A 144179-nucleotide genomic window follows, 5' to 3' on the forward strand; every position below is an offset into this window, starting at 1 on the left:
CTCTGTCCTATTCATGGCCATAACCTTGGACTTCTGATCACCCAGTAAATCTGCATCGTAACCTCGAGTGACAAATTTCTGGATGAGGTGGTCCAGACGACAAGACACCTTGGAGGGATCACTTATCAGTCTGGCCACCCTCATCATCTGGGACATGGGAAGACCCTTTTTCAGGGCAGGAGGATGGTGGTTGGAGGCCATCAAAAATGTGTTCCTGTCCAAATTTTTATAATAAACATCAGTGGAAAGGCAGCCATCCCTGACGGATACTGCAACATACTGCAACATCAAGAAACTCTGCCTCCGTCTGGCTACAAGTAAAAGTATATTTGATGGCAGTATTTTCAGAATTTACTCTGGTCATGAGCATCTCAAACTGCTCCTGCACACCCATCCACACCACAAAATTATCATTAATGTAACGGGTGTACAGAAGCTGGTGCTCTCGAACCCCAGGGCAATTCAGGAACACACGCTCCTCCTCCTGGAACATAAAGACATTAGCATATGAGGGTGCTACGGCTGACCCCATAGCACACCCTCGTAGCTGCAAATAATAATTACCGTCAAACAAAAAGAAATTGCGCTCAAAGGTTAAGCTCAACAGGTGTAAAAACAATGCATGATCAAATATAGTATCATCAAGATGATCTGTCAAAAACGCTTGCATAGCACTTAAACAACCTGTATGAGGTATGGAGGTATAAAGGCTAGCTACGTCCATGCAGCACAAGAGAGTCCCAGGGGGTTCCGTGGTAATATTTAATAACAATTTGAGGAAACTGGTGGTGAAATTACCATAATTTTTAGAATCCCAATGAGATTGCAATAATATTGAGGAAACATTATCTTATTCTTATAAGTTATTATTATAACTTATTCTTGTACCACAGTCATTATGTAAAGAAGATAATGTTTCCTCAATATTATTGCAATCTCATTGGGATTCTTAAAATTATGGTAATCTATGGACTGTTGTTTTAAATTGTATACTAATGCATTGTTTTTTTACTCCTCTTGATTTTTCCTCCATTGTGTATATATAAGTACTCTGTATATATATATATATATATATATATATATATATATATATATATCTTTTTATATATATATAGGCATAGCACGTAAAATTGGATATAAATGTTGCACATTATGTGCAGTGTTGTTGTATTCTGATATGCCCTCTGTTTTTAGTTTTTCTCCTTCTTCTATAATGAAGAAGATACGGTGGATATGCTGATATTCCTTTATTATAATGTATGTGCTTTTATTACCTCTTTTTAGTAAAGTTTGATCCTTATACTCATTGGTGCGCTCCTTCTGTTCTGTTTTATATATATATATATATATATATATATATATATATATTTTCGATGAGCTGGCACTCTCCTCTCGGTTTGCATCTGCCGGAGTGCACCGTCTGGCTACTGCATACAACAACTCCTCCTTAGACTGGCACTTCCACGGACTTGATGATAAATGATACAATGTCACACCAACTTGATAGCGACGTTTCGAACTTTTAATTAGTTCTTCATTAGGCAGCGTACAGACAATAAACATAAAAATAAACTGACCTTATATCCCCTTGTCTCCTCCTCGCGGCAAGCGCCGGTCATCCACGCACTTCCTGTCCAGGATCCGGAAGCTCTCACCCCCCGGAAGACGCTGTTCAGGGTTGCCATGGTGACCCGGCAATTGCTGCAATTACAGAGAAAAAAATGAAACAAAACATAATTGCAGAATAATCCACCTCATAAACGTGATTAATAGACTGTATCAAAAGTTATTAAAACCAACAGTTTGTAGTCATACAAAAGTACACGTCTTTTAGTGTAGTCTCCTAGTGAAAAAGTCGACTGTGCAGAATGTCAACTAATCTTTTTCTGTACACAAAATTTGTTCTTTTTTAGTCTAAACACACATTGAGATTCAGCTGCTCGTTTAGCCCCTTTGGTCTTACAGTATCCAACAAATAAATCCATTTGGACTCGAGTTTCAATAACTTTTTGTTCCTGTCACCCCGTCTGTGGTCATCTGCTATATGGTCAATTATCATGTGTTTGAATGTGGCCATGGAGTGCTTGGCCTCTGCAAAGTGCCTGGCAACCGGCTGTTCTGAGGTTTTACCACTCAGCGCAGCCCGTATTGCCATCCTGTGCAGCGCCATCCTCTCTTTGACCGTCCTCATGGTCTTCCCCACATAGCAGAGACCACAAGGGCATTTATCAAATAGACAACGTAAGTGCTATTACAGGATAAGGGATGCCTAATTTCATATTTTTTACCTGTATGGGGGTGTGTAAAAAATCTCCCCGTAAGCATGTGATTACAGGTAGTACATCCTATACATGAATGGCACCCATTTCTTCTACTCTGTACTCCTCTGGCTGCTAACATATGCTCTGTGACATCTGTCTTGACCACCCAATCTTTTATATTCTTTCCTCGCCTATAACATGGCATCACTCTGCTGTTCTTAAGGCTATTCAATTTTTTCTCTTGTTGTATACTGGGCCAGAGTTCTCTAGTTCGATGGTTTCATGTGCTGTGTTGAAATTTTGCACCCATCTTACTACCCCCTGCTTGTTGTCTTTATGTTTAGCCTGTAAGGTAGCTTCTCTGGTGGTATTCTCTACCCTCGTCCTTGCTTCTTTTATGATCTTATTAGAATAACCTCTCACTTTAAATTTATCCTCCATCATGTTAAGGTCAGAATTAAGCTCCCTCTCATCACTGGTGATCCTCTTAACTCTCAGGAGCTGAGAGTAAGGAAGACTATTGATGGTTGCTCTAGGGTGACAACTGTCTGCCCGGAGCAGCGTATTCCTGTCTGTTTCTTTGATAAATATCGATGTTTTAATTTTTTTATCCAGTACAGAAATATTTACATCCAAGAATGTCACTGTTTCGAGGCTAAGAGAATATGTGAACTTTATGGTGCTGTCTCTACCATTAATGTCTTCTACCAGTTCTACAAACTCATTGTAACTGCCTCGCCAAAACAGGATGACGTCATCTATGTACCTTTTATAGAAGTACACCTTCTCTCTGACGTCCCTGGTAAAAAAGAATGTTTGCTCAGTGACATCCATGAACGCATTTGCGTATGTCGGAGCGACATGTGATCCCATAGCTACCCCTGCCTTCTGCAGGTAGTAGCGACCATTGAAATAAAAGTAGTTACGATGTAACACAAGGTATAACAGCTTCATAAAAAAATCCAAATCTGGTCCCACATAATTGTCATTATTTGCCAGTAATGACCTAATGGCTGACATACCCTCCATATGTGGAATATTTGTGTACAGGCTGGAGATATCCAAAGTACACAACCACGTGCCCTCTGGCACCTCCCCCAAATCCCGTAACAGTGACAGCAATTGGGTTGTGTCCTTGAGATATGTCCCTCCAGCCTGTACATACGGCTGTAGAAAAAAATCACAGTACTTGGAAACATTATCAAATAATGAGTCCCTGGCGGAAATAATTGGTCTCCCCGGTGGATCCACAAGACTTTTGTGGATCTTGGGGAGACTGTATAGCAAGGGGACCCTGGGAAAATCCACAGTGAGAAACAGCTTTGTGTCACTATCCAAAATTCCCTTGCTAAAAGCGCTGTCCAGGACTGCATCAACCTCAATCTTTCATAGACCTCCTCATCTGACAGTTGTCTATAGATTTCTGCGGTGTATTTTTCCACGTCCATGGCAACAATCCCTCCCCCTTTATCTGCTGCCCTTAGGACTATATCTTTGTATCGGCTCAGATTTTGCAGAGCTGTCCATTCTTCTTGCGTCAGATTATTATGACGAGGCTCCGCCTTCTTTTGGCTTGCCGATACCTGCACATCCAGGGCTTTCATAAAGCTCAGAATGGAAGTGTTCTTACTCAAGGGGTCAAACTTGGATTTTCTTTTAAAGGTTGTCGTTGCATGGTTGTGGGTAGTTCTTTTGGTTTCTGTTCAAAATATTCTTTTAATTTGAGTTGTCTGCATAAACGGTACTGGTCAACTTTCCAATTAAAACCGTCGAAGTTGCTAGTTGGCACATATCCCAAGCCTTTATTGAGGACCGCCAATTCCGATGTTGTGAATGTCCTATTGGAAAGGTTGTAGATCGCACTCACTTGCGCCCCTTCTTCGCTTTTGCGGTTGAGGCGCTTGTTTTGGCCCCCTCTCCTCGTCCGACCGCCCCTGCTCCCCTGCCGGTGCGGGTTCTCACCCCTAAAGGGGGTAGTTGTCTTCCCCTCCCAGCATTACTGCTGTTACCGGTTTCTTCTCCAGAGGACGTCTCGGTCTCCAACCCGGAGCAGGCTCTGTTGTCATCACGGTTGCGTCTTCTGTATTTGCCCCCCCAGGGTCTCGGATTGGACTGGCCTGACAGCCAAGGGTACACTTTAAACTCGGCATAGTCTCTGTTAACAGCCTCAAATTTTTGTTTTTTGAAGCTGATTAATTCTTTTTTATAGTCAGCGACCTGTTTGTTAATTTTCTCCATGAGTTGTACACCCGTATCTTGTGACAAAGAGGTATGGTGCAATTTCTGCACATCTCCAATTTTAGACCGCATCACAGCTAATTCTCTCGCGGACTCCTCTATCACAAGAGTAATCAAGTCCAATGAGCACTTGTTACATACTGCTATCCACCGCCTTACAAATTCTTTATTAAATCGTCCAATGGTGGGCGAGTTTTTCACTCGAAAGCCCCGGGGTATTTTCCTTTCTCGCACGTATTCGGATAAGGTTATCCTGTGCAAAAGAAAGTCCACTTCTTTTTTCTTAAATTTCAGCAACAAATTGTGTAATTCCTCCGGGCTGCTTTCTCCATCATTTTCAGCCAATCTCTCTTTAAAGAGCACTGATTCTGTCTCGCTCTCTGAGAGGCTTACTGTTTCACATGGCGGTAGGTCTAGCCAGTTGATTCCTGGAATTTCATCCATGGTGTGTAGACTCATCTGCGGTGTCGACCTTTCACTTAACAGTGTTTTTAAAAGCCACAAAAGAAGCTTAAGGATACTCCTGCACCTCCGTGCAGACAAGATGTAATTCAGTGGCGTTTTCTCCTTATACAATGTTCTGTATCAATGCGGGTGAATCTTGCAGGGATGCCACGCTCCAACAGACTCCTCCAAACGAGGCTCCTGTGCATATATTTTCGATGAGCTGGCACTCTCCTCAGTTTGCATCTGCCGGAGTGCACCGTCTGGCTACTGCATACAACAACTCCTCCTTGAAACAAAACATAATTCTTTTGCAATTATGTTTTGTTTCATTTTTTTCTCTGTAATTGCAGCAATTGCTGGGTCACCATGGCAACCCTGAACAGCGTCTTCCGGGGGGTAAGAGCTTCCGGATCCTGGACAGGAAGTGCGTGGATGACCGGCGTTTGCCGCGAGGAGGAGACAAGGGGATATAAGGTCAGTTTATTTTTATGTTTATTGTCTGTACGCTGCCTGATGAAGAACTAATTAAAAGTTCGAAACGTCGCTATCAAGTTGGTGTGACATTGTATCATTTATCATCAAGTCCGTGGAAGTGACAGTCTAAGGAGGAGTTGTTGTATGCAGTAGCCAGACGGTGCACTCCGGCAGATGCAAACCGAGAGGAGAGTGCCAGCTCATCGAAAATATATGCACAGGAGCCTCGTTTGGAGGAGTCTGTTGGAGCGTGGCACCCCTGCAAGATTCACCCACATTGATACAGAACATTGTATAAGGAGAAAACGCCACTGAATTACATCTTGTCTGCACGGAGGTGCAGGAGTATCCTTAAGCTTCTTTTGTGGCTTTTAAAAACACTGTTAAGTGAAAGGTCGACACCGCAGATGAGTCTACACACCATGGATGAAATTCCAGGAATCAACTGGCTAGACCTACCGCCATGTGAAACATTAAGCCTCTCAGAGAGCGAGACAGAATCAGTGCTCTTTAAAGAGAGATTGGCTGAAAATGATGGAGAAAGCAGCCCGGAGGAATTACACAATTTGTTGCTGAAATTTAAGAAAAAAGAAGTGGACTTTCTTTTGCACGGGATAACCTTATCCGAATACGTGCGAGAAAGGAAAATACCCCGGGGCTTTCGAGTGAAAAACTCGCCCACCATTGGACGATTTAATAAAGAATTTGTAAGGCGGTGGATAGCAGTATGTAACAAGTGCTCATTGGACTTGATTACTCTTGTGATAGAGGAGTCCGCGAGAGAATTAGCTGTGATGCGGTCTAAAATTGGAGATGTGCAGAAATTGCACCATACCTCTTTGTCACAAGATACGGGTGTACAACTCATGGAGAAAATTAACAAACAGGTCGCTGACTATAAAAAAGAATTAATCAGCTTCAAAAAACAAAAATTTGAGGCTGTTAACAGAGACTATGCCGAGTTTAAAGTGTACCCTTGGCTGTCAGGCCAGTCCAATCCGAGACCCTGGGGGGGCAAATACAGAAGACGCAACCGTGATGACAACAGAGCCCGCTCCGGGTTGGAGACCGAGACGTCCTCTGGAGAAGAAACCGGTAACAGCAGTAATGCTGGGAGGGGAAGACAACTACCCCCTTTAGGGGTGAGAACCCGCACCGGCAGAGGAGCAGAGGAGCAGGGGCGGTCGGACGAGGAGAGGGGGCCAAAACAAGCGCCTCAACCGCAAAAGCGAAGAAGGGGCGCAAGTGAGTGCGATCTACAACCTTTCCAATAGGACATTCACAACATCGGAATTGGCGGTCCTCAATAAAGGCTTGGGATATGTGCCAACTAGCAACTTCGACGGTTTTAATTGGAAAGTTGACCAGTACCGTTTATGCAGACAACTCAAATTAAAAGAATATTTTGAACAGAAACCAAAAGAACTACCCACAGCCATGACAACGACAACCTTTAAAAGAAAATCCAAGTTTGACCCCTTGAGTAAGAACACTTCCATTCTGAGCTTTATGAAAGCCCTGGATGTGCAGGTATCGGCGAGCCAAAAGAAGGCGGAGCCTCGTCATAATAATCTGACGCAAGAAGAATGGACAGCTCTGCAAAATCTGAGCCGATACAAAGATATAGTCCTAAGGGCAGCAGATAAAGGGGGAGGGATTGTTGCCATGGACGTGGAAAAATACACCGCAGAAATCTATAGACATCTGTCAGATGAGGAGGTCTATGAAAGATTAAATAAAGATCCCACTGACATGTTCAAAATTGAGGTTGATGCAGTCCTGGACAGCGCTTTTAGCAAGGGAATTTTGGATAGTGACACAAAGCTGTTTCTCACTGTGGATTTTCCCAGGGTCCCCTTGCTATACAGTCTCCCCAAGATCCACAAAAGTCTTGTGGATCCACCGGGGAGACCAATTATTTCCGCCAGGGACTCATTATTTGATAATGTTTCCAAGTACTGTGATTTTTTTCTACAGCCGTGTGTACAGGCTGGAGGGACATATCTCAAGGACACAACCCAATTGCTGTCACTGTTACGGGATTTGGGGGAGGTGCCAGAGGGCACGTGGTTGTGTACTTTGGATATCTCCAGCCTGTACACAAATATTCCACATATGGAGGGTATGTCAGCCATTAGGTCATTACTGGCAAATAATGACAATTATGTGGGACCAGATTTGGATTTTTTTATGAAGCTGTTATACCTTGTGTTACATCGTAACTACTTTTATTTCAATGGTCGCTACTACCTGCAGAAGGCAGGGGTAGCTATGGGATCACATGTCACTCCGACATACGCAAATGCGTTCATGGATGTCACTGAGCAAACATTCTTTTTCACCAGGGACGTCAGAGAGAAGGTGTACTTCTATAATAGGTACATAGATGACGTCATCCTGTTTTGGCGAGGCAGTTACAATGAGTTTGTAGAACTGGTAGAAGACATTAATGGTAGAGACAGCACCATAAAGTTCACATATTCTCTTAGCCTCGAAACAGTGACATACTTGGATGTAAATATTTCTGTACTGGATAAAAAAATTAAAACATCGATATTTATCAAAGAAACAGACAGGATTACGCTGCTCCGGGCAGACAGTTGTCACCCTAGAGCAACCATCAATAGTCTTCCTTACTCTCAGCTCCTGAGAGTTAAGAGGATCACCAGTGATGAGAGGGAGCTTAATTCTGACCTTAACATGATGGAGGATAAATTTAAAGTGAGAGGTTATTCTAATAAGATCATAAAAGAAGCAAGGGCGAGGGTAGAGAATACCACCAGAGAAGCTACCTTACAGGCTAAACATAAAGACAACAAGCAGGGGGTAGTAAGATGGGTGCAAAATTTCAACACAGCACATGAAACCATCGAACATCGAACTAGAGAACTCTGGCCCATTATACAACAAGAGAAAAAATTGAATAGCCTTAAGAACAGCAGAGTGATGCCATGTTATAGGCAAGGAAAGAATATAAAAGATTGGGTGGTCAAGACAGATGTCACAGAGCACATGTTAGCAGCCAGAGGAGTACAGAGTAGAAGAAATGGGTGCCATTCATGTATAGGATGTACTACCTGTAATCACATGCTTACGGGGAGATTTTTTACACACCCCCATACAGGTAAAAAATATGAAATTAGGCATCCCTTATCCTGTAATAGCACTTACATTGTCTATTTGATAAAATGCCCTTGTGGTCTCTGCTATGTGGGGAAGACCATGAGGACGGTCAAAGAGAGGATGGCGCTGCACAGGATGGCAATACGGGCTGCGCTGAGTGGTAAAACCTCAGAACAGCCGGTTGCCAGGCACTTTGCAGAGGCTAAGCACTCCATGGCCACATTCAAACACATGATAATTGACCATATAGCAGATGACCACAGACGGGGTGACAGGAACAAAAAGTTATTGAAACTCGAGTCCAAATGGATTTATTTGTTGGATACTGTAAGACCAAAGGGGCTAAACGAGCAGCTGAATCTCAATGTGTGTTTAGACTAAAAAATAACAAATTTTGTGTACAGAAAAAGATTAGTTGACATTCTGCACAGTCGACTTTTTCACTAGGAGACTACACTAAAAGACGTGTACTTTTGTATGACTACAAACAGTGTTGGTTTTAATAACTTTTGATACAGTCTATTAATCACGTTTATGAGGTGGATTATTCTTTTGCAATTATGTTTTGTTTAATTTTTTTCTCTGTAATTGCAGCAATTGCTGGGTCACCATGGCAACCCTGAACAGCGTCTTCCGGGGGGTGAGAGCTTCCGGATCCTGGACAGGAAGTGCGTGGATGACCGGCGTTTGCCGCGAGGAGGAGACAAGGGGATATAAGGTCAGTTTATTTTTATGTTTATTGTCTGTACGCTGCCTGATGAAGAACTAATTAAAAGTTCGAAACGTCGCTATCAAGTTGGTGTGACATTGTATCATCTATCATCAAGTCCGTGGAAGTGCCAGTCTAAGGAGGAGGAGTTGTTATATATATATATATATATATATATATATATATATATATATATACACACAATATATATATATATATATATATATATATAGTCCAGTTGAATTGATCGCACTCTCACTTATGGAAACTGTAGTATATTTCTGCAGGTTTGCACTTCCTTATTTCTTTTTTATTAATTTTTTTCACGTGTTTTCACTAATTTTTGTCACATCGCTTGTTCTATTCAAATTGTCCTGCTCGATGCCAATGGACTCAGTGTATATAAATTAATGACGCATATGTAATAGGTTGTCTACAAATATTATATATAAAGAAATTTTTTTTTGTATATATTAACTATGCTCTATGGTAAATGTTTTGTACAGCAACTTCGTTGGATTTATTTCCAACAACAGTCCGATGGCATCGGTAACAGCAGGTCCCCGGCGTTACCCTTGATACCATAAGTCACTACCCATATATCATACATTTAGCCCAAAGACGCACGCGTTGTTAGCATCATAATTCACTGTTGCCATAGTCACAAGCCTAAGTCTGGGATGCGTGTCATCTACATGCGTGTCAATGACTGCTCTCTGTGTTCCGCTTACTTCCTACTTCTGGCTAACAGCCGGCATTAAGATGCGTTCCAAATACCGGATATCCGGTATCGCGGGCTATACGGGAATACAGCGCTGTGGTCCTTTACTCTAACTGGTTGCACACTTCCGGTAACTCGTTTCCGGAAGTGCGGCGTCACCCGCGAAAACGGCGGGAATTAGCTACACATGTGACTTCCGATATCAGGGTATATAAGTCCGGGCCTGGGCAGTCACTGGTATGGTTGGTGTACCTGAACCACGCTGATCTGCCTGATGTGTGCTGCTGCATAAGCTGAACGATTTTGCCTTTGTAAGTACATGGCTTAGAACTTTTTTGTTATTATAAAGGATGTTATATTGTAAATTTTGAAAGCACATTTTGCACTTCACTTGTAGTGATTGGCCTTATGTGATTTTCAGGCTCCTTGATAAAGGTCCAGATGTGGGACCGAAACGTCGGGGCTTCTGCAATTATGGCAAATGAATAATGGATATCTCCAAATGAAAATAAAACCACGATTTGATTTTATCAAAGTGTGTTCTCTTTGATATTGTGGAGAGTGTGCATTCCCAATTGGGAGAATTTTCTATATATATATATATATATATATATATATATATATATATATATATATATATTCTAAGAAAAGCACATAAGGAGAGAGAGGGCCTTGCTCCTGATAGCTTAGGTTGTACATTGTAAAGGGGAGGGGCAGACAGACAGAGGTGACACAGAAGGGGTAGAAGTGAGCATAAACAGAAGGTTAGGATGAGAGATGGCTGGATTTGGTGAAGAAGTGGGTCTTGGGAGCCCTTTTAAAGTTTTGTAAGCAGGTGAAGAGTCTGATAAGGAGGGGTAGATAATTTCAGAGATAAAGGAGCATAACGGCCAAAATCTTGGAGGCAGGAATGGGAGGAAGTAACCAGTTGGCAGGAGAGGCGGCATAAATTTGTGGAGCAAAGAGGGCGGATGGGAGTGTAAAGAGAGATAAGGTCAGATATTAAGTGGGGGAGGAATGGGTAAGGAGTTTAATTTGTATTCAGAAGGGAAAGGTAGCAAGTTTTGGGCTTGTAGGGGGGGGGGGAGGCATAGCACATTTGGAGAGAAAGATGAACCTGGCAGCAGCACTGAAGATGTATTTGTTGGAGTGGATTGAGGCATTTAACAGGGAGGCCAGGATGGAGAAGATTACAGTAGTTCAACTGGAAAGACCAGTGAGTAGATGAGGGTAGCATCCTGGGTGAGAAAGACTGATCCTAAAAACATTTTTTTTTTTAGGTGGAAATCGCAGGACTGTGAGAGATGCTGAATTTATGTTTTAGAGGAGAGGGATGAATCAACAATAATGCCAAGGCAGTGTACTTGGGGGCTAGAGTAGATAGTTGTTCCATCAGTAGATAGTGAAGTTATGGGATGTAAGGAAGGTGATCAGCTCAGTCTTAGGCATGATGGGGGAAATTTAGAAACATTGACGATTACAGCCGATCCCGTGTACGAACAGATACGGCCAGGATTGTCTGTATTCATCCAAAAATATGAACTAAGAAGCATAAATCATTTTGAAAAATGACCCGCCCCTCATGAGCATAACAAGTCCCATGCTCTTTGAGCTGGTCCTAGTTTTTCGAATACTGGGAAAAAATTAAATGGGGTCCCCCTGAATAAAAAAAAAAAAAGCACAAGGCTCTTTGCCTGGTAGGAATATGCATAGAAAAAAACAGTGATGATTTTAACTTAAATGTTTAGATTAAAAATTTGAACTAATACTTCTTTGAATCTAATACTGTACTTGTGGCTATGCTATATATATAGATATTGTAGGGGCTCTGCACACACTAAATTAACTGATAATAAATAGTGGAGATTTGGTTCATGAATTGATCAATGCATTTAAGCCTGCAGCCCCCTTCACGGGACCCCACTTTTCTGCAGGTCCTAACACTATAGCTGAAAATGGGTACAATACACATAGCATTCACATCAATGTTTGATTCCAGGCATGCTATCTGGTCTAAAGCTCACAGCACACTATGCTTTTATATGTGAGCAGTTACCAACACACCTGTCACTAATCATCTAGGGAAATGGTTAACATAAGCTATGGAATCTTAGTTAAAACAGGGTGCATGAGAGAATGTGACCACAATAAACCTAATTTAAAAAATTAATCTAATAAACAATATATACACTAAACATCGGCACTCACCTTTCCTAGTTTTGGGGTGCCCTATGGCTTGTGACCACATTGTTTAAACAGACATTGTAGGGGCTCTGCACACACTAAATTAACTGATAATGAATAGTGGAGATTTGGTTCATGAATTGATCAATGCATTTAAGCCTGCAGCCCCCTTCACGGGACCCCACTTTTCTGCAGGTCCTAACACTATCACTGAAAATGGCTACAATACACATAGCTATCACATCAATGTTTGATTCCAGGCATGCTATCTGGTCTAAAGCTCACAGCACACTATGCTTTTATATGTGAGCAGTTACCAACACACCTGTCACTAATCATCTAGGGAAATGGTTAATATAAGCTATGGAATCTTAGTTAAAACAGGGTGCATGATATATATATATATATATATATATATATATATATATATATATATATACAGATGGGGCAGGCCTCTTCTTTTCTGGCGAATCGCCAGAACGTCACCGCTGGCGATCTGCCAGCAGCCTGCCTCACAATCTGACTGAGACGCGCGTGGGTTTAGGGGGGGGGGGGTGTGGGCAGGTGGCGGGGACCCCGGGTCACCGCCGACAAGCCGGCAGTGACCCGGGGGAAGCGGTGGAAGCGCCGTCGGAAGGGGACACGCGCGCCTCTTGTGTGCGCATGTCCCCTTCTCACTATAGAGATGGCGCTGGCGGGGGATGGCGGCTGATGTCGCCATCGCCATCCCCTGCAAAGATGGGACCTGCCCCATCTGTATATATATATATATATATATATATATATATATATATATATATATATATATATATATATATATATAGGTGAAAAGTGCTGACCACATCTTGGTTTATTGTTTGTATGAGGAAGCTGTAGTACAATATACTGTACTGTACATATACTACATAAAAATACATAATAATGTACTGTAGGCTTACAAAGAGTGGCGACAGGGGTGGTCATCCCAGGGCCCTCACACTTCCCCCCCTAAGTCGAGTATGCCACTGGTACTGAAATCGAAACAGAGCATGATTCAGCTGTGTCTCCGATTTCCACACTACACAGCTGCTGCCATTGTTGCCCACCAATGTGCTGCTGTAGTCACTGTCAGCATCTCGTGGGATTTCACAGTCACTGCCATGGGTGATTGAATTTCTATGATGCCCAGGAGCTAACTCAGCTTACTCAGCGGTGCCAGCAGTGTGTTGTAGGTTGGCAGTAGGATTTCAGCTTTGTGGCACCAGACTTATCAGTTATTGTGAATTATTCATAAACAATAGCACTATATACTATTTCCATTAGGTACCTAATACTCCTTTCACACAGAAAATCAAATTACTAGGCTAAAAAATTCTTCACGGTAGTTTGCCTTTCAATAAGGGTCCTTTTCTGTGTGAAAGGGTCAACCTGGGTTGTAAATCCTCAGGCTTTGACCCTGGAATTTACCAGGGTCGGAGGATTTGGGATTTTCGACTTGGGTTGACCCTTTCACAGAGAAGAAATACATGTGTTAATCTGCAAATTACCGGGTAGATATTTGTAACCTGGTAATTCTGTGCGAAGGGGAGTCAGGCTAAGAGCGCTAATTGACCCAACACTGAAAATGCAGAATAAAAGCCAGGAATTTCAGACATTTCTGTCTGAAGGCGGTATTACTTTATTTAATTACTATTTTGAGTGCTACCTTTCGTAATCTTATGATGTCTGTCCATTTTTAGGTATTAGTCCTTTAATTTTAACAAAAGTATTGAGTCCCATTTTCTTCCCATTTTTGTTAATCCATTTCTTACTTTTTTTGTATTTTCTAATAATTAATGCACCAAAGATTAATTTGTGCATTCAAGAAAATACTTTTAATGATAATAATTGCTTATTTATTGTGTTATTCGGTACTTATGCAGTATCTGGGCGCCTGATTTAGAAATCGGGTCGGATCGGGCACATCGCATCGCATGCGACCAAATCGGATGCGATGCGATGGACCCGATTTTTCCATAGGATTCAATGTTAAAATGGACTGAGTCAATTTTAACATGGAATTCAATGGGAAAAGGGGTCCTTTTCATACCCCTACTATCCAAGTGGGCATGGAGTTGGATATAAACCTGTGGCGAGCGTAGCGAGCCACCGAGCCCGAAGCGTGGCGAGCGTAGAGAGCCCCGCGAGGGGACACAGAATACCGTCCCCTCGCGGGGCTCGCTTCGCTCGCCACGCTTCGGGCTCGGTGGCTCGCTACGCTCGCCACAGGTTTATATCCAACTCCATGCCCACTTGGATAGTAGGGGTATGAAAAGGACCCCTTTTTCCCATTGAATTCCATGTTAAAATGGACTCAGTCCATTTTAACATTGAATCCTATGGAAAAATCGGTATGGTCGTATGCGATGCGATGCGATATCGCATCGCATCTGATTGTATGCCTTAAGTTAAGGCATACAATCAAAAAATCGGGCGCCCAGATAATACATAAGTACCTGTTATTCTTTATATTATGCAAGATATTTGGAACATTAGGGTACATTTTGTAAAGTGTGATTTGCATTTTGTTTTTCAGAAAAATTATGGGTGAGATTTAATAGGATGAGAGATTCAGAAAATGAGAGATTTGGGAAGAAATCTCCAGTTTTTTTAAAGCGGCAATCAGTTATATGGCAAAATCAAACTGGTTTTGCAGTGTAGATGATTGCCGCTTTAAAAAAACTGGAGATTTCTACCTAAATCTCTCATTTTCTGAACCTCTCATCCTATTAAATCTCATCCATTATATCTACTGTCTTAAAAAATTGAACACAATCACAGTGCTGAGTGATAAATTATACTTTATTTTTATAACCGCTATAAAATCACTTTTATTGATAGGGGCCCCCACAAGATTGTTGTCCAGGACCCCCATAGCCCTTAGTCCGACCCTGACTGTAGGTATGCAATCAACTGTGCTTCATCAATGGGTTAAGTATGTGGCATAGAGATTTAAAACTTGGAAATCCCCACCTCTCCTGTCTTGCCAAGAAACACTAGTTAAAAAAAAAAAGAGAATTTCTGTGCAAAGTTCAAAAACAAGAGGCCGTCTGTTTAGTTAGAGCAGAGGCTGTGGTGTTACTTTCTTTCCTGATCAACACGCGCACACAGTATTTTACAATAGAATATGATGTATGACAGTTTTAAACAGGAAAGCTAACTGTTAATATATTTCAATATGACTGTTAATGGGGACATTCCTAGAAGTTAAAAGGAAAAGGTGCAATTGATGAATGTCTTAAAGGTGGTGTCCTATTGTACTTGTATAAATATTTGCCTTTCAGTTATTGCTTATGCTATTCCGTATGATCATGGTTTTTTGTTTCCTGCAGCCGTATATCAAAATATATCTCTAGTAAGGGATTGTAAATATGATATTCTGGGATACGGCCACTAGGTCTACAAGGCTTAGGTCGACCACCATAGGTCCGCAGTCACTAGTAAGAAACAGGAAATAGGTGCACATGCATTAGGTCAACATTAAAAATGTCGACATGAGTTTTTCGTGTTTTTTCCCCCCAAAAGGTGGTTATTCATACTTTACTATCCAAGGGGGCAAAGAGTGAGAATATAATAGTGCCTGAAGCATGGTGAGTGAAGCGAGAAATTGTGAGGGGACCCGGTACGTTTATATACTGTGTCCATGCCGACATAGACAGCAAAAATAACCATTAAAAACTCTTGCCGACCATTTTTCTAATGCTTCTGTCGACCTAATGGCCATGTCGACTTAATGCATGTCCACCTTGTGATTGTTGACCTACAGTGGTTGACCTTATAACTGTTTATATAAGTTCTGTCGACCCTGTCGACCCGTACCCTTTCCAATAATTATTTGAGCTGTTTGTACAGTAGATTAGCTGGTTCTGACTGGAAAAGCTGATCTTTTGTTTTTTTTTGTACTCTCTTGATGTATTTTATAATTAAAATCTTAATGCAGTCTTCAATGCACTCTGGTTGCCCTTAGTGCCCCGCAGATGCTGTGCTCATGGCTGGTGGTTCCTGTTTTTGTCAGACTGGCATACTCACAAGTACTGTACAATGTGTCCTTTTTAGAAAAGCTGGTGGATATCCAGCGAAACGCGTCAGAATACAGCACCCCCACCTTCTTTTCCCTGTGCAGATGTGGAACAAAGGAAATTTCTACACACGGATACCTGAATCAGGACCCTTAAAGTGGACATTGTCACCCATTGGGGATTACAAATAATACAACCAAGGACAGCGCATTCATCTCACGGGGACCACCTCTAATACAACACGGAGCAGTGGCAGCCATCCCAGACATGTGAGTCCAGCAACTGTCCCCCCTTTAATCTTTTGCCCATCGGGAGTCCAATAGAAACAGGATCCCTAGTGGGGTGCACTCCCAAAATATCCCCAAGTCACCTAAGGGGAGTTCTTTCAAGGCTGGCACCATTTACTGTACATGCTAATTCAAGCTCATCATGTGCATTATACATCACAAATTGTTTATGTAGATGTCATGTAGATGTGTTTTTTAGTGTAATTTTATGTTTTTTTTATATGTATTTGTATTTTATTTCTTTATTAAATCGGTTCAAATTACTGTGTGATTTCATTCCTCAAAAAAAAAAAAGCGCAGTTTAAAATTTCTTCTTTACTGTACGATGTGTGCAAGTTAATATAGAAACTTACAAGCCTCATTAGTATCAGTGTTACAGGGTTCAGCTTATGAGGATCAGTAAACTGTAATGAAGTTGGGGAGGAGGACGCATTCCATACAGTATCTACCAACCCGATTTATGGGACTGTCCCACATCCCACCCATTGGCAACAGTGTCCCATGGTTGGGAGCAGTTGGATGTTTGTGTTAGTACTGTCAGACCAAAATTGACCACAAACCGCTAAATATTTCCTCTGTACTGTACCATACGGCATATTGAGTGGAGTGTAAATGGGTGGGACTTCCCCTGTAAGTTGTCCTTCTTAATAATTATGCAACCATAAAAAAATTACAAAGTTCATTGGTTCATGACGTATTATTATTATTATTATTATATGAAATTGGCAATCATCAACTAAGGGCTTATTACTAAGCAATGAAATAATCAAATTACCATATATACTCGAGTATAAGCCAACTTTTTCAGAACCTTTTTTATGCTGAAAAAGCCCCCCTCGGCTTATACTCGAGTGAGGGTCCCACTCAATAAGTTTTCCCAGTTTTTTGTTGTAAAATTAGGTGCCTCGGCTTATATTCGGGTCGACTTATACTCGAGTATATACAGTAAGCGGAGAGCCACCCGCAGTCCACACGGCATCCCAGCATCCCTGCAGGCATGCGAACGGATGATTTACATAATTATCCAATTGCAGCCTTGGGTGCGGGGGAGAATCATTCTATGGTCGGTGACCATCAAATGATTTATTCATAGCTCGCAGATCTGAGACACCTCTATGGTGTCTCTGATCTGCGGAAGCCCTGTGCGAGGACAGGGCGGACAGCGTACATCCGCTGACATCAGCTGCCCGCCCCTCGCACCCACGTCACCAGGCAATTAGCATTGAGCTCCCAGCGTTTTCATGGGAATGCCCATGAAACGCTGGGAGTTCCCATATGCAAATTACCCAGCCCACCACCTCACGCCCCTCCACGCTCCTGGCCGAATTTCTGTGTGTGAGCGCTGTGGGTGCTCGCCGCTCGCACACAGCTGCTGCACATGCGTAGTCACAAACAATAGGTCTCCCGTGGGAACAATTGAATCAGAATACCCCCTATTGTGTGTGTTGGAGACAGGAGGGGGACAAGGTCACTACTCTGGCAGGGCCAGATCATAACAATAAGTGACTGGCTGATGAGTAGCCTCACAGGTCCTTTGGCCTACCGGGAATCTTCCCTGTAAGGTCTATGGTACTAGGTGCTGCAAACAAGGGGAAAACCATTCAATAAGAAATAAAAAAAGACACGGTCATATTTTATCTCTGGTGCATTGCATTGTTTCAGTGTAAGGGGTATGAGGCATATTTAACCCTTTGAGTGCCAAGTGAATTTGTCAAAATAGTTGGGAAATTGGCAAACAAGCATCTTTATTCATCATAATGACCAACATATTTTATATACATTTTTATAACAAATGTGGCATTTTTGGCGGATATTTTGAAAATCTCTCACAGAGATGTTGGCACTCAAAGAGTTAAAAACATAGTGCAAACCGATTAATCGATTATTGTTATCAGTCTAGCACAAGACTGTTGTAGTGTTTAAATAGGCCTTAAGAATGAGGAGCGGCTGGTCCCTGTGTGTCCTTGATATTTACTGATATGAACTTAAAACATCTTTCATCTGCCTTCCTCAGCAGATTTGTGCTGCTGGGGTCAATGCTGAATGGTATCCTTTCTGGAAGTACTGTATCTTTGCTGGCTGCTTCCTTGTCTCAGTGATATTTCTTCTTCCTGTCTCCCTCCTTCCTAGCAATTTCTTAAATGTAAAGCTTCCAGGAATTGTTTGCTGATCTCACAGCATTACTCTCGCTCCCTGACCTCTTCTAATTCCAGTTTGTTGTAAAGAATTCCTTGTGTACTCCAGTCAAACTATAGTTGTAATACTTTATTATGTAGCATAATACCACACCTTCCTGGCTTATATTTCATGTGACAGAATTCCAGAACCATCCTGTGTTCTATTTTATTATATTGCATAATTCCACCATTCTATAGAATATCTAATCTTGTATTATAATCACACCAGCCTACAGTACGTTATATTTTATTTTATAGGATGGTACCACACATAGGGGCAGATACATTAAGCCTTAACAAGAGATAAATGCAAGGCTGATAAAGAGAGATAAACATCCAGCCAATCAGCTCCTTGCTCATTTTTTTTTTGAAACACAGCCTGTGACATGGCAGTTAGCAGGTGATTGGCTGGACGTTTATCTCTCTTTATCACACTTGCATTTATCTCTTCTTAAGGCTTAATACATCTGCCCCATTATCCTACGTTGTTGACATGAAACAACAGAGATGCAACTGAAGTGCAGACTTTTAGTTTATTCAAGGGGTAAAACAAAAATATTGTATGTATCATTTTGTATGTAGCATTTTGCGACCAATAAATACAATTTTCATATTTAATACTTTGTTGGAAATTCTTTGACTGCATGAATCTGGAACCCATGTACATCACAAAATGCTGGGTTTCCTCCTGTGTTATACTATACTTTGCCAAACCTTAATTGCAGCTGTCTTCTCTGATTGTTTGCTTGTGGGGTTTTCTGCCTTTTGTTTTGCCTTTAGTTCTGCTCAGTATGGGTAAGTGGATAAGATCAGTTGACTGACTCGAATATTGCAGAATATTTCAATTCTTCGCCTGAGCAGACTCGCGAGTTGCTTTTCAGCACATTTATTTTTGTCACTGTTGATTCATACTGTGAATCAACTTGACTAAGGGGGTTATTCTAGTTCATTCTTTCTGACAAAATCCTTCTTAGATGGACAAAACCATGTGCACTGCGGGTGGGGCAGATGTAACTTGTGCAGAGAGAATTAGATTTGGGTGGGGTTTTTCTTCAAAGTGAGATCTATATTGCAGTGTAAAATAAAGCAGTCAGTATTTTCCCTGCACAGAAACAAAATAACTCACCCAAATCTAATTCTCTCTGCACATGTTACATCTGCCCCCCTGCAGTGCACATGGTTTTGTCCATCTAAGAAGGATTTTGTCAGAAAGAATGAACTAGAATAAACCCCTAAATCTGGATGAATTTACCAGCCTCTTCTGTCTTCTGTCACATCATTTATAAATATTAGCAAGCCAGTGCCATTGGAACCTTATGCCATCACACTGGCTCCAGAGTGTTTTACAGATGCTTCAGATCATAAGCTATCCAAGGCTTCTACATAATCATACCTACCTACCTCCCGGAATGGCCGGTTCGGGTCCCAAAAATTGGATCCCCCTCCCGACAACCTGGAAGAGTAGGCAAGCCTCTTATATCTCTTCGTTTATCTCAAAATATATCCCCACCCTACCTCTCCGCTCTGCACAAGATCTGCGTCTCACCCACACTCATTACTTGCTCCCACTTACACTTGCAGGATTTTTGCCCTTCCACTCACACTAAGACTCTCCTCTAACCTCCGAACTTTCAAGCATTCCCTGAAAACTCACCTCTTCAGGCTAGCTTATCATATTCAGGACCCCCACACAACCTCCAGTAGCATTTATATCTAATTGCATCCCATCAGGACTGTCTTGTAATTGGATGGGACTGCCATGCTATGGAATTCTATTCTTATGTATCCCTCCTATTATCCCTATAGATTGTAAACTTGCGAGCAGGGCCCTCCTACCTCCATGTCAGTTTGTATCTACCCAGGCTTGTTGGGGAGTGGCAAAAATTACAGCAAGCCCCGCCCCCAGATTTGTATTGGCAAAGTACTGTATAACCTGTTTTTCTATTCGTTACTTATGTAGTATCTGGGCGTCCGATTTAGAAATCGGATCGGATCGCATTGCATCGCATGCGACCAAATCGTATGCGATGGTCAAGATTTTTCCATAGGATTCAATGTTAAAATGGTCTGAGTCCATTTTAACATAGAATTCAATGGGAAAAAGGGGTCCTTTTCCTTTCCCCACTATCCAAGTGGGCATGGAGTTGGATATAAACCTGTGGCGAGCGTAGCGAGCCACCGAGCCCGAAGCGTGGCGAGCGTAGCGAGCCCCGCGAGGGGACACAGAATACTTTTTAAGAAATATGCGTCCCCTCGCGGGGCACGCTTCGCTCGCCACGCTTCGGGCTCGGTGGCTCGCTGCGCTCGCCACGCTATATAAAATCAACTCTATGCCCACTTGGATAGTGGGGAAATGAACAGGACCTTCTTAACATTGAATCCTATGCAAAATCGCATCGAATCGCATCGCATCGCATCGCATCTGATTGTATGCCTTAAGGTAAGGCATACAATCACAAAATCGGCAGCCCAGATACTACATAAGTACCTTCTATTCTTGAGGCTCATAAATGATTTTTGCTTATGCACACTCCACAATATTATACTCTGCTATCTAGTGCTTAAAGTGGTCCTAGAGAGGTGATGGAACTCATTTCCCCTCCTCGCCCACCCCCACCACACTGTGAGCAGAAGGAACGCAACATGAAAAAAGGGGTATGGTCTCACAAAGGGGCGTGGTCACAAAGCAGTGGCTGTATAATTTGAGAATACAGTAAAAGCCTGCCCAGGCTTAGTGTGTTACAGATATTTAGGTGTGTGAAGAACATGGGCTAGTCCAGTGATGGCTAACCTTGACACTCCAGCTGTTGTTGAACTACACATCCCAGCATGTCCTGCATCACTTTTAGCATGGCCAAATAGTAAACCTGTAGAAGGGAATGCTGGGATGTGTAGTTCAACAACAGCTGTAGTGTCAAGGTTAGCCATCACAGGGCTAGTCATTTGTCAGCCCAGTGTACTGTTTATAAAGTATACATAAAAATCAATAATTGGTGGAGTGTCACATTGATTTCACAGCAATTGTTTAGTATAAATTAGAGATGTGCGGACTCGGATTCCAGAGATCTATGGTCCACTGGTGCTGCCTGCTAGTGCCTGCACTGAATAGAGGCTGCCAGTACCTACTCAGTCCACTGGTGCCACTGGCAGTGCTACTGCCTAAGTACCTAGTAGTACTATCTACCTACTAGGCTGCTATATATTATTTAATTAAAAAATAATACCTGTCCTGCAGTGCTGCGTGGAACTGTAAAAATTAACTCCATGCTGCTGGTGCACTGACGTGTGCCAACCAGTACCTACTGCAATATATATAATTATTATAAATTCTGCTGGTGCATATAGTAGTCTGCTACTGCTGTAACTACCTGTGTGGTGGCCACTGGCAGTGCTACTGCCTACCTAGTAGTTTCTCTACCTACTAGGCTGCTATATTATTTAATTAATTATATATAGTCCACTGGTGCTGCCTGCTAGCGCCTGCACTGAATAGAGGCTGCCAGTACCTACTCAGTCCACTGGTGCCACTGGCAGTGCTACTGCCTAAGTAACCTAGTAGTACTACCTACCTACTAGGCTGCTATATTATTTAATTAAAAAATAATACCTGTCCTGCAGTGCTGCGTGGAACTCTAATAAATAATTCTATGCTGCTGGTGCACTGACGTGTGCCAACCAGTACCTACTGCAATATATATCATTAATTATTATAAATTCTGCTGGTGCATATAGTAGTCTGCTACTGCTGTAACTACCTGTGTGGTGCCCACTGGCAGTGCTACTGCCTAGCCCTACCTAGTAGTTTCTCTAAATACTAGGCTGCTATATTATTTAATTAATTATATATATATATATATATATATATATATATATATATATATATATATATATATATATATATATATATATAGTCCTCTGGTGCTGCCTGCTAGTGGCTGCACTGAATAGAGTACTGAGTCCACTGGTGCCACTGGCATTCCTACTGCCTAAGTACCTAGCAGTATTACCTACCTACTAGGCTGCTATATATTATTTATTAAAAAATAATAACTGTCCTGCAGTGCTGCATGAAACTGTAATAAATAATTCCATGCTGCTGGTGCACTGACGTGCCAACCAGTACCTAATAATTATTATAAATTCTGCTGGTGCACATATACAAGTATTGCTGATGTATCTACCTGTCTTGTGCCTAGTACTGCCGTATCTACCTGTCTTGTGCCCACTGCCATATCTACCTGTCTTGTGCCCACTGCCTATTACTGCTATATCTACCTGTCTGCTGCCCACTGCCTAGTAGTGCCGTATCTACCTGTCTGGTGCCCACTGCCTAGTACTGCCGTATCTACCTGTCTTGTGCCCACTGCCTAGAACTGCCGTATCTACCTGTCTGGTGCCCACTGCCTAGTAGTGCCGTATAGGCTACACTGTGTATCACCGGTTTCAGGAAGAGGCACGAATCGCCCACTGCCCCTCGGCTGCACATCGTAAACACAATCAAGCCAGATATGATTAGGAAAGAAGCCACCTGTAAGAAATGGTATACAGCTCCAATGCAGGGGTAAAAGTGGTCCTAAAGAGGTGGGGGAACTCTTTTCCATCTGCCACCTAGTAATTGATTAGCACCCTCCCCTCCACCCATTAGGCAATGATTTAGGAGATGACTGGTAATAATAAATTAATAATAATCACAAAATTAAACAATCAGATTAAATTAATTAATAATAATCATAATCACACAATCAAGCCGGATAGGGGTCTTGTTGGATATTAAACTGATCGAAACAGTTACACACTTGCAGAGAAACTCTGTGCTGCACGAATCGCCCACCGCTCCTTGGCTGCACGTGGTAAACAGTGCAAGATCAAGCCAGATAGGGGTCTTGTTGGCTGCTTAACTGTACATGTACGGTTAGGTAGGAAGCCACCGGTTGCTGAAAAGTGATACATCTCCAACTCAGGGGTTCTAGAGAGGTGGAGGAACTCTTCTATATGCCACCTAGTAATTGATTAGCCCCCTCTCCTCCACCCATTAGGCAATTATACAATCAGATTAAATTAATTAATAATAATCATAATCACACAATCAAGCCAGATAGGGGTCTTGTTGGATGTTAAACTGATCGAAACAGTTACACACTTGCAGACAAACTCTGTGCTGCACGAAACGCCCACCACTCCTTGGCTGCACATGCATAGGTGCCGGTTCTGTGGGTGCTCAAGGGCCCGAGCACCCACGGAAATTGATGAGCACCCCTGGGCCTGAGTCGCACTGCTGGGCCACCATATTAACTTGCTAATTTGCAGCTGCCGCACCCGCATCGCCAGCCCTGCCGCCTGGCAAACAGTATGCCATGAAGAGTGTATTCCGTCCGCTCTTTAGTGACACGGTGACTGCCGCATAAAAGATGCTGCCCAGCGCCATTAACAGAGCTGACAGAAGCATCTTCCTGGCATTCCTGTGCATGGGGTACTTACTGTTATCATAGAGAAACAGCTGAAGGTACACAAGTTATGTGTAAAAAGGGGAACTCTGTTGCCGTAATTTGAATATTGGAGACAACTGTGCTGCGTATTGGTATTATTTTGTGGCCACGCCCCTTCCCCTATACACTCCCCTATATTTTTGGCTTGAGCACCCACCAGCAAAAACATAAATCGACACCTATGTGCACCTGGGAAACAGTGCACGATCAAGCTAAATAGGGGTCTTTTTGGAACCTAGTTTTTTAAACTGCCATCCTGTCTGCCACTGCAGTGCCACTCTTACATGAGCCACGTGTTTGTGCCGCACACTTGTGTGGCTTAGCATAGTTATCCAGCTACCTCGGTGCAACCTTTTGCCCTAAAAACAATATTGTGAGGTGTGAGGTGTTCAGAATAGACTGGAAATGAGTGGAAATGAATGTTATTGAGGTTAATAATAGCGTAGGAGCAAAAAAAAAAAAATACTGCGATTTTAGCAATTTTTATGCTTTAAAAAAAAAAAAATCAGAACCCAAAATGTTTAGGGGGTGTTTTGGCAAAACCCATTAGAACCCAAAACCTGAAGGTAATCAGAACCCAAAACGCGAAAAGTGGCCGGTGCACATCCCTAGTTATAATATGTATAAGCCTCAATTTACAGTATACAAAGAGGGAGGATAAATGTTTTTCTAGTTTCAGTTTTTTTCTACCATATAACCTATTTAAAGCAGCTTGGCAAAATACTGTTGATTGACTGCTCTTGTGACTATTATGTTATGATTAACTCCCTTAGGGCATTAAGACCTTTGGCACATAGGTCTACAGTATACTAATTTTTTATATTGGAAATGTGCAGGTGCGTTGTCATGGGTGGGAAGCACTCATTCTCATTCCCATTTGGTACATAAGAGCCAGTGGCTGTCAGTGACAGCCCAGTTCCTGTACAAGAAGAGCTTCCAAAGTGTCATGCCCGAAAATAAACAGGACATAATTGTACTGCCAAGTGCACAAAGGCACCACACAGGCATACAGCTATATCCTGTTGTGCAAAGGGGATACATAATTCCGAAGTCAGAGGACTTAGAGGTTGTGTGTCAGTTATGGTCCACTCTTGTCAATGTAATTCTTCAATTGTTTTATATGACGGGTGATTGAAAAACAAAAAGACTGCATTTGTTTTTCTGTCCCATAGGAAGACATGGCAAGGATATGCTGGTTATTATGAAGCTCATACATCAGTGTGTCTGAACCTGCAGTTGGACTGCCATAGTCTTCTTTATTTCGTACCAGTAAGTGGAAGATCTTCATACGTTTCGTCATGGTGGATGAGTAAGAGAAAGGTCTATTTGTAAGATTACGTCAGAGATGTGTCATTGAGTTTTGTGGTAAACTTGGAAAAAGTGGAAATTGATTTCAGGACATTTTACAGTAAGCATAGTGGAGCAAAAATGTGCTATGCTGCTGTACTTCAGTGGTGTAAGCAACATACCATGCACATCAAAGTGCTGCAGAAGGAAGACTTTACACGCCAAAGGAATCCCACAGAATTGTTGGGCCTAGGACAGATCACATGTTTCCATACACTGGACTGTTTGTTGCGGATTCTGATCATAATGACTAATCAACGATTCATCACACATCACAATCGATGTTAGGTTTTCCCATCGATTGTGATGTGTGATGAATCATGGATTAGTCATTATGATCCAGAATACGACCAGTCATCGCATCTGCCCTTATGAGAGATTTCTTGGTACCCAACTGGCACACATGCAATGCATTTTTAATTCCTTTGTCACAATATGCTGAATACATTTAAATGAGATGGCAAGTGTAGCCAAAATTTCAGTTAGCCTTCCCTCAGTTTATATCATCTCTGTAGATTTGACAATGATGACATCTATAACCACGGTGGATGGTCTCCAAGCACATGCTTCCACCTTTAAAATTGCTTCCACCACCAGAATACTACAGCGAGACTAATTGTTTCTCCACCATATGCTTGCCGTAACATTTTATGAGTTTCTCTTCGGCTTTTTCCAAGTTTACCACACAATTAAATCGCACATCTCTGATGTAATCTCATAGACACGTCTTCTGCCGCAGTGAACCGTACAAAGATCTTCCACTCACTGCGACCAAACAAAGACTATGGCAGTCAAAGCACAGGTTCAGACACATTAATGTATGAGCTTCATAATAACCAGCAGAAGGACATCTCTTACAGAAATGCAGAGGCAGTGTCCTTACTTTACAATCAGTCCTTATAAAAACAATGAAGTCTGCCCATTTAAAGACCTGGCTATTGTCATCATTCTAAAATGAAAAGGTCATCAAGATGTGACACTGACCCTTAAATACATATATATATATATATATATATATATATATATATATATATATATATATATATATATATATATATATATGGTGATTTCCATTCAAGTCACTTGTATTCATGGTCCTTCTTCACCAAAGCACCAGAGGAAAGGTTGGTATTTGTAATGTACCCCTTCATCTCAAACACACTCACTTATCACTCAGGCATGTTCGCTAGGCAGTGTATATTGCCCCCCCCCCCCCCACGCGAGAATCCCCGCATTAGCATACAAGTGGTTGTGCATGCTTACATAGTGGATTTCCACACACTCACACAAAAAAAAAAAAACTCATGTCAACTTCTTTTGGGGCAGCCACTACAAGTTCTACAATCAGTTATCCATAAAGGGAAAATTTCCACATTCTGTGTTGGCTTTCAACCACATTTTCTCCAGAATTTTTACTACAATTTTAGAAAACAAATATTTAGATTTCAATTTTGAATCTCTCCATCTTTTTAAAATATTTCCTTCCATAGTTATGCAGCGATCATCTATTTCAATTGGAGGGTCATAGAATTAATATTAATATTTAAATATCAACTTTTGTAGATAACATAATGGCATCTCTGGCGGGCATAAAATGTATCATTACATAACTGATGTACTGTAGATAAATGACAGAAGAAACTGTTATCTTCCTTCTGTCTCCCAGTATAGTGCTCCCTCATTTCCTGCACACAGTATATAGTGCTCCCTCATTTCCTGCACACAGTATATAGTGCTCCCTCATTTCCTGCACACACTATATAGTGCTCCCTCATTTCCTGCACACAGTATATAGTGCTCCCTCATTTCCTGCACACACTATATAGTGCTCCCTCATTTCCTGCACACACTATATAGTGCTCCCTCATTTCCTGCACACACTATATAGTGCTCCCTCATTTCCTGCACACAGTATATAGTGCTCCCTCATTTCCTGCACACAGTATATAGTGCTCCCTCATTTCCTGCACACAGTATATAGTGCTCCCTCATTTCCTGCACACACTATATAGTGCTCCCTCATTTCCTGCACACAGTATATAGTGCTCCCTCATTTCCTGCACACAGTATATAGTGCTCCCTCATTTCCTGCACACAGTATATAGTGCTCCCTCATTTCCTGCACACACTATATAGTGCTCCCTCATTTCCTGCACACAGTATATAGTGCTCCCTCATTTCCTGCACACAGTATATAGTGCTCCCTCATTTCCTGCACACACTATATAGTGCTCCCTCATTTCCTGCACACAGTATATAGTGCTCCCTCATTTCCTGCACACAGTATATAGTGCTCCCTCATTTCCTGCACACAGTATATAGTGCTCCCTCATTTCCTGCACACAGTATATAGGCCCTTATTCTGATTGACGCGGACTTTACCGCGTACTTACGGATCGCGTCTTTATGGCGTCTGCGCATGCGTGGAGAACGCTACGCGCATGTGCCACGCCTTGACTCGGTACCAGTTCGGCCAAATCCCGTCCAAAACTGTTCACCGCTATCAGTCGGGAAATAGGGGCGTATTATGGGCGTCATGCGGAATGACACATGGGCGTAGTTTCAAAGTGGGCAAAACGGGGCGGAAACATGGGCGGACACGGGGGAGTACACTTATGTTGGGGGGCGTACATTCGGAAACCACTCCGAATGCACGCGATCAAAAAGGGCAGAAATGTGCGGTGTCCACAAGTGTACTATTGCTTTGCGGACACCACTCGTTCATGCGGTAGGCGAACGTACGCCTAATGACTACAACCATTAACACCTGAACCCAATAGAATCTACTCCTTTACTCATTACTCACTAATAGGACGCTTGTCAGTGCTTTAATTGAAACCATTGCTGCTTCAAGGAACCCGTACTAAACACCCACATATGCTGTACTTGTCAGACACTTTCAAACTGCTAACAATGGACATGACAGAATATTAATACTAGCAATACACATGTGTATTTGACATGTACTCATGAAACCACACATTTTGGGTAAAGTAAACACATTTATTTATATTCATGCACTTACATTGCTGTAAGGGTTAATGTGTGCAATGCATGTGTTAGGCATGCTTGTAAGGATATATTGGCATCTAATTGATTCCAATTCCAAATAAGCAGTTTTTTATGAGGATAGGTAATTGAATAAGTGGGTCATGTGATGTATTGCAGAAGATACTTCATAGTGGGTTGTTTGGCGTAAATACTCCGCTTACGTGCGGTAGCACCGCTTGGCTCCCGTTCGGATGCGGTATTCCCGAGCATACTCTGTAATACTCTGTAATACCGTGCCGAATCGGAGTGTTTCTCCCGCACACGCATGCTTTGTATGTCGTCCGTAAACACGCCCTGTTCTTAAAGAGTGAGTCCGTCCGAATGCGGAGGACACGTGGGCGTTTCGACGGACGATGGCCGCATGCGGCAAAACGCCGTGGCGTGCGGACCGCTCCGTAAGAATGCGGGAATTTCCGCACAGATCAGAATAAGGGCCATAGTGCTCCCTCATTTCCTGCACACAGTATATAGTGCTCCCTCATTTCCTGCACACAGTATATAGTGCTCCCTCATTTCCTGCACACAGTATATAGGCCCTTATTCAAATCTGATTGCAGTACAAATTTGTTCTCAAAATGGGCAAAACCATGTGCACTGCAGGTGGGGCAGATGTAACCAGTGCAGAGAGAGTTACATTTGGATGGGGTGTGTTGAAACTGAAATCTAAATTGCAGTGTAAAAATAATGCAGCCAGTATTTACCCTGCACAGAAACAAAATAAATCACACAAATCTAACTCTCTCTATACATGTTACATCTGCCCCACCTGCAATGCACATGTTTTTCCCATTTTGAGAACAAATTTGTACTGCAATCAGATCTGAATAAGGGCCATAGTGCTCCCTCATTTCCTTCACACACTGGCCCTTATTCACATTGGCGCGTACGCATGCGAATTCGCACGTTTCACCCTGCTACCCCCATTGCGCATGTGCAGCTAATGCATTGCGCATGTGCAATCTAATAAAAAAGTACTCGCAAGCAAACTTTCGCGTAGATTTCTCAGTGCGAACGAGTGCATAGGTAGTAGGCGTGCAGTGGGCGTTAGCATGGGCGTGACCATTATAATGAGCAAAACTGGGCGTACACATGGGCGTACACATGGGCGTTCACTATGAGTGCAAGAGGGATTGTTCCCCTCAAACGCAAAACTTTTCCCAAGCTCAAAGCAGGTTTTTAGTTTCGCACACCTTGATCCTTGTAATGTGCTCATTCGTACGGAGCAAACACACGCACGAAATGGGTAAATCAATGGGTAAATCAATGGCACCTGCACACTATTGACACCAATATATGGTTGATTTCATGAGACAATTAACTCAGCACAACTTCTGATTGCATACCACTAGCAATCAAGTGTCAGCAGATACAAACTTCTTCTGTTGCTAAAGTTATTTTGACCAAACCAATGCGCTACAACCAAACAAATCCCACCCTTATAAATTTGCCTTATGTAACATACCACCACTATTGTCATTTCTACTCTGCTATATTTAGCATGTTGCCCCTGTCAACATTAGTCGACATGTGTCACCTCACATGCAACATAGATATCAGATACTACCTTTAGAACATAACACATGTCACACATGCTCTATTGTGTCAATGTAATTTGCTTGCAAAGTTGATTATTGTATCCAGCACATGGAAATAATTGAGGAAGGTGATGTGATTTAATTGATGTGTGAGAGGATGTTTGTTGCGTGCATACTAGTATTTGGTTTGCTAACATTTGGGAAGTAGAGCATGTTCGTTAGCAGACTGAGGTGAGTGTGCGTACGAAAATGTGTGGGTGCGAGCGACCAGTTACACATACGCGCAATGATAGTCCACCCCCTTTTTTTGTATGGTTGCGTGCAAATGATTTTGCAAGCACTATAGGCGTGCCTTCGCCCGATGCGTGCGTGTGGTTTTTCTTGTAAGAGTGCTTGCGAATGTGCATGCGAGCGCATGAACCTGAATGAGGCCCACAGTATATAGTGCTCCCTCATTTCCTTCACACAGAGTACTTATAGTATAATTGTCCCATTGCACAGTGGTGGATCAAGGCAGGGGGAGAGAAGATTTGATTATTGTGGCTATTACTGAGTCTTGGTGTAAAAAGAAACATAATTGGGATTGGTAAATATATTAAGTTACACTTTATTTAGAAAGGGCCAGTGCTATTTTTCAAAAGGAGCCAGCAGGAACTCAGTTACTGAACCTCTAATTAAATATGCCATCATCAGGAACTGGGTTCCTGAACCTGTTCTAGGCCAAAATGTACTTTCCATAAGATCAGGGTTGCCGACTTTCAAATTCTCCTCTCTGGGAGAAGCCCGGAGTGGAGACTTTCATTACCCGTTCGGGGGGGGGCGGAGCTTGACTGTGACTGTGATTTTCGGGAGACTTCTGGTAATTCCGGGAGTGTCGGCAACCCTGCATAAGATAAGTTTTACTTTAAAGTAGGGATGTGTACCGGCCACTTTTCGCGTTTTGGGTTCTGATTACCTTCAGGTTTTGGGTTCTTATGGGTTTTGTCAAAACACCCCCTAAATGTTTTGTGTTTGGCTTTTTGGGTTCTGATTTTTTTTTTAAAGCATATAAAACTGCTAAAATTGCAGAATTTGGGTTTCTTTTTTGCTCCTACGCTATTAACCCATGAATTATATGACACATTTGGCTCACCCGAGGAATTATGCGTCACACATGCGGGCACCCCTGACCTGATACAGCACACATGGAATCATACGGCACAGATGGCGGCACCCCTGGACTGATACGGCACACATGGCGGCAGGCATGGAATTATACAGCAGACATGGCGACACTCCTGCAGTAAAAAAAAAGAAAAACTTTTATTCTTTTAATTAAAAAAAGAGAGCAGCACACCTGGAATAATATGTCAGACTTTAGTAACACCACTTGAATTATACGGCACTCTTGGCTCACCCCTAGACTGATACAGCACATTTAACAGCCCTTGCAGTAAAAATTTAAAAAAAAAAACACTTTTTTTCCCTTTTCATAAAAAAAAGGGGCAGCTCCCCGGGACTGATAGAGGACACATGGGGGGACCCATATAATTATAGGGCACACATGGGGGCACCCCTGGACTGATATGGGACACTGGGCACCCCTGGAATTATACGGCACACATGCGGGCACCCCTGAACTGATACGGGACACTGGGCAGCACAGCTGGACTGATATGGCACACTTAACACCCCTTGCAGGTTAAGGAAAAAAAAAAACACCTTTTTTAATTTAAATAATATTTATTCAGAGAGCCCCCCTTAAATGTCCCCCCACAGTAGTCCCATATAACAGCCCCCTGTGACTGCCTTTGCTTCTAAATACAATATATACATCTCTATCTCTCTCTCTCTCCTGTCGATCGAATGGCCAACCGGCTAGAATGTGACATTAAGCCCCGCCCCCAGGATGTAAAGTAGCCAAAGTCACTGATCTCTTTGGAGGGGGTGGGGCTAAAATAATGCAATTGTGACATTTTATCTCCGCCCCCTCCCCTGAGGCCCGCAGATTGCGGCATTTAAATGCCGAGGTTGGGGGAAGACGGCCGCGATCGGTGGGCGCAGTGGGGGTCCCTCTGAATCCGGGAGGGTTGCCCACCTTTCCGGGGGCCGGTAGGGGGTATGCCTCAAGCAATTAGTGAGGGCGCCCACACACAAAGATGCAATATTAGATTATATTTATATATATTAATACAGTATTACAAATGGAGACAGAGGGGGAAATTTACTAAGATGTGAAATACACTTCACAGGTCATGTTGCAATGGGCAACCAATCAGATTCTGTCTACTATCTTCTAGAGGGTGAAAAAGAAATAAGAAGTACTGTAGCTTCTGATTGGTTACCCATAGCAACATGACCTGTGAAGTGTATTTACATCTAAATACATTTCCCCCAGAATATCAGACATACTGCAAATGTGGGAGAAAACCTAGGATTTGGGTGAAAGTTGGAATGGTCTGGACTCTAGAACACTGAACCAGCTCCTTACATCGATCTGGGCCACTGTGGAGCTCTCTGTATCCATCCCTATTTGTAGCATACAGTAAATGATGCAGACGCTGGGACGCCAGATCTACAGCAACGTTTGCCACTGTGGATCTCTCTGTGCCAGTCCCTGAGTATGTGACAGCTGTCACACAGCAAATAGTGCAAAGGGGCATAGGTCAACAGTCACTATGTTCATGAGTTCTCATGGGGTTTTTTGTGACTATTTTGACTTATTTCGACATGGACACCGTATAAGTATACCGCTTTGCTTGCCATGCTTCGGGCACTGTGCCCTGCTGCACTCGGCATGCTATTATATTCTCGCTCTGTGCCCACTAGGATAGTAAAATATGAAAAACCACCTTTTCTAAAAAAAAGAAACATGAAAAATGAATGTCGACCTTTCTCAAGTCGACCTTTTCAATGTCAGCCTAATGCTTTTGTTGACTGAATGACCATGTCGACCTTACGCATGTCAACCTATTTCATGTGTCAACCTAGTGACTATCCAGCTATAGTGGTCGACTTGATGCTTGTATTCCTTCCTAGTGACCACATCCAAGTGCAGAGAGCGCCACAGTGGCCAAGGCTGCTGAAGGTAGCTCGTTTGGTGCTGTGTCGACCTTACGCATGTCAACCTATTTCATGTGTCAACCTAGTGACTATCCAGCTATAGTGGTCGACTTGATGCTTGTATTCCTTCCTAGTGGCCACATCCAAGTGCAGAGAGCGCCACAGTGGCCAAGGCTGCTGAAGGTAGCTGGTTTGGTGCTGTGTTCTGGAGTCCAGACCATTCCAGCTTTCACCTAATCCCAAAAACCTAGGACAAAGTGACCATGAAGCAGCATGGTTTACCATAAAGACAGGGACCAACTCAAGTCAAACAAAAACAAAGGTGATGGGTTTTAGAAAGGTTGACATTGTACAGATTGGGAGATATGTTAGGGACTCATTGGCAGATTGGGGAAGGTTGGAAGGAGTTCAGAAGAGGTAAGAAACATGTAAAACTTCAATGCACAAGTAACAGACCTTTTTAATAAAAGGGTTACAAAACAGGCAAAGAGAAGACCTTTAGGAAGTAAAATCAGACTCATATAATAGTGAGAGTATATTAGGCTTAATTCAGCACGGATCGCTATTTAGAGAATGCTGGATGATTACTGAACGACTGCGCATACACAACATTTGCATTGTGCATCTTTGCAAGTATATTGTGAATACAAATCTGTATGCATAGCAGTGCCTTAGCAGTCACAGATTGAGTGATGGGAAGCCAGTGTTTAGGGGTGAAAACATGGCATTTTCTGGATGTGTTTGTGAAAACACAGGTGTGTCAAGAAGTCTTTTGGGGTGGGTCTCTGACGTTAGTGATGACCACTTCCAGTCTGGTTCTTTAGAAGATTAGTGGAAGCTGTAGACTTATACCCCTTTTACACCCAAATCCTGGATCTGACCCGGCATTTGGAACACGGATCCAAGCTAGGTCGGATTGTCACGACTGAAGGGCTGGATGAAGTCGTGTGGTGTGTAGCAACCGGAGACGGACCAGAGGAGGAAGGATTAAATCGTGCAGGTTTAATAATAGAATTCATAAATAGAACAATACACGCTTGAATACTTTGTCAAGTGGCAGTTTAGCAGTAATAAGAATTGAGCCGGCACGGCACTTTGTAAAGAAGAAAAAGTTCATTTAAACAATGACAGTTCAAGCACTGCGGACTGCAGGCTGGGGTCTTGGGAAATGAAGAAATCCGGAAAGAGAATGTACTTGATGGTAATGAGGGATCCTTGAAGACTGAAAGAAGATGGATGATGACCGAAGAATGGGAAGTTGCTTGGAAGCAGACGACTTGAAGAACTTAGGCCAGGAAGCTCAGGGATGCAGGCAGAGACCAGACTGTGGAGAGATCTGGCAGCGATGGGGTTAAGCTGAATCGAGACCAACACAGAGCACTGAAGCAAGGCACCAAGTCAGGAGAGGTGAGTCAGAGAGCCGGGGTCAGCTGGGAGCTGTGAACGCCTCTGGAGACTCTTTGTACTGACACTGAACAGGCCTAGACAGATCCCCTATATCCCTAGAGGGCGGCTGCCATTGGCTGTCAGGTCAGTATGGGCGGAAACCTCAGACAAGGACCAATCTGCTATTTGCCCTTAATCAAGATGGCGGCGCCGGCCTCCCGGCGCCCCTACAGCACATACCACTACACTTGCTGGCGTCCCACGCTGCCTGCTGCCCACCAGACTGCCGCTGCCTGCTGCCGCTGACCTGGAGACCACTACACGCTAGCCGACGGCGGGCGCGAACGGGTGAGTAGTAAGCCCGCCGCGCACCGCCGCGGCTGCGTGTGACAGTACCCCTCCCTTTCTGGGTGACCCCAGGGCACCTACGCACCTTGTGTGGATTTCTTTGAAAGAACTGTCTCACCAGACGAGGAGCATGAAGATCTGCAGCATCAACCCAGGAATTCTCTTCAGGACCGAATCCAAGCCACTCTACCAGATACTGAAGATGGGTATTGCGGCAACGTGAGTCGATAATGCGCCTCACCTCGAACTCTGTTTCTCTTTCCGAGCCAATTTTGGGCGGTTTAGGCACCTTCTTCTGATATAAGTTCAAACGCAAAGGTTTCAGAAGAGACACATGGAACGAATTTGATATTCTTAAGGAAGGAGGGAGCTGTAGTCTGTAGGCCACCGGATTAATCACCTGAGTGATCGGGTACGGCCCGATGAACCGAGGAGCCAGCTTCATGGACGGTAACCGAAGGCGTATATGGCGGGTAGACAGCCATACTCGATCTCCAACCTTTAACTTAGGAGCTGCTCTTCTTTTCCTGTCCGCCATCCTTTTATATCGAGCGGATGCTTTGAGGAGAGCTGTATGGACGTCTGACCAGATCTTTGCAAACCGTTGTAGGGAAGAAGCAGCTGCAGGGACTTCGGACAATGATAGATCTGAGAACTCCGGAGATCGGGGATGCTTGCCAAAGACAGTGAAAAAGGGAGTGGTGCCGGAGGAAGAATGATAAGAATTGTTGTGCGCAAATTCCACCCAAGGCAGAAGGTCTACCCAGTCGTCTTGAGAGGAAGAGACGAACAAACGAATGAAGGCCTCCAAGTCTTGGTTGACTCGTTCTGTCTGCCCGTTGGTTTGTGGGTGGAAAGCAGTGGAGAACTTGAGCTTGACTTGTACAGCAGAACAGAGGGCCCTCCAAAACTTTGCGACGAACTGCACGCCACGGTCCGAAATAATCTCTTTGGGCAACCCATGGAGTTTGAAGATGGTGGAAATGAAGAGCTGAGCCAACACTGGAGCAGATGGAAGACCTTTCAATGGGAAGAAGTGCACCATCTTTGAAAAGCGGTCGACCACCACCCAAATTACTGTATGCCCTTTGGAGGGAGGAAGTTCGCAGATAAAGTCCATAGACAGGTGGGACCATGGTTCTGTTGGTATGGCTAGAGGTAGAAGAGGACCGACAGGAGACGTTCTGGAGGACTTATGCTGAGTGCACTTTACACAGGAAGCGACAAAGGAGTTTACATCACGACGGATGGTAGGCCACCAGTATGACCGCAATAGGAACATTAAGGTCTTCTGTGCCCCGGTATGCCCTGCGAAACGGGAAGCGTGTGCCCAGGACAGCACTCTCTTCCGGAGATTGAGAGGAACGAAGGTCTTGCCTGGTGGAGGTGAAGGCTGGACTGTTACTTGAGCAAAGACCAGAGGATCGAGAATGGGTCGAGGAGGAGTCTCAAGATCAGCGGAAGTTTCAAAAGAGCGTGAAAGGGCATCGGCTTTGGCATTCATCGTCCCGGGTCTGAATTTGATTTGAAAATCAAAGCGTTCGAAGAACATGGCCCAGCGGGCTTGACGAGCTGTAAGACATTGGGCCTGCTTGAGGAATGAGAGGTTCTTATGGTCGGAGTACACCGTAATTTTATGTCGTGCCCCCTCCAGGAGGTACCGCCACTCCTCTAACGCTGATTTGACTGCCAGTAACTCCTGCTCTCCAATGGGGTAATTCTTCTCCGCTGGAAGAAACTTCTTGGAAAAGAAGGCACAGGGATGAAGCACCTGGTCCTCCCCTCTCTGTGACAAGATTGCCCCTACCCCCTCTGAGGATGCGTCCACCTCAAGAATAAAGGGTTTGTCGAGGTTTGGCTGGAGAAGGATTGGGGCGGAGACAAAAGCATCCTTTAGTTGTTGGAAGGCTTGAGAGGCTTCAGGTGACCACTGACTTGGATCAGAGCCCTTACGGGTTAGAGCAGTAAGAGGTGCAGCAAGGGTGGAGAAGTTCCGGATGAAACGACGATAGTAATTTGAAAAGCCCAGGAACCTCTGGATGCCTTTGAGCGTGGTGGGCGCTGTCCAGTCTAAGATGGCTCTTACTTTCTCTGGATCCATCTCTATCCCAGTGCTGGAGAGGATGTGGCCGAGGAATGGAATGGAGGTAACCTCAAAGACGCACTTGTCTAGCTTGCAGAATAATTTATTTTGGCGAAGGCGCCGCAAGACCTCAGCTACTGTTTGCCGATGGAGATGGAGGTTCGATGAGAAGATGAGAATGTCATCGAGATACACCACAATGGAATGATACAACAAATCTCGAAATATGTCATTTACAAATTGTTGGAAGACGGCTGGAGCGTTGCAAAGACCAAAGGGCATCACCAGGTATTCATAGTGGCCGTCTCGGGTGTTGAACGCCGTCTTCCACTCATCTCCAGATCGTATACGGATCAAGTTGTACGCCCCTCTTAAATCCAGTTTAGTAAAGATGGAAGCCCCTCGGATTTTATCGAATAATTCGGTGATCAGAGGCAAAGGATAGCGGTTCTTGATCGTGATATCGTTCAGGCCCCTGTAGTCGATACATGGGCGGAGGGTTCCATCTTTTTTTTTCACAAAGAAAAACCCCGCTCCGGCTGGCGAAGTGGACGGGCGAATGAACCCCTTATCCAAGTTCTCTCGAATGTAGTCAGACATGACTTTGGTCTCTGGCAGAGACAAGGGGTAGATGCGGCCCCGCGGTGGGAACTTCCCAGGTATCAACTCTATCGGACAGTCCCAGGAACGATGAGGCGGCAGGGTATCGGCACCTCCTTTGCTGAAGACGTCAGAAAAAGAAAGATATGGTGTGGGTAACGACAAGGGTGGAGCTGGTGAAGATGAAAGACTGGAACCTCCTACTTCTTGAGGATTAGTTTGATGGAGTGGAATGACACGAGGCATGCAAGTAGTTAGGCAGTTCGTACCCCAGGCTGTGATCTCCATACTGGTCCAATCAATATGAGGGTTGTGCTTAGTAAGCCATGGTAGGCCCAGGACTACCTGGTGTGAGGACTGAGGAAGGACAAAAAATTCTAGAGTCTCTTGATGTAAGGCACCGACGAGAACTGTCACTGGATCGGTTTGAAGGGTGATTTGCCCGCTGCTGATGCGACTCCCATCTACTGCAGTGAGAGCCAACGGATGGGCCAAAGGTTGCACCGTCAAGGAATGTTGAAGAACGAAAGAGGAAGAAAGGAAGTTCCCGGCTGCTCCGGAATCTAGTAGAGCCTGGACCTTGATTTTCCCCTGAGGGCACACAAGAGTAACAGGAATGGTGGGCACAGTTGAAGAGGGAGATGAAAGCAGAACTCCTAACCTGGCCTCCCTCGGGGAGGTTAGGAGCGGTCGTCTCCCGGACGCAGTGGGCAGGAAGACAACAGATGAGCGGAAGAACCGCAGTACATGCAAAGATTCTCACGACGTCTACGGGATTTTTCTTCAAAGGAAAGCCGAGAGCGGTTGATCTGCATGGGTTCGTCTGGTGGTGTGGTTGTGGAGGGCCCAGGTCTAGGAACAGGAACAGCGTTGGTGGTGAGACGAGGACGGAGACGGTCGGAGCGACTTCTCTCTAGTTGACGCTCCTGCATCCGTAGATCTACTTTGTTGCACAAGGAGATGAGTTCAGCCAAAGTAGCAGGAGAGTCATGGGTAGTTAATTCGTCCTTGATACGACCTGCCAGCCCATTCCAGAAGGCGGAGACGAGAGCCTCTTCGTTCCACTTTAGTTCCGAAGCCAGAGTCTGGAACTGCACAGCATATTGTCCCACTGAGCGACTACCCTGGCGAATTCTCAGGATCTCAGTAGCGGCAGACGACACTCTGCCAGGTTCGTCGAAGATGTGACGGAAAGAGGTAATAAAAGCTTCATAGTCATTGAGCAGGGAATCAGCACGTTCCCAGAGAGGGGACACCCAGTCCAAAGCTGACCCTGCTAGGAGAGACACAATATAAGCCACCTTTGCCTTGGAAGTAGGAAAGTGAGAAGACTGTAAGGTGAAATGCACATCGCATTGGTTCAGAAACCCACGGCATCCTTTCGGAGAACCATCATATTTGCTGGGGGTTGGTAATTGCATGTGATGAGGAACTATTGGTCCAGGTGTAGGAACAGGGACTGGAACCTCTGGAGCTGGAGCCACAGAAACTGAGGGAGCCGCCGGGGGCGAAGCCAAGACCTGAAGGAATTGAGCCACTTGACGTTGGGTAGCCTCCACTTGCTCCAGACGAGCCATGATGCTGTGAAGTGCGTCCGCCATGGAAGCCTGTTCTTCACCCGACTCCATCGGGTCAGTACAAACTGTCACGACTGAAGGGCTGGATGAAGTCGTGTGGTGTGTAGCAACCGGAGACGGACCAGAGGAGGAAGGATTAAATCGTGCAGGTTTAATAATAGAATTCATAAATAGAACAATACACGCTTGAATACTTTGTCAAGTGGCAGTTTAGCAGTAATAAGAATTGAGCCGGCACGGCACTTTGTAAAGAAGAAAAAGTTCATTTAAACAATGACAGTTCAAGCACTGCGGACTGCAGGCTGGGGTCTTGGGAAATGAAGAAATCCGGAAAGAGAATGTACTTGATGGTAATGAGGGATCCTTGAAGACTGAAAGAAGATGGATGATGACCGAAGAATGGGAAGTTGCTTGGAAGCAGACGACTTGAAGAACTTAGGCCAGGAAGCTCAGGGATGCAGGCAGAGACCAGACTGTGGAGAGATCTGGCAGCGATGGGGTTAAGCTGAATCGAGACCAACACAGAGCACTGAAGCAAGGCACCAAGTCAGGAGAGGTGAGTCAGAGAGCCGGGGTCAGCTGGGAGCTGTGAACGCCTCTGGAGACTCTTTGTACTGACACTGAACAGGCCTAGGCAGATCCCCTATATCCCTAGAGGGCGGCTGCCATTGGCTGTCAGGTCAGTATGGGCGGAAACCTCAGACAAGGACCAATCTGCTATTTGCCCTTAATCAAGATGGCGGCGCCGGCCTCCCGGCGCCCCTACAGCACATACCACTACACTTGCTGGCGTCCCACGCTGCCTGCTGCCCACCAGACTGCCGCTGCCTGCTGCCGCTGACCTGGAGACCACTACACGCTAGCCGACGGCGGGCGCGAACGGGTGAGTAGTAAGCCCGCCGCGCACCGCCGCGGCTGCGTGTGACACGGATATTGGGTTTGCATCATTTCTCAGTCATCTCCAAGCCCCGGGACCTCCAATAACCCCACCCGGAACCAACGATCATCACACTGTAGGCAAGCCCAGCACCAAGGTAAGCTGCTGGGCTGCCCCCAGCCTCCAGTGCACCCCTGAGCCTCCGCGAGGTGAATGGATGCCGTACACAGGCATCCATTCATCTCCTCCCTGCCTCCTCTGCTGTCTGCAGAGTACAGCAGACAGCAGTGGAGTCTGTGTGCGCCCAACCACCATGTTGACCGCAGGATGCTGTGGTCCGGAGGTTGGGCTTCCCCCATTGCTGTAAACGGGGCATACCCATTTACACTGCCATCTACCCAGGTCCTGCCCATGTTCTACCCTGGTCAGGACTTGGGTTGAAGTCCAGTGTAAAGGGACATGGGTTAACCCCTTTTACACCGCCGCTGTAGCAGTGTAAAAGGGGTATTACTCAGGGCTGGATTTGTCACTAGGCCTGTGAGGCATGTGCCTAGGGGCGGCACCCTTTTACGGTTGGCAGCTGTCAAGCCACTGCCAGTGACAATCCTCCACACCTTTTTTAAGTTTTTTAAATATAGTGCTGCGGGCAGTCCCGCACTCCCCCCCTTTTAGCACAACAGAAGCAGTCCCTCCCGTGCTCCCAACATCCCATGCTCCCACCCGGGCTGGTGAGAGAAAGACCCTCATCTCAGCCACTATATGGAGTCCAGCCCCCCTCCAGTGCTGCCGCTGGCCCCACGCTCACCCTGCTGCAGTTCTACTCCCGCCAGTGGCGCCTCCTCAGTTCCATGATCCCCCCTCCAGCAGAGCAGCTGCAGTCACACTCCCACCGCCACCGATCCATGCTCCCCCCCACCAGTGAGGAGAAGCTACCAAAGCTAGTGAGCCACAGTCGAATTGTACTACCACCGGCGGTGCTACTTTTGTCCCACGCTCCTCCCTCCAGCACCGCAGCCGCTGTAAACCACCCCCCCTGCCCTCAGCACTGGTAAGAGGCTGAGGGAGAACCTAAGGCTGAGGGGAAGCTACCAAAGCTAGTGAGCCATGGTCGAATTGTACTACCGTTGGCGGTGCTACTTTTGTCCCATGCTCCTCCCTCTAGCACCACAGCGGCTGTAAACCCCCCCCCCCCCCCCTCTGCCCTCAGCACTGGTAAGAACCTGAGGGAGAACCTGAGGCTGAGCTTCTGGAGTTGGTGACCCTGTGCTAGCCAAAAGACCTGCTGCCATGGCTTTCAGGTACACTGTGCCACCAATACAGATAACAGAAAGGCAAGTGGGGGGAGGCACAGTGCAGCCTGTGCTGGGGGTGGACATTAGGGGAATAAGGTGTTGTCCGAAGCCTTTCTTACCCCTGCACTCTTTCTCTCCCTCCTCCTCTCTGTCTCCCCCAGCCCCCCTCCCCCCCTCACTTCTCTGTTTTTCTCTCTCCACATACCGGTCTCTCTCCTCTCTTCTGTGCTCTCTCCACCTGCCCCACCTCTCTCTAAAACTTTCTCCTCTCCTCCTGTCTCCTCTCTTTCCCTCTATCTCCCTCTGTCTCTCTCTCTCTCTTCCCCAGCCCCCCTCATGACTTATAGGGGGGCAGCAAAAAAAATTGTGCCTATGGGCGGCCTGACCCCTAAATCCACCCCTGGTATTACTCAGATGGAAAAAAAACTCTTCTTTCTTTCTTTTTTTGCAAATGGATCTGCAAATGCAGGACATTTATTCTTTCTTTCTGGGAGGTGGCTTTTTGATCACAGGCAACTGTTTTTTCTCTTATTAGCAATCCATGCTGAATTAGGCCCATTGTCAGACAGAAAGAGGATAACAAGTTAATCAACTGAGGAAAAACTGGCTCAGGCAGTGGGTAAGGAGAGCAAAACTTTTTGCAGGAATATAATCGAAAGAAGAAAGCAGATAATACGACTTAACACAGTGATTGAGATTCTGGTCAAAGTAAACAAGGCAACTGCAGATCATCTAAATAATTATATTTGCTCAGTAGTCACTGTGGATATAGAGGGGAAGGAGAGTTAAGTTGTAGAACATTTATAAAAATGAGTATGGGGCAAGTACATTTCACAGGAGAAGGTCCTAACAGAACTCTCAAAACAAAGTGGATAAATCAAGCCAGATGGGATACAACCAAGATCCTGAAAGAGATCAAAAGGGTGCAGGTCACTTATAAAATTATTCAACCAGTCACTAGGTACAGGAGTGATTCCGGAGGGCAGGAAAATACAGCAGATACTGTAGTCCCACTGCAATAAAGAGGAAGCAAGGAAGAGGAAAGTAGCTACTGGCTACTGAGCCTTACATCAGTGGCCAGGTGGGAATGCTATTAAAAGGGAGAATTGTGGAATATCTCAAAGCCAGCAATTTACAGGATCATAAACAGCATGGATTTACTGGGAGGACATAATACAAAACAAAACGTATTAACTTTTTTAACTGAGTGAGTAAAACAATAGATGAGGGAAGGTCTGCTGATGTAGCATAACATTGCAGACATCTAAATGAACTCAAAAAAGAAAAATAAGTGGTCGACTGCGCTATACAGGAAAAATGAGTAGTAATAATATACTATAATATAATATAAATAGGTCAGGTGTATGGTGAAAAAAGATTTAGACAATTTATTAAAATTCTTAGAACATCAATTAAAATAAAACAATAAAATCAAGAAATTACATTGATGTTAATAGTCACCCTTTGATCGGTCAGAAAGTCCGGTCCATTAGAACTTTGTAATTGTAATCCGTTTTGGATATTTGTGTGGATGTGGGTCCGCACTTCACAATATTCCTGTTGGTGGAAAGTTTGCAGGGATTGGAGTCAGAGTCACAGCAGAGTGAGGGGCCAATTCACTTTGCTGGTGATGTGATTTCTCAGATTGGTGGGTGGGTGGGTGTGCCAAACAAGTCGATGGTATGCACTGGTGGGAAGCACTGGAACCTCTGTTTATCTTTGCCGGGCTGTCTTTAGGGGGTGGCGTACCTCCAGATGTTATTCGCCTCGGATGGATACTGGGACCAAAGTGCCTTGCTCACCGATGGTGCAGGGGTTGTCAGTATAGGCAGCAATCCCACTGAGATTGATGAACTCCTTGCTGGAAAAGTGAGGGATCCCGGATCAAGAGAAAAGACCGTGGGTGCCGATTCTGTAGGGTGGTGGGGGTCATTTGAGTGCACCTACACGTTTCGCCGCTCTCAGCAGCTTTTTCAAGGTGACTTGTGTGGTGAATAGGTAGGGTTTAAATACCCTGAGTAATTAATACAATCGCATACACCTGACCATAATTATCGACAGAAAAAAGCTTAAAATATTAATAAAAACACATATGACAATTGAGAGGAGACAGACCTATTCATGGCTACTTTATATATGCCAAAATTATCGATATTTACCTCCAAATACAGGTATAAAGTCTCCAAATGTGAGAATCGTAATACCGGAAGTGCAGTATTATCCGGACTTCCGGTAGTTGGAACGCAAGCCACCGGAAGTCTTGCGGCGCTTGTTCCTATTAAATGAGCCCTCCATATGGTGTAATAGCTTGGGGTAGTCATATCCGTCTCGGAGCACCTCCGAGGCGGAAGTGATCTCATTTGGAACGCATCCAGGACGGAAATATTTCCTCTATGGAACGCATAGATGATTTGATTTGATTTATATTTTTTGTATATAAAGGTATGCGGTCCTCAAATGTGGAGACTTCATTGGCCTGGATAAAACATTTCATATTTATTCACATACCTGTATGTGAACATAAGAATTTTAAGAAATTGTCTAAATCTTTTTTCACCATACACCTGACCTATTTATATTATATTATAGTATATTATTACTACTCATTTTTCCTGTATAGGGCAGTCGACCACTTCTTTTTCTTTTTTGCCATTGTATTGGGGTTGACTCCCCCTTTGTTTAGACTGCTGCTCAACTAGCGAGAGATACCCATACACCAGCGCCTTTTTGTGGATATTTTTATCCCTTTTTCTCTTATCTAAATGAACTCAAAAGCGTGGGTTTGTACTGTAGGATTGTTGAATGGATCAGAATGTGGTTGCAGGATATGAAACAGAGGGGTTGTAGTAGATGGAGTGCAGTCGCATGGGGAAAAGGTTGCGAGTGATGCTACTGTCCTTGGACCAGTGCTTTTTACTGTTGCCTAATAGCTTGTGATCCATAATATAGTCATGACACTATGGGGGAAATGTTCTAAGATGGGAGTTCTACAGTATTTCACAGGGGATGTTGCTATGGGCAACAAATCGGATACAATCTATTATCTTCTAGAGCAGGGGTGGGCAATTATTTTGGCTAGGGGGCCGATTAACACTTCCAGTAAATGTTCGAGGGCCGCACTCAAACTATCTTGTATAATATACAAGATAGTTTGAGTGCGGCCCTCGAACATTTATATATGTGTATAGATATATATATATATATATATATACATACACACATACATATATATATATATATATATATATATACACATATATATATGTATATATATATACATATATGTAATAGAAAATAATAATAATTACAATTAAAATTTTCAATTGTAAAGCGCAATGGAATATGCTGCGCTATATATATGTGTATATATACACACATGTAACACTGTGTGTATGTATATATATTCATACATACACACATCTACACATTATAGATGTGTGTATATATATATATATATATATATATATATATATATATATATATACACACACAACTAATGCAGATAAAATAGTAGCCTGCTCCTTACTTTGCTTTGCTTTAATATTATTTTTCAGTGGCGTCTGAGAGAGGGGGGGAAGCCACGAAAGTCGAGTCGCCGTTTACCGCCTCAGATGTGCGCATGATTACTGTGGTGTGGGAGGGGATGTGGTCACACGACGGGCGCACTAACCAATGGCGGCAAAGCAGCTGTCACGTCACCGCATCCCCACCAACGCTCCCAGTAATGCTGTGCGCGGCAGGCACAGTCCGCCATTGACAGCAGCAGAACAGTGCTCGCGGTCACCACCAATTTAAATGGCTATTCATAGTCGGGCCGCTTGTCATAGTACTGGGTGTCAGTGCGGCGGGCCGGACCTAAGCGTCCCGCGGGCCGCCTGTTGCCCACCACTGTTCTAGAGGGTGCTAAAAAAAATAAGAAGTAGATTCTGATTGGTTTCCCATAGCAACATCCCATTTGAAATAGAGCTCTCTTTGTGTATCTATAACAGTGGAACAAACAGTTCATCAATTTGATGTCTTCCAGATGAAGCAGGACATGCCCTCATAAGTGCCCTAAGTATATAAGTTGTTGCTTTCACAGTTTCCCAACAATGCAAAAATAAGCAAGCTCTCCCTCCTGACATGAAGTGTAAAGTGAGACAGCTTGGTCAGAGCAGGATAGAGTCATGATTGGAGGGAGGAGAGTGTCCGGAGAAGAGCAAAAGAGGACAGAGTAAAGGTCGGATGTATGTTCTCATGGGAAGTACAACGTTGAGAATGGTTGGCAGATGATGGTGACATGACAAAAAATGTTGTGGTCAGAAAGAGAGAGGAAAAAAATCAGTTAAATCAGAGATGACACAACAGTGGGAGAAGACAATACCAATTGAGTGATTGTTGGAGTAAGGGAGGTCCACTATCTAACATCAAAGGAGTATGTGACGGTGAGAAGCTTGGAAGCAGCAACATCCATGGTATTGCCCAGTTGGACATTAAAATCACCAAGGATAAGAGAGTGAAGGTTGGAATAGAGGGAGTGGGGAATCCAGGAAGCAAAGTTATCAAGGAAGTGGGCTGAGAGACCAGGTGGTCAATTTACTAAGAGCAGAATTGTATTGAAGATGGGATGTTGCAACCAATCAGATTCTATCTATTATCTTCTAGAAGATGCTAAATAAATAAGAAGTAGATTCTGATTGGTTGCTATGGGCAACCATCTTCAATAGAATTCCCATCTTAGTATATTTTCCCTTGGATGTCTGGTTGATGATTCAACATGAAGGTATACAAGAATAGATTAAATCTGAATTTAACTACTTATTTATTCACAGTTTCTTATATAGTGCAGCATATTCCGTTGCGCTTTACAATAGGAGACAATGATAAAACAAACTGGGTATTTACAGACAGTCAAAGGTATGAGGGCCCTGCTCGCACGTTTACAATCTAGAAGCCCCAAACCAACCAGCACCCTCCCACCAATAAAATTAATTACCTCCAGTGAACCCCAAATCCATGAAAATTTGCAGGATTCACATAAGAAGCCCTTTCATTTGCTAATGGCAACCAGGACATAGAAAAAGAAAACACTTCCATTATAAGATCACTTCTACTTCACCTATATCAGTGCTCCCTGGCTTCTTGGTGCTACAACTGATGTAATATCTTGAAACCGGTCTTTGGGGGTATCCAATTAGCCCGAAGAAACATCAGGAGTGAAAACATAATTTTCACAGTGAGTCACAATTTTTCAAAATGTTTTTCCAATAGTTTGTTTTTGGGCTATCCAATTAGATCACATTAATAAAAACTTGGGTTCAGTGAAACAAGTGTTTTTAACTTCCACTGCCCTGGTTGAAAAATAGGGCTGTTTGTGGAAATTTGGTTTCGCCTGAATGAGGCAGGCTTATTTAGGGGGGTTGGGATCAATGTGTCGACCTAATGATGGTCATCAGTCATTAGGTCGACACCGTTAGGTCAACATACTGGTAGGTCGACAGGTGTCTTGGTCGACATGGCAGGAGGTCAACAGGTGTCTAGGTCGACATGGGACAAGATCGATAGGTGTCTAGGTCGACACATGCGTTAGGTCGACAGTCAAAAAGGTCGACATGAGGTTTTTGACCCGAATGTCGACATGGACACAGTTTAAGTGCACCATGTCACCTCGCTTGGCGCGCTGTGCTTGCCATGCTTCGGACTCAGTGCCTCGCTGCGCTCAGCACACTATTTTATTCTCCCGCCGTGCCCAAGGGGATGGTAGGGCATGAAATACTGCCTGTCAGCACATGTCTACTCAAAAAGCAGTAAAAATATAACATGTCGACCTTTTGACTGTCGACCTAACTCATGTCGACCTAACGCATGTGTAGACCTAGACACCTGTCAACCTAGACATCTGTCGACCTTCCAGTATGTCTACCCAACGGTGTCGACCTAATGACTGTCGACCATCTTTATGATTGTATCCCATCAGGGGTAATTGGATAGCCCTTGACAAGGCATTTACCCGCGATCACGGACCACTGTGAATTGGAAAACGCCCTTTGTGTTCATGCATGTATTTTTCCTTCCAATCAGTTTTTCTTTCCTGTGGTTTATCCTGATTACCTCACCGTCCTATTGGGTGGACATACTGTATGCAAATTCAATGTGTTATGGGAGAAAATCTGTAATTTATCAAATAATTTTTTTGTGTGTGCTGCACATATCGGCATATCAGGCACATCCACTTGCCAAACAATAGTGCCGATTGTCAGTACAACAACAAGTACCTTACTTAAGTAATGTCAAAGTTGGTTCTGTTCAGTTGTTCCAGCAATTTCACTTTTCAGAACCATGTCTAAAAAAGTGTATTGCTGTTATAAATAAATAAATCCAATGGTCAGTTTCAGGACTGTGCTTGGAAATAATGCATTTTGCTGTGCAGTTTTGTATTGACTGTGCATGGAAACTACAAAAAATGTACAGTGTGCACTTTAGAAAATCTCTTCCCTTAACTTACAATACTTCTCCTTTCAGAAGGTTCTAAATGTTGCAACCCTGTCAATGCCCCCTTGACACAGAAATGTACTTTTCCATAAAACAGAATGCAAAAATAAAACAATAGGCTCACGATGTTACGCAACGGTATTTGACCTCTGACCAGGCCTAAATTTATGTGCAGCTTAGTAATCGCCTTTTGTTTTTATCTGTGATTGGCTTGGAAAATGTACCAGACGACAAACACACTTATGTGTATAAACTCTAATTCTTGAGTGACCTGAAAACTAGAAGTGTGAATAATAAGACAGCACTTCATTTACTGTGGAAAATGTTTTCCTTTTCTAGCTGAGAAAGAAGAGCTGAAAGCACCCGTCCTTTGTATTTCTTACTTCATTACCTCCTGGTGGGACTTTCTGAACAGGCCGGAAGATCAAAGAGAAATAGCTGAATCCAAAACAGACTTTCCTTTTAAGGGCACATTAGATATACTCATGCTCACAGTGAATATATACTCATGGCTCAACTGAACAAGTAGTAATATCAGACCAGTGTGTTATGAGTTTGGGTGTGAACCCACAGCTGTGACCACTGTTTAGGACCGCCACAGCGAACCCTACTCTGCCTCTGTTAGCCTTCCCTGAAGGATGGCTGGTAACTGCGACAACTAGGACTTTGCCTATAATAACAACGTTTGAAGGGGTGAATTACATCTGCCCCAACTCCGTTACCACCAGGTCTTAAGCAAGGACAAGGTACCAGAGATCTTTAAAGGACAATGCCGAAAGGATAGACTGGCTAAAAGGGCCTGCCTGAAAAAACAACTAACTAACGGCACCTGGCCAACCTCAGGGGGAGAAGAATAACACAATATATAGGAGAGACCTCGTCGCAAACCGAAGGCAACCCATTTGCAATTACAAAAGACACTACAAGACGCACAATACACACCACACAAAAACACTGCAAACAACACGAAGACATGGGTAAATCCTGTATATAGGAAGTCACCCCATTAGGGTTAACAAAAAAACCAAAACAGTGAAGACCTGCGACAATCCTCTGGAAATCCCAGAGGAAAGGTAACAAATGTGGATTCAATAGGAAAACCAGACTCAGTCCACAAAGTAGCTGGCGAATGGATAAAGAAAGAAATAATACCAGGGCTCCAAGTGGAGCACTTACGGTGTCCCAGAACCTGGACTGGAAGCGGGATGGAATTTCCAGGAACAGACAGACCAACACTGCTGGAGCAAACAGGAGCCGAGGAGGGCAGATGAACACCACAAGTAAAACTATTGCCGGCGGAGCTATGCTGGATTGAATCCCTTGAATAAAAGGGCTGAAGTGACCAATCACCTGTGGAAAATCCAGCCAGCCCCCGGACCTAATGCGGGCAGCTGAGGGAAGGAGCGCCTGTCCGGCATCTCCCATTACCCCAGCAACCGCCGGGCAGAAGTCGGCACCCGGCCAGGCGCCACTGGGCGGAAAAACCTCAGCATCCCAGGAGGCCTAGCAACCATCTCCATGGGTGTGAACGCGGGGAACAACATGCCAGGCAGTATTCATTTTGGGAACTGAGCTGCCAAAGGCGTCGCTTGTTAGTTTGGCTAACAAAGTATTTGTGTGTGGGTTTTTGTCTGCTCAAGAGAGGGCAAACATAAGACAGAAAAAGAGCTTTGTGGGCGCACTCTTGTATTTGTAAATGTGAAATTAATTTAAAACTTAACATTTATTTCGATCTTTTAATATAGAGTAACCAAGATTTTGAAAAATATTCAAGGTTTTGCAAAAAAAAAAAAAATTTTTTATATTGTTAGTAACAATGATAGGGAAAGGAGAGTGAAAGGGGTTGGAAAGGGGTACCAGTAGTATGCAACATATAATATATCAAATGTTGTGTGATGGCTCTTTCCACTTTTCACACTTTACTCTCCATTCATCGCACTACGTCCTTATCATCATTGACATGTGGACAATGTGATTATGGGCGAAAATGAATGGTTTTAATCACCTACAGGTTCGAATCACCCGTAGGGATATAGATTACCCCAGCAACAGTGTATTGGTATTTTCACAGCTTGTATTGCTCATGCAGTAGGCGTATCCAATGCAATTATCTTAGGGATACCTCTGGACTGATACCACACCAGATGTTCTTCAGGGGTCCCCCACAAGAATACTATTCTGGCCCGTCACTGCTTAGCTTCCAAGTTCGGGAAGTGTTTGGGCAGTTCCAGTGAGGTATGGTGGTATTTTCTGAGGTTTTGCCTTTCCCAAAATAAGAATTGCCTGGTTAACCGCGGATTAGAGCATTGATAGCTGACTGGATACCCAACTTGTGTGGCCACCAAGGGACTTGCAGCTAAATATATATCTCTTCAAAAATTGCTGCAGTAATGACATTACAGAGGGAGAAAAGAAACATAAGGAGGGAGGGGGAGGGGAGAAGAAAGATGGGAAGGGAGGATGGGAAAGGGTAAGTATTAGCAATTTGTGATAAATGAGGCAAAGTTGCCTATTTAATATAGATGATATTTAGGATTAATTATGGCTGCTAGTTATGGTAAACAAGGGGTTAAATACCTATGTACCAGGTATGGCCTGCCTGCTTAATTCTGGTGGTCAATTCCTTTTAGCAGAATAGGGTTATCCAGTATCCACAATTAGGTATTACAACACTGCTGTCCCACAAAGTATCTCAGTTCCAACACGGGGTTAAATACCTCAGTACCAGGCATAGCCTGCCTGCTTATTTCTGATGGTCAATTGTAATTAGCAGACAAGGGTTATCCGGTATTCACAGTGAAATATAGCAACTCTGCTGCCCCACAAGGTAGCTCAGCTCCGATGCTGGCCACTGCAGGAACTTGCTGATAATATCAATTTAGACACTAGTTATTATGTGTACACATCTAATTGTAGCAGTTCCTTTGAAAAAACAGAAGTGTCACTCCTCTGCCAGACGCAGATGGAGGACACTGATACCTGGGACGCCTCCGGGCGTCAGAGCGTGGAGTCCGGGCAGGTCTGAGGTACGGCTTGTTGGGGATCGCAGTGTGGACGGTCTCCGTGCAGGTAACGCCGCTGCTGCTGTCGCTGGGGTGTCAGTTTAGACACGTGTTTCGCCGGGATCGGCTTCGTCAGTATGCGCCATCTATACTGACGAAGCCGATCCCGGCGAAACCAGTGTCTAAACTGACACCCCAGCGACAGCAGCAGCGGCGTTACCTGCACGGAGACCGTCCACACTGCGATCACCAACCAGCCGTACCTCAGACCTGCCCGGACTCCACGCTCTGACGCCCGGAGGCGTCCCAGGTATCAGTGTCCTCCATCTGCGTCTGGCAGAGGAGTGACACTTCCGTTTTTTCAAAGGAACTGCTACAATTAGATGTGTACACATAATAACTAGTGTCTAAATTGATATTATCAGCAAGTTCCTGCAGTGGCCAGCATCGGAGCTGAGCTACCTTGTGGGGCAGCAGAGTTGCTATATTTCACTGTGAATACCGGATAACCCTTGTCTGCTAATTACAATTGACCATCAGAAATAAGCAGGCAGGCTATGCCTGGTACTGAGGTATTTAACCCCGTGTTGGAACTGAGATACTTTGTGGGACAGCAGTGTTGTAATACCTAATTGTGGATACTGGATAACCCTATTCTGCTAAAAGGAATTGACCACCAGAATTAAGCAGGCAGGCCATACCTGGTACATAGGTATTTAACCCCTTGTTTACCATAACTAGCAGCCATAGTTTATCCTAAATATCATCTATATTAAATAGGCAACTTTGCCTCATTTATCACAAATTGCTAATACTTACCCTTTCCCATCCTCCCTTCCCATCTTTCTTCTCCCCTCCCCCTCCCTCCTTATGTTTCTTTTCTCCCTCTGTAATGTCATTACTGCAGCAATTTTTGAAGAGATATATATTTAGCTGCAAGTCCCTTTGTGGCCACACAAGTTGGGTATCCAGTCAGCTATCAATGCTCTAATCCGCGGTTAACCAGGCAATTCTTATTTTGGGAAAGGCAAAACCTCAGAAAATACCACCATACCTCACTGGAACTGCCCAAACACTTCCCGAACTTGGAAGCTAAGCAGTGACGGGCCAGAATAGTATTCTTGTGGGGGACCCCTGAAGAACATCTGGTGTGGTATCAGTCCAGAGGTATCCCTAAGATAATTGCATTGGATACGCCTACTGCATGAGCAATACAAGCTGTGAAAATACCAATACACTGTTGCTGGGGTAATCTATATCCCTACGGGTGATTCGAACCTGTAGGTGATTAAAACCATTCATTTTCGCCCATAATCACATTGTCCACATGTCAATGATGATAAGGACGTAGTGCGCTGAATGGAGAGTAAAGTGTGAAAAGTGGAAAGAGCCATCACACAACATTTGATATATTATATGTTGCATACTACTGGTACCCCTTTCCAACCCCTTTCACTCTCCTTTCCCTATCATTGTTACTAACAATATAAAAATTATTATTATTTTTTTTTTTTTTGCAAAACCTTGAATATTTTTCAAAATCTTGGTTACTCTATATTAAAAGATCGAAATAAATGTTAAGTTTTAAATTAATTTCACATTTACAAATACAAGAGTGCACCCACAAAGCTCTTTTTCTGTCTTATGTTTGCCCTCTCTTGAGCAGACAAAAACCCACACACAGTTGTTATACTGAAATCGTGGGCGCACCACCAATCAATGACTATTAGAATTTAAATAAAATAGTCCCTATGTTGGTCATCTCAATGAACTAATAACTAATCTATTCACGTCAGTGCGGCTCCAAACCTTACCCCACATTCCTAACAAAGTATTTCCCAACTTCACTCCTCAAGTACCCCTAACAGATCATGTTTTCTGGCTTTCTTTAATCATACTCATGATGTGAATTAACCTTTTGCTTGTTCAGAAATTATCCAACCAGCTTCTTCCACAGATATAAAGCCTCAATACATAACTTGTTGGGCATACTTGAATAATGTAGTTGGGCAACACTTTATGAGAAAATACCTACTGTATCTGATATACTTCATGAAACACTGGGGCCAGTGGCTTAATTAAATATGGTGCAGGGGTGCAACTGTTATGAGGCCTGACTGCTTGGGGGGCCCCAAAGCAATTCCATACATCTGCTTGTGTGGATTTTTTTTTAAATAGTGCCACTTGGGCAGTGGCTGCACTGCTTTCATGTGCCCCTTTTCAGTGGCACAATAAAAGAGCCTGCAGCAATGGTGAGCAGGAGACCCAAAAGACCTGGTGCTGGTGAGCAGGAATCCCAATGCTGGTGAGATGAAGACCCACCACTGCCAAAGGAACATAGCGCCGGTTGTACTGTGGGGGGGAGGGAGTATGGTACACAGTCCCACCTGTACTAGGGGGGGTGAGGAGGGGCAAAGTGATGCTTGTCACAACCCTTTCATATCCCTACTCTTCATCCCCCTCACCCTCTCATATTTTTTTCACGCTCACATATTTTTGTTCCCTGCTCTCTTCCCCCTCTTAACCCTCTCTCACTCACCCTCCACATCCCTTTCTCATCGCTCCCTAATTTATCTTCCTCTTCTATTTCAATCCTCCCCACTTTTTCACCCCTCACTTCCCATCTTCCTCTTGCCTCCCTCTCTCTCTCTGTCAGTCTCTACCTTGCACTGTCTCTCTCTCTCCCTGACAGCCTCTCTCTCTCTCTTCCCATCTCTCCCACTTTCTCTCCCTGACATGCTCAATAAGTCCCTGTCTCACCCCCTTTCTCTCCTTGACACTATCACTTTCTCTTGGTCCCTTTTTTCACTTATCTTCCCTTTCTAACATTCACTCCTGCTCACACCTCTCCCTGAGCGAGATGTACTTAGCCTGGAAAAGTGATTAAATGGAAAGTGATAAAACACCAACCAATCAGCTCCTTAATGTCATTTTTAAAATATAGCCTGTGACATGACAGTTAGGGGGTGATTGGCTGGTGATTTATCACTCTCCATTTTATCACTTTTAAAGCTTAGTACATCTGGTCCCCTGTCACCGATTTGCTCATCCCCCTTTCTCTCTCTTACAGTCTCTCCTCTCTTTCTCTTATTCCATGAAACCCTCTCTCTCTCTCACACTGACCACCCGTCTCCACCTCTTTCTTGCTCCTTTCTCTTTTTTTCTCTCTCTTTCCCTGACAATATATTTGTCTCTCTCCCCTCATTCTTTCTTCTGCCCCTAAGGGTCATTGTTGTGACAATTGTGTGTTTATGGGGCAAAATGTTGCTATGGGGCCCACAAAGTACTATTTACACCCCTGACTAGGGAAGGGGCATAACTAGTAAGTAATCAGTAGTAAGTTACTTCATTAAGTAACTAGAACTGTGCATGATTGAAAGCACTTTTCTAAAATCTAAATCTACATTCATTGCTCAGATGCTAAGGGACTGTATTTAGCCAACAGTGAGCAGCCATTGTGCTGGTGTAAATGCCAGTAAAAGATTCTACCATTGCTTCCCTCTGTTTAACAAAAAATTCTCCTTTTATAAGCAGCCCATCCATCGACAGTTAATTGGCACAAAATTATATTACAGATGGAGCTGCTCTCATTCAGCGGGGGTCAGATCGTCAACTGCCAGCCGTCAGTCCCTGCCACCTCCCCATCACTGTCCGCCGGTCCCATATGCCTCCCGGCACCACCCCCCCCCCTAACCCTGCCAATCTCATTGAAGTGGAGACAGGCAGGGTTCACGTCCCCCACCGCCTGAAAACTGGGACGCGCGTGCATGTGAGACGCTCATGCATCCCAGTCAGATGGAGGCGCTCACCAGCGGGGGCATTCTGGCAAGACTCGACGACAAAATCCAACATGTTAGAAATCCTTGATTTGGCAATTCAGCTACAATAATAGTCTAACTTGGTAAGTCAATGCTTTTAAACATATTGGATTTAGAAGGTCAAGGTAGGATCGAGGAACCAAATTGGGAATCTGGAAATTGGAAAATGAATGTACAGTATAGGCCTCCTTTCCCTGGTTTCTGCACGATGATTTTCCACTAGGATCCCCTCGCCCCCTGTTTCCGTGCTGCTGTATATTAAAGAAGGGTACTACAACATCTGGCACAAATCAGACAGAGGACTCCCTTGATCAAGGTACAAACGCACGGTGGAGACATCGCTGGAATCCGGAGGGTAAGTTTAAAAAAATGGGTGCAGTTTGTGGGTACAATGCACCCGTTATAGAAACGGCAATGGTTTGGAAAATCAGTGGTTGGAGTGATGCATAGAGATGGATAGATATTCATGTAAAAGGGATACTTGCACAATGCCATAACAAGGCAGCACAGTGCATGTGGCAACCCTGCCCCCACACCATGATGACATCATCATAGCACTCCTAGGGGAAGGAGTTGCCGACACTGGGTTGGGGCCACTGATGCCACTGCCCTCGCCAGAAAGTAGATTGTCCTTAGGACGCTGCAGGTAGCATAGTAAGCCACATGCAGGTGCAGCGGAGTAGTGACAGTGCGCTTTGCTTCGACAGTGGCACCATTTGTATACCTCCTTAGTTATTATGGCCCTACATTAGGGTAGTAAATCTGGAAACCACAGGCGTCTGCATATATTGGCACTTTGCAAAGACTCCAATGGTCGAAGTTTACAGTAATCTCACTTACTAGAGGGGGCTTGTCTGGAACACACAGCCAGGCTATAGCAATATTATAGGATACCTCATTAAACTTGACCCAAACATGAACCGTCAGTGGAATTCTTCTTTAAGTGTGACCTGATGGGCCCTACACAGTTGTAGCAAAAATGTGGAAAATCAGGAACCGAAAGTGGCAATTCTCATCTTAAGAAATAAAATTAAAGTAAAAAAAAAAAAGGAACTTTTTCCGCAACATATTAAAAATGATTGCGGTCTACAAATACAGCCCGAAATGTTTCATGGAGAAAATCCTGTGCGCTTTGAAATATCTAGTAAAATATTTGTACTGCAGAATAGGGTAATTATCACAGCTTGAAAACTCAAGCCAATGTGTTAATCACACGTGTAAGCTATAGAAAGAATGAAAATAAATAACCCTGGTCTCTTTATGTGCTCCATGGGAGAAAGGAAAGACTTATTTATTTAGGGATTCTTTTCATTTCATTTACATTAATGGTCACTGGACAAAGGAACCGATCCACTTAGTGTCTCGGAGAATCTTAGAAGGTGTTTGCGTTTGCTTAAGAGGATATCCTGGGTTTGCGAGGACCACAACGATAATTGCAGCTTCAGGATATACAGGATCATTTCCTGAGTGTGAGTGCTACTACAAAGTGTAAAATAGCCCCAGTCACACTGGCTGCAGAGAATCTCCACAACGAGCTGGGAATTGGAGCTAACCAAATCAGAGGCAATTTCTACAGCTTATTTCAGGTAAGAACTGATTACCGACACATCCTGAAAAGGACACAGTACACAAAGATGTACAACCAATAGAAAGATCATTCCATTGCAAGTAAGACAATTATTTATTATATATATTATAACAGTTTCTTATCTAGCGCAGCACATTCTGTTGTGCTTTACAATTGAATAGACAACAGGTGGAAATACAGTATAAAGGATGTTGCAATTCTCAATCTACTAGTTTATTACTATACTCTTATTAATTCCTTTATTAATGGTAGGGCCACTAGTCATATTTTATTCTTAAATGTGCCAAACTATACACCTGTATTATTGATGGCTAATATATATTTATAATTAATGATAGTTAATACCTGTCACGTAATGTACTGTAACACCTACAGTACCCCTTGAAATAGATATGTTATATCTTGCAAATAAATCAGACCCCAAATACAGATTTTTATTCATCCATTTTTAAAATCATTCCTAGACCTTTAAATTAACTGTTTTAATGCAAATTATTTGCATAGCAACTTTTCTGCCAGTATTTGTATTTTATTTCTTTTTTTGTTTATTCTAAAAATGGCACCAGAATATTATCAGTGTCTCATGAAGGATTATGCTTCTTCGTACAGCTTTGTCTGTTTCTGCACCATGGCACGTACTATTTTCCCTTATAATTTCATTTTTTAAAATTTTATCATTTTGTTTATATTTGAACTATTTTATCCATTTATATTTAATTATAGCAACTACAGTTCTGCAGTATATGTATTTTTTTTTACACTTTTTTTTTTTTTCAATACAATTTTAATTAAGTTTACCCTGGGGTTTCTTAAGATGTTGCATTATGTGTATATAACAATACCTTCAACTACAACAAAATAGAAATGAAATATGTTAAACTGTCTATGCTAATTTTGTATTAAGAGAGCTTGCACTCTGTCACTTCAGGAATCAACAGGGGTGCACACATAAGTAAGTTGTAGAAGAATGTATATTAATTTAAATCTTTACTTTCAAAGCAATATTTCACAACTAAGAGAAACATGGGTGAAGGGGGTAGAGTTCAATACATTTGTAATGGCCATATAAACATCACCTATGACCTAGCATTCTCTGCCAACCCTATCAATAGCTGTAGCTCAGCAACACATGGATACCACCGCTTGACCTTCCTGTCCTATGAACGGTGCTGTGGAACCCCTGTGGCACCATATAATCCTATCAATAGCTATAGCCAAGCAACACATGGAAACCACAGGTTGACCATCCTGTCCTATGAATTGTGCTGTGGAACCCCTGCGGCGCCATATAACTCTATCAATAGCTCTAGCTCAACAACACATGAAAACCACAGTATGACCATTCTTTCCTTTTAGCAATGCTGTGGGACTCTTGTAGCACCATATAACTCTTTCAATAGCTATATAACACATGGAAACTACAGTATGACCATTATGTTCTATTAGTGGTACTGTGGGACCCTTGTGGTCAGTCGTGTAGCTAGGTGCCACTGCGCCCGGAGCAAGGGCATGTTTCGCGCCCCCCCAATTTGTAGTAGGCGAGGCTCCTGCGCAGTGAAAAGTGGGCACGACCCAACATTATACCACACACAGTAATGCCCATTGCACATTTTAGCAAGCTTTGTAATACCAATTACACAAAGCCACATGCCATAATGCCAATTACACATAAGGCCACACATGATGCCCATTACATACTATATAACACACAGTAATGCCCATCACATATTATATAAAACACCGTAATGCCTGTTGCATACTATATAACACACCGTAATGCCCATTGCATACTATATAACACACCGTAATGCCCATCACATACTGTATAACACACCGTAATGCCCGTCGCATACTATATAACACACCATAATGTCCTTTGCATACTATATAACACACCGTAATGCCATCACATACTATATAACACACCGTAATGCCATCACATACTATATAACACACCGTAATGCCGATCACATACTATATAACACACCGTAATGCCGATCACATACTATATAATACACCGTAATGCCCATCACATACTATATAACACACCGTAATGCCCATCACATACTATATAACACACCGTAATGCCCATTACATACTATATAACACACTGTAATGCCCATCACATACTATATAACAAACCGTAATGCCCATTACACATTTAACACATAAGTGCCACTTGACTACATGCTCGATGCCAGGGGCTTCATGCTCAATGCCAAGGGGGACTGAAATTGCTCTTTGCCAAGGGGGACTGAAATTACTTGCAGGGAGGGAAGGTGGGAGTAATAGTGCGGAGCAGGGAGAGTGGGAGTGATAGTGCATAGCACGGAGGGAGGGTGGGAGTGATAGTGTGGAGCAGGGAGGGAGGGTGGGTGGGACAGAGTAGTGTGGAACAGGGAGGGAGGGTGGGAGTAGTAGTGTGGAGCCCCCACAGCTGTCAGGGGCAGTGAGTGGTTGCCCCCCCCCCCAGCCAGCAAAGCAGTGGTGCAATCAACGCACCCCCCCCCCCTGTCGCCGGGCCTGCCCGCTCCCGGATTCCCGCTGTGTCCGGGAGACGTGCCCGGTGCTGCTATTTAAAATTCACATCTCCCACTGGACCGCACTAGCCAATATGTGCTCACTGTCCAGCAGCCACCAGTTGATTGGCTGCTGGACCGCAAGCGCCTATTGGCTAGCGGTCCAGCGGGAGACTTTTAAATAGCACCACATCTCTCGGACACAGCGGGGAGCCGGGAGCTGGCAGGGGAGATGGAGTGGGCAGACAAGAGTGCAGGGGAGCGGGCGAGCTGGTGGTGCTGGCATGGCTCCGGCGCCCTGATAGTTTCCGGCGCCCAGAGCTTGTGCTCCGCCCTCGCTACGCCCCTGCTTGTGGTGCCATATAACCCTATCAATAGCTATATTTATTTATTAACAGTTTCTTATATAGCGCAGGATATTCCACTTCGCTTTACAAAAGGAGACATCGATAAAACAATCTGGGTATTTACAGACAGCCCTGATCGCAAGCTTACAATCTATAGGGAAATCTAACATACAGTATAACACATAGAAACCACAGTATGACCATTCTGTCCTATTAGTGGTGCTGTGGATAGCTTGTTGCGCCATATAACCCTATATCATCTATAGCTATATAACACATGGAAACCACCGCCGTACCATTCTGTCCTATAAGCGGTGCTGTGGAACCCTTGTTGCACCTCATAAATAAAAGACAATAATAGTAAGGGAATTCATGAAACATCAACCAATGATATTCATAGATTTAGGTACAAAACCACAATAAGCTATTTTCTATAAAGTAGGTTATGCATGCTATAAAGTTATACAGTTTTCACAATTAAACGGAGACATCTGAATAGATAAATGTGCATACAGTATACTTCTACTTGATATAGAACAACTATATTATTAATACATGCTGTACTGTATCCTCTTTTAGTGGCATGTGCAACTTAAATTCTTACATATAACTGCCTATTGTTCTGTGGGTGCAATATTCCCTCATCTGCTAAATACTTCCTGGAGTTTCCACTGATCTCCATACAGCATGGATAAAGGCCCTGACCTCTCATTGGGGAAGGCTTTGTAAAAATAACCCTCTATGTACCTAGCAGATGTCAATCAGCATAGAACTTTTTATCTTCCCTTTGAAATTTTGATAACATTTCTATGGAATACTTTACATCCGCCATACAAATAGTGTTGATGTTTATATGGGGGGAAAGTAAAAATTCTTATATTACTGTATATAGCTGGACATTATGCTAAAGTACATCACAGTTCATTGCATTCAAGGGGGGGGGGGGGGGTTATTTCCTGGCGGAGTGCCTCCATACTGTTAGGAAAAGACACTGTGACCGGCATCTTCATTCATGTTTCCTCACAGCTGTCCACAAGAGAATGTATGAAGATGACGTGCTGTAATGTGTGCAGGTGCAGACTTGGCAGTAATGTCCTGCAGCACAGCGCTCCAAAATAAATTCCTCTCTAAATGAAACAAAAATATATTAATAGTAAATGTGACTTAGTCGCTACATGCTGCATATTGTTATTGAAAGAGGTAAAGATGCTGCACTCTTGGAAGCTCTGTTTCACGTTGTTTATATTACATATACCGTATACGTACAGTATATGTATATAGGAACTCAAGCATGCCCTTACACAATTTTATTATGTACTAACAGAAAAAGGGCATACTGGGATGCGTAGTTTTACAGCAGCTGAAGTGCCACTTGTGTGTTTGCATGTACGCTGTCTGTAAATCTGTGCCAATGGGACTTTATCTAGCGTTGAGCTTCACCATATATTGTCATTGAATATAACTCAGATTAGTAATTCTGCAACCTACAAAATGCCACCCATCCCATGTAACACCTTCCTCCTCCCAATGGTCTCTGGGAAAATATGTTGGGCCACGTAGCAGTATAAATGAATAAAAGATGCCAAAACCTTTCTATAGAGGTGGCTAGTGCCCTACAATTCTAGGTGCCACCGAACAGGGGAGGATGGTGGTCTCACATTCAGAGTAGCAAGGCAGCATTCTCCCAGCCTGTAGGAAGACAGTGAATGGCTGCCAGCATGCTGATTGGTGGATGGCAGGTGCTATTCACTGTCTGAAATTCTGAGGATACACAGCGCAGGACTGTAGAAGTGCCATAATCACTTCTCCAACAGTAGTTTGTCTATATGGCAAAAAGAACACAGTAATTTAGGGTTTTCTGTATAAAACAGCATATGAATATGATCACATTCAACCTTTTTGCAATTCTTTTAGTATTAATATATATCACATATATATATGTGTGTGAGACATAACATAGAAATAACAAATGGAATTAAATTGACATTATTTTAGAATACAGTATATTAAAATACATTACGCTTGAGTAAAATCAATGTACTGTAGTGTCATGTATGTGCGTTTAACAATATGTTATTGGGGTTATGCAAGACTGCATAGACACAGTGTAGTGAATGTTACGGTTTCTCTGAGATGGAATGATTCTGCATGGGAATGTTGAACCTTATCTGGGATATCCAGTGGCTCTTTGTGTTGTACAATGGATGTAGTATGATAGCTGAATTCAGTATCCTGATGTTTCGCTAATAGCCAACACATATTGCCCTGAAGATCCGGTAACCAATCCATCCCATGCCTAAATCATTTTGGCTTAGGGGCGTGATGGTTCAGAGATCGGCTTACCATACATTACTATCCCTTTAAACTTGGACACTTATGGATTACACAGATTCTGTGGCTGACTAAAACCAGTTGAAATGCATGCTTGTAGTCGGGAATCCACATAACCTGTGGAATTCATCAGTGTCCCAGATGAAAGGAATAGTATGGTAAACCAAGTTAGAGAGAACTACTTTGTGGGTGGTGTTTCAGTGTGCATGAGAGTTGCATTACAGTGTAGGAGGAAACTCCAGAAATTACCGTACACCGTAAGTGTGTAGTTGTCCAATGAATCTTGTGCACGTGTAAATACATTTTAGTGCCGATTCAGACCTGTTCCTTTGGGTCCGAGTTTGTCCCGGTCGCCGATGTTTAGGGTTTGCTGCTGCATTCGAGAGGATGTGTTACCGTACACATCCCCTTGCATGCTAGCAAGGGGATTTGCGCAGCGGGGGTGGGAATACGTCCGGGCGGTGGGCAGCGTTTACCTGTTCGCTAGGCTGCGAACATATGCTGCCAAGCGAACATCTGTGAATTAGGCCCATGGACAAAGTTTCTTTATTGAGTCTAAATTGTTTCTTAATGGGCTCTAATTGCCTACTACCTACAATTGCGCATGTAATTAAACAAATAAAGGGAAAGTCCGCAATTCTAAAATTGTACAGGCCATACTGTATAACTTAATATACTTGAGTTGCCCTTAAATAGAACATTCCATTTGCTGTGTACTGTAGGTAATCTTTGCTCTGTTTACTGAATAGTGTATCTGTTACATATTGTAACAAGCCAAAAATCATAAACCAACTTGGCTGGAAAGTAACAAATAAATGTCCACAATCTGGTAAACAAGTAATACCTACTGAAGATAACTAGTAGTACCATTTGTGATAGTGCATAGGTTCTCAAACTCTGTCCTCAGGACCCCACACAGTGCATGTTTCCCAGGCCTCCTCACAGAGGACCTTATTCTAGTTCATCTTTCTGACAAAATCCTTCTTAGATGGACAAAACCATGTGCACTGCAGGGGGGCAGATATAAAATGTGCAGAGAGCATTAGATTTAGGTGAATTATTTCGTTTCTGTGCAGGGTAAATACTGGCTGCTTTATTTTTACACTGCAATATAGATCTCACTTTGAAGTAAAACCCCACCCAAATCTAATTCTCTCTTCACAAGTAACCTCTGCCCCACCTGCAGTGCACATGGTTTTGTCCATCTAAGAAGGATTTTGTCAGAAAGAGTGAACTAGAAAAGTGGGGCCCCAGTGTTATCTTTTCCCAAAAGAATGATAATAATGTACTCAAGTATTGCTTCTTACAATAATTAAAGACATATAATGCATGTATGTTCAAGTCACGGTTTTTCACAGAGTAAACCGTGGGTATCAGTTATCCTCAATTCCCACGGATGAATGGTGCACTATTAATTTATAAGGAGTATAATTCTCATTAAGTATCCATCCCTCTGTGAACTGGATGATATGTGGTTAGAAAGTTACCACAGCCAGTCTGAAACAATGTATCACTCTGATATGTTATTGTAATAGTACGATTTTCTAAGAATATAGATACATATAATAGTAAAAGTATCTGTGGAGCCTCAAGGTCTATCTTCAGTCATTCCAGTGATTGATCTGACAGATGTCAGTTATTCTGTATAGGTGTATATCGGACGCTGAGAGATATTTTGTATTGTTGATGCTCTTTATAAGTGAAAGCTCAAAGAGGAAATTGGGAGAAGGACATGCAACCGAAATTGCATGCACTTATCAAAGGGCGCTGCTGTGTTTAGTATATTAAATGAAAATAGAACATGAATTGCTATAATAGCACAATTTATTAAAAAAGTAAAAGCATACAAATAAAAATAGGAAGTGCACTTTAATTTACAATATTCAATATAGACAGACAAGACGCACAACACAAAACATACAGTATAGAGGCTTTTAGCAATTAGATGGCTGGCATGAGGCTGAACATAGGCATGGATCTATAGGCATGAGAATATTATAATTATCAAGGCATATAGTATAGTTACCAGTCCCGCACAATTTATTGGGTCATCTTTAGTTACAATAAAGTTATAATCCCCTGGGATGTTCATGGGATGAATGGGGTTGGGATTCAAGGGTCCTCCCTGTTTACCAGGAAGTCCTTTGATAAAGCTGCAGTTGGCAGTGAAACGTGTTAGGTGGACCTCCAACTATCATGCCCAGGATCTACCATTGTGGACTCTATGCCCATTGTGGACACATCATTTACAAGTATCCCCCATCCAAACCATTACTTTGTGGCGAACACTGCTCCTTGAACTCTCCAGCGGCACATTACCATCCAGCCAGCACAGTGGGAGAACATTGTCTCCTGTGAGCAGAAGCCCTCTTCCCCAGATCCCACTTTTTCCATCAGGCGGACACCGCATCCTGGACCACCATTGGTGGAGAAGGTCCTACACAGACCAGAAAGCATTTACCAGCTATTGCGGAAGCCTATGAATCTCTTCCTCCAACGGTAAATATAAGCACCATAACTACCAGTGAGGATTACCTTCATAAAGTGGATCTCACTGGACTCAAAATTCACCTACATAAAATTGATAAAGTGCACTTACCTGTGACCAATTGAAAAACCCTCACACACACACCCCCCCCCCCCCCCACCCCATCCCTTTTCCCCTGATTCTTGGGCCATTTCCACACCTCATTTTTCTTCCTGTGGCGTGATTTTTATTAATTGATCATTGTATTTTATTGTGCATCTATATTGTAATTGTTTCTATATATGGTTTCTATATACTTTGACAGTAAAAACTAATACTTTGTTTCAAACTATTGTCATAATTTATCAGCTCTGCTCACATGTCTTATGCGTGATTTGTGTTTTATGGGGGAAGGGACACTGGGGCACACACGCACTGTGTGTGGTCGATGCGCGTATCGCCCAAGCTTCGTCAGGACCAACCGGGTGACCCGCTAGAAGCGGTTTAAGCACCTATGCTCTTAATTAATATGTAGAGGAAAATGGGTGTGTGTTAGTGGGAGATCTTCCTTCCCATTGGGTGAATCCCTATCTGGGATGTTGTTAAATCATGTAAAGACATCGTAGTTACTTCTCCTTAGTGTTGTTTCCCAAGATAATTGTATTATCAGAGGCATGAGTGTAAGATACAGATGATGGAGAGCTGTTATGATACTCTCACCTTATAGGACACACTAACTGTCCAATTGAGTATTTCTTTTTGTGTGAATGAGGCTATCTATTGATGATGATAACTTAATAATTTAACAAAACAGCTCTCCATCATCTATATCTTACACTCACGCCGCTGGTAGTGTACATATATTTTATGTTTTCACATTAGATAACATGTAACACAACAGACCTCCTCTACTATGGTATTCAGGATAATACAGCATTTAATCCCTTTTTGTATCCAGTAGAGTTCTCCTACACACTTCTTTTTATTTCTTTATATTTTTCATAATTTTTCACAACATTTCACGTTTTGTTTTTCACATATGTTTGATTCACGCACTAGCACACAGCACCTGTTTTTCTTCCCCCCCCCCTTTTATTTGGAAAGCAATAGTACATAATAAGTGCACCAGAGCACATTAATAATCAATGAATATTAATATATACTTTTTGTCACTTTTTGTCTACACTAAGGAGAAGTAACTACAATGTCTTTACATGATTTAACAACATCCCAGATATGGACTCACCCAATGAGAAGGAAGTTCTCCCACTAACGCACACCAATTTTCCTCTACGTCATACATATTCATTAAGAGCATAGGTACTTAAACAGCTTCTGGTGGGTCACCCGGTTGGTTCTAATGAAGCTTGGGCGATACGCGTGTCGACGACACACAGTGTGCCCCAGTGTCCCTTCTCCCCATATAATGCATTTTGATCCATCTTAACCTTTTTATATAGCGCACCAAGGAGGTTATTCTGATCGGTGCGGCCAATTGTGCGTACGTTCCATATTAACGTACGCTCTCCGTACGCGGCCGTTGGGGTTAAGTCCACCCACAAATCAGCCGCATACGTACGGCCAGAAACAACGTATAAGGGGAGTGGCGTACAATTGAGCGTACGCCAACGTACACGGACGGATCAGCCCTTAGACTCCGACAACTGGCGTACAACAGAGCGTACGCCACCGTTTACGGACATCTCTCGTCCGTCTTCCCGCCGACTTCTTGCGGAAATCTGAGCGTACGCCAGCTTGCACGGATGGGTCTCTATTGTTTTCAATGGAAAACTCAGCTTATGTCACCACTCGTGAGAGTGAGCGTACGTCCGTGTACGCTGGCATACCCTTCACATGTATGGACCTGCAAATCTTGCCTTTCAACTATAATTCAGACAATTAATTAATTATTCTAATTGTTATTCAATTATTGTTTTCTATTAACTCAATTGTCTACCTTAATAAAGACCCTAATAAAACAACAGTTTAACCCTCATTACATGTATATTTGTTATGTTCTAATGTGGCATTTTAATCACTATCTATGTGTCCCCACATTGCTTTTACTTGTAAATAAATTTATGTTGGTGTTTGTGTGTATGTACTAAATTATGTCCCTAATTAGTTTGATCTGATTTTTTTAACATGTATACCTACCCTGATGTTATGTGTGATGTTTTAATCGAACATTCATGCATTTTCACTATGTGTTATTTAACTCAAAAACAAACACATTCACACAGCAATCGTTACCCCTCACCTCAAATTACAAATATAACTTACATTACACATCTGTATGTACCTACCCTTACAAACCCTATAACATATTTATGATTAAAAACACAGCCAACTTCTAACTCAACAAAAACTTTTATTTAGTACAAACATAATAAGGGGGGGGGGAGGGGAATAAAAATAAATTAAATGAGGGCCTCCAAACGTAAAAAAAGAATATTCAAATAAAATAACGTCAGGAATATCTCCCGCAAAATGTTGTCCACCTCCTCCTGGTGCTGTTCAGTGTCTGTAGTGAAGGGGAAAAACACATTATAATTAATATATCATATACATAAATGTTTATTGCATTGTAACATAATATGAATTTGTGAGTTAAGTGTGAAGGCCACATACATTTTTCCACTACATTGAAGATGGGTATGCTGTAAACATGGTCCAAAATACTATTCTGTTGACACACACATACTGTACATATTACATAAAAATATAAAAATTACTCCTTCTTGGATGAATGTATGCTGTATCCCAATTGGTAGTTTGGTTTTGGGGGACTCACCTCTAACCTCACAATTAGGCTGTGCTATTTAAGGGTTCTGACATTGTTGCGGCTTAAGCACTCCTTACTATTTTAAATTTAGGACATTGCTGTACAAATTATAGGCCTAAAGCTATGTTTGTCAAGCATGCATCCGCATGGCCTCACACACTATGAACAAAACAATCTATAAATTAATGTTGCACATCATGCTGGGAAGTGGAGTTACCCAACACCTGGACCCACATAACTACAACACCACTAATGTCGGATATCTCATTGGATGTACTGTAATGTCAATTATTCAAGGGGTGAGCCATGGCCACACTCCAAAAAACCACCAAGGGGACCCTTGTTCCTGGAGAAGGACAGGCCACACCTCATGGTCGCCCTGCAGTGATATGTTGCAACTAATGTTGATGTTGGATACACATATGTGGTTGTTGTGATTGTTTATGTGTAGAAATGTGTAGGTAAACATTAGACACATTATTTACTTACGGCTAGTTGAGCCATCCTGCTCGCCGCTGGTTGGGTGTCCGGTGGTTGGGGGGGTCAGGAGCAAGGGGGATGGGATAGGACTTGGGATACAGGTAGTGGGTTGGAGTGGGGATTGGAGAGGTTTGGGGGTGGGGAGGGGGTGGGGGTAGGGGTGTGGGTGGGGGTAGGGGAGGGGGTGGGGGTAGGGGTGTGGGTGGGGGTAGGGGAGGGGGTGGGGGTAGGGGTGTGCGTGGGGGTAGGGGAGGGGAGGGGGTGGGGGTAGGGGTGTGGCTGGTGGAAGGGGATGTCGAAATGGGGTGGTCACCAGCAGGTGCCAATGTCTCCTGCTCTTCCTCCTCCTCTTCCTCCTCCTCTTCCTCCTCCTGGGCTGCCTGCTCCCGGGCTTCCATGCGTGCCCTTGCCCGTGCTGAAATGTTCATGTTGATGGCATAGAAATCGAAGGTTGGGTTTCATAAAAATGGGGGAAAGAAAAATTCACATTAGTCATGCTCATAACCTTACAAATTATCATTGCTGTTATATTTCAGACATTTATCATGCGAACTAATTGATATGCTACACCCAAAAACAGAGCGACTACTTATACCCCCCTATACACCCCCTATACACCCCCTATACACCCATATACACCCCATATACACCCCCTATACACCCCCTATACACCCCCTATACACCCACATACTCATGAACATATTTATAAAAATTACAGAAATCATTGAAAAAAAAACGCAGACATACTAGTTAATAAAAACTTACATCGGGCAATATGGCGGCGAATGGAACTCAGCATGACTGGCTGGCGCCGGCGCAGGTCAGACCAGCGCCGCTCGACTTGGGCCAGGCTTCTCTGTACGCCGGTCCGGGTGTATATTAGGCGGCGGGCAGCATTATATGCCCGCCGCTTGTCCATGTTGGACACATATGGGCCCCTGGGCCCCAGGCGCCGGTCCATGACCTCAACCAAGGCCACCAGCTCCTGGGTAGAAAACGCGCTAGCCCTGGTTGAAGTCATATTGGCAATGGCGCAGTTATTAATTGCAGGTACATATATCACTTTTGGTGCTTGCTGATTGGTCTAAAAAATTGTTTGTTTAGTATTAACTTTATTAATCCTTCTTACATTAACAAACTGGATGCGAATAAAAACGTACGCGGACCGTTCTGATATACACACACCATAACCAACAGCATGCTTTCAATGTATAGAGAGACGTACTGTATATACAGTGTGCTGAAAATAATACACGCAACCGTCTACTAATAAATACGCTGCTAAAAAAGGCACAATGCAACATGTTGGTGTATGACAATTTCATACTCATTACATATGTAAAGAAAGCATTATAACGTGATGTTTTGAAATGTGACTCAGAAAGCATACACGAACTCCAACAGATACCAGCTGACAACACTCATCATTGGAATGACAGGTGCACACATTTCACGATGTAGCACACAATGCTCCACAACCTGTGTATGTGCATATACAGGTGACTGATCAGGTGCGTTGAGACCTGCGTAATTTAAGCGGGAATTATCGGCGGAAATTAGCACCTACATTGCGGGGAAAAATATACGCCCCCTTGTTCATGGCGGGAGATTAACATATAAATATTCAGTCAGATGCAGGCCAGAATTGCTGCAAACATGTCTAGCTCAGATGATTCCGCAGCTGAGGACGCTCTACAGAGAGCTACAGCAGAATCCCTGCTTGAAGCTTTGCAGAAGAGGGAACAGGAGCGGAGAAGGAGGGCCCAAGAGAGGAGTAGCCTGCAAGACCAAGCAGGCCCCTCACTAACAGGCCCTGTTCAAACTCCACCAGCTCCACAAGGGCCAAGCAACCAGCCAGAACAAGAGGTTGCATCTCTCCAAACAGGTGTGACCCAGCAGGTGCATGGTGAGAGAACTAGGGCCACCAGAAAATGAGCTGCTACATCTAGGGTGAGGACTGAGCAGGATACCACCACCAAAAAGAGAAACCCTGCATTTGTAGAGGCAGAATTGCGAATTTTAGTGCCCAGGGCACGCGAATGGATAGAATTGCCAACCAGGAAGCCGGGTGCCAGTGCAAGGAGAAACCTTTGGGACAAGATCACAGAGGAAGTGAACCAGGTGTCACCAGTGGTCAGAGATTAGCTAGCGGTGAAGAAAAGGCAAGTGTGTTTGTCCCCCTGATAATGTCATATGTGTGTACATATGTTACATGTATGTTTTGAGAATAATAGAAAGGTGTGTTTGTAGATAGTGCTACACTTCAATGTCACATGTGAACACAACCATGTCTAATAACCCACATTTATATATGAAACATGCACCATTGGTGTGATGTGAGGTTATGGGCACAGTTCTGCTCATGTGAAGTATGTGAAGGGACAAGAGAAAGTGTGTTTTTGAAAGAGTTGTTGTAACATGTTCCATATGATGCTACTGAAACAAGAATGACCAAACTGTGCACATGTAGCTGGTGAGAAACTACACATCCCAGTATGCCATCCCATAGTTAAATTACTCCATAATAACCACACTGTCAAGCTATGGTGGAATGTGTAGTTTCACAACAGGTGGAGGTGCATAATTTGGCCATGGATGATGTCATTTCTGCATAGTGATCTATGTATGTGCATTTAGTGGCCTAATGAATGAGATGAGACACTGAAATGCCTCCTAATGGAGACATTAATGTGTGTGTGGGACACATATGGCTAAAAAACATAAGATCACCCACACTAGGAAATGTAACGTAGTCATGATGTTCACTAGCACAGTGGTGCACATATCTCATGGTGATATTTGTATTTTTAAACTTGTAGGTGGACAGACTTCAAAACGACACTGAAGAGGAAGATGACTGACCGGTACAACCACAGCATGTCCACCGGGAGGGGGCCTATGCCAGACACCTTGGAATATACCCCCCTGGAGCAGGATGCCTTGGATGTCATTGATGTGGCCGAGGTCAGGGGGATATCCAATATGGATAGTGAGCTCCCGGTGGAGGTCTTTGCTGCTGCTTTTGATGGTAAGTCACAGTAATGCATTGTATTTTGAAAGATATTTTTTAGTGCGTATGTGATGGTGACATTGTTTTCAATTATTATCCTAGAAGAAGCAGAAACCCAGGATGAACCGGCAGCATCTTCCTCTGCAGAGCCACAGGTGGAGCAAGTGGTCCAGCCTCCACCAAGACGACACCCCCAGCCACAGGACACATGGGATGCCAGCTTGATGGTGACGCTGGAGAGGATCGAGAAGCAAGGGGTGGATGCTGCGGTCCGTCAGCAGCAGGTTGTGGAAATTCTGGCGGATTGGAAGGCCACAAACAGGCAGCAGTGTGAGGCCTTCAACCGCATGAATGACACTCTGGCGGCTGGCATGCAAAGCATTGGCCAACACCTCAGCCGCCAGAATGAAATTCTTGAGGGGAGGGGGTGGCTGTAGGGGTGTGGCTGGTGGAAGGGGATGTCGAAATGGGGTGGTCACCAGCAGGTGCCAATGTCTCCTCCTCTTCCTCCTCCTCTTCCTCCTCCTGGGCTGCCTGCTCCCGGGCTTCCATGCGTGCCCTTGCCCGTGCTGAAATGTTCATGTTGATGGCATAGAAATCGAAGGTTGGGTTTCATAAAAATGGGGGAAAGAAAAATTCACATTAGTCATGCTCATAACCTTACAAATTATCATTGCTGTTATATTTCAGACATTTATCATGCGAACTAATTGATATGCTACACCCAAAAACAGAGCGACTACTTATACCCCCCTATACACCCCCTATACACCCCCTATACACCCATATACACCCCATATACACCCCCTATACACCCATATACACCCCCTATACACCCCCTATACACCCACATACTCATGAACATATTTATAAAAATTACAGAAATCATTGAAAAAAAAACGCAGACATACTAGTTAATAAAAACTTACATCGGGCAATATGGCGGCGAATGGAACTCAGCATGACTGGCTGGCGCCGGCGCAGGTCAGACCAGCGCCGCTCGACTTGGGCCAGGCTTCTCTGTACGCCGGTCCGGGTGTATATTAGGAGGCGGGCAGCATTATATGCCCGCCGCTTGTCCATGTTGGACACATATGGGCCCCTGGGCCCCAGGCGCCGGTCCATGACCTCAACCAAGGCCACCAGCTCCTGGGTAGAAAACGCGCTAGCCCTGGCTGAAGTCATATTGGCAATGGCGCAGTTATTAATTGCAGGTACATATATCACTTTTGGTGCTTGCTGATTGGTCTAAAAAATTGTTTGTTTAGTATTAACTTTATTAATCCTTCTTACATTAACAAACTGGATGCGAATAAAAACGTACGCGGACCGTTCTGATATACACACACCATAACCAACAGCATGCTTTCAATGTATAGAGAGACGTACTGTATATACAGTGTGCTGAAAATAATACACGCAACCGTCTACTAATAAATACGCTGCTAAAAAAGGCACAATGCAACATGTTGGTGTATGACAATTTCATACTCATTACATATGTAAAGAAAGCATTATAACGTGATGTTTTGAAATGTGACTCAGAAAGCATACACGAACTCCAACAGATACCAGCTGACAACACTCATCATTGGAATGACAGGTGCACACATTTCACGATGTAGCACACAATGCTCCACAACCTGTGTATGTGCATATACAGGTGACTGATCAGGTGCGTTGAGACCTGCGTAATTTAAGCGGGAATTATCGGCGGAAATTAGCACCTACATTGCGGGGAAAAATATACGCCCCCTTGTTCATGGCGGGAGATTAACATATAAATATTCAGTCAGATGCAGGCCAGAATTGCTGCAAACATGTCTAGCTCAGATGATTCTGCAGCTGAGGACGCTCTACAGAGAGCTACAGCAGAATCCCTGCTTGAAGCTTTGCAGAAGAGGGAACAGGAGCGGAGAAGGAGGGCCCAAGAGAGGAGTAGCCTGCAAGACCAAGCAGGCCCCTCACTAACAGGCCCTGTTTAAACTCCACCAGCTCCACAAGGGCCAAGCAACCAGCCAGAACAAGAGGTTGCATCTCTCCAAACAGGTGTGACCCAGCAGGTGCATGGTGAGAGAACTGGGGCCACCAGAAAACGAGCTGCTACATCTAGGGTGAGGACTGAGCAGGATACCACCACCAAAAAGAGAAACCCTGCATTTGTAGAGGCAGAATTGCGAATTTTAGTGCCCAGGGCACGCGAATGGATAGAATTGCCAACCAGGAAGCCGGGTGCCAGTGCAAGGAGAAACCTTTGGGACAAGATCACAGAGGAAGTGAACCAGGTGTCACCAGTGGTCAGAGATTAGCTAGCGGTGAAGAAAAGGCAAGTGTGTTTGTCCCCCTGATAATGTCATATGTGTGTACATATGTTACATGTATGTTTTGAGAATAATAGAAAGGTGTGTTTGTAGATAGTGCTACACTTCAATGTCACATGTGAACACAACCATGTCTAATAACCCACATTTATATATGAAACATGCACCATTGGTGTGATGTGAGGTTATGGGCACAGTTCTGCTCATGTGAAGTATGTGAAGTATGTGATGGGACAAGAGAAAGTGTGTTTTTGAAAGAGTTGTTGTAACATGTTCCATATGATGCTACTGAAACAAGAATGACCAAACTGTGCACATGTAGCTGGTGAGAAACTACACATCCCAGTATGCCATCCCATAGTTAAATTACTCCATAATAACCACACTGTCAAGCTATGGTGGAATGTGTAGTTTCACAACAGGTGGAGGTGCATAATTTGGCCATGGATGATGTCATTTCTGCATAGTGATCTATGTATGTGCATTTAGTGGCCTAATGAATGAGATGAGACACTGAAATGCCTCCTAATGGAGACATTAATGTGTGTGTGGGACACATATGGCTAAAAAACATAAGATCACCCACACTAGGAAATGTAACGTAGTCATGATGTTCACTAGCACAGTGGTGCACATATCTCATGGTGATATTTGTATTTTTAAACTTGTAGGTGGACAGACTTCAAAACGACACTGAAGAGGAAGATGACTGACCGGTACAACCACAGCATGTCCACCGGGAGGGGGCCTATGCCAGACACCTTGGAATATACCCCCCTGGAGCAGGATGCCTTGGATGTCATTGATGTGGCCGAGGTCAGGGGGATATCCAATATGGATAGTGAGCTCCCGGTGGAGGTCTTTGCTGCTGCTTTTGATGGTAAGTCACAGTAATGCATTGTATTTTGAAAGATATTTTTTAGTGCGTATGTGATGGTGACATTGTTTTCAATTATTATCCTAGAAGAAGCAGAAACCCAGGATAAACCGGCAGCATCTTCCTCTGCAGAGCCACAGGTGGAGCAAGTGGTCCAGCCTCCACCAAGACGACACCCCCAGCCACAGGACACATGGGATGCCAGCTTGATGGTGACGCTGGAGAGGATCGAGAAGCAAGGGGTGGATGCTGCGGTCCGTCAGCAGCAGGTTGTGGAAATTCTGGCGGATTGGAAGGCTACAAACAGGCAGCAGTGTGAGGCCTTCAACCGCATAATTGACACTCTGGCGGCTGGCATGCAAAGCATTGGCCAACACCTCAGCCGCCAGAATGAAATTCTTGCGGAGCTGCTGACCACCGCCAGGTCCCTAAGGGACAATCCCCCATCTGCTGGCCCACCCCAAGCTGCTCCCCAACCTTCCACCTCTGCTGACCCTCCTGTGTCCACTAGGGGAAGACGCCGCAAGCCATCTGAGCCAAAGGCCCCTGTCTCCAAGGCCCCATCTAAAAAGGGGAAAAAAGGGCCCAAATAATGAGACCTGGTTCACTTCCTCTGTGGTTGGACCCCAAATGTTTAAATTGCACTGGACATCCACTTCCTGAGTTGGCCATCGATCCATTTTTGTGCCATGGGCATTAAAGTTCTTATTTTGACCTCTACAAATGCAGGATAAATTTTTGGTGGTGTGTATCTTGCTTAGTATTCACCCTGGTTGTTGCAGTACGTATTCTGGTGTCCCCATTTCATTTACCATTGCATTTGCAGGGTAACACATGTTTGGAGATATGCAACCTCTTGTTCTGGCTGTTTTTTTATTTTTGTGTATATTTTATTTGTTTATTTGATTTATGACATTAAAGTGTCAAATAAGCTGTGATGCTGAACAGCAAATAAATTTATTTTACCAATTAAAACACAATTGTTGTATGTGTAATTTCTTGTGTGAAACAAATACTACATTTATGTGTACTTACTGACCAGGGTATTTTTGAGCATTTGTTGAAGTGTGGTAGAAGTTTCCCATGTGTAACCCTCTCCATGGCCATTCCCATGTTCCTATCCAACTTTTCCCTGCTAATTAGTTTGTGTCAGCACATGTGCAGAGCAACTTAATAGGTGAGAAAGCAGTTTGTGTGCAGGTGAGGTAGCTCCTACATTAGTAGGTAAATGCAGGACTAGAACAATGCTTTCCTCATGGAGTGGGTGAGGTAGACAAACAAGGGTCAAAAGGGACATTTGTGTAGGAATGCATATGTGTCCTCCCTAAAAAAAGATGTGTGAATCGGCCAAACATGATAAAATTGCTTGTGGACAAACATGTTTAACTTTGTACATATATATGATTTTACAGTGTCATAAGCAGATGTAGGAATCCTTTGTTAGAGAGATGTGAGTGCAATAATGTGATTGGTGGCATCTTACATCCAGAGTGTAGTAAAATCCAATTCATAGCAGATCAGATAGTGGTACAGGTCTGTATTTTGGGTACTATACAAAGATTGTGTGCAAAATAGTGGGCATGGGCTTAAAACATTGCTGAAACATCCTTTGTAGGTGTTAGATGTGGTTTATGTTATTGTATCATAAATACAAAACCTATGTTTGTATTAGAGTGAACACGTTGACACATGTCGACTTGTGTAGATTGAGTGTGCTACTGTGTAAAGTCTATGAAAGCACGTAGTGAATGTGTATAACTGTTTAACAAATACCTACCTTAGCATATATAAGCAGGTCTTAAAAAGATTCTTACCTTAAATTAAACAAACCTTTAAATGTCGAGAAGTATAGAAAGATAAGCTTCCAATGTGTTTGAGTGCTGTGTGTGGCTTGCAGGTAGTGAAATCATGGTTTGGACTTAATAGACTGCAGCATTGCTTATTACATTCAGGTGTATGTGTTTGAGTAGTAATCAGCGTAAATTAGCAAACCCAGGCGCACGCTAGCATGCGGTATCTGTAGGGGTGGTCTGAGGTGGCGGTTGGCGGCCGCCTGTTTTGTGTCCGAAATGAACGGTGCTTTACCCGATCGTGCGGTAGTAGCACCGTTCATTTTTGGTGCACACCCCCGTGTACGCCCATATTTACGCCCATTTTCCCTCATTATTTCGGCCGCTCCCCTCATCACGCCCCTATGCCGCCCCCAATGCCCGTACTCTCGCGTACAGGTTTTTTCGCACGGAGAGACCCGTCCGTAAGCGTTGTGGAGTGTTCGCGCCTGCGCATTGGAGATGGTACGCATGCGCAGATCATTATAAACCCCGGAACGTACGCGTACGGCCCGGCCGCACCAACCAGAATAAGGCCCCAAGTCACTGTAATCTGGAGGTGACTGCCGGGCTCAGAAACGGTGCTCCACACTCACCGTTGTCTCCCACACCCACCCGGCAGCAGACAGTGCGGTAGCGCCACACCATATGCACCTCTCATGCTGTCATCACCAGACGCGGCTTATAGCAGCAGCGGTAGAGACCGGGACTGAGACTCGGTGCACACTCATCACCGTAGTCTCTCAGCTTCTCCCGGCTAACCACGGCGCAGTGGTATGCAGTGCATACACCACGTGTTGCATTTACCGCCAGGCAGTCTGACCGCCATACATGGGTGCCGTTGGTAACGGCAGCACCTAAGTGGTAATACAATTGTCCACAGAAACTGCGTTCCGTCACAGTGGACAGTATAACGAGCGATGCCCAATTATCTACCCGCTTGTATACTTTATACGAGCGTTACATTGCAACTTGCTATTACTATTTTGTGAACATCAAACACGAGTGTCACACTGCCTGTCATTAGTATCATTTTGTAAGCATACATTATGGTCATCTAAAGGGTGTGTATACAGTAATTTCCCCTTTGAGCTCTCACTAATAAAGAGCATCAACATTACAAAAGATCTCTCAGCGTCCGATATACACCTATACAGAATAACTAACATCTGTCAGATCGATCACTTGTAAAAATGACAATGTTGAAGGAATGACTGAAGATAGACCTTGAGGCTCCACAGACACTTTTACTATTATATGTATCTATATTCTTAGAAAATCTTACTATTACAATAACATAGCAGTGTGACACATTGTTTCAGATTGCCTGTGGTAACTTTCTAACCACATATCATCCAGTTCACAGAGGGATGGATACTTAATGAGAATTATACTCCTTATAAATTAATAGTGCACCATTCATCCGTGGGAATTGAGGATAAATGATACCCACGGTTTACTCTGTGAAAAACCATGGCTTGTACATACATGCATTATACAGTATGTCTTTAATTATTGTAAGAAGCAATACTTGAGTACAGTATTATCATTCATTGGGGAAAAGATAACACTGGGGCCCCACTCTGTGAGGATTTAATATCCTTTTTATAATCACTCTGTTTTTTTCCATTAACGTCTTTGGTTTTATATTTCACAGTCTTTAAAACATACCTAATAAAAGTTACATTTAATGAGATTTATTTCTTCAGGTGCATCACGTATAGACAAACTGTTCTTTCGTTTTTCTATGTAAATTTTTGTCTTGTGATAGCACACCTCCATCACTGGGACTTACCAATAGGGGGTCCACCACATATATACTATCTACTGTATACCATTCCTGTGCGACTGGCAAACCTCTGTTTTGTTTATTGATATTCAGTTATATCCTTCTCTGAAAGTATTGGAAGAGATTTATCAAAGCTTGGAGTGAGAAACAACGTAGAGAGAGACAAACTACTAACCAATAAGCTCCTATTATTTAAAAAACACAGCCTGCAAAGTTACACTAAGAATGTTAGTACTTCATTTCTCACCACTTTATAACTCTCTTAGCTTTGATAATTTGCTAATTATTATTTGCAAAACAAATCTACTTATCATAATGTACTATGGGGGTGATTCAGGACCGCTCACTAAGTAGCACTCATTCGCTGCTTAGCGAGCGGCTTGAAGCTGCCCATCTGAAAATCCCCCCCCCCCCCACCAAATCCCCTTGCTAACACATGAACACATTCCCTTGCATGCGGCCGAAGGGGGGGGGGAATCATTTGATGGTTGCCACCCATCAAATTATTTCCCTCCCCTTTGGAAGTAAAAGTCAGTCTAAACTGACTTCTATTGCCGCCGGAGAGGGGGCGGGCACTGATGTCATGTGACGCCAGCCGCCTACCGGCATTCCCAGGGGTATGCCCTGCATTTTAATGGGGATGTCTATAAAATGCTGGGCATTCCCCTCCTATTACACCTCACCTCCCTCCCCTACCCATGCGAATGCCTCGGCGAGTTTGACACTCGCCAAAGGCGTGCACACAGGTGGTTTGCACATGCGCAAAAATGCACATGCGCAGACCCCCCACCATTGGAACAGGGTCGAATTTGGCTCCTTCTGAGTCAACACGAATCACCCCCTACATCATAGTTACCACTGAAGTCTTTGAGATCATGTGAAAAAAGGAAGCTAAATGGGAGACTACAGATTGTTTATAAATAATACAATCCCAATTCGCTTTACCAGCACAGAACATGTTCCTAATTGATGTTCATCCTATTTCAGACACTCCTGACCTGACCCACAATGACTGAAGAGATGAGTCTGGAGCCAGAAGACCAATATGAGGAAGTTCACAACTGGACAGAGCTTATGTCCTACTTAAATCATTCATTCGCTCTCTGTGAGGTTGACTTGGATGTAGGTGTAAAGCAAGTTTTCCTCTTCATTTTATATCTTGTTATATTTGTTTTCGGCCTGGCTGGAAACCTGGTAGTGATATGGGTCAACTGGCAATCAAGAAGAAGCAAAAGTTCTATTAATCTGTACATTCTAAACATGGCTGTGGCTGACCTTGGGGTGGTTCTGTCCTTGCCTTTCTGGATGCTAGAGGCAATGTTGGATTATACTTGGCTTTGGGGTGGGTTTCTTTGCAGATTTACTCATTATTTCTACTTTGCCAATATGTTCAGCAGTATATTCTTCCTCACCGCTCTCAGTGTGGAACGCTACATGGCTTTAACCTCTTCTTCAGTTTTTTGGAGACAAAACCAGCATCGGATCCGTAAGGCCCTTTGTATTGGGATTTGGGTGTTGTCTGCCATATTCCCAATACCAGATGTTATTCATATGCAGTTGATGGACGGAACAGAACCTGTGTGTATGTTCATGGCACCATTTGAGACCTATGATGAATGGGCTCTAGCTGTTACTCTAATGACAACAATTATTGGATTCATAGTTCCTTTCGCTATAATTCTTGTCTACAATCTTATGACTGCCTATCACCTTAAGAAATCTCGAAGACCAGAGAGCCGGAGACATTGTCGGCTCATCTATGCTTACATATTGACGTTCCTGATCAGTTGGCTTCCCTACCATGCTACAGTGATTACTCTAACTCTCCACGGAACCTACATCTATGTCAATTGTCATTTGGTCCATGTTCTGTACTTTTTCTATGAGATTATCGACTGCACTTCTTTGATTCATTGCATGGCTAATCCTGTCCTTTACAACTTCCTGAGCAAGGATTTCAGGGGCAAAGTCATCAATGCAGTGGTTAAATACATACCAAAGGAGAAAAGGGATGGTGCCAGCCCTGAAGAACAATCGACATCCATCACAGATCATTCTGTTGTCATAACTAAAGAGCCTGCTCCATCGGCAAATATTCTCGCCCTTACTCTTCCAGAAGAGAAAGCAGTGTAATAAAAAAAAAAAAAATTCTTAAGCGGAAAACAGTTATAACAATATAGGCTTCTGCGTCTTTCTCTTGCATATTGTATTCATGTTCTTTGAGAGAATCTTTGACTGTCAACAGCATATATACTCAATGCACCTCGTGAATTATTTGAAGTTGTCTTGGAACATGTGATAACTTTTACAATAATGTATAGCAATCTACATCAGGTGAATAATATATGTTTAAATTACAATTAAAAGAACACTAAGGAAATACTGAAAAGCAGACCACACGTAGACCATCTTGTCTCCCGGCATCAGTACTCTAGAGAACTGGACAAATATGGACCGTTGCACTTGTGCTGAGTTGTATTGCCACAATATGGAACTGTTACTGCAGCCAGCAGATGACTGCACAGAAAAGTGAACATCTGGTAGATGGATTTATGGATAGGGATTTGGTCAGGATCCCAGCAGTTGGGATCCTGACAGTCAGATTACCAACGGCAGCATCTCAGTGATCATAATCCCGACAGATCCCAATCTGAAGGGATTTTGAACATTAGGATGCCTCTGTCAGCAATTTAACAGGTGAGATTGTAATAAATAAATATATATATATATATATATATATATATATATATATATTATATATTATATAAAACAAACCAGGCTTGGATCAACATGCCTACAACCCATTTCCTATAGATCTTCCTACATTAAAAAAAATACCATTGCATATAAATATTAACCTTGCTATATTTACCTTAGAAGCGTCATTTTGGATTACGGACATTTTAGAAAAGATAAGTGGATTACAGAAACAGAAAATCAATTTGTAAATAACTGAACATTTTGTAACAAATAACTAAATGTTTGTATCATATATGTAAGAATGTATTTTGATTAAAAATGTGAAAAGGATTTTGAACTATGGCATTGGTCTAAAAAACGTATTATTAAACATCTCGAGCACAGCTACGAGGCAGAGGACATGGTACGCTTATACGGCATCCATGTCGACATAGACATCAAAAACTGGAAAAATCCACAATGACCTTTCGAGTGTCGACCATGTCCTTGTCGAGAAGAAGCTTTTGTCAACCTTCTGGCAATGTTGACATATGGTATGTCAACCTAGTCACTGTCAACCATTAGTGGCTGTCGACCTAGACATTGTCAACCCACCAACCTCTGCACATGTTACATCAGCCCCACCTGCAGTGCATATGGTTCTGTCCATTAGAGAGTGATTGTGCCTTTCCGAGTGAATCAGAATAACCCCCATAGTTCAGCAGATTCTGTTGTGCTTTACAATGGTAGACAGTGATAAAATAAACTGGGGAAAAAACAGACAGACATGGAGGTAGGAGGGCCCTGCTGTAAGGCTACAGTCTATAGCAGTGGTGGGCAACAGGCGGTCCGCGGGCCGCATGCGGCCCGCGAACCGCTCGCGTCTGGCCCGCCACTCCTGAGTCCAGCACAATGTTAAAGCGTCCCCCCCAAAGTGTTGTTAATATGAACGGTGAGGTCCCGCCGCTGCCGATGCATGACCGGCGACGCAGCATCCCTGCACAGCATTACTGGGAGTGTGGGAGGGGATGCGGTCACGCGGCCGCCGCACCAACCAATGGCGGGGAGGCGGCTGCCGCGTGACCGTGTCCCCTCCCACACTCTCAGTAATGCTGAGCGGGGATCAGGGGATGGCGCGGTCATGCATCGGCGGCAGCGGGACTAGTCAGCAGCAACGCAGGCACTTAAAGTCAGGATCCTAGTGTCCTGACTCCCCTCTGGCAGGCTGAGCAGGCTCCACCAATGTAAAAGTAAGGCGCTGCTGCAGTCAGTGTTCAATATGTAAACACAGTATCTTGTATGACTGGCATTCAACAGGCTTGTATTTGTGCAGAGGGTTTTATTCAGGCAGCATAATGATTTGTAATTTCATTATGCTGCCTGATTAAAACCCTCTGCACAAATACAAGCCTGTTGAGTGACTCCTAACCTGCATTTTATATATATATATATATATATATATATATATATCCATCCTTTCTTGCGGGGCAGCCCTCACTCAAATAAAACACGTCTCACACGGAGTGGATATATATATATATATATATATATTATATATACACACACACACATATATATACATGGTTGTGTAGGTAGGGGTTCCACTGTACTGGGGCATATAATGCTGTTAAGATGGCCCTGCCAACCTGTGCTGCCACAGCCGCCGATAAAGAGATCCGGGGTATTTACTCCCTCCTCCTGTGATGTGAGTGACATGCTAGGAGGCGGGTGGGGCGGAGTTTCTTGTGCAGTGGGGGTCGGAGGCAGTTGTGTTAAGGTAGAATTGCTGCTGGGTCCTGGGGGTGAGGGAATGCAGAAGCTACCTCCATTTTACATCCCATCTCCCCTAGGACCCTGACAGCAGCATATACAGATGGAGCCATCCTCATCTAGCCCTCACTGGATAGCCATGGTGAGCCAAGGCCTCTTGTTCTCAGCAGCAATACAATACATAGAACCATACAGTTGGAGAAGGGGATTAGCAGAGACATCCGATTACTCACTTAATCTTATTAAAGGGCTAGATGAGGATGGCTCCATCTGTATACAAGATATTTTGTGTGCGGCCCTCGAATATTTACTGGAAGTGTAAAGCGGCCCCCCAGCCAAAATAGTTGCTCACCCCTGGTCTATAGGGACATAGGAGGGAAACACAAGGACAGGCACCAGTAATAGCATAGCAGTCCCACCAAGTTGCAAGTCCAGAAGGGAAGCTATATAATATATAAGTGCCTAAGAGGGCTATGTGGCTTTCCTGAAGAGGTGAGTTTTCAGGGAACGCTTAAAAGTTTGGAGGATAGTGAAAGAGCATTCCATAGGGACGAGGCAGCATGATGAATGTTGTGCAGAGCAAAGTGGTCGAGTTGGGATAAGAAAAGAGATATATGTTGGTGAAGTATTTTATATTGAATACAGTAGAATATGGGCAACCAATGGAGGCACTTGCAGATCGGATCATCAGACAATGAATGTCTTGCTAGGAAGATCAGCCTAGCAGCAGTATTCAATGTAGACTGCAGTGGCGAGAGTCTGTTCTTAGGAAGACCGATAAGGAGGCTATTGCAGTAATCAATGCGGGATATAATAAGTGCATGGATTAGAGATTTATCAGTGTCTTGTATAAGATAGGCAGGGCCGGATTTCCCATTCCTCGCCCTCTCGCTCGCCATCCAGCTCCCCCGCCCGCCCGCTAGCTTCCCCGCCCGCTAGCTTCCCCGCTCGCCCGCCAGCTAGCTTCCCTGCTCCGTCCGGTGACAGGCTCCGTCCGGTACATGCTGAACACTGCTCGCTTGCGCTGCTGCTATGTAAAATTCATGGGTCCAGCTGGACCGCTAGCCAATGTGCGCTTGCGGTCCAGCAGCCAATCAACTGATGGCTGCTGGACCGCGAGCGCCTATTGGCTAGCGGTCCAGCGGGAGATATGAATTTTACATAGCCGCATCTCTCTCCCGGACACAGCGCAGAGAGCCATGAGCGGGCGGGCTGTGCACACTGGCAGGGGGGAGGAGAGGGGAGGGGTGCACACTCACAGCACACATGCTGCAGTGCATCAACTGTCTCTGTCAGCACAGGCAGGGGGGGCGGCTGGCTGTCTAACTATGGTGTACTCCCACCCTGCTGCACCCACCCTGCTGCACTCACCCTCCTAACCACATAACCCACCCACCCTGCTGCACCCACAAACCCATCCTACTGCAGACACCCACCCACCCCGCTGCATCCTACTGCACTCACCCACCCACCCTGCTGCATCCTACTGCACTCACCCACCCACCCTGCTGCACCCTACTGCCCCCTTGGCATCGAGCATGAAGCCCCTTGGCATCGAGCATGAAGCCCCTTGGCATCGAGCATGAAGCCCCTTGGCATTGAGCATGAAGCCCCTGGCATTGAGGTAAGTGGCACTTATGTGTCAAATGTGTAATCGGCATTATGGTGTGTTGTATGTAATGGGCATAACGGAGTGTTATATAGTATGTCATGGGCATTGCGGAGTGTTATATAGTATGTCATGGGCATTGCGGAGTGTTATATAGTATGTCATGGGCATTGCGGAGTGTTATATAGTATGTCATGGGCATTGCGGAGTGTTATATAGTATGTCATGGGTATTGCGGAGTGTTATATAGTATGTCATGGGCATTGCGGAGTGTTATATAGTATGTCATGGGCATTGCGGAGTGTTATATAGTATGTCATGGGCATTGCGGAGTGTTATATAGTATGTCATGGGCATTGCGGAGTGTTATATAGTATGTCATGGGCATTGCAGAGTGTTATATAGTATGTCATGGGCATTGCGGAGTGTTATATAGTATGTCATGGGCATTGCGGAGTGTTATATAGTATGTCATGGGCAATGCGGTGTGTTATATAGTATGTCATGGGCATTGCGGTGTGTTATATAGAATGTCATGGGCATTGCGTAGTGTTATATAGTATGTCATGGGCATTGCGGAGTGTAATTTAGTTTGTCATGGGCATTGCGGAGTGTTATATAGTATGTCATGGGCATTGCGGAGTGTTATATAGTATGTCATGCGCATTGCGGAGTGTAATTTAGTTTGTCATGGGCATTGCGGAGTGTTATATAGTATGTCATGGGCATTGCGGAGTGTTATATAGTATGTCATGGGCATTGCGGAGTGTAATTTAGTTTGTCATGGGCATTGCGGAGTGTTATATAGTATGTCATGGGCATTGCGGAGTGTTATATAGTATGTCATGCGCATTGCGGAGTGTTATATAGTATGTCATGCGCATTGCGGAGTGTAATTTAGTTTGTCATGGGCATTGCGGAGTGTTATATAGTATGTCATGGGCATTGCGGAGTGTTATATAGCATGTCATGGGCATTGCGGAGTGTTATATAGTATGTCATGGGCATTGCGGAGTGTAATTTAGTTTGTCATGGGCATTGCGGAGTGTTATATAGTATGTCATGGGCATTGCGGAGTGTTATATAGTATGTCATGCGCATTGCGGAGTGTTATATAGTATGTCATGGGCATTGCGGAGTGTAATTTAGTTTGTCATGGGCATTGCGGAGTGTTATATAGTATGTCATGGGCATTGCGGAGTGTTATATAGTATGTCATGCGCATTGCGGAGTGTTATATAGTATGTCATGCGCATTGCGGAGTGTAATTTAGTTTGTCATGGGCATTGCGGAGTGTTATATAGTATGTCATGGGCATTGCGGAGTGTTATATAGCATGTCATGGGCATTGCGGAGTGTTATATAGCATGTCATAGGCATTGCGGAGTGTTATATAGTATGCAATGGGCATCATGTGTGGGCTTATGTGTAATTGGAATTACAAAGTTCACTAAAATGTCCAATGGGCATTACAGTGTGTGGTATAATGTTGGTCCCTGCCCACTTTTCACTGTGCAGGAGCCTCACCTACTACAAATTGGGGGGAGGGGGGGGGGGGGGCGCGAAACATGCCCTTGCTCCGGGCGCCGTGGCACCTAGCTACACCACTGAGTCTGAAGCCCTGTCCAGCAGTTTATCTCCTGTCCCTCCTTACCCCCTACGAGAAGCACAGGCCGGAGACTGTTTCACTTTCTGCACACAGAGCCTGCCCCGAATGTCCGTCCGCACAGGCTAGCAGAAAGTACAGGTAGCATGCTTTCTGCTATGAGGCAGGAAACTCTTCTCCCTGCACTGATTACTGTGACCTCCCCCTAGTCTACAGGCTGCTGCACAGTGCACTGGAAGCCGAGAATAACAGGTCAGAATTAATCCTCTCACACCAGGTTTTCTACAGAAACTGCAAGTGTGCTTTTAATTTTTTTCTATATAGTGTGTTCTCTCCGTTTATCCTGCCACCAGCTTGTTTTACTAGTCAGAATCCATATGCCCCTCCACTTACCCACTCTGCATTAATGACCCCCCTCCACACACTCTGCATTCATTCCCTCCTCACACTCATCATGAATTAAAACCCCTCCTCACACTCACCCACCATTAATTCCCCCACCTTACTCTCACACACACACACACACACACACACACACACACACCTTTAAGTGCCCCTATCTCTCTCTCACACACACACACACACACACACACACACACACACACACACACACACACACACACACACACACACACAGCTTTAATACCCCCTACACACACTGCTTTCTCTTTCTCCCTTCCTTTCTCTCTTATCTCCCTCCCCATAATAAGGGGGGGGGGGGGGGGACAGAAAAATATGTGGAGCCTAGGGGCGGTCTGATATTTAAATTTGGCCCTGAAGATTGGGTTGTATTTTGGATATGTTTATTAGATGCATGTAACATGATTAAAGACAGTTTGAATGTGGGGAACAAAGGACAGTTCAGAGTCAAGGATGACCCTTATGCAGCAATCGGTACTCATTTCCTAGCACGGCACCAGCGATAAAAATTGTATCCATCGGGTCCTAAAAAATTGCGTTGATCGCATCGCATGCGATGCGAATGACGCAATTTTTACATTGGAACCGATGTAAAATGCCCCCCAGACCCCAATTTTCATTGTATCCCCACCCTGATGGGTCAAATGCCCCCGACTTGTTAACGCCACCCCACGATTGACGCCAACCCAAAGTGTGGCAAGCGCAGTGAGCCCGCGAGGGGCGGCGGTACGCGTCCTCCGACCTTTTCATACCCCCACTATCCACGTCGGCGTGGAGTTGATCTCATATAGTGTGGTGAGCGCAGTGAGCCACCGAGCCCGAAGCGTGGCGAGCACAGCGAGCCCCGCGAGGGGACGCGCATTACTTCACAGGTATTACGCGTTCCCTCGCGGCACTCGCCACACTATATAAAATCAACTCCGTGGATAGTTGGGGTATGAAAAGGTCGCAGGACGCGTACCGCCGCCCCTCGTGGGCTCGCTGCGCTCCCACGCTTCGGGTTGATGTTCATCGTGGGGTGGCGTTAACAAAGGGGGGGCATTTTACATACAAATTACCCATCAGGGTGGGTATACAATCAAAAATCGGGTCCAGTGAGCCATTTATCATTGTTTCATATGTAAAATCGGGTCCATCGCATCGGTCGCATTGTATGCCATTATAATGGCATACAATGGACCCGATTTTACATAGGAATTTAACATTGAATACAATGCATTCAATGTTAAATCGCGTCGGTCGCATCGCATACCTTAAGTGAAGGCAAGCGATGGACGCGATTTTTTAATTGTCGGGGAAAAGGCTAAAAATAGCCCAAAAATCGCGTCGGTTGCATCCATCGCATACCTTAACTTAAGGTATGGGATGACCCACGAGGGCACCATGCTAGGAAAAAAGTACCCAGCAATCTTGTGGGGTAGGGTAGATTATCCAGTTGTCAACAGTTATGGAGATATCAAGATGGTAACTGCTCTTGGCTGGTGGGAATATAATTAATTCCATTTTGTAAATGTTGAGTTTGCTGTGGCAAAAAGACATACAAGATAAGAGAGGCATTCAGAGACACGGCCCAAAACCACTGGTGAAAGCTCTGGGGTTGATAGATAGATTTGAGTATAAACCGCATACAGGTGATACTGAAATCCAAAAGAGATGATTGGTTTCCCAAGAGAAAAGCAGAGGAAAATTTAATTTTGTGGAACTTAGACTAACAGAGATAGGAAAAGGAGGTAGAGTCAGAGAAGTAAACACTGATCAGATAAGTAAGATGAGAACCTGGAAAGGGCTATATCATTAAGAACTAGGGAGTGTAGTGTTTGCATGAGAAGAATGTGATTAAAAGTTGGCAGAAAGATCTAGAAGAATATGTGGTGAGTAATGGTCTTTAGATTTAGCAGTGACCAGATCATTCACCACTTTTGTCAGTGCTGTCTCTGTGGACTGTTGGAAAGGAAAGCCTGACTTAAGTGGTTCTAATAGGGTGTGAGAGTTAACAAAGTGTGTGAAGCGAGAGTAGACAAGTCCCTTGAGTAGATTGGAGAGGCATGGAAGCCAAGAGATGGGACAGTAGTTAGAGAGAGCATTAGGGTCAGAAGTATGCTTTTTCAGAATGGGTTTGCAGATTTACTAAAAATAAATTGTGAAAAAACACCAGAGGGAGCCTGTGATAATAACGCTATATGAGATAGCATTTTCCACAGTTACCTCCATATCCCTTGCTCCTTCTCTGTTCTGACAGGCAGACCAGAGTCTGGAAAATGCACCTGAATATATACATATCTAATAAGAGAACAGAATGATCACTATAGAAAAAGAAAAAGTTTTCTTTAAAAATGTACCTACTGGCCCCCAGATTGTTGATCATTGACCCAATTAGATCCTCTGGGACTCCAGTTATCTTCTCTTTTGACCCCAGTCATCTGATTTTGGTTAACAGCAGACATCAGATGACAGGGTGTTAGAGCTGGAAGCAAATTATAAGATGACTAGAGTCACGTAGGAGCTACCTGGATTATTGAGTAAGAGCAAGGGGGATTGTAAAATGTTGGAGCAGTGGTAGCTAGTGTCACTGGTGGCATTGCATGCACAGAACATCATGGCTGTATTTTTTCTGGGAGGACAAAAGTGTGTGGAGAGGATTCAGAGGACAGGAACTTTGTCCCTGCATGTGATAATTGCTATATCCTTGTGATGTATTAATTTATCGCATTGTTAGTTTGGGTGATTTTATCACATCCCATTGCTGAGCTCATAGTACAAGGCTCTGTGAATTACCTGGGTTTTGTGAATAGCTTAACAGGACACAAGATGGCTGGTAATGTGTAGTTCTGATCCAATGAGTCAAGTGTCTAACTGTTTTAGGCAGATGGATGATTATGTGTGTAGTGAAAACCCCACAAGACAATGGAACCCACATGCCAAGCTGCTCGCAAGGGGCAGTCTGAGTTGGGCGGCTGATTGGTGTGAGGTGTTTTCAGCTGGAATGCATTAGGACCTCTGATACATCTAAAGACTGGTAAATGCTATGTTACTGTCCTAGCAGAGCATTTGCAACCACTCATGTCATGAATTTGGTCAGACGGGAGTGGACTCTTTCAGCATAACATTGCAGATTATGATTTATGGAGCATTCCTTTATATTGGGCATCATGAATTGGCTTCCTCATTTGCAAGATTTGAGCCCATTATAGAACACACGTGGGATGCAGTTCAATGTGCTATCAAAGGCAAACTTTAGAAGACAGTGCAGATTTATTCAGACCATGACCCATCGTGTTACCGCTGTAATCCAAATGAAAGTAGAACTGCATTTTTTGCAAAAGTATTGACACGTTCACTTACTAAACTGGAGTTTAAGACTATTTCATAGAGATAGTCATTAGGTCAATTAAGGTAGACATGCATTGGGTCGACCACTGAAAATCGACACATGAAATAGATTGTAAGGGTTGGACGGTCGACACAACCATTAGGTTGACAGTCAAAAGGCCGACATGAGATTTACATTTTTTTTCTTAGCCAATATGTGCCAACAGGAGGTATTTCATGCTCTCGGCTATGGCATGGTGGGAGAATGCAGAGCGTAGCGAGGCACTGTGCCAAAGCATGGCGAGGACAGCAAGCCATGTGAGTACACTTAGACTTAGGTGTCCATGTCGACCGTCGGGACAAAAATCCATGAAAAACTCATCTTGCCATTGTCGACCTATTGCTTGTGTCGACCTATGACAAGTGTCGACCTAAGCCTTGCCGACCTTCAGTGGTCGACTCAATGCATGTCGACTTAATATGGGTCGACCCAGTGGCCCATACCAATTTCATGCATGAGCTTTAAAGACAGATAGGACATTCTACTTTCTAAACAAAAGTTCTACTATAGTAACGGAGTTACGTTATGTAACCATACATACAATAAAGGTACTAGAATATGTCATAGTGGAATACTTATGGGCAGAGTTTTTGTATGGATAAAGGCACTGTAACTATAAGTAAAAGGTACCCCAGCTGCTGAAGGGCTTCTGGCCACGTTAAGTGTCTCCGTGGCATATAAAGAAGCTGTAAAGCTGGACTACTGTAGTTCTATTATTATATTTTATGGAGTGCAGATGATGGAATTGCCTAAATCAAGCACACATACAGAAAATAGACAGGGGTGTTGCATTTTAGCTCTGCTGAATTAAATCACATGTACTGAATGTAAAATAGGAAAATTATGAATTCAGACAATGGTAATGAAATAGGAGGCAATCTATTTATTGGCATACATGTCCAAAATACTACATTATGGTCCTTTAAGACTGTATCGGCTGTATCTGCTTTCTCTCTAAATATATGTGGTGAGCATTGCATATTAAATGAAAAAGAAAACCCAATGAGAATAATTGTTTAAAGCAGGCATGTCCAACCTGCGGCCCTCCAGATGTGCTAAAACTACACATCCCAGCATGCCTTGCCACAATTTTTCTATTAGGGAATGCTAGAATGATGGCAATGCATGCTGGGATGTGTAGTTTTTAGCACATCTGGAGGGCCGCAGGTTGGACATGCCTGGTTTAAAGCATGAAAGAGACACTCAGTGTGCTTGTTGGGGTAATCAGGGCTGGTGAGAGGTCAGAAGCAAATGATATCCATGCATAAAGAGCACAACATTTTTACAGATAACATTTAGTAGTAGAAAATGTACAGCAGATATGGTGGTGGGGATGAGGAGGAGGAGGAGTTGCTGGAAGGGCTGTCTTAACAGGATTGTAGACTCTGGGCAAAGCAAATTACTGGGCCCATGGACTGCTCTAGTTTTAGGCAGCTGCCTAGGGCATCCAGGATCTGGGGCCAAGGGTTCCACCAAGTACCTAGCAAACAATTAAGGATGTCTACAAGAAATACATCCTTATTGTACTTTGGGCAATTACAGGGCAAGGCCATCTTGAACACCCGGTCTCAGTCCAGCGATGTGCCTGCTCATTATAAGTGGATCTAGTATGGGGATGTGCTGTCACACCAGGGCCGGCTTACCAGCAATTAAGGAATAGCAATTAACAGGTCGGATGTGGACTGCTGCTTTGAAGTTGGTTATCTCCAGTTCCCCAGGGCCGATTTTCAAAATTCTGGTATCCCTGGAAAAAGGGGATCCCCAGCTATCAGAATAGGGTCCTTATACACCTGGGGCCACTAGGCAAGTGCCCATTAAGCCCATACAAAAAGACGGCACTGCGTCACACCATGACAGATGTGTATAGTGACATGGTGCAATATGGTATTACATCTGTATAAATGGTTGTACAAGTTCAAGGCAAAATAGTCAATCTATTCTAGGGATAATGGCAGAGGAACTCAGCTGTTCGCTAAATAGGTATTTTTACATGTTTTTTTTTTCACTTTTAAAAAAACAATAATGTATTCCATCCCAAAAACTGAGGAGAAACAGAACAGACAGGAACAGGGAAATCGGTGGTTCCCATTACAGCATTATTTCATATGGAGCCTGGCGTGATGAATTATCACCCCAAGTGATGAAAATGGGGGCATCCTAAGAGAACAGGTCCTTTCTTCACAAGACCACTGCTTTTTTGAGGGTCTGCATCTAATGTCATGATGTAAAAAATGGGGGGAGCATATGCCAATGCTCTTTCAGTGGGTTTTGCTGGGGCAGGACAAACCTGCCCTGATATGTTTGTCCTGCCCCAGCAAAACCCACCACATAAAGTTGTAAGCCCCCCTCACCTGCAGCTTCCCTGCAGTGCTGCCACTGTCCCCCCTGCCTAAGCCCCAAGGCTTACACTTTTATACATATACACTCTCCTCGCCCCCCCCCCCCCCCTTCTTATGCATACCTTGATACTTCAAATCTCTTTTTAGAGACATGTCAGTGCTGCAGCTGTCGACCTTGCATAAGCCCCAAGGTTTACACCATTATACATTTCATACACTCTCCCCGCCCCCCCCCCCCCCCTCTTATGCATACCTTGATACTTCAAATGTCTTTTTGGAGACATGTCAGTGCCGCCGCTGTCCTCCTTGCCTAACCGCCTGTCACATTCTGCAGTGACGTCGGCGGCAGGCTCGGGGATGTTCGCGGCGTCTCGGGAGGACTCAGGTTCCTGAGCGCTCCCGAGCCGTTGCGAACATCCCAGAGCCTGCCGCCGACATCACTGCAGAATATGACAGGCGGTTAGGCAAGGAGGACAGCGGCGGCACTGACATGTCTCCAAAAAGACATTTGAAGTATCAAGGTATGCATAAGAAGGGGGGGCGAGGAGAGTGTATGACATGTATAAAAGGTGTAAACCTTGGGGCTTTTTATACTGTCTACGAAGTGCACCCGGCGTATAAGACGACCCCCCACTTGGAGGCATGTTTTCCAGGGGGAAAAAGTCGTCATACGCCGGCAAATACGGTAAATAAATTAATTGCTTACTTAAGATTTAACCGGAAATAAGGGCAACTTAACAAGATGAGAGATGACACTTCAATATAGTGGTTCACTGTATAAAAAATTCCTATCAGCTGAAAAATTGTAACAATTCTCCATAAGGGATGCAGTCAGGATTTCTATGGTCAGAATTAGGATCCAGAAGGGAAGAACTGGTCCTGGGTTTAGGCAGCAGGGAGAGAGGGTTAGGGATAGGCGGCAGGGGTGGGGGAAGTTAGAGTTAGACTGCGGATGGGAATATATTGACCAATGTGTACCCAGCATTACGTATTCACCCAGTTACTTCTTTCTCTCTGCTCCCAAGTGCCAGCCCCGCAATGTTGGTGAGTGCTGGCGAATGTTAACATTAAAAAAGGTATAGAATACTCTACCTAATGAACTGAACTTACATATATTTAATTGTAGACGTTTTCACTAATTGAAGCAGATAACTATAATACCATACTTGGCTTACAGTGATAGATCTACAAATTATTACAAGGTTCCATTTTGCTTAAAATGAATGGCTTGTCAGATTACACAATATTTATTTGCTTCCAATCAGCCAGACCTCAGACAACACCCTTCCCTGAAACACTACAGTATATTTTAATTACTGCTGTCAACGTATGTACAGTATCATACATATTACCTTTTGTGTTGCACAGACTTCCTATACAATAACAATGGGGCAAAAGTCTGGGAACTTCTGCATACGGTCGGTGAAATCTCAAATATGTTCTGGATAAATAATGTCAAGCAGAGCGCACATTCCATTACAAGGTTCATACAGTGGTAACAGGCAATGTTCTCTCTGAGGGGTTTATTTTTAAGCATCTAGTTGTAAAACCTAGAGCTTCTGATCATGTTTATTCTTGATGTTTAAAAGGGTAATGTCTTACTAGCTATGGGATAAAGTGATCCGGAACAGAGCAGAACTGTGTTACATCAGTTATAATTACAGGCGGAACAGCAGTGCCCAGCAAGCGCTCCCCAGAGGAGGAACAGGGAGGACAGGCCCTGCAAGCAGTACCTCTGGATCAGGAACTGCTCAGCGGCTACTCAGCCACAGCTCCTTGTCACTGCTAACTGAATGAATTGCACCTTTCCCACCCAGCTCCCCTGAGGTTCCCTACTTAGAGCTGCTACTGTGGGCTTTACGGGGAGGGGGGGGGGGGTGGTTGGGGTGAGATATAAGAGGAAAAAGATAGATATAGGGGGTATGTGGAGTGGGGGTAGAGTGATATGTATGTTGGTGCTATATCTAGGTGCATGCTCATTTTTTTGGGGTGCTGCACCCTGCACCTAGATATAGCGCTAGGGACCCCCAATATACAGAAAGCCTCTACGACAGCTTGGGGGCTTATTCAAACATTTGCACAAATATATGTAACCAATATCTCTGAATTCGATGATCATGTAGTGTTCAAGACTGGTTACTTATGCCATTCAGTGTGCTAAAGGAAACAATGTTCAAAATAAATATATAAATGTATCTTTGGTTTTCTCAACCATATTCACAGGATCACAGGTGTATTAAATCACATCAAGGTATCTTTGGGTCTATTCTCATAGGTTGATCAGCATCCCCTCCTTGAGATTCTCCATTAAGGTGAAAGGGAAAAAGGAAAAACATTTTCTTAAAAGGAAATCAACAGTTATTTCTATGTGAGGGATAAGGCGTACCCCACTCACATGAATCAAAGCATAAACCCATGCATCAAGGTATCTTTAGGTTCTCCAGATGTGTACAAAGACCATCACCAATGTGCAAAGAGGGATGTGTACCCAACTCACACTTTTAATCTTAAGGAAGTATATATCAAGGTATCTTTTTATAAAATAGCGTACCACACTCACGGAATAACAGGTGTGTTTATTCACATTACGGTATCTTTAAGGATCTTCATATGTATATTGTAATGTTAGTTCCCATGTATTTCCATGTACGGTGTACCCAAATGAGAAAAATGGGTATCAGTGTGTACCATAACAGATAAAATGCATTTATTTGTTCACATAGGCAAAAAAACTGTTCACAAATTACAAATTTTGGACATATGAAATATTGAAATATTAAAACAAAAGGGAACAAAGGCAAAAAAACTTCCAAGCACACAAATATTATTCTGGACTAAATAAGTGTCTAAAAGTCATTTTACCTCTTTTAAAATCCAGCAGAGTCTCCTGTCAATGCGTTTTGGCTCTATTGAGAGCCTTTTTAAGACATGTCTTGAAAACGTTTTCATTGCTCCTCTCCAAATTCCCCTAAAAAGGCTCCCTCTTCATGCCTGTATCATATTTCAATAAACATACTCCAAATACTATTTAGACTAGATATCATCTGTAAAACAACAACAAAAAGCTCTGTATATATAGGAAATCAATAAATGATTGATCATAATATATACCTTCTTTGAATCATGACATACTCATCCAATACCAGTTCTGACAGATTATTGGAAATTTGGGAAACATCAGACCAGCCAAGAGATTATTTGTTGATATGTGGACTCTTCACAATTTAATTATCTTATGTACTGTATTATCCACCACTGTCCAGTAATTAATAAGCCAATGCCTCATTGCAGCTTAATTTTGACCCTTCTCGTAACACAGTAGCTTATTGCTGTATCATTAATCAAGAAAACAACTCTTTTAGGAGTGACTTAAGCTAGGTGTACACTATACAATTCTTGGGCTGACCTGTCAGATATTCAGTTGTTGGCCCAATAACTGTTTAGTGTATACACTGCACCAGGGCCTGATGGTTGGTCAATAACCTATTGTATCGGCTTCCGATATATATAGTGACTTCTACACTCATTAGAGTGTTTATTAGACACTTTGGGAAAAAATTTACGGTACTTGTTTCCTATCTGGGCGCCCAGGTTTTCTACGTACGGCACCGTAATGAAATCGGATCGCATCGCATCGTACACATACACGATATTGAACGATGCGATGCGATCCGATTCGATTTCCCATAGGAAACAATGTTAAATGGCTCAATTTAGCCAAATTATCATAGGAACAATAGTAAATGGGTCAAAAACACCCCTGAACATTGAAATGTCCCCCCAAAAGTAGTTGACGCCACCCCGCCATCAACGTGAACCCGAAGCGTGGCGAGCGCAGCGAGCCCGCGAGGGGCGGCGGTACGCGTCCTCCGACCTTTTCATGCCCTACTATCCACTAGGGCGTGGAGTGAGAATAGAATAGTGTGGCGAGCGCAGCGAGCCACCGAGCCCGAAGCGTGGCGAGCGCAGCGAGCCCCGCGAGGGGACGCGGATACCTTCACAGTTATACGCGTCCCCTCGCGGGCTTCCCAGGTGTCCATGGCGACGCGGACACCTGGGAAGCCCGCAAAGGGACGCGTTTACCTGTGAAGGTATCCGCGTCCCCTCGCGGGGCTCGCTGCGCTCGCCACGCTTCGGGCTCGGTGGCTCGCTGCGCTCGCCACACTATTCTATTCTCACTCCACGCCCTAGTGGATAGTAGGGCATGAAAAGGTCGGAGGACGCGTACCGCCGCCCCTCGCGGGCTCGCTGCGCTCGCCACGCTTCGGGTTCACGTTGATGGCGGGGTGGCGTCAACTACTTTTGGGGGGACATTTCAATGTTCAGGGGTGTTTTTGGCCCATTTACTATTGTTCCTATGATAATTTGGCTAAATTGAGCCATTTAACATTGTTTCCTATGGGAAATCGAATCGGATCGCATCGCATCGCATCGTTCAATATCGTGTATGTGTACGATGCGATGCGATCAGATTTCTCTACGGAGAATAGCATAGTGCGCAATTAACTTAGTGGGCGCCCAGATAGGAAACAAGTACCAAATTTACTAAGGCAAATACGGCTAAAAAAAATTGTATTTTCATAGTAAAATACAAATTTTTTAGGCGTATTCGTATTTTTGGCATTTACTATGACAAAAATATGCATATTCGTATTTACAAATACGAATGTATACACCATCGGGAAATACGAATAGGAATCACCATGCAAAAGAAAGGTGATCCTAATTTACTAAGCGGCCGTATTAAAATACGGCCGCTAATTATCGGCAAACTGCTTATAATTGGCGGCCAAATACACCAGGAAAATTGACCTAAATTTCCTGACGTATTTGGCCTTAGCCTGCACGGATCAGGCAGATACACATTAAAAATAAAGCATTATTTGCCCACACATACTGATAGTTACCTATCTTGAGCCCATAGGTAGGTCCCTGGGTCGGTGTCCTGGGGCTCCAGGGCCGGTGTAGGTGGTCCTGGGGTCCTGATCTGGGGGTCCAGTGTCCAAAGAAATCCATAGGGGACCTGTGGAAGCAAATTATACTTTCAAGTCTCCTTTGGCGAAGATCACATCCTCTTCGCTGCCCGGGGGTCTTGGCAAAAAAATTAACCGACTACGCGAACCACTGGACTGAGCTGGAGCCGTACAATGTCTTTGTTTACATTGTGTGGCTCCACCCCCAAATAGCACTATTGGCCGGCTTGCAGTGCCTAGCGGCTAATCAGGAGCCGCTAGGCCACAAGCTGGCCAATATCACTATTTGGGGGGCGGAGCCGCATGATGTAAACAAGACATTGTGCGGCTCCAGCTCAGTCTGGTGGTTTGCATAGTCGGTTTATTTTTTTGCGCTGATAATGCAGCTTACGCTGCTGCCGTGAAACTACACAAGTAAGGTATCCAGGGATGCTACGCTACTTCTGACTGACTACGCTGGGTGCGAGAACACTACGCTGATTCTGACAGGTACGCTATGCTGACGGTGTAAGCTGGCGCCGTGAAACTACACAAAGTACCAAACAAATATTTGCCTGTGAAAAATACTGTCACCAATGCCCTCCAAAACAAAATATTGTGCAAGATGGAATTATGTTATATATTAAAGAAGACATGCACAGTTTAACAAATCAAGCATTTCAGCAACATGGACTGTCTATTTTTAATCTGAAGTGCTTGATTTGCATGGGTCTTCACAAACCAATTTATTTGAAAAGACAACCTCAGATCATTAATGAGGTTGATGATGTGGCTATCGGTGGTGGAGATTGAATGTGATTGTGCTGGTTGCTGATACAAGACTGCTTGTTATTATTTTTTAGTATTTTGAGGGACTTTTTCAGATTTTAATTGAAAAACTTGTATGAACTCATAGCAAATGACATAACAGGAAGATGCCTAGATCTATATCGCTGCTAACTTTGGACTCACAGACAGAAACATTGTCAAGAATTGGGTAAAAATAATTCCTCACACAAAAGGTGGCTTGTTTGGTCTTATGCCCAGATGAGCAAGAACCGTTACAGGTGGTTTACTTACACAGAAAACATCCTCATTATCCCCCTCAACCTGTTGCACTTCTTCCACACTAGCATCCTCAATTTCTATGCCATCATCTTTACTTGTACTGTTCATCCACACATTTGCGGGGAGTACAGTTTGAGAAATGTCAGACTCACATATAGCTAACATGGACACACATCAGCAATTTTGGAACACAGTTTTGCTCACTGACTTGTCTATTTTACAGGTAAAAACTCTACCTAATTCTGAGTGAGGACCATCATCATCATCATCATCATCATCATCAGTGATTACAGAATTGGCTTCCACAATAGACATTCTTCTAGTGCAAGAAACAGCAGTAGCACTAGAAGGACCATCACTTACAAACAAAGCCCATAACCTAAGCCTTTGCTTGCAACTGAGTGTGATAAATGGCATTTTTGCAATTTAAAATTTTGGGCACTACTGTACATCTTTTCTTTATTAGTAGACGTGTTGTTTTCTTTACATTGTGAAATACTTAGATATAAGATGCCCTTTCTTGAACTTTGTGTCCCCTGGACCACTTTTAGTACATGTTAAAGTGCTATCATGGCTGGTAGCAGTCACAACACTATTACTGGGTTGCTGCTCCTGCTCTTCTATCGACCGGTCCAGATCGATTCACAGTGCTATTAGTAATGGTGGCACCTACTGAAAGGTACTGCATTTAACAGTTCCTGAACAACACACATTTTATTTATTTTTTCACTGTGATTCACAGTGATATTAGAAACTGTTATATTTTAACAGATCTTATTTATTTAACACTTAAATGAAGCAGCGCTGTGGGTTCTGTGAGGTCCCGACATTTTTCTCCCAGCACCTTCTAAAAAACAACATTTCCGCAGTTGCCGGGAGGTAGGAGGAGGACAGCAGTGAGCAGTGACTAGCGTGTTAATCCGGAAGCAGCCGCCCACACATCCCCCACCTCAGTCACTAGAGTCAGAGTGATTGACACTCTGACAGTCTAGTCAGTGTTAAACAGCGTCTGCCCCTTAATGGAGTCAGACTGTTAGCGCTGAATAGCGTCCGCCCACCCCCTGCCCCATTCACTGAGACACACTGTCAGCATGGAACAGCGTGTTAGCTGTCAGCAAGTGGAGCTAACAGAACCAGGGAGCAGTGACTCTCTCTGCACCATGAGCCAAAGGCAGGTGCATTTTCCCTTTGACTGTACAGGAAAGAGGTAATAGGGGGGATGGGAGATGGGGGTGGGACAGGATTCGGGGGGGGGGCGAGCGAGATTGTATAAGTTTTGCCTAGGGTGCCAAGGACCATTGCACCGGCCCTGGACACAGTAGCCCACAGCCCTTAATCACAGCCAGTCACCATAGCCCACACTCTAACCCTATAATGTCCTGGATGAAATGGCACCCGAACCACGAGAGATAGGCTATTAATTAATGCAAAACATGCAAGATCCGTGGCCAGGGAAGATAACACTTTGCCTCATTTTTGGATCCATGTCTGGCAGGAAAGTTTGCATACCAAATTGTTATTATACCGCTATAACACCCTTTGATGTTGTCTTTTTGGTATTGTATTGTATTTTGGTATTGTATTGTCTTGACCCGTGCCAAGATCTATCTTGAGGTGCAGCTTTATGGGATTCAGACAGTCGTTAGTCCAACGTCGGAATCCTGACTGCACAGCGGGGGGGAGCCTCATACTGGCTCGCTGCGCTCGCCACCTATTTTATTCTCCCTCTATGGGGGTCGTGGACCCCCATGAGGGAGCAGTCGGGATTCCGACTGTTGGTGAGTCATCCGGCACCCCAGCTTTATATGCTTTGCATTTATTATATATATATACATACATACATACATACATACACACACACACAATACATATAACTCAGCCTGTAGTGTCAACAAAATATGCTATCTATGATACTTGTCTAGTTTTTAAGTCTCTATCTGGACACATTGTGAACTGATTAGATGAAACCTTGTGATCATTCCTGCAATCAGTTACATTTCACTCATAGTTCATTCATTTCACATGTGCTGTGACCCATGCCTCTATGTCTCTCTTTGACCCTATGCGTTTCAGGGACATGCTGTGAAAACATAAGAACAAGCTTCCCATGTATTGTTTGGCTCTTACTGACATCCACAACATTTCCTGTTCAGCTCTGAAACCTTGCCAGAAACTGGCAGCGAAGCTATGTAGAGTATGCTAAATCCTCAGCACAATGCAAGCAGGTTGGGGGCTCGCGTAGATTGGATAACAACAGTGAAAGTTTGCAGCCTCCTCTAAACATGCCAACATTGCAGTAGCTTAGAATCAATTAGCAGAATCTTCATAGCAGAGAAATGACTTACATTTCGCATGTCTACTTGTAGTTCCTCTAGGACAGTGGTTCCCAACCCTGGTCCTCAAGTACCCCCAACAGGGCACGTTTTCCAGGTCTCCACACAGAATCAGTGACATAATTAGCTCCACCTGTGGATCTTTTAAAATTTGCCTGAACAATCTGTGCACCTGCTGGGTGACATGGAAAACGTGTACTGTTGGGGGTACTTGAGGACCAGGGTTGGGAACCACTGCTCTAGGAAAGCACATTCTTTCATTCTGTGTGCAAGCATGCTCACAACATGTACACAATCCCAAGAAGTAACATCACCTTTGAGAAAAGATTTGTATGAGCAACAGATCAGGGTAAGATCTGCAATTTTACATTAAGATAAAAAAAAAATATTTATCTTTGGTGCGCGGCTACATCAGTATGGAATTCCTATAAATGTATACGGTAGACCAGTGGTTCTCCTAAGGAGTGGCATCAACAACATTGCTGCATGAAAGATCTCAGCTCTTGCTATCAGGAGCCTTCATGTGGACCAGAGCTAGTCAAAACTTTGCATTTTTTAACCAATATTAACTTTTAAGTGATAGTATTACACCTGACAATGATCAGGTTCATTTAGCTAGCAAACAGAAATAAAGGATACACCTGGCCTCTCTTACTTTGCATGGGGTCTGTCTGAATCATTACTATACAGCACTATGCAACATGCTGGACCTCCAGCACGTTAGATGGTAATCATTGGTAGGCAGCAATGAACTTTTGCTAAAGGTGCTCAATTGGATCGAGATCTGGGCTTTGACTAGGGCATATCAGAACTTTAAACTATCTTGTTAAGTCACCAAAGGGTGGCTTATGTTGTATGCTTTGGTTATTGCCATGATGGAAGATCAATCATCTTTTATATCCAAGTTCTTATAAACTGCAGCAGATTATCCCGCCGTCCCATGGAAGTCTGTATATGACTTGCAAATGGGATTGGCATCCCTTCAAATCGATTCCCCTTTTAATACATGCCAGTGTCCCATTTACTTTTGCTACCAATTTATCATTTATGATGACCCAAGTCCATCTCCACTACAGAATTCCCTATATGAATTCCAGTTAGCCTATAAGTAGCTTGTTCATCTTTGTTCCAATAATGAATGACTTAATTAAACTGTAAAGGTGGAAAATGCAGTTTAAGTCGCTTTGTAAAGTATCCACATTCTCTCCTGAGTTAATTTCCTTACTGAATTTTGTGTCATCCGCAAATATTGCAGTCTTAGTATGTTACTACCTAGATCATTAATTAATATATTAAACAAGGTGGGTCCCAATATTGAACCTTGTGGGTCTCCGATTGTGTAACCAGTTTTTAATCCAATTACAAATCTTATCTCTTACCCCTAGTTATGTACAGTAACTTTATTAATAACCTTTTATGAGGCACCATGTCAAAACCTTTAGCGAAATCAAGAAGTATTACATCAACAGATTTCCCTAAGCCCACCCCCCTTCTGACCTTCTCCTGCTCGTAGAAATTTTGGATACAATCTCTTATTATACCTTCTAATATTTTCCCCACTATGGATGGAAGACTGACCGGTCTATAATTGTCAGGGTTAGTTTTGCAACCTTTCTTACATATTGGTACTAAGCGAATTGATCACCACCGAACAGATCCTGTCCTGGGACTGCACAATTGAATCATCACTGCATGCACTGCTGGTCAGTTATTTGTGGATAAGGGGCCTTATTTTGGTTCACTCTTTCTGACAAATTCCTTCTTAGATGGGCAAAACCATGTGCACTGCAGGTGGGGCAGATGTAACATGTGCAGAGAGAATTAGATTTGGGTGGGGTTTTACTTCAAAGTGAGATCTATATTGCAGTGTAAAAATAAAGCAGTCAGTATTTTCCCTGCACAGAAACAAAATGACTCACCCAAATCTAATTCTCTCTGCACATGTTACATCTGCCCCCCCTGCAGTGCACATGGTTTTGTCCATCTAAGAAGGATTTTGTCAGAAAGAATGAACCAAAATAAGGCCCAAGGTGACAACAATCCAGCACAGTACAAGGATTCTATTACCCTGAGGGGTTACATGCCTGTTTTTACTCAAATCAATTTGAATGTGTGCAATAAATGTAATTTGTTTATTTTAAAAACATTATTGCACTTTTTTTTCGAGCGCCTTAGAAAATATCTAAGAAAGACCAGTTCAAAGTGGAAAAAACACCTTTGATATGCGCATAAATTTATTTTAAATGTGGGAGAATCAATTAACAATAAATTCTTCTCACCATCCAGACTATATTGCACTATGGTCTGTCCTTTTTGAGTTTCTTTTAGATCAAAAAGAGACATTACTTCAGGGATTTTATATACATCAATTTTATATTGTGTAAGTTTATTTTGAATTTGCCAGTGGGTGTATGATCTTCTTTTTGTATGCATGTTGATTTAAGTCTTGTGAAGGCTTCTTTTATCACCCTGGGCAGATTTCATTTACTTGCACTGTGGGTAACAGTGTTCCTATTCTAAAATTATATTGGTACTATGTTATGCTATATGCCAGTCCCTTGGTACCATCCCTGAGTTTATTGATTCATTGAATATCAGATATAATGGTAGTGCTATGACAGAACTCAATTTAGTATCCTTGGGTGTATTTCATCCATGGGTGTACTCTGTCCATGTGACCAAAAACTCATGTGGAACTTTTCCATGTTTACATGTTGACCTTTTGCGTGTGTCAACCTATTGACCATTTTGACCTAATGAATGTCAACCTTTTGCCTGTTGACCAATATTGGTCGGTCTATAGACTGTGGACCTAGACACTGTTGACCAAACGATCCACACCCGATTTTAACACATGGTTAAATTAAATTTTTAGTGGAAATCAATTTTAATGCACAAATCGTGGTTCCATACTGCAAAATGTGAAAAAAAAAAAAAATCGCAGTGACGAGAAATCATATATTATTTCATTTATTATTTCAAACAGATGATTTTTCATGATGCGCCCTTTTTTTTCGTTCATACTTAACCAAAATCGATAAACGAGGTAGCATTTGAGAGATTACATTCTTCCCTTCTGACTGATTGATCATTTACAATTGCACATTGTATTGTTTGTTTACAAATCAATGTTAATTATGGTGTTAGGATACCATTTCCCCAATTCCCATGCATTGCATAACATGAGGAAACAATAGAAGCATAATAACATTTAAAAACAGTTTAAAAGCCGTGGCTGCGGACTAAAGGCCCAAGTCGCTCAAAACAGCAGGTTTGAGCGGCTTTCAGCTCAAAGCCGCTCAGTGTGTATGGCCCGGCGATGAGCGCTGCTGCGCGCTCCCACATCATCGCCGGGAAAGCCGTTCATCTGCTGGTTATACCAGCAGATCAGCAGCTTTCAGGACGGCTTTGCATAGCTCTGCGTTATGCAAAGCCGTCCTCCCCCTCCGTCGGCGCCGGGCAGGGGGAAAGCCGCTCAGTGTGTATGCAGTGAGCTGGGCATAGTCGTCCAGTGTGTATGGACCTTAAGAGTTGGGGCATACAACGGCAGCGGGAAGAAAGGCTACTTACCTTACAGACATCAGGTGCAGCCAGCAGTGGGGATCGCAGCAGGAGCATCTATACACAGGCCCTGGTACGTCCTTCCTTGTCTCTACAGACCGGTCCTCTAGAGACCTGGACCCCTATTCAATAGAGGGGAAGGGTACCACCTGAGGTATGTCTAAAATTTAAGGAAACTCCTAGTGGGAAAACCAGCACTGTACATAAGAAAATGTACCCTAGTGACAGGGATAGAATTAGAGAAAGAAGGAAGAGGCCTCTGTCCACAATGGCTTATAGTCAAAGAGGGAGGGGGTAATCAGGAGGTTGAACTAGGCAGGGCTGGAATGGCTTATGTTACAGAGGAAAGCACTGGTTGGCCTCACTGCCTGAGGGCCTATCCTCTCCTCTAGGCATCAGGTATTATACTGTGCACCTAAATTACACATTTTTACATATATTACATTATTCTGCACAGTACTATGGTAGTCATTACAGTGCAATGTTGTTATTAATCTGCTACATTATCAAGGATGCACTAGCATTATATAATATATTTATTTATAAAGTGGCTCAAATCATACAATCTCTAATGGAATCATCCACCATGCCTCATTGGTGGGGTGCCACACCCCTAACCATGGGCCCTTATTATTACATTTCCCCGGAGGGTTTTTCAAGCCTCAGTCCGACACTGGGATAATGAGAGGTCATCAGCAGAAACTCCAGAGTAGGCATCAGTCGTTCAAAGTAATTACAACAAATCACTGTCCTTGCAAAGCAACTCCCTAGTGGCACTCCTGGCAGAATCTGAAGAATTCTGGAGATTTAAAGTACAATGTTGGGCAGCGGGGGATTTATGACTGAAAACTAAATATGCCCCACCCCGGCTCATAATATGCCACACTGTAGCCCTCCATAGTAGTACCCTAGTATTTCATTGTATGCCCCACCATAGTGCCCTCATTCACTGTATGTCCCATAGTCGTGTCCTAGTTCAGTGGTTCCAAACACTGGTCCTCAAGTACCCCCAACAGTGCACGTTTTCCAGGTCACCCAGCAGGTGCACAGATTATTCATGCACATTTTAAAAGATCCACAGGTGGAGCTAATTATTTCACTTGGGATTCTGTGTAGAGACCTGGAAAACGTGTACTGTTGGGGGTACTTGAGGACCAGGGTTGGGAATGCCTGTCCTAGTTCATTGTAGTGCTTCATTTTATGGCCCATAGTAAAGTCCTAGTTATTATTGTGCTAAATAGTAATGCCCTAGTTGATTGTATACCACATAGCAGTGTCCTAGTTGATTTTATTTCCCATTGCAATGCCCTAATTTATTTTCGTAATGTCTTAGTTACTTTTTTGCCACATAGGAATGGCCTAGTTCATTTTGTGGCCACAGTAATGCCCTGGTTTATTTTATTCCCCCTAGCCTTGCTTCATTTTTATACATCATAAATGTAATGTGCCATGTGTATAGTATGATACACAGTAGTACACTGGCTCAGTTCAGTAAGCCCTATAGTGGTACAGTACACCAGTTTATAGTATGCATTGCTTTGTGTTATCGCCAAGCCTGCACATGTTGGTTCCATTGGCTACTTAAAGCAATTGCCCCCACTGTAGTTATCTCCCAGATCCACACATGCTCTATTTTGCCTATTTATAGATTGTAAACAGTATTTTTTGGAGTTTAAAAAAAAAAAAAAAAACTTGAAAAAGTGATTGTGAGCTGGTAAATCGTGTAAGCTTTTCACTTCCCATATCTTCTGGTCACAGGGAACTAATGATAGAACTGAGTAAGTTTTTACATTTTATTTAATGACAATATGCACTTTTATATAAAGGAAACGTTGATTGTGAGGTCGTTGAGGATATGTACTGTATGTGATACTTTGTCCAGGGAAGTAGAGAAAGTGTGAATGTAGCGATAAGCAGACATAGCTGGACAGTTAGCACGGACCACTTCATGGTCCTCCTATCTCAAAAAGTGCACTGTGAGATGTGTTAGATGCCACGGTCGCACACAGAGTGTAGACATGCCATATATTTTTTTAATCAGCAGAAGCTGCTTATGTGTACTATTTACCCTGTTAAAAAAATCTGAATAATTTTAATGGAAAAAAAAAGTTGCCAGATGTGCAACGTTAGTCGAGCCATGGCATGACACACCTAGAAGGGCTGTTTTACATGAAAGAAGGGCTAGATGTACATGGACACATCTGTATAATGCAAAACAATCAGCACAGTGTTAAATCATATATGGTATGTACCTATTACTTTGTGGAAGTAAATGTTTAATAGTAATAACAGAATAATGGTCCATGACCTGGAAATCCATCCTTATAGATTAAAACATGCCATAGGCCTTTACCTCTCCTGAAGTCCACTAGGCCTAAACCACAACACACAGCTGTACACCAGACCTCGCCAAGCCATATCTCAGTTAATAATTCTCTTATCTGCCCACATCATGGTCTATCTATATATATATATATGGTCTTTTTTACTATTGTAAAGCACAACGGAATCTGCTGCACTATATAAGAAACTGTAAATAAATAAATAAGAAATAAATATGGTCTAAGAAACAACAATTTCGGTTTTCAGTATCAACCTCCTCATTGGCAATAACCTTTTCAATCTCTCTCCAACTCTACACCCTGATTCCTGTACCACCTCCCTCACCCCAATCAACTGCCACTTACCTAGCTGTGAATTAACTAGGCTTGCCAACTTTTAGGCTGCTCCCTGCAGGAGAGAACAGCCAGCTTCAGGAGATAGGGGGCGGGGCCAACTAGTGTGATGCAGAAGAAGGGACCAGAGGCAGACCTCACCATAGGAGCCTTGAGTAGGGATGTGGCCATTGCAATCGTATATCATCATGGCACGCCACCCACTGTGCAATGCCGATTTTTGGGAGCCCCGTGGCCATTCCGGGAGGATAGGCAAGTATGGGATTAACATTTTCCACACCACCATCTACAATTTTTATTCCTCTATAAAATGTATATATGCTTACATTGTAAGCTCATTTGAATTGGATTACTTTTACCATATTTTTTTTTACATCACTATATGCAATTTGTATTCATATTGATGTGCTATCAATACGAATTGCCGTATTTTCGGGATAGTAAATGTCAAAAATAAGTGTATTTCTGGATACAAATACACATATTTTTTTACAAATTTCCCTTAGTAAATTTCCCCCATAGTGTCTGTTGATCTATAGTAGCTGCAAACATTAGCCACAAGTTAAAAGCCCATCAAAAATGACGGCTTCTGCAATGTAATTTCACTTTGAGCGGTGACAGTTTTTAGCCCACAAACTCTCCGCCACACCCCCTATCAGCTCCCTCTCACCATATCCTGCAAGTTTGAAAAGATCAGTGTGCCTGCAAAACCTGCTTTCACTTTCTATTATTACATATTTTAGCACACAAAGGAGTAATTTAGTCCATTTAAATTATTTATTAACAGTTTCTTATATAGCGCACACATATTTTGCAGCGCTTTACAGATATTTGAACATTCATATCAGTCCCTGCCCCCAATGGAGCTTGCAGTCTATATTCCCTACCACATGTACACGCACACACAGATATTCTAGGGTTAATTTGTTGGGAGCCAATTAGCCTACCAGTATATTTTTGGATTGTGGGAGGAAACAAGTACAGGGAGAATTTACAAACTTCACACAGTTGGGTCCACGGTGGGAATTGATCCCATGACCTCACTGCTGTGAGGCAGATATTCTAACCATTGCACCATCCGTACTGCCCCAATTGAGTGGCCTCTAATGGTCAGTGGCCGTACTTCACCTCAGAGGTGAGGAGTAGTTAGCCTTTTATACATAGTGTTTTTTCTTCAGAATGGGGTATCACTGCAAGTTTTATCAATATGAAAGAGAAATACAGTAAAGAGATTAAACATTTTAATTAAGGTTGGGATGAGCACAGGAGACAGCTTTGCTTGCTTCTAAGGCTTTTTTGCAGGATATGCTCACCAGATGATAGAAGGTGGATGCGCTGATAATTGCAGCATAGCAGGGTACTGGTTCCGGGCTGTATCGGGCTTCCAAGACGCGTTTCTCCACCTTAGTAACGCTCTGCGGCTTCCTCAGCTGAGGCCTTAAAGGAGAGTATCTTTTGGACACTTGCACCTGGACCCATGAGAAGTGCTCTGACATAGGGAAAGTGGACATTATCTCTGAAATTTGCCTAAAAGGAACTCTTTGCAAGGAACATCAATAAGGGACTGGTAACTATTGCCTAAATGCCTCAGAATATACCTGAATACTGTTTAAGCCTCATTTGATAAATACCTCACTCTGCATAAATTAATATATGCTTAATATGTTACATGTTGTTTGTCTTGTATGTCTATTTGAGTGTTAATGAATTGTATTATAAAATGTTTTTTTTTATTAAATAAGTGATATCACAAAAATGTTTTTATTGTGGTAAAACAGCGCCACCTTGTGGTAGTTTTCGATCACTTCCAGGTTAATAAAAAAGGTTTTCTTGGCAATTTTCACACCTATTTTGACAAATTTCCTTGGCACTCAAAGGGTTAACTTTACATGAGAGCTTTTGTAGGTATCTTAATTTAGAGTACCACAAAAGTCATCAGTGCAATGGGCAGTCGGAATCTCGGAGTCGGAGCGCAGGCTTATTAAAGATGGTGCCCGCAGCCAGCTCCGCTCGTCCCATTTGCGCCTTTCACACAGAGTCAGGCACACTTGGATCATGTCATAATGTCCCTCCCCTGTGCAAATGATGCGTCATGATGTCATCCTCTCAGCTCCCCCGCCAATCATACTCTGAGTCTGGAAATTGCCATACCGTTTATATATGCAAATGACTTGGCCAGTAAGCAAAGTGCCATCCACGGAGGTGGTGCTGCTGAAAAATGGATGGACAAAATCGTCCCACCTGGCATTTGCCAAAAGTACCATTCCAGCCCTGGATGACATCTAGGCCTACGTGGAGTGCGATGGGTAGCTGGAATCACATCAAGGGCTAATTTAAGAGTATGGTTCAGGTTTGATACAGCCATTTCAGGAGAAATGAATGCAGAAATAAGGAATTTGGTACTCACCGGTAATTCCCTTTCACCGAATCAGCAGGGGCCACTGCAGTCAAGACGTATGGGATAGTGTAGGTGTTTGGAGGAGTAGCACTTTAAGTAAAACTTTCACAATACAGGCTCCTCCCTACTCTATCCCCCCCAGGACTCCAGTCTTAGAAAAACTGTGTCCGAGAGGAGATGAGCGACCGGAGCCTCCGGTAAGGACAAAGAAAACCCGAAAAAGCCCAAAGTTTAAGTTAGACACCACTTAACCAACACTTATAACTCATTCAACCAACCAAAATAACAGAAAAACGCCAAAACAGGATGGCAGGAGGACTAGCCTCGGGAGGGCGTGCAGTGGCCCCTGCTGACTCGGTGAAAGGGAATTACCAGTGAGTACCAAATTCCTTATTTCACCTTCATGCAGCAGGGGCCACTGCAGTCAAGACGTATGGGATAATACCCAAGCACTACTCCCGGGCGGGAGAGCGCTGGGACTCCTGCAAAACCGCTTTCCCAAATGACATTGCCGTACTGGCAAAAGTGTCAAATCTGTAAAAACGTGAAAAAGTATTCACACCGGCCCAGGTGGCTGCTCTACAAATCTGAGTCAAAGGAACCCCTCTGGCCACAGCCCAAGAGGTACTCACTGACCTAGTAGAATGAGCCGATACAGTACCCGGCAGCGTCTGATTACAATGACGATATGCCTCACGGATTGTGAGACAAATCCACCTGGCCAAAGTCTGTTTCGATGCGGGCCACCCCCTTTTGACCGCATCGTACAAAACGAAGAGACAATCTGATTTCCGCACAAGCTTCGTACGAGAAACAAATTCTCAGGGCCCGAACTACATCCAGTAGCCGATCCTCCCCTGAAAGAACTGGAACCACTATGGGTTCATTTACATGAAAAGACGATACCACCTTAGGCAGAAAACCCTTAGAAGTAGGCAACTCTGCTCTATCACTGTGAAAAATCAGAAAAGGTGGCTTACACGACAAAGCTCCCAACTCTGAAACGCGACGAGCCGACGCCAAAGCCAAAAGCATGACTGTCTTCCAGGTCAGAAACTTCAAATCTGAAGACTGTAACGGCTCAAACACGTCAGATTTAAGAAATGACAAAACAATGGACAGATCCCAAGGCTCAGTAGGGGCTGAAAACGGTGGTTGGATACGCAACACTCCCTTCAAAAAAGTTTGAACCTCCGGAATCAGGGCCAAACGGCGGTGAAAGAAAACAGAGAGAGCCGCGACCTGAACCTTTAAAGAAGCCAAACGCAAGCCAGCCGACAAACCTGACTGCAGGAATTCCAAAAATCTTGCCAAATTAAACACGGCCTTTGGTGCACCTCTAGATTCGCACCACTTCACATAAGACCTCCAAATCCGATAATAATGAGAGAAAGTAACCTCCTTCCTTGATCTGATCATTGTAGGAATTACCGACTGTGGCATACCTCTTCTCTTGAGCAACTCGGCCTCAACAGCCAAGCCGTCAAACGAAGCCGAGCTAAGTCTGGGTAGACGAACGGACCCTGTTGTAACAGATCGGACCTCAGAGGCAGTCGCCAAGGCCTGTCTATCAGTAAGCTCTGAAGAACTGATTACCACGATCTCCTTGGCCAATCCGGGGCCACTAGGATGACCGTGGCCGCTTCCTGCTTCACTCGTTTGAGTACCCTTGGAATCAAGGGAAACAAGTAGATGAGGTCGTAGTCCCATGGCACTGCTAAAGCATCCACCGCCACTGCAGCAGGGTCGAGAGACCTGGCACAGTACACTGGAAGTTGGTGATTCAATTTGGAGGCCATGAGGTCTATCTGAGGAGTTCCCCACCTCCTGGTTATCATGCTGAAGACCTCCTTGTTGAGGGCCCACTCCCCGGGATGGAAAACCTGGCGGCTGAGGAAATCCGCTTCCCAATTCTCCACCCCCGGAATGAAAATTGCTGAAAAATCGAGAGCATAGAGCTCTGCCCATTCCAGAATGGGACGAACCTCCTTCATTGCTGCTCGACTCCTGGTTCCGCCCTGACGGTTTATGTATGCGACAGCCGTCGCATTGTCGGACTGAATCCTCACCGCCTTTCCTACAAGCAGGTCGTGAGCCTGAAACAAGGCCCACCTGATCGCTCTCAACTCCAGCACATTGATCGAAAGACTCGACTCCTGGGCGGACCAACGACCCTGGAAAGTGTGACCCTGCGTCACCGCCCCCCAGCCCCGCAGGCTGGCGTCTGTCGTGACCACAGTCCACGAGTGAGTTTTGAAACTGCGTCCTTCCAGCAAATTGTCCATGCTGAGCCACCAGCGGAGAGATCTTCATGCCTCCTGGCTCAGAACAATGGTCCTGTGCAGATGTAGATGGGACCCGGACCATTGGGACAACATGCTCCACTGAAAAGCTCTTGAGTGGAACCTGCCATAGGGGAGAGCCTCGAAAGAAGCTACCATCAGACCCAGTAGTCTGGTGCACAGATGCACAGATACCCTGCGAGGGAGCAGAACTTGTCTGACCCTCCTCTGAAGAGTTACCGCCTTCTCCCTTGGCAGAAACACTCTCTCCAAACTGGTGTCGAAAATGAGGCCCAGGAACAAAAGTCTCTGCTTCAGTAATAGTTGAGACTTTTTGAAGTTTAGAATCCATCCATTCTGAACTAGGAATTGGCATGTCAACAAAGCATCCCTCTCCAGCTTCTCCGGAGAAGGAGCTTTCAAGAGGAGATCGTCCAAATATGGAATTATCGTCACTCCCTGAGTCCGAAGGACTGATGTCATGCAGGCCATAACTTTGGTGAATACCCTTGGTGCGGACGACAGCCCGAACGGAAGGGCCCTGAACTGGAAATGTAGCTTTCGAATAGCAAAACGAAGAAACCGCTGATGTGGTTCCCAAATGGGAACATGTAAATAGGCATCCTTGATGTCTAGAGAAAGAAGATATTCCCCCTTCTCCAAATTTGCTATTACTGAACGAATGGACTCCATTTTGAACTTGTGGTACTGGATGTAGTTGTTTAAATGTTTTAGATTCAGGATCGGACGAACCGAACCGTCTGGCTTCGGGACTACAAACACACTGGAGTAGTAACCCGTCCCTTCCTGCCCCTTGGGAACCGGAACCACTACCCCCTGTACCAGAAGTTTTTGAATAGAGTCGGTCAGAGCCACCCGCGACTCTGGAGACAACGGAAGCCCTATTGTAAAGAATTTTTCTGGCGGGTGGGAAACAAACTCCAATTTGTAGCCGAGAGCCACAATTTGGAGCACCCAACTGTCTCTGCAATGAGTTTTCCAGGCCTGCAGAAAAAGAGACAATCTTGCGCCCACTGTGGGATCCCCCAAATGGGCGGGGAGCCCGTCATGCCACAGGCTTGTCGGGCTTAGGATCTGCTCTGCGGGCGACAGCGGGATTGGAGGCGGAAGCAATCCTACCTCTTCTACCTCTATGTCCTCGAAAGGACGAGAAACCTCCACGGCCTCTTCTTCTTGAACTGGACGAACCCCGAAAGGGCCAAAAGGACGGAGCAGAAAAAACCCGTTTAGGCGGAGGCGCGGAAGAGGGAAGGAAAGCAGACTTCCCACCGGTGGCCTGAGCAATAAGTCTATCCAGCTCAGGGCCAAAGAGCATGTCCCCTGTGAAGGGTAACGCCTCCACCGCCTTCTTTATTTCAGCCTCCGCATGCCACGAGCGCAACCAGACAGACCGTCTGGCTAAAACCGCCTGGGCAGAAACTTTTGCCCCTAACTCTGTAATGTCCGCGGCCGCCCCACCTAAATACGCGGACGCATCCTTTAGAAACTCCGCTAAAGGGAGAAGCTCCGACCTGGGCCTGTTGGACTGAATCCCTTCAACCAACTCACCGGCCCAACTCTCCATAGCCTTGCTGACCCAAGCCGAGGCCAACGCTGGTCTGAGAAGAGCCCCTGAAATGGAGTAAATGGACTTTACCGTAGTCTCTAAACGGCGATCCGGAGCTTCCTTCAAAGTCACGGCACCTGGCACTGGTAGCGTAGTGCGCTTTGAGAGACGGGAAAGAGAAACATCAGCAGGCGGAGGAATCTCCCATTTCTCCCTTGAAGAATCGGAAAAAGGGTACAAAGATTTTATACGCCTAGACAATTGAAATTTCTTGTCAGGGGATTTCCAAATATCCAGTAACGGCCTATCAAGCTCAGCTGAATCTGGAAAATTAACCACCTGCTTTGTGGTACGACCAAAAATAGAGGTTTGAGCCGGAGCCTCCACCTCCGCAATATTAAGTGTAGATCTTACAGCCCTGATAAGGCCTTCCACCCCCAGTGAATCCTCCCCCGACTCCTGAAGAGGAGGCTCAGGTTCCAGATCCCCAGGGAACTCTCCTTCCTCCAACTGCTCCTCATCAGAATCCCCCGACTGATAAACAGTCGCCAGGGTTCTTTTAAGGGGCATTGAAAACTCCTTCTGCTGTGAAGGACCCGCAACAGCATGGCTTAATGAGTCTACCGACTGAATAAGAGTCCTAGCCCAAGCCGGCTCGGACTAAGACAATTTGCTGATCTGAGACTGCAAACTCTCCCTTTCCCTACGGGATGCAGATAACTCAGCAGCTAAATCTGCCAATACAGATTGAAATAAATCACCTGTTGGCTGAGCCCTAGAAGACTCTGCCCTAACAGGCTGCTGTGACCCTGAGTAACAAACCTCACACAAGACAGCACCCTTAATGTGCTGTGTAAAGTGTTCCTTGCACTTCTTGCAAGTATACACTTTCTGAGCAGCCTTAGAGGCTGCCTTCCCTGCCATTCCGAAAGAAAAATAGCAAACACAGAGACACAATACTCACTCCACAAAACACACACACACACACACACACACACACACAGCCCCAATAACCCCAGGAAAGCAGCCCAACAGACCAAAAACCTGGGATAAGGGAAAGAAAGGGAGAAGCCTCTTCCCTAACAATTAAGTGTGTGTATGCGAGTGATCCCTTCCGCTGACTTACAGACCAGCCTCTGATGTCCTGGGAAGGAGCGCAATCACAGGGGTGCAGAAAACCGGGTCCGGGCACTGCCACCACCGCTGACAAGCTGAGAGATAGTGAGGGGGGAGACCTTCTGCAAGCAGCCCAGTTAACACTGAGGCTCGCGTCTGACGTCACCGCTAGCTCCGCCCCCCCGCTACGGCGAGAAGACGGAGCAAACGCGGCAATTTTAACTAACAGATAGCACGACTCCTGTACAGAAGCCGGCTCTACTCACGATCTGGAAGGCTCCCCCAGCGCGCTGCACACAGCGGCTAACAGCTCTCCTATGGACCGGTGCGCTACTCCGGTCCCCGCCACCCTTAATGCACGTCCGCCGACCTGGAGTGTGGCGCTGACCGTGGACCCGTAACGCCAGCCGCACGCAGCTGCGGCGGGTCCCCGGAACTGATGCCCCGGTGGTCGGGTACTGGAGGGACACTGCGTGCAGTGTCAACCAGACCCCTCCAGGCATCCACGTAGCAGGCAATCTCCGTCCAGCAGAGTCTGCCTGTCCTCACTCTGACAAAAAACCTAATCCCCCTCAGGAGACAGGTCCGAGGAGACCTACTCCTCCGGCACTTTTTCTAAGACTGGAGTCCTGGGGGGGATAGAGTAGGGAGGAGCCTGTATTGTGAAAGTTTTACTTAAAGTGCTACTCCTCCAAACACCTACACTATCCCATACGTCTTGACTGCAGTGGCCCCTGCTGCATGAAGGTGAAATAGGTGAAAGCAGTTGTTGCAGAACTCTTCTTGAAAAGTAACAGCATTAATATTTATGTGGGTTTGAGGATTGGATGAGTTTAGTGAAATTGAGTTTTTAGTAATAGAGGAGACCATGCAGGTGATAAGGTTGCATACCGAGGAAAAGCAGTGATGGTGAATTCAAAAATGGAACATAGTCTGAATACAAAAACAAGGTAGTGGCCCTCCTGATGAGTAGGAAAGTCACTCCTTTGGGAGAGGCAAAGAGAAAGCTAGAGAGAGTAGTTATGGAGGCATGAACAGATCAATAGTGATATTGAAATTATCCATGATACTCTAATGGTGAAGATATCAGAGGGTAGGGAGGGAGGCAGAAATATATTTTTAAAGGGTTGCCCAGGTGGATGATAGATAGCCCAGAGATAAATATTGTATATCATAATAAAATGTACATCAAATGATGTGAACGCAAGTGTCAGAACCTATGGCTGTAGTGAACGATTGGGACAGTAATATTCCAACCTCACCTCCTTTAGTCTTATGTAGGCCTGGCGGTCTGTGTATGGAATGGAGACCAGTGCTGTAGGGGAAGAAATGTCTGTTTGTGCGAGCCAGGGTTCTGTTATAGCTAAGCATTTGAAAGTAGTTAGATACAAAGAGGTCATGGGTGGATGTTAAGTTGTTACATTGTGTTCCATAGGGCACAGTTTAGTGATTTGGAGGGCGATGGGAGACATGTTATGCTTAGGAGGTTATCTGGATTTCTGTGAATCAGGTCAATGTGAATGGTGCAAGTGATTGGCGAAATGTCACCAAATAATAGGTATATTTCTTTTTGTCCTGCTTCTGTCAAAGTTTTGTGAAATATTTTTTTTTTTTTTATGGTGATATTTTAAGCGTTGACTAGAACTATCTAAGTAAAAAGCTAATGAGTGCTAAAAAGAAAGGAATGGATAATTGAAGCAGCAATGTTTACAGGGGGGAAGCTGCATGGAGACTGAGAGCCAGATGCACTAAGATTCAAAAGTGATAAAATGGAGGTTGATAAAAAGCCAGCCAATCAGCTCCTACCTGCCATGTCACAAACAGTGTTTGAAAAATGGCATGTAGGAGCTGATTGGCTGGCTGTTTATCACTCTTCATTTTATCACTTTTGAAGCTTAGTGCATCTGGCCCCGAATGATGTAATTGCTTTGAAGAAAATATCATGAAATGAAGAAATGAAAAGCAATTTGTGGTGTAACTTATGATTGAAATAAAATTTTAAGTTATTAAGGTTAGAGTGTTAGTTATTGCAATTGTAAAAAAAAGTTAAATCTACAAATACCTGTTTACTGGTGGTGTTCAGCTTTTAATTTTCAAACATTTGGTGTAATGAACAAATTTATCTATGTAAAGCGGGGCTCGCCACACATGCCGAAGTGGATAGTGGGGTTATGAACAGGTACTAAATCGCATATCGAATCGTATGCAAATCGCATGCAATATATCTGCCACCGTGAACTAAACAAGTACCAAATAAACTTTACTTGTATTTAAAAACCACCACAAATCAAGGTACTAGAGATAATTTAAGCAGCTTCTGATAGCCTATACTCATTTCACTTTACAGATAAAGGACTACTAATAGTAACTGCATTCTCCCATTCACTTATGTCCTTGTTGCTCCTAATATTTAATTCCTCTGAAGAAAAACAAAACAGATGTAATACCCTATTAATCAAGCATTTAATTAGCATTCCTTTATGAAAACAACCAGTGGTTTTTGTGGTGGTACTCAATGGTCTGGAAAACGGTCACTTTTTTCTCCTGAAAACAGAAAGTTATTGTAGCTAGAATTCTCTGATCCCGTCAGATTTGCTCAGAAATGTTCTATTTCAGGTCTGCAAATTAGAACATAACTTAGGTCATTTGGGAGGTGTGACATGCACATAGCTAAATCAAGTGACATAAATAAAATACAACTTTTGGGAATACCTGGCTTACACTCTGGTTACCTACCTGCTGTGTGATTGGAAGCCTCTTGTGATCCAGGTTAGGTCCTCCTGAGCAACAATGATTTGGCTCTTTATAACCTGTAGATATGTCCAAATAAATTATAACCTTAGAGATATCTCCACCTTAAGTTGTGTACAACACACAGTGTGTTTTTGGCTTACAATTTTGACTATATAGTCAAAACGGTATATAGAAAGTTAGCCAAAATGTCAGTGTTTCCACTACTTGCGATACAAATATGTGGCTCCGTGAGGTCGGTAATCCATGAATAAATAGACTCTGTAGGCAAGGCAATTTTGACTGTCACTTGTAATGTATTTAGCCATGGGCCAAATAGCACCTAGTTGAAAGTGAAGATAGTAAAGATTGTATAGTTCTGGGCTCTGGGGAGTTCAAGGAAAATCTCAGTCAAAAATAGACCAAAGCCAAAATCGCATCTTGTGTACACAGCTTTATTGGCTAATAAATTCGGTCATTCAATTTTTCTGAACGAAAAGTGTATTTCCATTTGATAAGACAATCCACGACAATAGTAGGACTGCTGCTAAAAGAGCTTTAGGAATGTAACTCCCAAAAAAGTTACATGGGCAGCATCAGCAAGCAGTGTGGGACGCCGGAAGGTGTTTTAACCTCCCTTTTTGTGCTGTGCAAAGTGTATCAATACAATAAAGGAAGCAGCATAAAGCGAGTCACTAATGGTGAAGAATTGGAGACACTGTAAATAGAAAATATTTTTTTTTCCAATTTTTTTTTTATTCTAAATTAAAACTCACATGGTGTTATACAAAAAGAAAAATCACAATCTAAAAATGTTTACAAAATATACAAAACTTTACAGTGATCAATAAATGTTTATTATTAATATTATTAACAAGTCAATGTCTACAGTAACCATTAAAAAAAGTTAGAGGTAATCTAATTTCCCTAAAATGTCAGTTCACTGCATACAATCAGTTGGACACACACAATTCTAATAATGTTAACAAATTGCTTTTTATGAGAAAAAAAAAAAAATCAACAGTAATAAGGAATTGTGCATCTTAACATCTGCAGGTTTTCGTAAAAATATATTCTATGACAATTGTGACCTCTTGTGGCCATAACAGATACAGGCTGTGTCACAAATTTAACAGGTATACCAAACATCCAGTTCTGGCATTCTCGTAGCTACAGTAGAAACAATGCTTATTCATTCTTTTTATTTTCACATTTGTCTGGATTACTCATGAAAATGCAGCTGCAGCTCTGAGTAAATGGTGTTACAAGGTTGCCCAAAGCGGATGTGGATAGTATTTGGGGCTAATTAGCACTGGAAAATGGCAGAACATCATTACACACTCATGGGCATCTAATATAGTATAAGGCACAGACCCTGCCAAGAGTTGCCCATGGATTTAGCACAGTTGTGCAACTTCATCTAAAGTACAATTGTATAAAACATCTTTGCCCATTCGTCACATTAAGCTCGCTAAGCAAACCACTAAAGAGGCATTTATTAAGCAAGTGATCCATCACTATACATTAACATGTAGAACTAGTAGGTCTCAGAAGTGTTCAACTAAGGAAGACATTAGTGGGGACAAGGTAAAAGAACTATAGGTAAATTAAGGAATATGTGCAAACAAATGGTGAAAGCAGGAGGTAGTCCACAGAAATGATTGTACAGTATATTGTGATATTAAGAACCATAGTTGTCAAATCGCTCAAATATTAAAAAATGGGTTAGTGCGGTCTTTTACTTCTTATTGGTAAAACATTTCACTGGTAAAGGAGATTCAGGATAGATTTATTACACCAACCAATCAGGTTTCACGGGTGAAATGTAATGTAATAGGGTGAGAGATTTGGTAACAATTTTTTTTTTTTTATAAAGCGGTAATCATTTACACTGCAAAACCAGCTTGATTTTGCAGTGTAAATGGTTTCCGCTTTAAAAAAAAAAAAAAAGGATTTTTTACCAAATATTTCACCCTATTACACTTCACCCCAAATAACCTTTCTCTGTTGCAGACATTATCAGATTGGCTGCTATGGGAAACTACAACATGCCTTTTTTTTTTTTTTTACGTTTTAGCAAATCTACAACCTAGTTTATTACTGTATCCAGTAGGTTTTTGTTTGGCACAGAGCAAATCAAAAAGATACTTTCTGTCAATGTATTGCTAAAATAGGTCACAGCACATACAGGTAATAGCACCGATAAGGTAACAGATGTAGGAAGACGTATTGTATCTGGGCTGAGAACAAACGGCATCAGATCTACTGTAGCATTTATTGAGTCAGTTAAGGTCTGAATTCAATTAGCAACTGTTAATTACCACGGGCTAATTGATGACACCAATGCTATTCAATTAGTCCTGCGAACAGACTACAGTTAACATCTATTCATGTTCAAGTCTGAGAAGGCTCAAACAGAAATCTAACTTTGACCTGATTGCGGGTGTTGTAAAGCTGTTCCTGTTATTGGTCCAGGAACTTCACAGATTCTATGGGTGAACAAACAGTATCAGCTACTTTACCATACAGGAAACAGAGGCTCTCCCTAAGCATTAAAGCACAAGGCTACCGCCCTTTTCCCCCCTCGCAGAAAATGACCACAGCTAATTAAACACAACCCTAATTAGATCATGGCCTCTTTATTCATTAGTGAGGAGAATAATCTACAACCCACTGTCATCCTGCTTCCTAAATAGCACAATGATGGGCTATCAATGTAGTGTGGAATGCAGCAGTGGCATGCGATGGGCTGAGGCAGAACCTTTCCTGGCATACTCACGTATTTGCTGTTTTGAATATATAAAGTATATGGAAATACAAAGCATATGTTTAAACAAAAATAAATTAAAAAAAAGGCTTATTTTTAGGATTCTAATCATTTTTAGTCAAAACTCGAGTAAAAAGTCTATGGCAGGCGAGGCAGTGCCTCACCTGTGTACCTTTTCCGCACATATCTTATCAAATTTCCAGCAGTGTATACTGCCCACATGAAACCTTGGGCTCATACACTGTGCGTGAATCTGGCTCTGGTACTAGGGACTCCTCAGACATTTACCTCACAGCACATTCCTGGAATGCAGGAAATTACTAATTGTGGTATATATACACAAGCAAAACTTTCTTTTGCAGATACAAAATCTAGCCAGTGTGCACGCAAGTTATAAATACTGGAGAATTAAATAAAAATGCAGAAGAATGACAACTGAATAAACAGATCTGCAAACAAGATGGAAACTTCCGATACTTGGGGTGTATGTAATGAGGATATAGTGGAGCTACTGCAGCACTAACATTACTTTCAGAAATCATCTTTGAAACAATTTATCTAACTATGGGGAAGATGTATTAACCCTTCTCAGCCCAATTTTTTTTTTTTTTGCAATTCAAACAGTCTGGTTACATTAGTATTGTCATTTTTTTTTTAATGGTCTACTTCGAATGTTGAACAATGTTCTTATTTTGAAGTGGCTCACCATTGAATCTGCTACTAACGCTAGGGCTGTTGAGCCTTACTAGATGTTGGACCTCAAAGGGTTAAGACTGGTGAAGAGAAAGTGGAGACAGAGAAAGTGGTGACGCACCAGCCAAACACCTATCATTTTTCAAACATAGCTGATTGGCTGGCGTGTGATAACCACCTACTTTATCTCTTCACCAGGCTTAATATATCCGCCCCAATATAAATTAAACCCATATGCCATATTTTTTTACAGCAAAATAGTAAACGCTACATATAGAATATGTTCAATTTAAAAGAAGAACTTATTTTCATGTTCAATATTAACCCACATATTATTTGAATTAAGTAATCCATTTTTAAAGTTGGCCTATAATGAAGCATACAGGAGACTTTCTGCCTTGTGTGTATTCTCAGTAACTGTAAATACACACTACATGTATAAAGCAATGTTACTAAGGATGTCCGGGAAAAGTCAAACTGCCGGGGCCATTTTCAGCTGCAGCCAAAAAAACACAGACACGGGCTTAAAACAACCCAGAAAAACTGCGCATACATAATTCCATTTTCTGGAACACTGGTCGCCCCCCCCACACGCCAGCAGTATAACAATAATGCTGTGGCTTTTGAGGTACTGCAAGTGATGCAACTCAACAGGTCTGCTCAGTGCAGTGTTTCCTAAATACATAGACAGCAGAAATCTAAGTACATTTCTAAACCAGGCCCTTCGCCCACTGCTTAAAAGCAGGGATGAAGAACCTTTGGCTCTTCAGATGTTATTAAACTACACATATCCCAGCATGCTGGTTTTGCTATTTGGCAATGCTAAAACTGTTGCAGGGCATGCTGGGATGTGTAGTTCAACAGCTGGCAGGCTAAAGGCGCCCATCCTTGTCTTAAAACATCACTACTATTATCTGGATTTACCTTATGGAAATAATAATACAATTAACAAGGAGACTGCTCAAACAACAGCATTAATGCTGATCAGTGACCAACATCAGAAACGTGGCATTGACGGCTTTAAAAACAAAACTTTAACCACCTGCATTCTAGTGGGTGTGTAGCAAAAAGGATTCCGTAACTTTGAAATCGAAATTAAAAGGGATGTTCAGACTTTTTACACAATAAGTCAGTCAGTGATTCCGAAGAGTAATTATGTCTGAGCATGCACACATATTGCTATAGCGGGAAAAAACTAGTACTCTGTAATAACATAGCTATTTGTATCTTCAAGTATATGTGACCTATTTGACCGGTTCTATTTTGGACAAGAAGGTGCATTTTTGTATCTTATGAAGTCACAAGAATTGTAAGGGTTTGTTGCGCTCACCATGCTGTCCGAGTCCGGCCAGTTGGGATCCCGACATCGGACTAATGACTGTCGGACCCCTATACCACACCCATCATGGACAATTAGGATAGTGCAAACAATGTGATCGAAATCTTGTAGTGTTGGTAGGATGCTATGTCAGGGGCCCTGCACCAAATATTGACACACACAAAAAAAAAATAAAAAAAATAAAGGACTTGAATACGTGATTGCACATATGGAGAAGACAATAGGGGAGTAAAGCCTTTCAGATGATAAATACAGGTTTGCTGTGGTTCATAAGTTTCTAAATATGGACAAGTGAGCTTTGTAAAAGGAACAGGAGAAAAATATATAAAAGTCTAGACACTATTGTGGAAATTCAGTTGTGTTTTTGTGGCTGCAACTACCATCTAAAAGTGAATCAAATAATTGAATAGCTCCCATCAACGTGCCTCAACTACTTATGTTGAATGTCATGACCAAATGTACGATTAGTCACGTACTGGACTTAGAATAAAAGGATGTGAAGATAAACAGATGTCATGCAAAATTATTTTAGTCCCATGCAAGCAAATGCTCCTAAATGAAAATGCCACCTTATATTCTAAAACAAAAACATATAATAATATCCAAGTGAGTACATGGAACGTGGCCTTTGTATTCTCTGGTGTAAGATACTTCTAGATTAGGCAACACGGAAACACAGATAAATATCAATAATATACTGTACCGGGTTTACTGTGGACTGAAAAAGTTATGTAAAAGTAGAACTCCTTTTGGCTCAATACCCATATATAGTCACCTAATTTCTAGCAGTAGAAGTAAGGCTCTTGCGATAAAGACAACGAACAAGACCTAAAATGTATGAGTGTAGAGGGGAATTTGATTTCAGATGTCTGATACACACTTAAATGACAATAGAGAACTACATATTTGTTACTGCAACATTAAGTGGCACCAACATTAGACTATAGTACAGGGGTTGGCAAGTAATTTTTAATTGAGTCTGGAAATTTCTAATTATTTTGACCAAGGTCCACAAAATCAAATATCTAATGTAATTATACACAAGTTCTTATTTTGGTGCTGAAACTTATACTACATTCCTTAAAATGCAAGTATAAGTTTCAGCACCAAAATAAAAAAAACTTGAGGCTTAAAAACTTCTAGACATTACGAGTCTGCCCCACTGAGTAGCGTGATTTCCCCTTGAGGCAGGACAGAGCCGTCAGTCCGTCTCCTGTGCCTTTGTGCTTGTTGGCAAGGTCCTTGGGGCTCCTTCAGGCTGCGGTGCATGGAGGATTGGGCTCCACTCAGCGCCTCAGCCTCCACATCACTTCCTAGGATGCCGCATCAGCCCGCTCACGTGACTAATCTAACCAATCACCATAAACTGGCATCATGGCAGGGCAAGGAAGATGGACGTTCTGGCCTCCCTGCATCCTTACAGCACTAATCTACAATCAAGAGACTATCCACTTTTCTCTCCTTTGTGGTCCGCGTTCCAACAGTTGCCTACCATTGCTATAGTACATGGATCTCTTGAATTTGTGAGAGATTAACAGCGTAAACAAGTAGATATTCTAAAAAGAGCACACTTATTGTTGGCCATACAGAAAAAAAAAAACCAGAAAAACCATTTCTCAAGATCTGTTGTGGGTTTGGTTATTGGGAGATAAAAAAAAAAAAAAAAAAAGGCCAAAAATGGTACATCGCTCTATTCTACTGCCATTACATTTCCCATCTCCTTTAAGAGCTACAATATAAGGGAGTAAAAGGTGAAACACTTAACATTCTGGCTTTTTAAGATCACCCTATTCATTTATTTCGTAGTTTTTATGTTACCTATCTGGTGCAGGAAATACAAGTAGAGCTATCCAATTAGCCCCAAAAGAAACGTATGAAACGAAAAACGTGTTTTTACCAATATTCCTCTGGGTTTTTTTGCAGGCTAGCCAATAGATTTTCTCCCAAAAACACAGTGAAATATGTTTGCTAGCCATAGCCATGTTTTCACAGAAAAGGGCAAGCAAAATAAAAGTAGCGTTAATTGGATGGCCCCTGGCAAATTAAATACCCGCACTAATTTACAGAATTAATTGGATACCCCAAGGTGTTTCTCATTCAAAGGACTACTTTTACCTAGCAATTCATAGCCATAAGGCACATTTTAACTCACTGTTACAACTAGTAAATCTGAGGTTCTTATTCTTAACAATGTGATAATGTCATCCAATGTTACCAAGCCAATACAGACTTCTATTTAAACTGGTTAAGGATATAAAGGCAATTAATATTGTTGTCATCATCATCATCCCTACAGTATGTTTGAACAATATATTCACATAATAGACATGATAACAAAGGAGATATAAGAATCATAGCAGTGGGTGGGTGGTGGGGTGTGTGTGTGTGTGGGGGGGGGGGGGGAGATATCCTTGTAGAAACAACTGAAAAGGGTATTATTCAGCGTCCATCACATTGGACTACTAACCCTTCCATAAAATCTGTGGGATAGTGTAGTGCAAATTTATTCTTCATATTTGATACTAATCCTCACCATGGAAATAAGCAGTTACTTTCCTTCACTCTGACAGCCTGCCAAACGTACATCAGTGGACTAATGCCAGTCATACATTCTACAAATCAAATGGATATTGGTAGAACGTCCAAATAATTGTAGAGTTTATGAGGTCGACCAATTGTATAATATCAATCGGTCATGCTGGATGGTCCAGAACGATCATCCGATGCAATATTTTCCAAGTGGAGAGTCATCTGCACTAAGCAGTGTATGCCATGCCACAGCTGATGAAGGACATTTCCCAATCCTTCATATGGGAAGGGATGGACAAATAGCTCCTCCCGAGGGGAGGAGCACAGATATTGAGGTCATTACACTACAAGAGATCTTGCAGTTTATGTCCTTGATATCATTAGGGTCAATAGGCCATCAGATAAAATACCAGTTAGACTGACATGTATTCTATCTGCACATGTATGTTCAGCGTAAGACAACTTTAAATACTGTATAGTAGACATAGCCTATTGTCTGCTACGTATAGACTTGCTTAATTTAACAAAAAAACAAAACAAAAAAAATATCAGTGCCACATATTTTACCTACTAATAATAAATTAGTTATACTGCATAGACCTGCAAATATTTTAAAAGGCCAAAATAGTACACTTAGGGGGGTATTCAATCCCCACCACTATTTCCCACAGAGGAAATAGCAGAGGACACCTATTCAATGCTGCCGTTTCTGACAGCATTGAAGGTGGAACTCGACAAAACAGATCCAACTTTCAAACCCTTGGATCTGTTTTGTTGAAAACGGCCGCGGATTGTAGAGTACACGGATGGCCGTTTTCGCCGACACCCCCCCCTTTTCGACACTTAACAGGCGGAATATTGAATTCAGCCTGCCAACAAACTGTCAAGCTGACCAAAAATGGTGCCGGGTTCCGACAGTTGGAATTCAGGATTGAATACCCCCCTTAAACAGAATGATTCAACATCCACAATTAAAAGTCCCCATAACTTGACACAATAGAAGAACATTTGAGCCCACTATGCATCACACTTCATTTTCCTGTTTCTATTTCAGAATAAATAATAATAAAAAAAAAAAAAAAAAAAACACCCTTCCTGCCAATCAATGCTTTTAACAGTAAATGGTTGATGGAAATTGTGAGGGCCATGAAGGTGTAATCTAACCATGTGCCGCTCTCTCAATTATGGACCACTTTGCTCTAATTAATTTATTAGGTAATGAAAATGTAAGTTTAGGGAGTTTATAGATACTGCCTCTGATTTCCGCTGGCTCTCAATTAGATTTTTCTTTTTATATACAGTATATAAAAATGCTACAAAAATAAAAATACAAATAAGAAATACAGATGCTCCCATTCAATAATTTCTTACAAATCATACCCATTTCATGTCAGAGAATTAATCAGGAAATAAAAACCATTTATGATTGTATGCGAGGACAGACAAACTTATAATATGGAAGGTAATAAATAAATGTTCTCCTTATCCAGTGAAAAGTCTTGAAATCCATTTACTCAGACTGTAAATAGATTCCATCTGCTTACCCATTGGGGAATATGAGGAAGTTTAGTGTCCAGACTAAAATTCTGAATTCATTGCAGAGACAAATTAAAGATAAATCAACAGAATAAAAAAGTTGTAGTCGGATAATATCCCAACATTAAATAAAAACATGTGAAAATGAAGACATCACAAACACACCCACAATAAAAAAAACAAAAAACAAAACAAAAGAACAATATTTTAGTAGCAACCATTTAAACAAATGCAACACCTTAGTGAAGCGTATCTGCAAAAATGAAGTGAAACTGATTTAATACAAACTGCCTTCTGCCCACACGGACTTTAAAACAAATCAGCTATCAGCACTCTTGTCTGTTTCTTTGGAGTGAATTGTATACATAAATGTTTGGTCAATGGTAAAGTCTGCAGGTAGGTTGCCTCGGTGCACTGCAATGTGTTCACCCATGAGGTTTAGGGTGGAACTGTAGTGTCCACATACCGTACACCTGTACATAAGAGCTCCCGCATGCGTTTTCAGGTGGCACTTGATGGTAGAGCGGCCTCGGAAGAACTTGTGACACACTTTGCACTGATACGGCTTTTCACCTGTATGAATGCGTCGGTGGTAGTTAAACTCACTAGTGTGGGAGAAGCATTTTCCACAAACCTTACATGTATATTTGCTATGGCCTGTTTGCCCAGGAATTGACTGATCATCTATTGTAAATTCCTCAGGAATCTTTCTCTTAGATGCTGCAATCTGCAATTGGGAAAATTCAGAGAAGCCAGGTCTTTCTGCAGAAATACTACCACACCGGTGCTGGTTCAGGTGCTGTCTGTAAGCTATTTCAGACTTGAAGCCTTGGGAACAAAGATGGCAGCGGAACAACGCTTCATCTAAATTCTGGTGGACTGCCATATGCTTTTCCAGCAAGTGTCGATCAAGGAAGCTACTAGCACAGAGGGAACAGGAAAACACTGAAATGGACATGTGTGATAAGACGTGCCACATAAGACCACAAAGTGTTAAGTGCCGTTGCTCGCACAGCCCACAAGACAGGTTCTTGGTGTTAAGGTGCTCTAAGGCATGAGATCTCACAGAATTGAAATCACGCATCATGGTCCTATGGCAAGCTCCACATGGAAGTTCAGTACCCAAAGCTCCCACAAAGGTATTCACTTCTCCTGGGAGAGGCTGCCCTGGATGAATGATTATATTATGCTCCGATGTAACACCTTCTTGTCCTCGGTGAAGGGTGAGTTGCCACTGGCTGAAGAACTTATCCTCACACATGTCACAGGAAAAGAGGAAGATGCCAACATGTGATAAAACATGAGTGATCATAGCAGCTCGGTCATGGAACCGAGCCTGACAGACTTTGCAACTGCTGTTACGTAGATCTACATGTTCCCGAGCATGTTGACGAATATGCTGCAGATTAGGTTCAAGGACTTTTTTGCAAACTTGGCATGGCATAGCTTTACCACTTCGACTTTCTCCTTGTCCAAACAATAGCAGCTCGTCTTCACTGCCATCACTTAATTCAATAATTTCCCCAGATGGTCCAGAGTCCTCATCTCCTCCTTCATCAAACTGTAACTCTTCCTCTTCTAGTTCATCCAAATGGAGATCTCCCATGACTTCAAACCCTCCAGCAGATTCCTTGGAGTTCCCACTAACAGAAGAATCCCCAGGAAAATAGCCAGTTTTGTTGTAATCACCATTGTGTTGAGTTTTGAAAGGCGGGCAAGTACTTGTTGGACCAAATCCAGTATTCATTGAACAATTAGACGACTGGTATCTTACGGAGGTGCTTTGTTCTTCAGTTTTTGCTGGTACTGGAAAAAGATTGGTTTGATTTATACTAGCATCTTCGTCTTCTCCTTTAAAAGAACTAGGTCCATCTGCTTGACTACTGAATGGTTTATCTGTTGAAGGGATGTGATTATCCATCCCATTGCCCCTTGTCTCTACTTGATTTTGTTCAGCTGAGGTGCTTGAACGCCCTTCACTAGAAGACACTGAGCACTGGTATTTCTGTCCTGAGGAGCCTTCTAGATCAGGAAATGTTGAATGGCAAGCTTTTATCAAGTCCTCCATGCCAAGTTTCTCTGCCACTTCATAAATAACGCCGACATTGATGAGATCGGTGAAGAGCTCAGACGTATAGATGAAGCTCAGGACTTTCTCGAAATTAGCTGCGGTGATAAAGTCCACCACATATGTTCTTGCTGAATCCAAATCAGTGCTTGAGAATAATTTTTGAAAATAAGAAGCTGCAGAGCCAAGTACGGCTTTATGAGCTGCAAAAGTCCGATTTCCCACAACAATATTAACATCACAAAGTATACCTGACAAACGGGATTTGTTCAGCTCACGCAGCAGATTGCTGGGGTGGTCACTGCTGTTTAGTTTGATTCGCATACCCATTTTTATATCCTAGTGGTAAGGAATATGCCCTGCGGAATGCCTTTACACCTGGCACTTTAATCGGGTTACTCCTTCCACTTAAAGAGAGGCACCTCATCCCCAGTGAGGAAGGACCTAGAAAACAAAACTGTAGTGAGAATTCAAATATCAATTCAAGATATAAAAAAAAAAAAAAAATTAAAAGGGTTCTATCATCCTTTTAAGAATTATAAAGCACCTACATAAAATATGATGCTAGAATATGTGCGCTAACTTTAGTGTACAGTAAACAATGTCTCTTGAACATAGAGTCTACTTAGCTAACCCTTTAGATGCTAGAAACTTTAAAGGGATTATAGCTACCTTACCTAGTGCAGAATAACCCAAACTAAGTCAGCCAGGGTGCTCTGCTATAAATGTATTTTGTGTTATGTCTTACAAGTACTCCCAAGTGAAGGGACCTTGAAGATGCAAGCAGTAGCTTTCAAAGTTCTGCTAAATGTTTTGAGAGTGGTGGGCAGTACTGAAGCCTTCTACAAGATAAATGATCACACTGGAAGACTGCATCATTGTGAGTCTCAAAGAAGGATCTGGAGAGTGATACCTGGCTGAAGGTACTGTTAGTTGATGTATTGGTAAAGACAGATGAACTGATTATTTTTAGTTGAGCTATATGGCATTAGGTGTGAAGGGTGGGATATAAGAATCAGAGACAACATTGTAAAATTGTGCAACAAATTAAAGCATGTATGGGTCATTGGGTCGACATACATAGGAGCAACCACTGAAGGTCAACAGTCCTCAGGGACCATTTAACATTGGATCCAATGTAAAAATCGGGTCCATCGCATCTGATTGTATGCCTTAAGTTAAGGCATACAATAAAAAAAATCGGGCTCCCAGATAATACATAAGTACCAAAGTACTGCTATTGGGGGTATGCAATCTGCGGCCGCTATTTCCGCCGTGGGAAATAGCGGCAGCTCCCTATTCAATGCTGTCATTAATGACAACATTGATGTGGGATCACGGCAGCACAGGCCCGACTTCAGAAGCGGTCAGGCCCGTTCTGCCGATAACGGCCGTGGATTGTCGTTATCCGGGTCGCAGATAGACAATCCACGGCCGTGGCCACGCCCCCTTTGCACCCATCAGCAGGTGGGACATTGAATTCAGTCTGTCATTATGTGGTCAATCTGACCACAAACGTGCCTGGATCACGGCTGTCGGCGGGGATCGACAGCCGTGATCCCACATTGCATACCCCCCCATTGTCTATATAGAGCAGGGGGTGGAACCTGTGGCACCATAAGCTGCTGTAAAAATTATACCCTCCAGCAAACCCTGCCACAGAATTACCGTTAGGAAAACTGTGCCAGGGCATGCTGGGAATGAAGTTCCATATGTTTACTACCCCTGCTATAGGTCAAACACCCTAAATGCTTTCCAGAACATGAGCATATACAGGTAAATAAATACCCTAAAAGGCTGTGAACATTCCAATAATCTAATTTACTATATATGTTCCACCCTTATCAGCTTAAAAATTAGTGACATAACAGAGTACTAAAACTAAACCCAATAAAGGCCACTGATCATCCTCAAACAGGAGTATGCAGTGGGCACTTTGTTTAAGTAAAGCCCCATATACACTAGGCCAGTGGTTCCCAAACTTTTTGAATCACGGCACCCTACAGTATCAGAATTTTTTTTAACGGCACCCCTAGGCCAAAAGTTTGTTACTGAGAATTTCAGAAAAAAAAATTACATTAAATAAGTTGTGATTAAATCTCATCCTTAGGTCCAGTTATGTGGTGAGGAACATGATTCACTTCTGTTTACCCACATATTGTATAATTGGAAGCCACAAGCACTGATTTTGCCTAATACATTGGCCATAAATAATTTTAATTGGTTCTGGATCACCAACCTGAGGCACCCTTGCAAGTGCTCCGAGGCACCCTAGGCGCACAGTTTGGGAACCAATGCACTAGGCTATAAAATGAGTTATATCGCTGTACAAGCTTTCCATGAGATTTCACTTACAATCGGAAGTCTCAATCACAGTGCTGTACATACTGTACACTCCTCTACACGCTAACTTGCAAACTTCAAGTCCCATCTGACACTTTAGATTTCAGGCCATGTTCAAAAGCCTCTAGCTAGCAGCTATTTAGCTGTAGGATTTTTAACGTGTTAAAAAAAAGTTATAGCCAAAACAAGTAGGCCCAGCGTTTGGGGCTGGTTGACATTACGGTAGCGGTACCAGTGTGTCTCCCTGCTGTAGTGTCAGCACGTCTGGATTAAAAGGGGGGCAAAGGGAGTCAGTAAAGATTTTTTTTTTTTTAGCTAAAGGTTTCGTGCATGGGAGTGGGGTAGTGCTGCAGTTTCACCTATCTACCAATGTGACAATGATTAATGATGCTGAGCATCGGGAGCTAAGGCACTATGACTGCACAAGTGTGCAGTGCATTACTGAGAGTTGACGAAGTCCCATGACACTTTGCACAAGAGGGCAGAGGCTGAGAGTTTTGTGATGAGCTCTGATTGGTGGAGCTCATTACACGCTTCTTAGGCCCATGGAGGACAGCAGCAGCCTAGCCATGGGAGGGTTTTTAATCAGAGGCAGCAATGAGCCTACAGTCCCAGAGTAAGGGGCAGAGGGACAAAAACCACCCCCAACGTTTCAAGGCTTACGCCCCATTTTCAAGAGGAAAAACACAGACTCCTCTTAAATAAGGGGTGTAAGCCTTGAAACGTTGGGGGCAATAAAGCTTGGATTTATGTAATGCTGCAGTGCCAAGCGTGCTTCTTTGGACTATTGGGGACTTGGAAGCTTGTGAGTTACAGTTTGTCTGCAATGGCACGCAGCTATGTTTAACCTGATAACTGCACGGCAGCAGACTGGAAAGAAATAGAAGCAAACACAAGGCTTGCGTTTGCTTCTATTTCTTTTGAGTATGCCGCCGTGCAGTTATCATAAGTCTTGGGAGTGCCATCTGTATGTTTGCTACATTGTTTTCCGCTTGGAAAGGAAAGGCAACCCAAGTAGCTGCCCCTTCTAGGACGAGTGCCAGGACCCCCTTTGCTAATTATATATATATATATATATATATATATATATATATATATATCTATCTATCTATCTATCGGGTAGCATCCTCATATGCAAAAATAACATAGGCGAAACAAAGGTCTTGATAAAAGTGACCAGATCACTGAAACGTTGACCAGAGACTGTCTAAAGTGCCCCGGGCCCCCCGAAGACTTAATCATGCTAATTTTACAATTCCCCCTATTTTACAATTCGGTACTTGTGTATTTTGGCGGCGCCCATCGCATCGCATACCATAAGGCATACGATGGTATGCGATGCGATATTGTACAATGCCATACAATTTTTAAATTGTATGACATTGTATATGGCATACAATGCGATGCGATTAAACATTGTATAAGCACCCTAATGGGTGCTTACAATGTTAAATGCACCCCCACGCCATCCCCCCCACTATAAACGTGAACCCGAAGCGTGGCGAGCGCAGCGACCCCGCGAGGGGCGGCGGTACGCATCCTCCGACCTTTTCATACCCCCACTATCCACGTCGGCGTGGAGTTGAGAATAGAAAGTGTGGCGAGCGCAGCGAGCCACCGAGCCCGGAGCGCAGGGAGCCCCGCGAGGGGACGCGGATACCTGTGAAGCCCGCGAGGGGACTCCGATACCTGTGAAGGTATCCGCTGCGGGTGCTTATACAATCTTTCATCGTATAGGGGCCAAAAATCGCGTCGCATGGCATGCGATGCGATTTAAACATTGCGTGATGGAAATCGGGGGCGCCGCTATAATACACAAGTACCTACAATTCCAGCACAAGCTGAGCGGTCCTGGGCTGGTTACGGATTTAGGAGCTGAATCAGCCCTGGTGTGTATTAAGGGACGGCGTATGCACAGTTTGCAGTGCGCATGCATGATCCCTCGTGCAGGCACAGCCAGTGACGGCATGTGATCGTGGGCTATACACTGGTTGATTGACAGCCAGTCTTTGTGGGTGGCACCTCAACGTTTTCTGGGAGCGACAGACAAAAACACAGGAGGACCACACCATTGGGACTGAGCGCCGCTGACATCAGCAGCAGCCATTGCATCGCTGAGTAAGTCTAGATTTACTTAGCGTCTGCCAACGGGGGGGGGGGGGGGGGGGGAATTAATTCGATGATGAGGGATTGTGAATGGATCTCCCCTGTTTTTACAGCTGCGAATATATTCTTATCCGTGCATAGGGACGGGGAGGAGTTTAACTAATCACTGGGCTCCGAAGATTCATAGCCGAGCCATCTCAATCAAGCCCTTAAGATGCCATCTTTCAATGCAACCTGTCTTCATCCAATAAAACATAATCAAAGCTGCACACACGCTCGTCCATTGCCGTATGAAGTGGCAAAGAAACAACAGAACAGTGCAGCGATTATACAAATGCGTACGCACTGTAACTAGGACAGGTGATATGCTAGTATGCGGAATGAATATGAATAGGGACCAGCAATTAAATGCTAATAATAATAATGCTGGGTCTGTCAGGTGGCAATACAGTGTGCAATAATACAATATGGAGAAAACTTACACGAACATAAACTTATATGAGCAACCTGTGCATCTGCAAGTAGCTGTTGTGGAACTTAAAGCCCCACCAGGGCCTACCAGCTAGAAATGCTGAGACTTGTAGTTGGACAATAGCTGTAAAGTCTCAAGATACGTATAAGGGGACCAAAAAAACAAAAATAACAAAAGGAAGGAGTAGACATATTTGCTAAGAGCTCCGGCCTAATGTAGAACTATATATACACAGTAGGTGCCTGTAGACATAAGCCCAGGGCAGCGAGTCTTCCCCTCTCATACAGCCAGCCCGGTCACCGCCGGACGTGATCACACAGCTTCCCCCTCTGTACAGACACCACGGTGCCTCCGCGGCCTACTCATCTTACCGGTGACTCCTCGGTGCCTCACCGGCCGGGCACACAAAGGCAACTCGGTAGATCCGGCCTCCGTAAACGATGACAAGAGCACTGCAGAATAAGAGCAACATTATGTCGCTTCACATGGAGCCGCGAATGGAGCTGCGCCATCTTGGGCTCGGAGGCTGAATTGCATGCAAGCCTTTTTCGACCTTCGGCCGACGTTAACCATGCAATGGTGAGGAGGATTCCCTGTTTCCTCACCACTAGCTTTTTCTTCCGATGAGGAAGGGCACTGTGATTGGTTCAAGGTAGGCCGGTGGACAGTTTTGGAGTTTTTCCATCGATTGTACTTTTGATCAATAATATCGATGGTAAAGGCCCTCTCTGAAAGCCAGGGAATCAACAATGATTTCATTTCACCTAACGATGTTCACCCCTGCTCTAGTGAGCAATAAGTTGCAGGACTTGTAGATGTTCTGAGGCAATATGCAAAATGCAGTACTCCTGGGCACAGTACAAAAAGTGCCATATGTGACACTTTTTGTACATTTCTGCTGACATCTCAGGAGGCTGTGAGCTGAAAGTATGATAGTGCACTAAGAGGGCAACAGAATGCAGCAAGCAAGCATCGCACCAGTCTTTGCATGCATATCAGCCAGGGGCGGATTGGGGACTAAAAGTGGACCTGGAAAATTTCTGAAAGTGGCCTCATGTGGGTGGCAACAAATCAATAAAGGTCAGAGGCTGCATTACAGTAGCAGGATTATTACATCACTATACTTAGATACATCGTTGACAGGCAAAACTAATGCCACATTTTCGTAAAATACGGATAACAGGGATAGTGCGCGCCGCAGGCAACGATGGCCTGCCAGGCTTGCTGGTGCCGGGCCCCCGGCCCCCCCAACTAACGACTACACTACGGCACTATGGCTAGTGTCATACAAGAACCGTTGTTAGGGTTACCTATGATTTTAAGGTACTCTTTACTTATCACGGCGCCCTCGATTTTGATCGTGGGCATCGCAGGTAAAAAAATTGCGGGCATCGCGGGCATTGAATACACTAAAAATCGCGATGCCAGCGATTTCCCATAGGGAACAATGTTAAATGTCTCAATTGACCCGATTTTCATGTTCAATGCCTCAATTGACCCGATTTTTCCATAGGAAACAATGTTAAATGGCCCACAGAGGCCAAATAGCCACCCTGAAGTGTGAAATGGCCCCCACAATTATTAACGCCACCCCACGATCAACGTCAACCCGAAGCGTGGCGAGCGCAGCGAGCCCGCGAGGGGCGGCGGTACGCGTCCTACGACCTTTTCATACCCCCACTATCGACGTCGGCGTGGAGTTGAGAATAGAATAGTGTGGCGAGCGCAGTGAGCCACCGAGCCCGAAGCGTGGCGGGCGCACGCGGATACCTTCACAGGTAAACGCGTCCCTTCGCGGGCTTCACAGGTATCCGCGTCCCCTCGCGGGGCTCGCTGCACTCGCCACGCTTCGGGCACGGTGGCTCGCTGCGCTCGCCACACTATTCTATTCTCAACTCCACGCCGACGTGGATAGTGGGGGTATGAAAAGGTCGTAGGACGCGTACCGCCGCCCCTCGCGGGCTTGCTGCGCTCGCCACGCTTCGGGTTGACGTTGATCGTGGGGTGGCGTTAACAATTGTGGGGGCCATTTCACACTTCAGGGTGCCTATTTGGCCTCTGTGGGCCATTTAACATTGTTTCCTATGGAAAAATCGGGTCAATTGAGGCACTGAACAGGAAAATCGGGTCAATTGAGACATTTAACATTGTTCCCTATGGGAAATAGCGGGCATCGCGTCGCACCCGATTTTTTAGTGCATTCAATGCCCGCGATGGCCGCGATGGGCGCCGTGATAAGTAAAGAGTACCGATTTTAATGCTAGCCCACAAAGCAACTTACTGTTTTGTGGGAGATCCTGTAGAGAGGCAAGGAGAGCGCAGAGAGCTCAGAGACAAGGAGAGCGCAAAGAGAGAGAGAGAGAGATGTGGAGAGCGAAGAGAGAGAGACGAGGAGAGCTCAGAGAGAGAGAGAGACGAGGAGAGCACAGGGAGGGACAAGGAGAGCGCAGAGAGAGAGAGACAAGGATAGGAGAGGGAGAGAGGAGAACAAAGTGAGAAAAAGAGGAGGGGAGGAGATAGAGCAGAGAGGGAGAGAAAGAAACAGAGGGAAGAGTGGGGGAAAGGGAGAGGAGAGAGTTGAAAATGGTATGTGTCCCCCCCCTTCCTTCTTCACTTTCAATATATAAGGCAAATAGTGTACCTGGTCAGGGGGGCAACAGCGGGTACCATAGAGGAGGCGAGTCCATTGATGGAGGCAGAGGCGGCAGGTCCCGTAGAGGAAGCAGAGGCGGCAGGTCCCGTGGAAGAGGCAGGCAGAAGCGGCAGGTTCTGTGAGGAGGGAGATCGGGCAGCAGTGGGTCATGTGAAGAAGACCATGGAAGATGAGGCCGCGAGTCCAGTGAGAGAGAGAAGGAGAGAACAGAGAGAGAGAGAGACACAAGGAGAGCGCAGAGAGAGACAAGGAGAGCGCAGAGAGAGAGAGAGACAAGGAGAGTGCAGAGAGAGAGGCAAGGAGAGCGCAGAGATAGAGAGAGGCAAGAAGAGCGCAGAGAGAGGGAGAGGCAAGGAGAGCGCAGAGAGATAGAGGCAAGGAGAGCGCAGAGAGAGAGAGAGAGACAAGGAGAGCACAGAGAGAGAGAGACAAGGAGAACGCAGAGAGAGCGAGACAAGGAAAGTGCAGAGAGTGAGACAAGGAGAGCGCAGAGAGAGAGACAAGGAGAGCACAGAGAGAGAGAGAGACAAGGAGAGCACAGAGAGAGAGAGACAAGGAGAGCACAGAGAGAGAGATGAGGAGAGCACAGAGAGAGAGATGAGGAGAGTGCTGAGAGAGAGATGAGGAGAGCACCAAGAAAGAGAGACGAGGAGAGCGCAGAGAGAGAGAGACGTGGAGAGCGCAGAGAGAGAGACGAGGAGAGCGCAGAGAGAGAGAGACGAGGTGAGCACAGAGAGAGAGACGAGGAGAGCACAGATAGTGCCGTCAGTAGTATCGCTGCCTATATGTAACGCCCACACCAGCTGCCGACAGTAGTAGCGCTGCCTATATGTAATGCCCATGCCAGTTGCTGACAGTATTAGCGCTGCCTATATGTAACTCCCACATCAGTTGCTGACAGTAGTATCGCTGCCTATATGTAACGCCCACACCAGTTGCCGTCAGTAGTATCGCTGCCTATATGTAACGCCCACACCAGCTGCCGACAGTAGTAGCGCTGCCTACATGTAACGCCCACACCAGTTGCCATCAGTAGTAGCGCTGCCTATATGTAACGCCCACACCAGTTGCCGTCAGTAGTAGCGCTGCCTATATGTAACGCCCACACCAGTTGGCATCAGTAGTAGCGCTGCTTATTCTGTACATAACATCCACGTCAGTTGCCGACAGTACTGCTATTACACAGGGCCGGTGCTAGGGTGTTCGGCGCCCTCCTGCAAACTATAAATTTGCGCCCTCCCATACTTTCCAAAAAGAAAGCAAGTGCCGAATGCAGACCCTGAAAAAAAGGTGTATAATGTCCGTAGTGGTAGTGCCAAACAATGTGCCCAGTAGCAGCAGTACAGTAACTATACATTTTGGTGCCCTCTGCCAGAAAAAGAATTGGGTCCCGCCACACAATAACACACACAGCAAAGAAAGGAACAGTTAGGTTGTGGCTTTGTGGGGAAGGAGCATGGCCACATAATAGTACCAATTCACCTTACATTCACCTTACACCATATAGCAATGTGTCTTTTATTCATATTACACCACACATTAGTGCTACTTTTGCAAATTGTGCCAGCTAGAGCTCCTTATGCACACTGCATTAGGTAGAGCCTTTTAGACACACTGTGCCAGTATAGCCCCTTAAACACCCTGCACCAGGTAGAACCTCAACACAACACCAGCACCGTAATGCCCATTACACATTGTCACACCGTAATGCCCATTACACATTATGTCACACACTTTAATGTCCATAACACATTATGCCGCACTCCGCAATGCCTTTAACATATTATGCCGCACACCATAATGCTTATTACACATTATACCACACAACATAATGCCCATTACACATTATGCCGCACACCGTAATGCCTATTAGACATTATACCACACACCGTAATGTCATTACATATTATACCCCACACCATAATGCCCATTACACATTATGCCACACACCGTAAAGCCTATTACATATTATGCCACATAAGTTCTGCTTACCTACATGTTCGTTGCCAGGGGTTTCTTGCTCGATGCAAGGGATTACATGCTCCTTTCCAGGGGCTTCACTGCCATGGGGGGAAAGATTACATGCTTGTTGCCATGGCGTTTACATGCTCGTTGCCAGGGGGAGTTGCATTGCCTGGTGATGCAGGCGTACAGCATGCTAGCACTTCCGGGTAGTGTTAGACACCCTAACAGAGGTGCAGGAGGCCCTCAAGTGTCGCTCTCCTCTATGGTGACGGACATTTTTGGAGGGGCTCAGGGTCTCTGTCTGTACGTTGACAGAGACTCTGAGCCTCTGAGGTGATTCTCCCCTTCCACTGCCCATTTATCCTGACTCTGGAGGCATTTTAATTTAATCGGCAGTCGCCAGGCAGCTGGGGAAGGGATAGCCAGGGGAGGGAAGCGCCTCTCTGACTTGGCAAACATACATGTATATGTGTGTGCATGTGTATATACAGTATATGTAATATGTATATGTATATATATATATATATATATATATATTTATATATATATATAGTGTGTATCTATGCATGTATGTATATATATATATATATATATATATATATATACAAACATATACATATTACATATATATATACACATTAATATATATAGTATATATATATATATATATATATATATATATATATATATAGTGTGTATCTATGCATATAATACAAGCACATATGTGCTTGTATTCCTAGAAGTGAAGCTAATGCTGTTTTTGAATTATCATATATAGATATATATCTATATATAGATATATATCTATATAGATATAGATATATATATATATGATAATACAAAAACAGCATTAGCTTCACTTCTAGGAATACAAGCACTGGTCCCATTCTGGCAGCCCCAGCTCCAAAGAGAAGTGCAGCACATTCAGCCTGGAAATCTCAACTAAAAGGTCCCCGGATGCAGCGGGGAGGAGGGGGGACGGAGGAAGCCTGCGGGACCTGATACGGGTGAGTGAGCTGCGTGAACTACACCGAGGACGGAGCGGAGGGATATGACCCGGGCAGGGAGGAGAGAGGATGGAGGGAACTTACACAGGTTAGCGGGGAGGAGAGAGGACCGAGCGGAGGGACCTTTCACAGGGGAGTGGTGAGGAGAGAGAGGACAGAACTTCCGTCCTCTCTCTCCTCCCCGCTTCCCTGTGAAAGGTCCCTCCGCTCGGTCCTTCCCGCTAACCTGTGTAAGTTCCCTCCATCCTCTCTCCTCCCTGCCCCGTGTCATGTCCCTCCGCTCCGTCCTCTGTGTAGTTCCCGCAGGACCTGACACAGGGAGCCGCGCTTCATGATGCCTGCGCCGCAAGCTGTCATGACTAGCTTGTCAGGCGCAGCATCTGCAGGCAGCAGGATAGCAAAAGCAGGGAGAGCGCCTCTCCAGCCTGGCGCCTCCCTGCTTTGCATCCTGTGCTGAGCGGATAACGCCGGCCCTGCTTTTACAGATGAGCCAGCCTCATTGTTGTCGCTGGTGCGCCAGATGCTCCGATCTGGCGGGTGGTCCGCCAGCATAAACGGACACGCAATCGTATAGGACGCTCGCATGTCCATTGCTGGGAATGGGGCAGGCAAGCATCGGAGATGCACACATGCCAGAATCCCCAGTGCACCGTGGCGATTGGTGTGCGGGGGACAGATACAATGAGGATGGCTCCACCTGGACATAGTTTGCTGACAGTACTGCTTTCTCTCACACACTTTTTTTTTACCTTAAAATCTGTGTGGCAGCTCTTCCTCTGCTTTCATCAGCCCTGTTGTGCTCCCGTGTATCTCCGCCCCCTCACCCAGTGTGGCTCCACCCATCCATTCCGTGTAGCTCCGCCCCCTGTCCAGTGCTTACAGTCACTGATGTACAGTAGGGGGGTTGGAGGCTTGGAGCCTGAGGATAATATGGGAGCTGGAAAGGAGCTTAGCCGGCTGGGCTTCATGTTGCTGGTGCTTCTGCCTGCAGTGTGACAGGCAGCAGCAGCCACTGAGAGCCGGAGCAGCAGCAGAAGCTGCAGCAGCACAGGGGGAGGGGGTTCTCTGCTCCGTATGCTTCTGACTGGCACCCCGGCCCCGTTGTCTTCCCAGCCGCAGCTCCACCACCTGAGCTGCTGGTGTTTGCTGCCGCTGGCCTCATCTGTACAAACGCGGGACAAAGCTGGAGACAGTGAATCACTTCCGGGCACGGCCACTGCTACCCATAACTCCGCGGTGGCCGGCCCCTTGATTAAATTTCAGTGTCACCAGTGTCCAGCAGCTTTCGGCCTCAGGGTCGGCCGGCCTCCCGGGAAAAGTCCCGGTGACTTCAATGGCCAATCCGCCCCTGATATCAGCGATGATAGGACCTCCTGGTTTTGGACCTGGAGACCTGAGTCCTATCTGTGCATGCATCCAGTGTACAAGCTTCTATGAGCAACGCCGATTTAAAGATCATGTGCCACAGAATGTTTCCCACTCTGGGCTTTGTGCATATGGGGGCTGCGGCTAAACCTCTGAAAACTTCATTTCAGAGGTTTGGCCATATTTTTTACTTTCCTGAAACTCCCCCATAGGCAGCAACAATTGAATAGCTGCTGCTGGGTGTACATAGGTGTGTTGATAACCAATAAATAGCCTTCTTTATTAGTGAATAAATGTTCACAAGTAAACAATGTTTACTTCTGATGTTTTCATTCGATGTTGCATCCCTATCTCATTTAGAAGCACGCTGTCTGGACAGCCAAGGGGGGCAGCCTAGTCCAATCGCCAGTGAGTCCAGTGAGCCTAGTCCACTCGTCAGTGACACTTGCTGCTGCAGGGAGCTGGAAATTATTACCTAAAATGGCACAAGGTAACCAAAACTTTAGGGCCAAACGTAATAGGGTGTGAGCATCCAAACGTGAGAGATTTTGGGAGAATTTTACCATTTATTTAAAGCAGCAATCAATAACATGGCAAAATCAACCTGGTTTTTCAGTGTAAATGATTTCCGCTTTAATAAAATGGGAAAACTCTCCCCAAATCTCTCACTTTCTGATTCTTGCACCCTATTACATTCGGCCCTTGAACTATTACTTATACAGACATATTTTTAATCATAGTAAGCTCATACTTCATTATCCTCCCTGAATGACCGGGGGGCTCCCAGAAATCAGGTACCCGCTCCTGGTCACCCAAAAAGGTGGACAAGTATCCGGTATGTTCCCAGGAGCCCCTGCACCCCCCTATCCCGCTAAGACAAATGTCAGAATTTGCAGCTCTCCCCGGAAGGGGGCAGGGCTAAAATGATACAAATAGTGTAAATTCATGTCATTTTAGCCTTGGTGACATCAGCCTCCTCTCACTTTCCCTTCATAGGTTGAGCAATCATTTTTCTCATGGAAGCAGGTAAAGGCCCATACACACTAGAAGATTATCTTTCCAATCTGGCTGGTTGGAATGAAAATTTTTAAATTTTTGGAAACAAATTACAACCATTTGCTCCCAAAAGCTGTAAAATGGATAAAAGCAGTCAACCGCATAAATAGATTGAACCATTTGGTCTGAATTACTCACTGCGCTCGCCACGCTATGTAAAATCAACTCCACGCCGGCGTGGATAGTGGGGGTATGAAAAGGTCGGAGGACACGTTCCGGGGTGGCGTGGATACTGGAGTTGACGCTAAACAATGGCGTAGGTGCAGGTGCTTACAATTGTAAGCACCCATCACATCACATACTATGCACACATCACATCACATAGCATCACGTCTCATTGTAAGCACCCATCACATCTCATTGTAAGCACTCATCACATCTCATGGTATGTACAATCAAATATCGCATTGCATCGCATTTGGTGCCATGCGATCCTATGCAATATTTTATTGTATAAGCACTCCTGTGCAGTAAACATGGACATGGCATCGCACACATCACACAGCACTATAGATGGTACGCAATGCGATTTTCCTACGCAGAATAGCACACTAAGCTATTTGCTTAGTGGGCGCCCTGCTAGGAAACAAGTACCCAATTTTTATAGACATTAACTAAAAACTAACTTTATTATTAAACTGGAATTCTTCTGTCAAAGCTTTTATTCTCAGAAGCAACAATATTATATCAGATTTAAAGTAGATTCTTCTGTCCACCCACCATCCAGTAGCAATTTTAATCAAATTTAATACACCTGCTCCCGGTGAGCAGGTCAGAACTTTTTGGGGTGCCCAAAGTAATTGGTGCTCATTGCAGCAATTGAAATGTTGCTCCAGTTGGGTGCTTATTACTTCTGATGTGCTCAAAAGCACTGAGATTAGCTGCACAACGCTGCGAAAACTGACACAAACTTTGCCCGCAATACATAAAAGTGACATTTGGGTGCCCATTTTTCTCATATTTCAGCTTGCAATCTCAGTAGTCTGCAGTCTTTAATGTCCCCACCCCACACGGCTATTTTTGCCTGAACAAAGCAACAATTTAATTGCATCATGTGCCAGTTAAGGTGCCCATACACGGTGCGATCTGCGGGTGTGATGCGATGCACGTGTCCGTGCACATCCCATTGCACAGATCAAAAAGTATGTGCTGAACATACTTTTTGAACTAGGTTCCGATCGCATTGCATCGCATGTATGAGCACCTTTAGTGGTAACAAGGGTGCTGCCTGTCTGCCATAAAATAATGGGGTGCCCTGTCTGTGGAAAAATACAGGGGTGCCCTGTCTGCCATAGAATTATTACAGGGGTGCCCTGTCTGCCATAGAATTATTACAGGGGTGCCCTGTCTGCCATAGAATTATTACAGGGGTGCCCTGTCTGCCATAGAATTATTACAGGGGTGCCCTGTCTGCCATAGAATTATTACAGGGGTGCCCTGTCTGCCATAGAATTATTACAGGGGTGCCCTGTCTGCCATAGAATTATTACAGGGGTGCCCTGTCTGCCATAGAATTATTACAGGGTTGCCCTATCTACAGTACAATAACAGGGGTGCCCTATCTGCTGTATAATTATTACAGGGGTTCCCTATATGCCATTAAATTACAGGGGTACCCTGTCTGCCGTATAATGAATGATTAAATAATTCATCCACTCTGTGCTTTGTGGAGGTAATTGCTGGTAAAAGTCTTCCTCGTGGAGTTTGTAATTCCTTTTTATGAACATTATGTTTTCCACATTTTGGGGAAGTAACCTCCTACACCGATCGTTAGCAAGGTTCCCGGCTGCGCTGAAAACTCTTTCTGAATACACACTGGGGGGGGAGGGGGTTGGCCAACTCATGTAAAACAAAGACAGTTTGTGCAAGGGGCTCCAAATTGCCTCTGTTTCCTGCCAGTACATACACGGACTGCCTGAAATGCCTACTTGGAAACTGTCACTGAAATAATCCTCCACCATTCTTTCATTCTTTCAATGGTGACAGCATCATATGCAGTAAGAGTAGACATCTCAGTAATTGTAACGGATGTGTTTGGAAAATCTAGTTTTCTCTGGCAGTTGCCAGAGAAATTAAGAAAGAGATGTTTCCATGTCACAATCAGCTTGAGCTGACAATTTTCTCACCAACAGCTCTTTGCACCTCTGCAGATTTGTATCCATCGGAAACACAGGGGCAGATGTATTATCATGCCCTTTACAACTGTAAATAATGGGTCCCGCTTCTCCAGCATGAGCACCCGTAGCGGCCAAATGTATTAACCCCCCAGCAGCCGATAAGGAGAGTCATTAAGCCCAACGTTAACGTCTCTTTTTATAGGCGCCCCCTCAGGCAGTGGGTATAGGACAGTCCTAGTCCTGGGCTGGCAAAGTATCCGGGGCGATTTAACATCGAACTGGCCGCTAATTACTTGGGGGGGGGGGGGTTGGGGGGGGGGTTGCAGGGGACAGTCCCGCTGAGCGTTACTCGGCAGGCTGTCCCTAGAGCACATTAGGTGCGCTGTTAGTACATGTTAAAAAACGTAATCCCCCCCAGTTAACTAGCGTTAAGTGCAGAAATGCACTTAACGCTAGTTCATACATTTGCCCCACAGACACAGGTTTAAACCTGGGATCAAGTACGATGGCCAAAATATAGTAATCTGATTTCAACTAACTGACCACCATTTTCGGGGCCACTGACATCCACCCCTGCACTCCCCTGTCATTGTTTTTTTATTCTGCACTACCATCAAATGAATTGTGTCAGCAAAGCATGGGACGTCTTGGAATTTTCCCAGATGTAATGCTCTCAAAATGTTGTTGGCATTGTCAGATAGGGCAGTACGGATGGTGTAATGGTTAGCATTACTGCCCCAGAGCACTGAGGTCATGGGTTTAATTATAGATTTTGTATATTCTCCCCGTGCTTTCCTGGGTTTCCTCTGGGTACTCCGGTTTCCTTTCACAATCCAAAAATATATTGGTCAGTTACTGGGCTCCCAACATAAATTATCCCTTCAATGAATGTATTTTCAAAGATATACATATGGCTAGGTAATATGGATAATAAGCTCCAGTCACTGGGGCAGTGACTTATGTGAATGTACAAATTTTCTTTGTAAAGCACTATGAAATATGTGTGTTGTATATAAATAACTGGTAATTAATAAAAATAATAAAATATCACATATTCCCAGTAGAGTCCAAGTGGGGTAAGCCATTCAGCAATGATGTCCCTCAGTTTTTGTAAGATTTTCTCAGCTTTCTTCTCTCACTGAAACCACTGATCCTCAGCATAGCCTGCTTAGGAATGAGTTGGTGTTCCTGAGATAGAAGCAGGGCACGAGTAATGAAAATCAATGATTAAAAAATTATAATAGATTGGATGATCTTGAACATAATTGTAATAAAGCATATTGATTGTTAAAAACATTATACTGTATATATAAAATATGTGAATAAAAGTAAAAAGAATAACGGGCACCCCAATTGCATTCAAATCACGCTGGAGAGTTCATTCCCATGATACCGCTGGGGATCAGTGCAACATGAACAAGGATATTTACCACCCTTGATAGGGTATGAGTGTCCTCCACCAGATCTCCACATGGTAGGTCCAAATTGGCACAAATCACCGACAGTCCGTTGGATAGGATGGTAAACTGGTCCACTGATGTGAATAGCAGGAGGAGAATTTGCTGGTAGGAGGTGGTAAAGATGGAATCCTCTGTTGAGATGAATTTGTAAATCTCAGGGGTTGGTTCAGACTGGAATCCTGGGTTGGCAGGCAAGTTGAGGGGGGGGGGGGGGGGGGCAAGCAGCTATGCAGCTTAGGGAACTGCTTGGCCACCCCCCAACTTGCCTGCCAACCCCTGGTTTTCCTGCACCCAAGATGTGAACCCCAGAGAGTCAGGGACCTGCTCGATACAGGTAACCTCAGTGTTGATGAATAAAACATAAGATAGATTATATACAGTATTTTAGCAGTAATGAAAGCATAGTGCACCTGCAAACCCCCCCCCCCCCCCATTTTGCATGTATCTATAAATATCAGTACGGTAGCACCTCTCATTAGAGTCAGGTTGTACAGTCTAGAGCCCCGTTTAACATATAGTGTATATTCTGTGTATATTTATTTCTGAGATTGCTTCATTCTAGACTAGAACCAATACTCACTGGCAGTTGGTGTAGCTCCCCTATTTCATTTTTGGACTGTGTTGCATCCCCCCTTATGGAGCCGCTACTGCAGCCCACCATCTCCACATGATGTCATATCCCCAGGAGCCAACACAGGATGCAGAAAAGCCCTGGTTAGTCATTGTACCTGTGACTAAAATATATCAGAAAACATTAACTCTACTGGCATCTGCCATTCAAAGCAATCTTAGAACAAATTAACGTACTTGAAGTTGTCAGAAACTGTTGCTTATTTTCATCCATTAATTTAGACATCTACTGCACTAAATTACTGTACTACAATCCATTAGTGGTGTTTAATAAAAAGTGAAAGATGCACCTCACCATAATGAAAGTACCCAGGATGAATCTTAAATGAAACTTAAACTCCATTATATTACTTCTTAATAATGACTTTCTGCCTAGTTTTGAAAGAAAAAGATTTTAATTAACAGAGCAGACCTGTTTCTGCAATCTGTTTTTGAACATAGGGAGAGTGTACTGTGTGCACTTTACTTGTTTTACAGTTCTGTCTCGAGAAGAACACAGTTCTATGCAGGTTTAAATTACTGTAATTACAGATCAATTTACAAAAAAACAGATATGAGCAGGGACAATAAACAGGGGACATTGCTGCTTCCTTTTAGGGAATTTCATTTTAAATCAGGTATTGTAAAATAGCACAATTAAGATAATTGAAGTTCCAGATACTCAGCAATATTACTTTTCGCA

General features: G+C 43.8%; 2 protein-coding genes and 2 pseudogenes across 5 annotated transcripts; 2 read left to right on the forward strand and 2 right to left on the reverse strand.

Moving 5' to 3' along the window:
* Positions 1 to 14882: 14882 nt before the first annotated feature.
* Positions 14883 to 79958, forward strand: ACKR5 (atypical chemokine receptor 5). Of its 4 annotated transcripts, none has more exons than XM_083169333.1 (2): positions 14883 to 16463; positions 77904 to 79958. In XM_083169333.1, exon 2 carries the CDS (start codon positions 77925 to 77927, stop codon positions 79047 to 79049), a length of 1125 nt encoding a protein of 374 aa, XP_083025459.1. In that variant the 5' UTR covers positions 14883 to 16463; positions 77904 to 77924; the 3' UTR covers positions 79050 to 79958. The 4 variants fall into 4 exon arrangements, with proteins under 4 accessions (XP_083025459.1, XP_083025460.1, XP_083025458.1 ...); XM_083169334.1 differs by lacking the exon at positions 14883 to 16463 and adding an exon at positions 55594 to 56241; XM_083169332.1 differs by lacking the exon at positions 14883 to 16463 and adding an exon at positions 55599 to 56159.
* Positions 49883 to 50002, reverse strand: LOC146061499 (5S ribosomal RNA; annotated as a pseudogene).
* Positions 51796 to 51915, forward strand: LOC146061512 (5S ribosomal RNA; annotated as a pseudogene).
* Positions 79959 to 122592: 42634 nt separating the features above from the next.
* Positions 122593 to 131764, reverse strand: ZBTB39 (zinc finger and BTB domain containing 39). Its single transcript, XM_083169336.1, has 2 exons — positions 131616 to 131764; positions 122593 to 126767 (listed from the first exon to the last, which is right to left on the reverse strand). The coding sequence occupies exon 2, from the start codon at positions 126651 to 126653 to the stop codon at positions 124575 to 124577; it is 2079 nt and encodes a 692-aa protein (XP_083025462.1). The 5' UTR covers positions 126654 to 126767; positions 131616 to 131764; the 3' UTR covers positions 122593 to 124574.
* Between the last annotated feature and the right edge of the window lie 12415 nt (positions 131765 to 144179).

This window comes from Crinia signifera, chromosome 2 (genome assembly GCF_055691185.1).
Source record: "Crinia signifera chromosome 2, ASM5569118v1, whole genome shotgun sequence".
NCBI lineage: Eukaryota > Metazoa > Chordata > Amphibia > Anura > Myobatrachidae > Crinia > Crinia signifera.

Coding starts and splice junctions, on each gene's coding strand:
- ACKR5 (XM_083169333.1), top strand. CDS start 77,925: ATGACTGAAGAGATGAGTCTGGAGCCAGAAGACCAATATGAGGAAGTT.
- ZBTB39 (XM_083169336.1), bottom strand. CDS start 126,653: ATGGGTATGCGAATCAAACTAAACAGCAGTGACCACCCCAGCAATCTG.